The following is a 144,179-nucleotide window of genomic DNA, read 5'->3' on the forward strand; positions in this document are numbered from 1 at the left end:
CACACCCGTAAGACCTTCGTTCATCTTCGGAACACAAATGAAGATATTTTTGTTGAAATCTGATGGCTCCGCTTCCTCTCTCAAGATCCATCTAAATCAGTTCATGTGAGTTCAGTGGTTCAATATTAATATTATAAACAACGAAAATATTTTTGGTGCGCCAAAAAAACAAACACATACTCACATGAACTGATTTAAATATGTTTTTAGTACATTAATGGATCTTGAGAGAGGAAATGCTATTGCTCCCTATGAAGGCCTCACGGAGCCATCGGATTTCAACAAAGATACTTCATTTGTGTTCTGAAGATAAACGAAGGTCTTACAGGTGTGAAATGGCACGAGGGTGAGTAATGACAGAATTTTCATTTTTGGATGAACCAACCCTTTAAAGTGGTTATAGGTGTGTATGTATTGCACAAGTCACACGTTACTAAGCGGTGTCAACGGTTGTGCAAATTGTGTGGCCTAAACTTTGCAGCATATGGTTCAGCTCTTACACAGATTGACATTGATTTTCTAAATTACTAAACCCTCCTTTTACTGAAATAATGTATTTGAGAGCTTTGTTAGGTTCTGCCTGCCTGTGTCACTGCCTATTTCATCTCCTCTGCTTGAAGGGGCTTCTTGGGTGATGGACTGGCTGTCTTCTCTGACCTGGCTGTCCTCCTCTGGCTCTGGACTGACAGATGAAGTGCTAGGTGAAAGGGGCAGAGTTCGTCTGGGGATGTTGCTGGAAGTCTCACGGTCGTTGAGGAATGGTGAAAGAAATCCCAACACCGCCATAAAACGCCCAGACGACCCTGCCCCACTCCTTGTCATTTCCCTTTCCTTTTTTTTTTCTTTTCTATATCTGTCCCTCAATGACTTCCACCGGGTCCTACATGTATCCTCTGACAATGAAAAAATTTAAATAAAGTAAACAATTCATTCAAACACAACAAGTGTTGCTGAAGTGTTTAAACGTGTTTATTTATTAAATATTAAATAAGAACTGAATTAAAACATGCCATATAAAACAGGTTCTGGTAGAGATTTCTATTTTACATGAAAGGTAAAATGATGGTGAAATTCACCATCCACTCAAATGTAATTAATTATTTTGTGTCTGAAAACTGATCACTTTGATATTTTATTCCTCATTTGGCTGGGGGATAGCGCGAATTTAAACCACGCATGATATGCTATGCTGCCTGTCATTCAATGATAAACAGAGTACACAGACACAATAAAAGCACAATACATACCAGATTCACCAACGGTCTCTGCCACCTCCTTCCAGGCCTGTTCTCTCCGGTTTGTGTCCCGATATGTGTACAAAGATTGATCGTAAAGTACAGGGTGATTACAAACAGCAATTATTAGTTTTTCCTCCATTTTGATGTTCTTCATTCACCGGCGTATTAAATGAATGCAATTGGCTAGCGACAGCTCTATGGTATTTGCATAGGGCGATCTGATTGGATGACGCCTGCGTTGGCGCTTGAAAAGTTGAGAAATCTTCAACTTCTGCCGCTTGCAACGCGAGTGAAGCGACGCGACGGAACCCACAATTCAGTTCGGCAACGCATGACGTCACCCATTCAAAGTAAATGAGAAGCGTTAACGCCGGCGCCCTGTGTGAATGCAGCGTAAGAAGTACAGACAGGCACTGAAGAATTTTTTTCTTTTGTATTCATCTTAGATTTAAATGTTACACAGAAGATTGCCATTGTTATCATCATTGGGTGCTTCTCAATATCCCTCCTCGTTTCCTCTCCTCCGTCCTCCATTCTCCATCCTATGACCCGAAAACCGATCGAGCTCAGCCATCTTGAAGGACATCTCAATTCTCTAATTGCACCGAAGGGAGGCGAGGAATGAGGAGTCATGAGCAAGCATACACAGGTGCAACCTTTGCAGAGGTTTTTCTCGTTGAAAAACCTGATGCACGCATAAAATAGGAAGTGAGGAGAAGAAACGAAGATGCACAAATAAGAATTGAGAAGCACCCATAGTCATTAGCCTCCTCTTTATACTTGATATATCTTCAGATAGAGTTTTGCACTAGCAACTATTCATTTGCATTTTGTGAAAATCTCCTTTAATGTCATTATTTTTATTTGTCTTAGTGGAATATACAGTGGGCAGACATTCTGTCACGATCACCATCTGTTCCTGTCATGTTCCTGTCACTTCCCGGACTACATTCCCCATAATCCTCTCTGCCATTCACCTGCACTCACTCTACCAATCACTACACTAATCACCACACCAAGGACTAATCACCAGGACTATAAAGGACTTTCACACACACCACCTCACCGTGAAGTCTTGTTTACCCTGTGTGACATTTCCGAGCGTTATATCCTGTCTGCCTGTTTGTTGTTACTGTTCCTGCCTGTACCTGTTTATTGACCCATTGCTGCCTGTCCTGACCCTTGCCTTGTCTGCTGTTCTGTGAATGATATCTGCCTGTCCTCGATCTTCCGCCTGTACTCTGACTACGACTCTGCCTGTTCCTTGCCGTTCCTGTATGCCCCTGATCGACCCAGCCTGTACGACTATGCTCACTTTGAATAAAAGCTTGCACATGGATCTCTGCCTGAGTCCCCATTCGTTACACATTCATTGAAGAGAAACTGTGACAAATAAGGATCTAAATGTGTAATTACCTCTTTATTTTTCTGTTCGAATATCGATACTACTCAATTTCTTAACCACCACCAATCACACGCACACACACTTGTTTTATTTTTACAAACACCTTTAGTTTATTTGATGCTTAGATGGAATGCCAGAGAAATTAAGTAACTTATTAACCTCATTTGTGACTGTTTATTAATAATAAGCAATGTCAAATAAACATGTAATTATGAAAGATCACATATCCTTTAAACTGGACACACAAAATATGCTTGTGAAGTGAAATTTCCTAATACATCTTATCAAATGTCACTAAATTTCATGTGACAATAGAATGAAATCAATTGTATTAATTTATTGTAAGATTATTCTGTGGTTGCATTGTGCAATTACAATCCTCTGATCACAGAATTAATGCATTTCACATGATAAAACATCCTGAAGAGCGTGCATTCATCTTATGAATGGCCTCTATCTGTTCTTTGTGTTGCTGCATCATCATAGCTATAGTCTGCTCATGTGTCTTGAATATGTTCTTGAACATCTCTGCAAACTCTCTAGCTCTATTACTCTCGGCTTCAGAATTCTGTCTCTTGAACTCTTCCATCTCCTGGCTCATCCTATCTGCCATATCCTTAAAGCCCTTCTCCAACAGATCAGCCTGCTCCCTCAGTTTACTGTCCATGGCACGCTCAGCCTCCTCTCTCTGGAGCCTCAGCTCCTCATCCATCTTCACCTTCATCTGTCTCATCCTCTCTTCATTACTCTGTCTCTCTGCTTCCATCTTCTCTTCGAGTTGTCGCAGCTTCTCCTCTGTAGCTTTGATTTCCTGCTGCAGGAGGGCTGCTTTCTCTCTTTCCTCTGGTCATTCATTGACAAAAAGAGAAATAAAGAAATATGGTTTATAGACAAAGAATCGATACAAAACTACGAAATTAAGAGTCTATTTTGCTGTAAGACCAATAAAATATTATTTTAAATATGATTAATTATCCTTTAATTAAATAAATTTCTATGAATGCTTATAACGGCACCTTTTAGGAAGAACACTTCCTTACATTTTCAATTTCCAATATTTTACTAAAAGAGTTTATTTTCATCTAAGTTGCACTCTTTCAAAAACATCAATATTGAATATGACATTTGCTAAGTATCTATGACCTTGAACTAAATTTGGACCATTAAAATAGAGCCAGAAGAGTTCAAAGTATCGATCTTGATCACACTGATCTTGATTCATAATGATAATGGCACACAGTCATCCTGGGCTGCAGTTGTTATTGCAGGGTGCAATTATTGGACCCATGAAACAGACCCGTACATCATATTGTCCATGTCTCTACAGTGTCACAGCAGGAAATTGGGATTTAAATGGTTAAGACTCTCACCCTTAATCTGTTTTTCCTTCTCAGTCAGTTTTTTGTCAGCCTGCAGAATTGCTTTAGAATCTACAGACTTCTGCTTCAGAAACTCCTCTAGGACCTCTTCAGCCTATTGACATATGGGAAAAAAATGGATAACTGTGATGTTGATCATATTTCTGTAGTGTGCAGTGTGTATAAAGATGTGTAATACCGTAAAACTTCAAATAATAGCCAGGGCTTCTATTTACCCAAATCGCGAAACTGCCCCGGCTTGTATTTGAGACAGGCGTCTATAAGAGACAGGCCTTTAATTTAGTGTTATGTTCAAGCATGACAGTAGGAGGTTACCACATTATATTACGTTTTATTTATAATTTATTTGAATGTGTTTAACAAATCATTTAATGTAAGAAATGTCTTTGGCTATTGGCAGCATAAAAAAAAAAACATAAAAAACGAAACGATGTGACCGCAATGGGCAGAACAATACAAGTTACCCCTAAACTAATGTGTTTAACAAATAATTTAGTGTAAGAAATGTCTGAGATTATTGGCAGCATAAAAAACGAAACTGGGCCACAGTTGTGCGTCTTCTGACTGAAAAGTCGTTGCGCCTCAGGAATTTGTCCAGCCAGCCAGCGCTCGCAGTAAAACTCTCCTCATCCCTGCCGTCACTCACTGTTGCATACACTTCTTTTGCCTTGGCCCTGATCATTTTACGTGAGACTCTGAGATGCTTTGCCCGCATGCTGTGGATCCACTCACACACGCTCACCTCCAGCTCTTCACTGGCCTTCTTCCTCCCTCCACCTCGCAGTCTGGCCCTTTTGTCGTCTTCCTCGGACAGACGTTGCAGTTCAGCTTTATTTTTACGCCATTCTCGCACTCTCTTTGGATCAACCGAGAAATGTCTTGCCGCTGCTTCTCCCGAATTTTGTTCGGCAAATTTGACAACTGTCAGCTTAAATGTCAAATCATACTTTTTTCTTTTTGTCTCCATGGTGGTATTGAGAGAATTAAGAAAAACTGAAGACTAAAAGAAAGTTTGTTATGTTGCCATAGTGATGAGTCGTTCATGAACTGTTGTTGTGTCTGTCACGTGAAATCTAATCAAAACATAGAACAGACGATCTAACGAGTTTGAGAAGATGAAATACAACCCAATACTAAAAAAACAGACCAGGCCTCTATTTGAGACCGGCCTTTATTTACCCAAACCTGTCGTCACACCAGGCGTTTAATAGAGACAGGCGTCTATTTGGGACTCGGCTATTATTTGAAGTTTTACGGTAAGTGTACTATGGGCAAGACCTTGACTTCTTTATTGGCCTGGCTGTTATAATTCTTCACAATGTCCTCCAGATCCTTAAAAAAGAGATCATAGCCACCAGGTTTGGCATAGGAACCCTGCTTGAGATTTTCCATCATTGGCTCAGAGAGGGATGACAAGAGATCCTCACATCGTCTCTTTGAAGCTTGCTCGTTTTGGCACAGATATCCATCAAAGAGTTTATTAATGTTTTCCTAAAAACACAACATGTAGCATGTAAGTAACAGTTCTCAGTTTTGTAATGCATCAGAGGAGATTTCAGCTATATACACTCTCTTTATACCACTAAAGCCCAGGACAAAGCAGCAAAATAAATAATCGCACTGATGACTGTCATGGTAGGTGTAGTAGGATACGATGCAAGATGAAGGAGAATACTTGAATACATTTAATAGAACATTAGGAACAAGAAAATCAACTACAAACACCATGTAACATTAACAATACAGGACCAAGACTGGACTGAAACTAAGGGCATTGTAATGATGGGTCAACAGCGTGAGGATCCATGTGCAGCTTGTTTATTAAAAGTAGACAATACAGTACACACAGGGGCATAGCAGAATTGTAGACAGGGACAGGCTTGGGTCGAGACAGGCGGCAAGTTATCAGGGTCATATAACAGGCAGGGTTCATGGCAGGCGGCAAGCAAACAGAGTCCAGGAAACAGGCAAAGATCAGGGTAGGTTCACAAAGAATAAACAGTCCAAACGGTAACAGGGAAACAGTCCAACAAAGAAACGCTCGGAAATGATCACCTAGGCAAATCAAGACTTCGTGGTGCATGTATGCGTGTGTGAGTGTTATATGGAGTGTGTGAAATGACGTGCAGGTGTGTGCGCAATCAGTCCCAGGAATGAGGGCCCTTGGAAAATGTAGTCCAGAATGGAAAGAGTCAATATTCCGGTGACGGCTCCCTCCGGCGGCCGGGATGAAGAGCCGCGGGAGCCGTATTCGTTACAGGGATACATACACAGTGAACTGAGGAGTTAACAAGACTAACAAGAAACACCTGAACAGAAGACACAAATTAATCAGTAACCAAGACAACAAACTAATGGCAGGAAACTAAGAACAAAAGGATAACATGTAACAAACAGAATGAAAGTGAAACAAAATGAGATTTAAAATGAGAAAATGTCTATTATTATTTCTCTGCAGCATATTTTATTGTGAAATTGAAATATTTTTCTAACAAAACTGAATTGAAAATTAAAATAAATCTTTTCATATGAGTACATAAAAAAGATATTTGCTCTATAACAGGCTGAACTATCTGTAGCCATTTAAAATTAGAAGCAACCACTGCATTTTAATCATGATCCCAACAAAAATGCTGCAAACATGCAGCATGAGCAGTTTTTTAATTTAAATTAGAGTGCATAGTTTTTAACATTTGAAGAAGAAAAAAATGTCAGACTTTAACTGTGTGAAATTATGCTACATAAAACTTCATGACAGAGATGCTGCATGAAAACACAAATTCACTGTCTTGACAGCAGGTGGCCCTTGTGAACCAGCAGCAATACAGCGCTTCCATGGTTACCGCTATAAACAATGCATTGCAAGGAAGATGAAAAGAAAATACCATCTAAACTTTTCTAAACCCAGTCAGCTCTCCTCAGATATAGATTCATATAAACCACTGACCCCAAATATATGGTGATTCATTTAGCATCTCAACTGTCTTGAATCGTCACATATTTTAATTATATTTTCAACCAATTCCAGATACATTGTTACATCCCTAATATATTCAGAACCAACAAAGGGCCAGAAGAGAGATTAATTTTTCAGTTGGTTGCCCAGTGTTACTGAGTCATTAATTAAGCTCTTTGAAGAAATCCAGCCTACCTCTAGAGATTTCAGGTACTTTCCATCAGTGTCCCTGAAAGAACGCTTCATGAAGGTTTGTGTCGCCATTTTGCTGAGACGTTGGTGTTTTGAGGACACTTTCTTCAGTTCCAGAGGGAAGGAGTCCTTCATCTTCTCCATTCCACTCTGGTAAACCTCAAGCCCCTCCTTCACTGCAGCCTCATTCTCAATCATTGCCATAGCAATCACAGCATTCTCCAGACACGGCACAGCCCCACTGGCGATGGTGTCCACGTATGTTTTCGCCAAGTGACCCAGAACTTTAGAGAAGAAGTTAAAATGATAGGGGTAAGATATTGAAACACATTCAAATGTAAGTTCAAGCAAACTCTTCAGATTGAATTTTGAATCACCTCTGCCAGTGACTGTGATTCCATCTTTCAGCTTCTTCACATGGCTCTTGTGAAAGACAAACTTGCAGAAACGATCTGTGACCTCCAGGAAGTCAGAGGAAAGGTCAGCAGGATCCAAGCTATCCAAACGAGACACATTCTTTGGGGCAGTTGGGAATGGGAAAGTGAAGCACGTTCGGGAAGGGAAGAATTTTTGGATGCACTCCCTGGGGAAGTTGTACTCCATCACTTTTTTTGATTTGCCTAAAACAAATTAGGGAATGATGTAGATTCTCTCAATTCAAATATTATTGAACAAGTTATTATTAAATAAGTATTACCTCAATAAACTATGAATGTTAAGAGTAATATAAAAGATACTACCAAATTAACAAAAAAACTATTACCAAAAATAATAATCTTTTTTACTATTATTAAATTACCATGTTTCAGCTTCAGAGCAAACTCTAGGTACTCATCCTCTGTTGCATCTTTGCCATCGATCTTTCGCTCAAGAGTGAAGTCCCTCACAGCCCAGATGAAACTAGGGAAGAACTTCACAAACTCGCATGAATCGTTGGTTTCCTCATCTGATGATTTGACCTTAATGCACTCTGTTAGTTCAGTAACATATCTGAGAGTTTGTTCAGGCATAAACACAAAGTGACGTCAAACAACAACACATGATGCACAGTCTAACAAAACTTTACACCCCCTACAATAGATCCTTTTACTGTTTGTATACAATGATCACAACGTATGCGCGTGCATTTTGGCAATGAAACTATGGCGAGAATCAGCAGCGTTAAAAAGTTGACTTTATCAAATGGTATCCGGCTACCAGATCTGTGTATTATAGTGGAGTGGATAGAATAATAATAATAATAATAATAATTTTTATTTATATAGCGCCTTTCCAGAGCTCAAGGAGGCTTTACAGTGTACATAACAAGGAAGAGATAATATGAGCAAACAATGATGAGAAAACAAAAATGGACATGGAAGTATACAGAAGAATAGAGACAAGTACAAAATTACAGGACTTAAGAGACATAACATAACATTCAGACAAATATTAGTAGTAATGCAGAGCAATCAATGAATCAAAACAAGAGGTATAACATTCAGAAAACAGGTGAGTTTTGAGTAATGATTTCAATTCGGAGACATTATTAACACAACAGAGTGAGCGGGGGAGAGAATTCCAGAGTTTTGGTGCGATAGTACTGAATGATCTGCCCCCCGCTCACTAGAAGACGTTAGCCAAATATACAGTGGCCAGATATACTGTATATACAGTATATATATATATAATATTTTGGAGTTGCTAACACGTTAGAACCACTGGGGAACAACACCACTTCCATTGCCAAAATGCGCGCGCAACTATTTGATCACATGGGCTGTAAAAGGGTCTATAAACCCAATATATTTCCTTCAGGGTTTAATACACATTTCTAACAATAAATTTCCATTACTTTTCGGCAAATATATGTAGTAGGGCAGTCTAGGTCCCGCCCTATTAAAGGGGTCATGACATGAGAAATCAAATTTTCCTTGAGTTTTTGACATACAAGAGGTCATCATATCACAAACCCGATTCCAAAAAAGTTGGGACACTGTACAAATTGTGAATAAAAAAGGAATGCAATAATTTACAAATCTCATAATCTTTTTTTTTTTTTTTTTTTATTATAATAACACAACACAGTGGTACTGGTATTTCATAACAGCACATACAGTCATATAAGCCAATACATCTTACAATCTTTGGATATACATGTTCGTACATAGGCATATAAAATGCAAAAACAAAATAATAATAAGAAATAATAATAATAAAAATAATACAACAGAGCATATCAAAGTAAATAACAGGGTCATTTTATAGACCAAAAATTAAAAGGATATCTTCCAGAAAGTTCCACAAAGAAGACCAAGTGCACCAAAAAACATCTGATCTTTGATGCAGATCGTAAGTTAGTTTTTCCAGAGGTAAAAGAGTAGTGGCCTGACATATCCACATGTTAACTGAGGGTATCTGAGGAGGTGATCATAGTAATAATATTCATTTTTTTCGCTAAATATATACAAAAGTTCAGTACACTTTCTTTGCCACAGTCAAGGCGCAGACCAGCTTTACAGTTCAGAAGGTAAACATTTGGAGATAATGCAAAAGTCTTTCCAATAATCTTTTGAATAATCTTATGGATCTCTTTCCAGTAACCTTTGATTTTATCACAATCCCAAAACACATGCATCACTGTGCCAATGTCTGTCCTACATTTGAAACATAATTGAGAAGAATTAGGGAATATTTTATGAAGGCAAACTGGAGTTAGATAAGTCCTGTGGATAAATTTATAATTTTGTTCATGGGCCGAAATTGAGACACCTTTGGGGAAAACACATGTACAAACAGATAACCACTCCTCATTACTAAAATTTGATCCCAAGTCCTTTTCCCATATCACCTTCAGAGAGTCAATCTTCTTAAGAGTTAATGAAGAGAGAAGCTGTTTTTCCACTTCAGTAAGGTAAAATCGTATATTACCTTCTTTTGAGTGTGACTCTAAAAAGTGCAGTAATTGAAGAAATGTATTAAAATCATTACTGGGCAGGTTAAATTCCTGCTTAAACGACTGGAATGACCTCATTTGACCATTATTAAATAAATGGCCAAACTCAGACAGTTCTCTCAACCTCCAGGACAGAAGACCAATATTCTGTATGGTTGGGGGGAGATCAGGATTGAGTGCGATAGGAGACTTAAAAGATATCTTATTTGGAATAGCTAAATATTTCTTAATATCCTTCCACACCAAAAGATTATTTGACACAGTGAAAATATTAGTCAGAGATTCAATTTTTTGTATATTATGAATAAATGACAGTGAGCATAACAGTCTAGGAAAGCATCTTGAATATTCAATCCCAGTCCAGCGTGAATCAGATCTGTTAAGAAACCAACTTATCATGTGTTTAATTTGTGCAGACCAAAAATATAACTGAAAAGGGAGTGAAACCCCACCCAATTCCCTTGGATTCATCAAAACAGAAAGTTTAAGTCTAGGTTTTTTATGATTCCAAATGTACTTTGAAACTGAAGAATTAATCCTTTTAAAAAATCTGTACTTAAGTAACATGGCAAATTTTGAAACAAAAAATTCAATCTCGGAAGAATATTCATTCTTATAACATTAATCCTGCCAAAAAAAGAATTTGGAAGATTTGACCAATCTGACAGGTTCTGATTAATTTTCGTAATTAACTGGGGATCGTTGGCTTTATACAAATCGACCAAATTAGGTGTGACATTGATTCCTAAATACTGAAATCCAGAAAGTGCTAAATTAAAAGGAGATTTTGTAATGGCTTCAGAGGGAACATGCAAATACAAAGCTTGAGATTTGTCCAAATTGATCTTATATCCTGAGAAATTACTATATTTTTCAATAACGACAAGAACTGCGTCAGTAGACGTCTTCTGACATCTATATTTAAGATAGAGCAGAACATCGTCTGCATAAAAGGCTATACGATGTTCCTCTAGACCAGTGGTCACCAACCTTTTTAAGCCCAAGATCCCTGACCTCGACGTTTTTGAAAGACAAGATCTACTTGATGATAGCCCAGATTGTATTTAGTATTTTTTTCGTGGTCAATGTAGATTCTGATTTATTTATTTATTTTTACAAGCAAATTGGCCGATTCTGATACTGGTTGTAGATATTTATTATTAATTTTATTATAATAAACAAAAATACATAGCCATTTCAAATTAGAGGGAACCACTGCTTTTTAATCACAATCCAAACAAAGACGCTATGCACTTTGCATGAGCAGTTATTTTTTTTTAATTTGAATTAGATTTAATTTCAAGATTTACGCATGTGCAGTTTGAGGCATATCAGACATAGTATGCCTGAGTTACAACAGCTTCCTCTTTCATGGCGAAACATCAGACTTTGTCAGTGTAAAATATGTAATTTCCTGTTGCCCCCAGGTGGCGCTATGACTGTAACTGTATATTGTTATGAAGTTGTCTTCAGGCCAGGTCTCTAATAAAACGTGAAGTTTGGGGCAGATCCGACATTGTATACCCGAGCTACAACAACTTCCTGTTTCATGGCGAAACTTTGTCAGGGCGCCACGGACACGCCCTTTAGTGAAAATTCTAGATCTTCGCAATTTAACGTCCCAAAGGTCTTTAGATTAGACTGACCAAATATGACATTGATCTGATTAAAGCTCTAGGAGTTCGTTAAAGTACAACGTCTGGAAATGGCAAAAAATGGCAAGTTAATTCAAAATATCTGACTTCCTGTTCGGTTTCAGGTTTCGCTCCAAGAGACTTTTTTGTAGGTATTGGGCTGTTAAATGTGTGTACCGCATTTCAAAATCTATGTGAAATGTAGCGTGAGGGGCACTACGTTAGATGGCACTATCGAGCCATTTTGCCACGCCTAATGCTGCGACCCATAACAGACGTAAATTTTCACCACTTCTGACGCGTGTGCAAAGTTTCATGAGTTTTCGAGCACGTTTAGGCCCTCTAAAATGCGATTTACTTTGGAGAAGAATAATAATAAACGGAGCAATTCCAATAGGGTCCTCACACCATTGGTGCTCGGGCCCTAATAATAATAATAAACAGAGCAATTCCAATAGGGTCCTCACACCATCGGTGCTCAGGCCCTAATAATAATAATAATAATAATAATAATAATAAACGGAGAAATTCCAATAGGGTCCTCACACCATCGGTGCTCGGGCCCTAATTTCAATATAAGCACCCTGAAACAAGCAAGAACACCCTCAGCTGATACTATAATAATATAATATGCAACACTGCATTTTGAGTTTGCGCTCTCAAATGAAATGGTCTGATTTATAGCATATTTTTGTGGCGGTGAGAAATGTAGCCAATCAGAGACAAGTTTGTTGATGTCTTGAACCCAATGTTGGCCAATTTTGTTTAAGTTATAATCCACTCACCGCTTAAAATGCTGGAGTTTGCCGAGTTCTGCTCTCTGAATCCTCTCATTAATACAGTGGTTCCCAAACTGGGGTACGTGAACAAATGCTGAGTAGTTCATTTAATTGTAACTTTTAAAAAAAATTAAACCGAGCATTTCTAATTGCCAAAATGTCGTAAATCCAGTACATTTAATCAAATTACCTCATCATTTGCAGTTAAAAATGACCGTATCCACACACAGAAGCAGCATAGATTGTGTGCAGTCTGCTTAAATCACGCTAAATTACTGACATTCTCGACAATGCACCTTTGTTAAAGTGGGGATTTTGCACTTACTCGCATGAAGAACAAATATAGACAAAGATAATGGATTAATTTCGATTTAAGACTCAAACTTTGATACAAAAACATACCTTGTGTGAGTTCTTGTATTTAATGATAATAATGAGCAAGAATGCATTTGTTCCCAAATATCCACACGACTGCAAACGGGACATTATACAACAGGTCAAAAAATAAAACATACATTTTAAACACAGTAGTCAGTAGTATCGTCAGTACTCTATTTTGCAATGAAATAGTTCTGACGAAAACCACAGCAGAACTACAACGTCTGTTTCTTGAACGAATCGTGAGTCAATGATTCAATGATTCATTCACAGCCATTTGCTTCGTTACTGAATTAATGACTCAATGACTCGCTCATAAAAACAGTGACTTGCTGCCACCTACTGGTGGTTTTAGTTTAATATTTAAAAGTTTTACTTAGTTTTATCATCATCCCTTCAGGGGGTACTCCAAGCTGAAAAGTTTGGGAACCACTGCATTAAAGGATTAGTTCACTTTTACATAAACTTTTCCTGATAATTTACTCACCCTCATGTCATCCAAGATGTCCATGTCTTTCTTTCTTCAGTCGAAAAGAAATTAAAGTTTTTGATGAAAACATTCCAGGATTATTCTCCTTATAGTAGACAAACAGTTGAAGGTCAAAATTAGTTTCACTGCAGCTTCAAATTGTTGAACACAATCCCAGATGAGAAATAAGGGTCTTATCTAGAGAAATCATCGCTCATTTTCTGAAAAAAAATGGAAAATTATATAAGTTTTATCCATAAATGCTCATCTTGAACTAGCTCTCTTCTTCTTCTTCTATTTTTGAATTCCAGCAGTGTAGACACTGCTAAGTGTATTACTTTTAATAACTTAAAACTTTGACTTTGACCCCTTTGAACCCTTATTTCTCATCTGGGATCGTGTAGAACAATTTGAAGCTTCAGTGAAACTAATTTTGACCTTCAACTGTTTGGAGGCCACTGAAGTCTACTATATGGAAAAAAATCCTGGAATGTTTTCATCAAAAACTTAATTTCTTTTCGACTGAAGAAAGAAAGACATGGACATCTTGGATGAGATGGGGGTGAGTAAATTATCAGGAAATGATTATTTAAAAGTGAACTAATCCTTTAACAAATGAAGACACGATGCAAGTAAGATATTCATTATGCAGTGTAGACAACTTTTTTACAGTGTAGATTTTAAGGTAATGTTGCGAGATTGCAAACTGAGATGAGTGACAGAAAATTGCACAGGCCTAGTTAAAACTAGCATAGGACAAAAATATGGCATGTCAAAACTGATGTGCGCAATTTAAATGCAGACTAAAAAAATATTTGTATCAACATAATTTTTAAATTCCATTTCAGTTAGTTGTGAAGGTAATGACTTGTAAATGATCTTAAATGTCCCACTGTACATAATTCTTGTTATGGTGGAGCCGCTGCTTACACATTGCATGTGCACTTTACTAGAGAATCTGAGTCTTGTTTCCGCCTACTGCTGCTTCCTTCCACTACCCACCAGAGATCTCCATTTCAACATTAAGACTTTTTCATTGCACACACACAGTCGCTTCACTCTGGACTACAATCTCCACAAACCCTCAGCTAGGCACTAATCACACTCACATCAGGTTACCTTTATAAGCTGCACTCCTTCACACACACTTTGCTGAGTATTGTTTAGCCTGTATCTGACCTTGTCTCCGTGTTCCTTGCCTTGCCTTGCCTGTGTTTTTGACTGCCTGCCTTGACCATAGCCTGTGTTTGGATTACTCTTTTGCCTTGCCTTTCCTTTATCTGTTTGCTGGTGTTTGACCTACTGTCTGTACGACTACGCTCTCCTGTAATAAAGCCTGCATGTGGATCTTCAACTCTGTTGCCCTGTCCTGTATGTTACAGAATACTCAGCCAAAACAAGATCTAGCAGCTTTTATGAGCGTTTCCAGCCACAACAGGGATCCAGCAGTACATCTTGTCCGCCTACATCAAGGTAATTGTACCCTCGAGGACCACATCTAAAAGTTTTTGGACATTGCACATTTATCTGACTTGCCTGGATTTGCTCTCACTGATTTCTTATGTCACGGATTAAACAAACCACTACAAGATTAATTAATCAAGTATGATCCTCGAGGGTCACTTGTTGAATTTTTAGATTTTTCTCTACTGTTAACTGGCTCTCTTTTCACTGTGGGGGTCGCGGAGGAATGCAACATTACTCTAGTGCCTTTAATGGTGGCTGCGCTAGAACCCACTCACAAAATGGCGGCCACCACAACACCAAATCAAGATACACCCTGCCTTCCATTAGGAAGGGCTCATCTCTATGCCCTAATCCCTTCAAAGGGTTTACCCTCTGGAGTGAGAGCTTCGAAGGGATGAAGGGTGTAGGGGTATTAAACAAACTCTTTTTTTGGAACGCACTTCTGTGTCATCTTAACAAGACAATCAAAGAGGAGTAGATTGTGCAAGCTGCGCCTTTTGTTTAACGTTAGTTTATATATTGAATGGACTGATAAAGAGAGCTGTAAAGTATTTTTGTTGAAGTACAATGTTGTTTTGACCATATTAATGTACCAAATCTAACTCATATAAATATTACAGTAGTGTAGAAAAATACTATACATACATTTATAGGTAAAATCGAACTCCGAGCCTCCTGTACTGATTCTGTGACGTCAAACAACTTCCCTGTGCAAAGGATCATGGGGGCCCAAAGTCTCCATCAGTTGTACCCTTCGAAATCCTTCATTCTGAAGGGCCCTTTGAAGTGGTTAGTTTTGAGCACTTCGGTTTTGAACGATCCTTCAATATGGCAGCCATGATTATTTTCACTTCGAAGTGCACTTCGGAGGGCTATATATCCCGTTTGGAACTCACCGACAGTTGATCTTCGTGAGCCAAGTCAAGTCACAGTTGATCTCCGTGAACCTTGTCACATCTCAGCAGACCTCCCAGAGTTATGTCACGTCTCAGGAGTTACGCCTTGTTGTGGTTGTCATACCACAACCCTACTCTGTTCTGTCGGGGGAACCCGTCAAGCGTCAGAGGTTGGCATCCAGCGTGGAGGATCCACAGCTGGTGTCAGTTCGAACAGCAGTTTCAATTAATTAATTCATTTTAATCAATTAATTTTAATCCTCATTCTCCTAAACTGATTCCCCTGTCTGCAGCGCTCCCCATAATGGGGGTCACCTTATGGTGTACCTGGGCCATGTACATTACTGCTGAATCTCCAGAGTTGGCGGCATACGCTGCAGAACCTCACAAAGTGGCGGTGCTTGCTTCAGCTACATGCACGGTGGTGGCGTCTAGCGACATGCTCTCATCCTATCCTGAATCATCCATGGAGTCCATTGATGAACTCTTGTCCTGTCTCAACCCAGCCGCAAAGGCCGTCTATGAACTTTTGCCCTGTCCTGTCACGGCTAAGGAGGGGCAAATTTGACAAGCTATAATAAATTATCTGTGAGGTATTTTGAGCTGAAACTTCACACACACATTCTGGGGACACCAGAGACTTGTATCACACCTCATGGCATTATAGGCCCCCTTTAACCCTCTGGAGTCTGAGGCTGATTTGGGGCCTGGAGAAGTTTTGACATGCCCTGACATTTGTGCTTTTTTCAGTTGTTCATAAACATATTAATGACAAAAGTGTCATTACACTGTATTCAGCACAAACTAGGCTACAATAATATGTGAGGAACATGTATGTACATGTTTGTATATTGAAAAAACAAAAAAACCGAGTCACTGAAATAAGGCCAAAAAAGTATATTAAATCTGTGTTCACAATACTTCTGGTATTGGAGGTTGTAGACTAGAGTTTTTGCTTCAAAATTATGTAAAAATTATAATGCCTACTTGTTCATATAAAACAATATATTGATTTAGTTTTTGTAAGACACTTTTTGTCAAGAAACACAGTATGCGTGGAGGCGTGACTCATCATGAATAATGGGTCATTTACACCTGAGAAGACAAAAGTATCACATAATAATGACCTGAAATTACTTGCATATTAATGAGGCCTTTCAGTCAGGTAGGCTGTGAAAAAGCCCTCTGTAATCATGTCTCAGCTCAAATTAAAATAATGGTATTCTATTATATTCTTTAAAATATAATGTATTTCTGTGATACAAAGTGTCTGAACAATTATGTAACCTCTATGGTATTTCATATAGGCTTTTAGCTTAAAAGCATGCACATTTGGAGAAATATTGATGGATTCTTATACGTTTATGTCAATATTCTATACTGAGGAGTAATATTCAATATTTATTATCATCACTATGAGTGCTGGATACTGTGTTTTCCATTCATACTTGCAGCCGGAGGGCACTCTGTACACCTTTAGGCCACAAATTATTCTAAAGAAGAAGAGGACATTTCAGGAATGGTGTTTTTAATTCATACTTGCAGCCGGAGGGCACTCTCTGTACACCTTTAGTCCACAAATTATTCTAAAAAAGAAAAGGAACTAGGAACTAACGGCATGTCTTCCAGAGGTCGCTAACCATGGCTTTTACATACAGATAAACACTTTTCAAGACAATAAATACATGATTGAGACGATGTATGCCTGTATTGACTTGAGAATTTGCCTCTGAATAGCGCTGGCTCCGTGGGTGTGGCCGCATTAGCGGACAATGAGCTGAATCACGGACTTCTGACATGTGTCTCTTTTCATACAGATTACATAAACACAGCATTTTTTGTTTTCGATATGACTTACATGATGTAAAACCTTACATTTCAACCTTTCTTAAAACATAAGTCTAATTTTTTTGTGATTAGTATTCACTAAGTTATAGTTCATTTTCTGAGAACTATCACATTAAACTTTGTTCAGAGGGAGAGGACAAATCATGCATCATTTTAGTTTTCTTTATTTTGCAAAAAGCACAACATTTTGTTTTTACTCTGAGTGTATACAAATAAAAGAAGATAATCTATAGTTTTCAATTGATATATTACTTATGTCTCTATGACAAAAAATGACGGAGTATTTTAAGCCTGTTTTGCTGCAATGTGAAAAAAAACTGCAAAACGCGCCGGCGCGTTATCAAACCTCAGGGAATTAAAGTTATTCCTAGTTCACCCAAAAATGAAAATTCTGTCATTTATTACTTACCCTCATGCCGTTCCACACCCGTAAGACCTTCGTTAATCTTTGGAACACAAATTAAGCTATTTTAGTTGAAATCTGATGGGTCTGTGAGGCCTCCATAGGGAGCAATGACATTTCCTCTCTCAAGATCCATAAAGGTACTAAAAACACATCTAAATCAGTTCATGTGAGTACCGTGGTTCAATATTAATATTATAAAGTGACGAGAATATTTTTGGTGTGCCAAAAAAACAAAATAACAACTTATTTAGTGATGGCCGATTTCAAAACACTGCTTCAGGAAGCATCGGAGCATAATGAATCGGCGAATAGAATCATGATTCAGACCATGTCAAACCAGCAAACTTTTGAAATCACATGACTTTGGCACTCCGAACAGCAGATTCGACACACTGATTCATCTGTGCTCTGATGCTTCTTGAAGCAGTGTTGTGAAATCGGCCATCACTAAATAAGACATTATTTAATTTTTTCTGGTGCACCAAAAATATTCTCGTCACTTTAAAATATTAATATTGAACCACTGTACTCACATGAACTGATTTAAATGTGTTTTTAGTGCATTAATGGATCTTGAGAGAGGAATTGTCATTGCTCCCTATGGAGGCCTTGCTGAGCCATCAGATTTCAACTAAAATATCTTAATTTGTGTTCCGAAGATTAATGAAGGTCTTACGAGTGTAGAACAGCATGAGGGTAAGTAATAAATGACAGTATTTTCATTTTTGGGTGAACTAACCCTTTAATGCCATGTGGGTACAGTCTATTATAAGGAACAGAGTTTGTATAGTCCCTACAGAAAATGAGTGACTGTTTCTCTAGATAAGACCCTTATTTCTCATTTGGGATCATGTAAAACACTTTGAAGCTGCACTAAAACTGTAATTTTGACCTTCATCCGTTTGGGCTCCACTGAAGTCCACTATATGGAGAAAAATCCTGGAATGTTTTCATCAAAAACCTTAATTTCTTTTCGACTGAAGAAAAAAAGACATAGACATCTTGGACGACACGGGGGTGAGTAAATTATAAGGAAATTTTAATTTGAAAGTGAACTACTCCTTTAAACCAGATTAACTCCCTCGAGTCAGAGGTATCGCCGGCGATACCACCTCGGTTTTTTTCTTACCAGTGTGAAAGAGACTCAAAATACTCCATCAATGTTGCACATAAAATTAAGAGTTATACACCATTTTAATCTGTGGAATATCTTCTATTACTTCTGTACACTCAGAGTAAAAACAAAATGTTGTGCTTTTTGCAAAATAAAGAAAACTAACATGATGCGTGATCTGTCGTCTCCCTCTGAACGAAGTCCAATCTGATAGTTCTCAGAAAATGAAGTGCAATTTAGTGAATACTAATCACAGAAAAATTAGACTTATGTCTAAAGAAATGTTGAAATGTCAGGTTTTAAATTGTAAGTCAAATCGAATACAAAAAATCTCTGTTTATGTATGAAAAGAGGCACATGTCAGATGGCCGTGATTCAGCTCATTATCCGCTAATGTGGCCATGCCCACTGAGCAAGCGCTATTCAGACGTAAATTCTGCAATACATGTATACATCATCTCAATCGTGTATTTGAAGAGTTTGGTTCCAAAACGCGATAAACGCCATTTTCAAAAAATTGAGTTTCCACCAAAATCAGTATTGTATCTGGTCGATATTGAAAAGTCATTTATTAATTTTGCACAAAATGCAATATCCGTCGTGTTATTCTGTCATGTTTTCTCCCTTTCTTCCCAGAACGCGACAAACGCCAGTGTCCTTTCTCTGCAGAACGCGATATATCCGCTCTCAACCAATCACAGCGCACCATTCCACGCACTGTAAACATTAAAGGCTTTTTTAAAAGCCGTTTTTAATACCAATGTACTCGGCAAATGTGTTTATTTAACCGTGCGGTGGCGCCAGATACTCTTTAATCGGTAATGACAACAAGATGACCATTGGAGCGACGGCTGAATGTATTTTTTAGTAAATTGGCTGAATATAAGATAAATATTGGCAAAGTTTAGACTCTGTCATACATGTGAATCAACTTACTTTGTTGTGTATTTTCAATTTGAAAAATAACTTTTATATTGATGGATTAATTGCATTTTGAAAAAAAAAGTGTCATGGATTTATTGCATTTTGGGGAAAAAATAATACGTTTTTATAATAAACTTTTTAAAATCAAAATGTAGATTTGAATTTTTTTATGTTTTTATATCCAAAAAGATGCTATGTGAAAGTTTGAAACAGAAAATAGTGGTTTTCATCTTGCCAATGTTTTGGTAAAGAAAACACCTTTTTACTCAAAATAATTAAAATGGAGTTATTGCGTTTTGGAACCAAACTCTTCATTTATTGTCTTGAAAAGTGTTTATCTGTATGTTAAAACCATGGTTAGCGATCTCTGGAAGCCTCTGTTAGTTCCTGGAATGTCACATGGCCTGTTCTTCTTTAGGAGGCATTTGTGGACTAAAGGTGTACAGAGCGCCCTCCGGCTGCAAGTATGAATTGAAAACGCAGTATCCAGCGTTCATAGTGATGACAATAAATATGAAATAAATATTACTCCTCTGTATAGAAAATTGACAAACAAAGAATCCATTAATATTTCTCCAAATGTGCATGCTTTTAAGCATATTAAGAAATTACAGTCAATATAAGATTAAAACAGAGGTCAAAATGTGAAGCTTGAGTCTTAGATCTTTTTAATGATGTATAGTTTGTCAACTGCACATTAACATTTAGGCTATATATTATAAAAAATATAGTAGCCTATATGAAATGCCATATAGGTAGGAATGTTCAGACGCTTTACACCACAGAAATACATTATATTTTAAATTATATTAAAATAGAAAACGTCTCAGGTTACGTCTGTAACCATAGTTCCCTGAGAAGCAGGGAACGAGACTCTGCGTTGATTACGCAATGGGGAACGCCACAACTCCAATCCCTATTGGCCGGCGACAGCCTATGATGTAATACGGCGCAACCCGGAAGTATAGCACTACTTAGCACTACTTAGAGAAGGAATGAACATTACGCCGCCATACTCCACGAGAGCCCTGCTTAAGGCCTACTCAACAGAGGTGGGGCGTGGCCAATGGTGGTATGGGTTCTCGGATTCCCAGGCATCCTGCCAACAAGTCAGCTAAAAAAGGAGGCCCCGCGGGGGCCTGTAATCTCAGCAACAAGTGGCGTTCAGCCTGTTTGCAGAATAAAAATCAAACTGTGCCAGCATGTGAACTAGAAAGGAGGCCTGTTGGGGCCTACCATTCTAATGACATGTGGCTTCAGCTCGTGAAATGCTGTAAACTATGTGAGCAAACTATGATCAGCTAACAGCACTTGTTAGAAATACAATTGCTAACTAGAAGGAGGCTAATTAACCATAAGAGCCTACACTCAAAGTTATATGCAATATAGCTGTTAACAAGATCACAAAAAGGGAGCTAATAGAAACCAGCTTCTCAAAAAGTGGTTCTATACTACCCTGAGTATGCAATCCAACAGGTGATGCACTCAGTAAAACCAATAAACCTACAAATGGGGAATAGTAGGTCACCAATGTCTCCAAAAGCAGCTACATGAAAAAATCTGCTATTATGAAAACAGGCGCTAACCTGTGGCAGCATAAGTAAGCTCACATACAATGTAGGGCAAAAGTCTAGAACTTCAAAGCAATTTTACACAACGCTTTGATGTATATGCTATTTTTAAAAGAAAATAATTTTCTCCCTACAGATTCTCAAATCTGTACTGAACCATAGAGGACGGATGCTAAACATTAGCAACGTCAACTCAAACTTGATAAAACAAGTAGCTCAGAGGAAAGAACACATTTTCCATAGCATAAAAGTTCTAGAAAGTGGGGCCTAGCACACACTGTATGACTTATCTATGCAAAGATAAGGACCTACCACCTGAGAAAACAGCATCAGGAAGTCTAAAACAGTCTACAACCTAGCTGTTAAACTCAACAATTGCACCTACATAGCAAGGGGATAATGGGCATATGGCCTAACAACTCCCTTGGGAGGAGGCCAGAACTAGGAAATATACAACCTGACAAAGGATAGTATACATAGGGTTATATGTAAATAACACACCTAACCTAGCTCTAGCCTGGCCGCTAAGCTACGGGCCTTCTTACAGGGCCACAAGCCTAGTGAAGCTTGGGCTTCACCTCCGAATCTAATGGATAAGAGAAAGAAAGTGAAGCTCACAAGCAAACAATGTCAGGCGGCCAATTAGGGCCGACCTAAACATACATATTAACTGAAGTGACGAGTGCCAACTCAAACTACTCTAGAAAACAGCAGATGAGAAGCTACTCTAAACAGGTGGCTAAGAGGCAGCCATTTTGTGGCCTGCACAACATATACTCTAGCCAGTCTGTCAACTTCAGTTTGCCCAAAATCCCCCTAATTTTCTTGACTACCTGCTCAGAAAACTATACAGGAAAATAAGATCTTATTTTAAACACATAAAATATAGACCCTCCTGCAGCTCAAAGACCAAAGACTCCTAATGCTTATTTTTTTGAAAGGATGGAATCTAAGGTTCTTAAATAATCACTATGGGCCCAGCCCTCAGTCTGATATATATATTTACACATGCATATAAGTATATTATTATATATACAGGATATATATACAGGAGGTGGAAGAAGAAGAGGAGAGGGTAGATAAAAATTGCCCTATATAACTGGGGAATCGATTATAAATACAACGGTGTTTACAATCGATCACCCATCTCACTCTCACTTCTTCCTCCTCCCGTCTGTCTGGGTTCAGATATGTAGCGCCCCCTATGCCCTGAATGTAACCAGGGCAGCGCACCGGGTTCTTAAAGTGTCTCTCGACTATGCTCTAATGCTATCCTCCCCCTACTAAGCTAAGAAATGTCACTGTATAATGACTCCAATCAACACAAATAGGTAAGTATAACAAAATTAACCTTTAGATTTATGTATACACAGTAAAATAAAATAAATAAACGTGTAAATATATGTTTAAATGTCAAATGTTCAATAAACTTCAAATTAAATCATACACTTGTCTTCTGTCTTTCTTTTCCTTTGAGGAAAATATGCAATCACTTCAAATAATCAATTATGATAGATCAACACTTCCTTAATATCTCAAATAAACAAATAACATCAATACAAAATATTTGTTTCAAAACCAATAGTTGAAACAATTATAACTTCTGAGTGGCCACTCACATAGGCGCGCACACACACACCTCACAAGTCCCAACCCCTCCCCGTTGCAGGCCTGGACGTTGCTAGCGATCGTTGGGGCCGTGAAACAACAAATGGCCACTTCACTCTATTGAGCAAATAAAATGAAATAATAGCACCTGAATTCCTATTGACGCAGCGTTCGTCTCCGACTCCTCCGAAACTCGAACACGAGCGCTCTCTCTCTCTCTTTCACATGACGAAGTTGCGCTGATCATGTCCCACGGCGCCAGAGGTATTCTAAATCACTCGGAGATTTAGAATGCTATCTGGGTCTTTGTTGATCCAGCAAAACTCGTACATTTAAGCAAGATAAACGTTAATGCAGTCCAGTGTACCTGAATGTCCGTTTATCCAACGTATTCTCACACTAACGACTGAACTCAACACTACAAAAGAAAACCTGCTTATACTCATGCAGAGTAACGCGCATACACTTTCCTCAATGTCCTTAAACTCTCAGATATGAAGAAATGTAAGTTTCAACAACTCATCCAGCGTTTACATGTACATTTCTTCTCCGCCATCCGAACAACACTCTCATGCGTCCCTCTCTCCTCTTCTCTTCTCCCTCTAGTCCAATCAGAATCGCACTCTCACATGTGAGGGCGGGAACAAATAAAACAACAACCTATCAGCAACAAATAATACTAACTTGCTAGGCAAAAGCACATTTTCGCAAGTGCATTACATACAAACTTTAAGTATCACCGTAATTCTTAAAGAAACAGTGCTTTAAAATGTAGTTCACAACTGAAACACATAATATCACATGTACATAAGCATAAATGATGCACTCCCATCTAATGTATTCCAAATTAACCCTTCTCATGAATTAAATATTATTTACTCAATAATAACTTGTTTATTTTACCTAGCATTAACCCATTCTGTTATTAACCCAACATAATAATAACCCTACCTGGGTTACACTCTCCCCCTACTAAAATACTCATGTCCCCATGAGGTTCCCAACTACAACTGTAGCATAACTTCAGACTTCAGGTTTGGATGCACATTAACACAATGTTCACATGTGGCCATTGGGTGACACCACAATGTATTGCAAGTACTCTTCACCTTAGAAGACTCTTGAATTTTCACTACCATACCCCTATAGACAATTGTTAAGGGTCTATCAGTAGATTTTCCAAGTGCATCATAACTTAGTTTCTGAACTGGTTTTATCATCCTCTTTGGACGATTTCCAACTCTTCCATGTTCTTCTTCTTTTCTAATATTCACCGATTCATTGACTTCTTCATCAGAAACTGAATCTCCCAAGTTCTCAGGCATCTGTGCTGAAACACTCTCCACATCATCATCTGGCAAATCTCCTCCAGTCACTTCCACCTGAGCAGTATCCTTTCGAGACCTAGTAGGGCTCTTCACTTTCTCCCTTTCAGAGGATGGAAAAGACAGTTTTCCAAGGTCTACTGTTTGTTCAACTGGGTAATATGCACAATGACTACTGTCATCGCTGTCAGAAGTTATGTCCACACATTTACAACTTTCTGGGTCCACTCCATGTCTTATTGCTTTTTTCTGTGTTCTCTTCACAGTTTTGGATCTGGTCACCATGTGGCGTGGAACTTCTTCCCTTTCAACAGGTAAGTTTATTTTCACTTCTTCTCCAATTGGCAACAAGTGATCCCGGTGCAGAGTTCTCACACCTCCTGTTCCTGTCTTTGGCTTCACCCTGTACACAGGCAGATTCTGCAACTTCTCCAGGACAAGGTAAGGTACTGAGTTCCATCGATCTTGTAACTTTTGTTTCCCAGTTGTTGCAAGATTCTTGACCAGCACACAATCTCCTTTTTCAAGCACTCTAAACTTCACTCTCTGATCATAGAGTCTTTTGTTCCTTTGCTGTGTCTTCTGCGCATTTTGCAAAGACAACTTATATGCATGTCTTAAATCCTCTTTCATCCTCTCCACATACATTTGATGATTTGTTCCTCTCTTTCCATCTGCAGGATTTCCAAAGTGCACATCTATCGGGAGGCGAGCTTCTCTTCCAAACATGAGATAGTAAGGAGAGTATCCTGTTACCTCACTTTTAGTACAGTTATATACATGTACTAACTGACTCACACTCTGGCTCCACCTTTCTTTCTTAGCAGTATTCAGCGTACCCAACATGGATAGAAGAGTGCGGTTGAAGCGTTCCGGTTGGGGATCTCCTTGAGGATGGTAGGGTGACGTTCTCGTCTTTCGGATCCCCAGGATTCCAAGTAACTCTTTGATTAGTCTGCTCTCAAAATCACGGCCCTGGTCAGAATGAATTCTGGCAGGCAAACCGTAATGTACGAAGAACTTCTCCACTAAGATCTTTGCAACCGTTAACGCCTTCTGATCTCTTGCAGGGTACGCTTGCGCATAACGGGTAAAGTGGTCAGTCACTACAAGAACATTGGCAACCCCCTTTGAATCTGGTTCAATTGACAGAAAGTCAATGCAAACAAGGTCCATTGGCCCACTACTGGTAATATGATTCAGGTAGGCTGATTTTTGTGGCAGAGTTTTCCTCGCAATACATCTTCCACAATTCTTCACATATTTCTCCACTTCCCTAGTCATATGCGGCCAATAGAATCTGTCTTTACACAATTCAGTGGTTCGCTCAATCCCTAGGTGACCTGACTCATCGTGAAGAGAATTCAAGACCTCCTTTCTGTATTTGTCAGGCAAGACTAACTGCTCTTTCTCTTTTCCAATAGAGTTCTTTGTTACTCTGTACAAGAGATGATGACGAATGGCCAACTTCTTACCCTGTTGCCTCAATAATGTTTCCAAAACATTAGAACTCTTTGAAGCATTGAGAAGTTTCCCTTTCTCCACATCTAGGATCACTGGACCAATGACGGGATCTTGCTCTTGCGCTAACCTCAAATCAGAGTTAGACAATGGAGGTTGAGTGTCTGTACCCAAGTGTATCGGGCAAGCATACAAATCAGGAATACTTTCAGAATCGACACCCAGCTGGTCTACCAATCTGACACTCGTCTCATCCGACAGGTAAGTACTAGTAGCACGTGTACAGATAGCTTTTACTCCCGATCTAGGAATATCTATCCATTCTGTGGTCCGACCAGTATCCAAAGGATAACGTGACAGTACATCAGCATCCGTATTCTGACTACCAGGTTTATACTGGAGGCTGAAATCATAAGTGGCTAAGGCAGCCAACCACCTATGTCCAGTAGCATTGAGCTTTGCACTTGATAGAACATATGTAAGGGGGTTGTTGTCCGTCCTTACTGTGAATTTTGTTCCATACAGGTAGTCATGGAATTTATCAACGACAGCCCATTTCAGAGCCAGGAACTCCAACTGATGAATGGGATATCGTTGCTCAGCTGTACTCAACTTCCTGCTGGCGAATGCAATTGGTCTCAACCCCTCAGGGTACTCCTGATTTAACACAGCACCCAGACCTTGTAAGCTGGCGTCCACATGCAATATATACTGCTTAGATGGATCTGCATACGCTAGTACTGGTGCATGGGTAAGACAATGGATAATGGTATGGAAGGCCTCCGTACACTCCTCAGTCCACCGCTCCCCAAAGGGTTCCAGCTCTTGGTAATATTTGCCTTTAGTTGCCACTTTCTGTTTACTCCTCACTGGCGCATACCCTTTGGTCAGTTCAGTTAATGGCCGTACTATCTTTGAGTAATTCTTAATGAATCTGCGATAGAATCCACAGAATCCAAGAAACGATCTCAATGACTTTAGATCATGAGGTATCTTCCATTCATTTACAGCCTTCACCTTTTCCGGGTCTGGGGTTATGCCCTCTGCAGACACAATATGTCCCACATACTTGACAGCTGGCTGGCAAAATTGACACTTGTCAACAGACACTTTGAGCCCGAACTCTTCCAATCGATCCAGCACTTTCATCAACCTTTCTTCATGCTCCTCTAACGTTCTTCCAAAGACAATTAGATCATCTAGATACACTATAACTTGTAGCAAGTGCATATCTCCAACTGCCCTCTCCATCAACCGTTGAAACGTTGCTGGAGCTCCAGATATTCCTTGCGGCATCCGCTCGAATTGGTAGAATCCAAGAGGACAAATGAATGCCGTCTTTTCCTTATCTTCAGCAGCCATTTCAATTTGATAGTAACCACTCCTTAAGTCCAAGACGGAGAACCACTTGCTCCCCGACAAACAATCCAGAGCGTCTTCTATCCTGGGAGTTGTATATTGATCTGGTACGGTTCTGGAATTCAGAGTTCTATAATCAATGCACATTCTAATAGCACCACTCTTCTTACGAGCTATGACTATGGGTGACGCATAGGGACTCCTTGATTCCTTTATTATACCGGCAGCCAGCAAATCCTTCAGATGACGGCGCACATCATCGATGTCTGCTGGGGCAATACGCCTAGACCTCTCCCTAAAAGGCGTGCAATCATTCAGCCTGATAGTATGAGTCACATCTTTTGCTTTTCCCACATCCCATTCTGATATAGAAAACACATTTCCTCGCTCAGACAGCTTCTTTCTTAATCTTTCCTCCCAATTAGGCGGTATTGGAGAATCGCCAAAGTTAAAGATATTCGGATCTAACTTCCTGACGGTCTGATCCCCATGCGTGACTGTAACAGTGTCAGTATGGAAAACATTTGCCATCACAGTCCCTGGAGGAATGCTTATATCTTTTGCAGTCTCATTGCACACAAGCAATTTGAAGCTATCCACGTCTATATCAGATGAATACAGGACAGACGATGGGACAAATACCCCAGCAGGTAATAGGTTCTCATCAGTGGCTTCCACTAGGAGAATATCTTCTCTCGCCTGTTCCTTGAGTTTGACTTTACACTCAGCATACTTTTCACCCTTCTGAGGTATGGTTAAGGATCCAGGTCCCATCCATTTAACATTTCCTTCCACTGAGTCAGTCACTTGGTCCTTCCATTGCATATGCTGGACACAAGGCATAGAAACAGTTGACTGAATCCTTAGGGAATGTGCAGCATCCGAAACTCCTGACTCCTGGCCAAGTGAAATCAGTCTTCGAAAAAAACTTGCATTGGTTCCAATGATTACAGGAACCTGTTGAGGACCTTGTGGTTCTGGACACACCAATGCTAAGACAGGTACCGTTTCTTTCACTCCAGTAAGTGACTCGGGAAATGACACATCCACTAGAATGTATCCCTTATATGGATAGTTACAGGCACTTAGTCCCCAGATAGACAATCCTGTCAAAGGTTGAATGGGAATCTGTGGTAAGTACTTGGCATGCCACTGGTCAAAAACAATGGTAACTTGAGATCCACTGTCCAGTAAAGCACTGCATGGACATCCATTCAATTCTACTGAAATTGTTGAGACCGGTCCCACTAGACCCATAGGCACACATTCCTTCTCAACTGACATCAGTTAGTCCCTTCTTGGAGAAACAATCTGGACCACGAAAAGCAGCAGGATCTTCCTTCGCTCTGTTCCCTTCTGTTTTAGCCCTTCGGAGGGATCTCACCAGTTTTTGTATGACTTTGCCAGTATTCTCTGATGCTCTGCACTTAGTGGCTATATGTCCGTCTTCCCCGCAACGGTAACAGAAAAAATCCTCCTTAGGCTTCATTGGTTTCTCATTATGTCGCGAAGGCATTGCTCTGTAGTCCTGCCTATTTTTAATTTGAACAGGCTTAGCAGTTGAACTGATACTCATCACCTCCAACTGTTTATTCAACTTGTGAATTTGTTTCTTTAACTCTTTCACTTCAGACTCTCCATGAGTATCCACTCTTTGCTTTTCCAGCTTTTCTTTAGGACCTATCCTCATGGATGCGACAGGAACTTTAGCTGAATCATCTCTCATCTTGGCTTTTAGCTCCTGAAGTTCAGCTCGGAGTTGCTTAACTACATCCGATTCCAGATTATCATCAGTCTTCAGATTTATTGATTTAACTGACGTTCCGATTCTACGACGTGCAAGTTCATTCTCTTCAGCTGTCTTTAACTCATTCAATAATTCCAAGAAAGTCGGAGGTTGGTCTTTCCGTTCTCTTAGCCTCAGCTGTAATAACATCAGGTCTGAGTCAAAAGCAGCACCCCTGATTAGCTGTTCAATTCTCGCTTTATCCATCATCTGAGACATCAAACCGCCTTTTTGCACCACCTTTGTCAACGACTTCTCTATTCGTCTCAGGAAGTCAGACAGAGATTCTCTAGGGAATTGTCTCAGTAACCTGAAAGCAAAGTAAAGGTCTTCCCCTGATTCAGAGGTTCCAAATGTATTTTCTAGAGCCTCAATATACTGTGAAGCACTAGCCTCAGGACTTGAAAACCTTACCGCCTTCACAATGTCAAGAGCAGGGCCTTTCAAACTCTCCATTATCCGTCGCCGCTTTTCTCTTTCTGAACACTCGCATTCAGCTGTCATTAATCTGGCCTGTTCCATCCAGTTCTCAAGATTCTCTTCTCCCGACGGGGTGGGAATAGTACCAGAAAACATACGCAATCGCCTATACGCATTAGAGTCTCCAGAGGGCTTTGTTTTTTCCAGAAGGTCCCCAACTGCACGTATAATGGACTCGGGTGAACCAGCACTGGAACTAGATAAATGGAATAAAGATTCCAAGTCAATCATGGATTTTCCTTCCTCATGCAGAAATTTTGCCAATTTCTCAGAAAACCCGGATGCAGGAACATCAACAGATGCTACAATGACCCTCCACGTCTCTTCCCCCTCGGCTCTCTGCAGTTCAGCTGGAATGCGGGTAGGATCTATTACTTCACGGCATTCACACAATATCGACACAGTATCTGGGCTTTGTCCCTTTTTAGAGTCTCTAACTCTCACTCTGCCTACAGCTTTTATAGTTTCGACAGCCTCTTCAATACATGCCACATCAGTTGTTGCAGGTACTCCCATTAACATGATAGCATGGCTTTCCTCAATTACAGCTTCCTTGCACCAGTTTGAAAGTTCAACAGACAAAAGTGAATCACTCTTGAACGCCATTTTGAATCTTGGAAAGAGTAGTCAGTAAGTCCCCTTTATATTCTATTGAACACTTAATCTTAATATTCAGGATTTCAGGGAGAGAATAATGATCCCGGACGAGCCCCCAAATTGTGTAGCGCCCCCTATGCCCTGAATGTAACCAGGGCAGCGCACCGGGTTCTTAAAGTGTCTCTCGACTATGCACTAATGCTACCCTCCCCCTACTAAGCTAAGAAATGTCACTGTATAATGACTCCAATCAACACAAATAGGTAAGTATAACAAAATTAACCTTTAGATTTATTTATACACAGTAAAATAAAATAAATAAACGTGTAAATATATGTTTAAATGTCAAATGTTCAATAAACTTCAAATTAAACCATACACTTGTCTTCTGTCTTTCTTTTCCTTTGAGGAAAATATGCAATCACTTCAAATAATCAATTATGTTAGATCAACACTTCCTTAATATCTCAAATAAACAAATAACATCAATACAAAATATTCGTTTCAAAACCAATAGTTGAAACAATTATAACTTCTGAGTGGCCACTCACATAGGCGCGCACACACACACCTCACAAGTCCCAACCCCTCCCCGTTGCAGGCCTGGACGTTGCTAGCGATCGTTGGGGCCGTGAAACAACAAATGGCCACTTCACTCTATTGAGCAAATAAAATGAAATAATAGCACCTGAATTCCTATTGACGCAGCATTCGTCTCAGACTCCTCCGAAACTCGAACACGAGCGCTCTCTCTCGCTCTCTCTTTCACATGACGAAGTTGCGCTGATCATGTCCCACGGCGCCAGAGGTATTCTAAATCACTCGGAGATTTAGAATGCTATCTGGGTCTTTGTTGATCCAGCAAAACTCGTACATTTAAGCAAGATAAACGCTAATGCAGTCCAGTGTACCTGAATGTCCGTTTATCCAACGTATTCTCACACTAACGACTGAACTCAACACTACAAAAGAAACTCTGCTTATACTCGTGCAGAGTAACGCGCATACACTTTCCTCAATGTCCTTAAACTCTCAGATATGAAGAAATGTAAGTTTCAACAACTCATCCAGCGTTTACATGTACATTTCTTCTCCGTCATCCGAACAACACTCTCATGCGTCCCTCTCTCCTCTTCTCTTCTCCCTCTAGTCCAATCAGAATTGCAGTCTCACACGTGAGGGCGGGAACAAATAAAACAACAACCTATCAGCAACAAATAATACTAACTTGCTAGGCAAAAGCACATTTTCGCAAGTGCATTACATACAAACTTTAAGTATCACCGTAATTCTTAAAGAAACAGTGCTTTAAAATGTAGTTCACAACTGAAACACATAATATCACATGTACATACGCATAAATGATGCACTCCCATCTAATGTATTCCAAATTAACCCTTCTCATGAATTAGATATTATTTACTCAATAATAACTTGTTTATTTTACCTAGCATTAACCCAACATAATAATAACCCTACCTGGGTTACAGATACAAATCTGAACGGCGAGGGGTTCGATTTCAATCGCGGAGATCAGAAAGGAAAGTCATGGAAGCCGCCACATAAATGGACAGAAAGGAACCGCTCGTCGAGCCGTCCACGCGCGCTGCAAAGACAAACACACAGACAATGCCCTCAAGCACTGTCTATGCGCGCTCCTCTCCAGACAGAAAACGCCCAGAAAAATGTGTATATCAAGTGTCAAACCCTGGGACACGGAAACACACACTCTCTTGAAGGTTTGTAAGGCATATATAAAAAACCCTACCGGAGTCGATATAGTCGCGATCAGACAGAACAGGACCGAAAGACGATGAGATGCTGGCTGTTTCTCCAGGCGCTCCTTTATACTTCCGGGTCGTGCCGTATTACGCCATAGGCTGTCGCCAGATTGGAGTTGTTTGATAGTTTTGTTTTCAGACACCGGGGCATGTGTGGCCTTGCCCATTGCGTATCAAATGCAGAGCGAGTTCCCTTTCGAAAGGGAACCATTATTTGGTTAGAGACTTGAGACTTCTTTTAAAAACATTAGTAATGCATCCAACCTTTTGACTGGTACTGTAATTTAACAAAGGCCTATACAAAATGTTCTTCACATGATGTGTAATAATACATGCATGAGATCACAAAAATCATGTTTTTTTTTTTTTGTAAAGAGTGGACATTAATCTTGTTATCAGCATGATCACAGAGGGTTTTTTCACAGCCTACCTGACTGAAAGAGCTCATTAATATGCAGGTCATTAGAGGTCATTATGCAAATCTTTTGTCTTCTCAGGTGTGAATCACAGCATTATTCATGATGATTCACACTTCCAGGCATACTGTGTTTCTTGACAAAAAGTGTCTTACAAAATGTACATCAATGTATTGTTTTATATGAACGAGTAGGCAGGATAATTTTTACATGAAGCAAAAATACTAGTCTACAACCTCCAATACCCAGAAGTCTTGTGAACACAGATTTAATATATATTTTTTGGCCTTATTTCAGTGACTAAAGTTTTTTGTTTTTTCAAAAACCATGCATAAACGCTATTCCTTCAAAAAAGAAACATGTACATACATGTTCCTCACATATTTTGGTAGCCTAGTTTATGCTGAATACAGTGTAATGACACTTTTGTCATTAATATGTTTATGAACAACTGAAAAAAATCACAAAGCAACCTTCAGCTATCATCTACAATGAGTTCAGCTCGTTGTACTCTTCCTTTGTAGCTTGCGATATAACAGCTGATAGGCCTATATATATATATATATATATATATATATTTATATTTCTTTATAACTTTCATGCCTATTTGTTAAGCAACAAATAACTGCTGGGAAAGTATAGAGAGGCAAACAAGGATGAAGAAGAAAAACAGGATGAAGAGGAAAACGAGGATGAAGAAGAAAACTAAAGATATAGATATTTTTTTGAGAGCTATTTTTGTTAAATTTGGATTGCTAATATAGCAGACATATTTTTTTAGTTATTTATTTATTTTTCTAATACAGAAGAGACATTATTTCTATCATTATTTCATTCGTTATTTTTGAAACTTGTCATAATAAAACATGTTGAGTAACCTCTGAGAAGCCTATCTGAATTTGTGTGTTTGGTTATAGATAGTATTTTGTAATATAACAATTTTCTATCCATACAGAGGAGGCATACTTTAAATGTGTTGAAATTATGAGGCATCTTTGAGTAAACTTTGAGTATCTCTTTGCTGGGCCGAGTGTCCTGGTTTTCGGTAATCAAAATATGGTCACCCTACTGTCACCTCTTGTTTAGTTGGGCACACTTGATATTCAACAATAGCCCCTTTCACACATGCAGTCTTTGGCAAACTGGTAAAAAATTACTGATAAGAGATCATGTGTGAACAGGACCTTTTCAAAAAATACTGGTAAATTGGTTCTGGCAGTAAGGGAAGTTGTAACATAATGTGTCTCCTGTTTTAAGTGCAAAAACATCCATTTTACTGGTAACTCAGACGTAAAAAAAAAAAAGGTTGTCAAATTGAACAGAAAGTGCTTCTCGTGTGAGCGAATGAAGACAAGGGTACAGCATTTAAAGATCATTTCATGATGACTGACATCACATAAATTACTCTTATTTTGGTGTTGATGTGTGAATGGTTTCTTACCGGAAAAATCCAGAATGCCGTTGGTTGTGTGAACAGCATATTTGTGTATTTACCAGTAAATTCCAAAGAACAGGAACAAATGAGAAAGAAAGCAATTGAGATCTGTCAGTCTGGAAAAGGTTATAAATCCATTTCTAAAGCTTTGGGACTCCAGCGAACCACAGTGAGAGCCATTATCCACAAATGGTGAAAACATGGAACAGTGGTGAACCTTCCCAGGAGTGGTGGATGACAGAGTTCCAAGACGAAAACCGCTGCTGAGCAGAAAGAACATAAAGGCTCGTCTCAGTTTTGCAAGAAAACATCTTGATGATCCCTAAGACTTTTGGGAAAATACTCTGTGGACTGATGAGACAAAAGTTGAACTTTTTGAAAGGTGTGTCCCATTACGTCTGGCGTAAAAGTAACACAGCATTTCAGAAAAAGAACATCATACCAACAGTAAAATATGGTGGTGGTAGTGTGATGATCTGGAGCTGTTTTGCTACTTCAGGACCTGGAGGACTTGCTGTGATAAATGGAACCATGAATTCTGCTGTCTACCAAAAAATCCTGAAGGACAATGTTCGGCCATCTGTTCGTGACCTCAAGCTGAAGTGAACTTGGGTTCTGCAGCAGGACAATGATCCAAAACACACCAGCAAGTCCACCTCTGAATGGCTGAAGAAAAACAAATGAAGACTTTGGAGTGGGCCTAGTCAAAGTCCTGTCCTAAATCCTATTGAGATGCTCTGGCATGACCTTAAAAAGGCGGTTCATGCTCAAAAACCCTCCAGTGTGGCTGAATTACAACAAAAATACAACAAAACAAAATTCCTGATATTGCTGAGTTCAACTAGTTCCTGGGTCAACATTTTTGTTGATCCTGGAACAACATTCAAATCAACCAATCAGATTTGAGGGACAAGTTTACAGATTATGTCACGTTTAGGCTTAAAATCATGAATTGGTGCTTCTACATCAGTGTTATTCATATGTAATTTCCCTCTGATGTTTGGGATAACTTATGGGTAGGGTTAGGTTTAGGGGTAGGAATAGGGTTAAGACTAAATGTTCAGACTAGAATGTTGTTCCAGGATCAACAAAATATGTGACCCGCTCTGGCGAAATGAGTCGGAAGTCGCAACGTTCTATTTTAAGATATGGGCCAATAATGTGGAAAAACAATGAAAAAAATAATTTTTTTTAAAGCTAATTTCAAAGAACAGACTTTAAAAAATAATCTCCCAAAGTTTCATAGTCCAGATCAGGGGTTCTCAACCTTTTGCAAGCTGGACCCCCCCAGAGCTGGTTCATTGCAGTTGGGGCCCCAGTGCGTGTGAGTATTTCACAAAAACTAAAGGAAAGCTTTAACTGTAGCCTATATTCTGACTAGTTTATTCGTTTATATATATACAGGGTGCGATTTGTGAAAAAACCAGAGGGGAGGATGTTTTGAATTTTTTTTTTTTTTAATTTGTTAAAAACCACAGTGCTATATACTATTTTTTGGCAGCTGTTACAGAAACATTTTTTAAAAAATCTTCTGATTTAACCTTGAGATTTGAAGTATTACATAGCTTAGATATTTGCACCACTAAAATGACATTAATAATTCTTAATTTCTGATAGAAATGCAAAATCAATCGGTAGTTATTAATAGAATAACGAGACACAAACCCTTACATTCAATCGTGTTTGGCCCCATTTATTTTTTATCACAGTGCATACACGTATACCTCAGATTTTATTATATAGAATTTAACCCTCTGGAGTCTGAGGCTGATTTTGGGCCCTGGAGAAGTTTTGACATGCCCTGACATTTGTGCTTTTATCAGTTGGTTATAAACATATTAATGACAAAAGTGTCATTACACTGTATTCAGCACAAACTAGGCTACCATAATATGTGAGGAACATGTATGTACATGTTTGTGTTTTTAAAGGAATAATGTTTATGCGTGGTTATTGAAAAAACAAAAAAAAAAAGTAACTGAAACAATACCTCAAAATGCATACTAAATGTTTTTTCACAAGACTTTTGAGAATTGTATATTTTAGTGTAGAGTTTTTGCTTCAAAATGATGTGGAAATGATCCTCCCTACTCTGACACATAAAACATTGTATTGGTTTTAAATTTCTAAGACACTTTTTGTTTAGGTAGGCCATATGCGAAGAGGTGTGACTCTTCATGAATAATGAAGTGATTTACACCTGGGGAGATTAAGACCCTGCCCCTAATGAGCCGCATAATGAGCCATTCAGTCAGGAATGTGACTGAGTCAACTAAGAAAATGCAAAGACAAGACATATCATTGTTTTTTTTCTTTTTTATTTAAAATAAAGTTAACAATATAATCCACATATAAACTAGGGTCAAAGGCACATTTTGTGTATACAGGCAAATAAAGGTAAGGTTTATAAAAAAAGCCCACTTTTACACCCTATACATAACCTGCTTGATCACATATAGATAATCTTTGCAGCCCAATGGTCAGTGAGAGGTGGTGAACAGAGAATCTGAACAGTCACACATCTGTGTGCCATTTTTGAAAACAGTTCCTTTTCAACTGAAGACACAAGTAAATGTCACATGCCTGGCATTTCCAAGGTGTGTCTTGCCTTTTACCAAGCTGTACTTTGCAAAGCATGCAGTTCCGACGACCAGCGGTGGCATTATTCCTTGCATCTGATGTCAGCTCTGCTCCTGGAACCGGTACATGGTCACTTTTGGTCCGTTTTGGAGCTGCTTTCTGTGACGACATACCAAAGAGCTCTGCAATCAGCTGTTCTATGAACTCTTTATGGGTCATGTTACCGTAAAGGTCTTTGTGTATAATGAAAGCGTTTGTGGCAGCAATGTCCAGGAAGTGTAGAAAGATCTTTCTGTATCACTTCATTGTTTTGTGCTGTGTTGTGTAGTACTGTATCAGCTGATCAGACAGGTCGACACCCCCATGTGTTGGTTGTATGCAGTCACAGGTGCAGGACATGGAATTGTCTTTGTCCTCCATGTTCCTTGTGATTTCACCCTCCTCTGCACAGTGTCGCCACTATAAGCAGCATGTATGGTAGAACAGACAGATACCTCTCGTGTGTCCATCCACTTGACAAATACAAGAGCTCCATCCCGAATCCACCTGATGGATCCTCTGGCAGATTTCTTGGAGAGTGAATTAGCTGCATTACGAGGGCAGTCCTTCCTGTTGTCTCTGTATGTCCCACAGCCACCAAACTTCATGGCAAACAAGTCTCTCAGGAGCTTAGGACTTGTGTAGAAATTGTCCATGTACAGATGGTACCCAGAGCCTAAAACTTTACAGTCCAGAAGAGATGTCACCGCATCATATGATAGTCCATGGCCTGTGGGAAAGTTGTTCTTTCCTGTGTACACAGAAAAGTCCACAGTGTATCCATTTGATGAATCAGCAAGGACAAACAACTTGAAGCCCCACTTGGTTGGCTTGGCTTTCATGTATTGTCTCATTCCAGTGTTTGCTTTACATGCCACCATTCTTTCATCCACAGCCAAGTTCCGTTTAGGATGGTAGATTGCTTTACAAGCAAGGCGGATTGTGTCCATGAGAGGTTTGACCCTGAAAAGACTGTCATGATCAGCTGTTCCCCTCTTTCTGTCATTCTCCTTGTCTTCATCTGGGTGACTCATGTGCACGTTCCATGAAATGGTACGGTATCTGTCTCTTGACATGATTGTAGCAGGAAAAGGCACAGAGAAAAGACTGTCCTGTCGCCAGTAGTCACTGATGGAGCTCATCTTCACCATAGCCATGTAAAACAGCAGCCCAATGTAGCGGTACATCTCACCGATGCTGATATCTGTCCATTTATATCTACATCCCTTTGAAACTGCCCTGGCAGCCTGAGCATTGGTGTTCTGGCATAGAGTTGAAACTGCATCCTCAGAAAAAAACATTTTGAAGAGACTCTTAGGAGTGTGTTCATCAGCAGGACGCAGCTGTGGTCCAGGTTCCCGTGCAGGTAGGAATCTCAGAGTCTGTGGAACCATGTCAGTGTCATTATCTGTTTTCCATGACAGAGCTGAATGCCTGTTGCTTGTCTGAATGTTTTTCTTGGCCTTTTTTGCAAGGGGTTTTGGAGCACTCTCATTAGGGCTATAGCTGGAGAAAAAAAAACAGTGAGATGGTTATTACACAAGGAGCTATACTATTTGCATCATCAATAACTAATACTAATATAATGTTTATTATTGTATATATTAACATTACCAAGCACTAATGCTAATATATTGTGCACGCATAAGAAAGAAAGCCATACAGACACATATATACATACACTACCGTTCAAAGTTTGGAACCACTAAGATTTTTAATGTTTTTAAAATACGTTTCGTCTGCTCACCAAGGCTACATTTATTTAATTAAAAATACAGTAAAAACAGGAATATTGTGAAATATTATTCCAATTTAAAATAACTGTGTACTATTTAAATATATTTCACAAAGTCATTTATTCTTGTGATGTCAAAGCTGAATATTCACCATCATTACTCCAGTCTTCAGTGTCACATGATCCTTCAGAAATCATTCTAATATGATGATTTGCAGCTCAAGAAACATTTCTGAACAATTGTAAACAATAAATGTCTCTTGAGTAGCAAATCCTCATATTAGAATGATTTCTGAAGGATCATGTGACACTGTAGACTAAATAGTACAGTTATTTTAAATTGGAATAATATTTCACAATATTACTGTTTTTACTGTATTTTTAATTGAATAAATGTAGCCTTGGTGAGCAGACGAAACTTATTTTAAAAACATGAAAAATCATACCGATTTCAAACTATTGAACGGTAGTGTACATAGGCCTACCATATAGTGGGTGAACATGTACTTACTCTTTCTCATTTCCGCCTGTGTTGCTGGGTGCCCTCTTAGTGGGAATTGCAGGTGAATGTGAGAGTGATGGATCCACATTCCTAAATAAAACAAATTGTAAAAAAAAAAAACAACTGTTATTATTAGCATATAAGATACTACTCTCATACCATTACCTATGCATAACGGACAGGAAAGTAACAGGTATACAAGCATGCTGTATATGTCTGTCAACTGGCCATTACCGGACAAAGTGTGCGAATGTGTAAACGTTACAGTCTGCTATATCAGTTTGCACATATAGTGGGTAAACGTGTACTTACTCTTTCTCATTATCGCCTGTGTTGCTGCGTGCCCTCTTAGTGAGAATTGCAGGTGAATGCGAGAGTGATGGATCCACATTTCTAAAACAAAACAAAAAAAAAACTGTTATTATTAGCATATAAGATACTACTCTCATACCATTAGCTATGCATAACTGACAGGAAATTAACAGGTATACAAGCATGCTGTATATGTCTGTCAATTGGCCATTACCGGACAAAGTGTGCGAATGTGTAAACGTTACAGTCTGCTATATCAGTTAGCACATTTAGTGAATAGCAACACGTTCGCGCATTTCACAACCAAGCATATTTTAGCACATTCACGTCTATCATAATATGCTATTCAACTGCATGCAGTTAATCGATCTAACGCGTGTATCCAACGTATCTATGCATATTAATAACAAGTCGAATATCAACAGAAAAGCATTCTATTTATAAGCATTTTTATGAGATAAAGTTATATAGATAGATGTAAATATAAGGCAAATATATATGTACGCTTATATAAAAAAACACGTCAAATAATTTAAGTATGTCAACAGAAAAGCATTCTATTTATAAGCATTTTTATGAGATAAAGTTATATAGAGTTATATAGATAGGCCTAGATGTAAATATAAGGCAAATATATATGTACGCTTATATAGAAAAAACACGTCAAATAATTTAAGTAAAACTAAATCACTTACTCATCAGAAACTGTATCTTCAGCTGGATCAAGTCGCTCTTCAAAATACAGACGTTCATCGTCAGAGTCGTGTTCTTCTTCCGAGGAAAAAGTGAACTCTTCCTCACTGTCCAGGACCATCTGAAGAGCCTGCTCACCTGAGTAGCGTGCCATCTTCCAAACGCGCAGGAAAGCGAATGAATCTGATGAAACTTGATGCTTTTTAAGACGCTGTTAGGGGCGTTTACAGTTTGCATAGATCGCCTCAGCACATTATCTTATGAATAGAGCGCTCTGCGCGTGGGCGGGCACACATTAAAGATAATTAGGTAAGACAGGAGAAACAGTACCTCTCTTTACTTTTATACTGATTACATAAAGGGAGAATATTTTTTTTAGAATTTATTTGTTTCGTTTAAAAGTAGACACTTAAAGCTTTGCAAAGAAATATCTCTCATGTCCATGTAGCATGTATAAGCCGTCTATTTTAGTTACTTTTAGTGACCTTTTAGAATGATGTTTGCAGAGACGGAGATGGCAGGACAGCACACCCTGTATATTTTATTTATTTTTAAAAAGCACAAAGTTTTATTTTGATTGTGAGTGTACACAAAAAAAAGAAGACATTCTATAGTTTCAATTGATATATTACTTATGTCTCTATGATAAAAAATGACGGAGTATTTTAAGTCTGTTTTGCTGCAATGTGAAAAAAAAACTGCAAAACGCGCCGGCGCGTTTTTAGACGGACCGTACGCAGGGTTTCATAATTCCCGAGGTCAGAAAATGTAGTTTGCTAGGGGGGTACGGGGGCATGCTCCCCCGAGAAAATTTAGATTTCCCTGGAGTACATATGTGCATTTTAAGATGTTTCAAGGCCAACAAATTGGATAACAATAGCTTTAAAAACATGTCAACATATATACATGCATGCATGCACAGTTTTGAGGCAGCTTTAATCGCATGTTTGGCAATTTCATGACTTCACTTACAATAGAACAACGACCATCATTGCTCGTAGTTTCTTTTGCGCTTTATTTAAGCTATAATAAAGCCATTATGCAGCGCGCCGGCGCATTTGCGCATGCAATTCTTGAGTGCGCTCCACGAGCACAGTATAACGGCTGATTGGACAGTCGTGTTAATTTTTCTGAGTTTTACAGACATAGCCTGACAAAATCTCATCTGACCGCAATTCACTGTTGTTCAACTGAAGCTCCCTTCCTCGTTTGACTTGAGCCTGTCACTGAGACGAAGTCTGAATACGCGTCTGAAAAGTGTCCCGTTTGTTGTGGTCGTAAAGAGACAGTTCTATATAAACGCAGCGTTTTACTTGGCGATGTTTTAAAATTTTATATGCTCTGTTGGTGGTTTGTGGAGTAGCTGTCACAGACACGTCAGGCTCCACCTCCCGTCAATACCCACGCACTCAATCACCGGAATTCTAATCACCGCCACCTGCATGTCATTAACCACCTAATCACCAGTACTACTTAACCTGCACTCACACACACTCCAGTTGTCCGGTCTCGTTAATTGTACAGACTCTGGTATACTTACCTCAAGGACTCAAACCTGTTACTTACCTGTTATCAGCGATCCCAATCTCTCCATTGTCTGCAGTCTACCTCCTGTGTGCCTCCTTCTGTGTGTGTGAGTGTTCATCGTCAGCCTGTCTCCATCTCTCCGCCTTCAACCTTCACCTGCAATCAACAAGGACAGTATCATTTCCCTATCATCGCATTTGAATTCTCCATCTACTACTTACTCACCTGCTCACTGCTGTTTTCTCAGTAAACCACTTAACTTGCTTTTACATCTGTCTCCGTGCCATCTGTACCATAACAGAAGACCGGACCACAAACACGGCAAGAGATCAGCATGAGCCAACAAGACCCATTCCAGGAGCTCGTGAGCGCGCTGCGCCGAGCACTCACTCCACCACAACCACCGTCTCCAGCACCTGCCGCCGCTTCCCCATTCACTTCTTCATTGCACACTCCAACCCAGCACGCCAGTCCCATGGCCAGGCCGGCGCCCTACTCAGGATCGGCGGAGGATTGCAGCGGATTCCTCCTGCAATGTGAGCTGGTCCTGGAGATGCAATCGTAACTTTACCCCGCGGATACCTCTAAAGTCGCCTTTATCATCTCGCAGCTGCAAGGAAAAGCTCTCCGTTGGGCAGACGCGCTCTGGATTCAAAAGAACCCCGTGGTGAAATCCTATTCAGCCTTCGTCTCTCACTTCCGCAAAGTTTTTGGAAAACCCCTTTCGGATTCATCTGTCGGTGAGAAACTCTATAAATTAACCCTCTGGAGTCTGAGGCTGATTTGGGGCCTGGAGAAGTTTTGACATGCCCTGACATTTGTGCTTTTTTCAGTTGTTCATAAACATATTAATGACACAAGTGTCATTACACTGTATTCAGCACAAACTGGGCTACCATAATATGTGAGGAACATGTGTGTACATGTTTGTGTTTTTGAAGGAATAACGTTTATGCGTGGTTACTGAAAAAACAAAAAACTTAAGTCACTGATATAAGGCCAATAAAAGTATATTAAATCTGTGTTCACAAGACTTTTGGGTATTGAAGGTTGTAGACTAGAGTTTTTGCTTCAAAATTATGTAAAAATTATGCTGACTACTCTTTCATTTATAACAATATACTGATTTAGTTTTTGTAAGACACTTTTTGCCAAGAAACACGGTATGCGTGGAGGCGTGAATCTCCATGAATAATGGCTCATTCTCACCTGTGAAGACAAAAGAATTGAATAGTAATGACCTGAAAAGACTTGCATATTAATGAGGCATTTCAGTCAGGTAGGCTGTGAAAAAAAACTTCTGTGATGTCTCAAGCTCATCATGGTATATGAAACATACAGAAAAATTTTATTACAATATAAAATAATGGTTTTATATTATACTTTAAAATATAATGTATTTCTGTGATGCAAAGAGTCTGAATATAGGCTTTTAGTTTAAAAGCATGCACATTTGGAGAAATATAGGATTCTCATATGTTTATGTCAATTTTCTATACAGAGGAGTTATTTTTTATTTAATATTCATTGTTATCTCTATGAGCGCTGGTGTTTGCAATTCATACTGCAGCCGGAGGGCGCTCTGTGCATTTTAGTCCACAAATTCACCTAAGAAGAAGACGATATTCCATGAATGGTGTTTACCAATTCATACTACAGCCGGAGGGCGCTAAAGAAACAAAAACTCACTTAAACTTATCAATAGAAGAAAACAAACAGGAATTTACTGAATGTCTTCCAGAGATCGCTAACCATGGCTTTTTCATCCAGATAAACAATTTTCAAGGCAATAAATACACGATTGAGATGATGAATGCATGTGTTGTCTCTGAATTTGCCTGTGAATAGCGCTGGCTCCGTGGGTGTGGCCGCATTAGTGGGTAATGAGCTGAATCACGGACTTCTGACATGGCTCTCTTTTCATACAGATTACATAAACACAGAATGTTTGTTTTCGATTTGACTTGCACGATTTAAAACCTGACATTTCAACGTTTTGTTAGACATAAGTATGAATTTTTTGTGATTAGTATTCACTAAGTTACACTTCATTTTCTGAGAACTATCAGATTGGACTTCGTTCAGAGGGAGATGAGAGATCACGCATCATGTTAGTTTTCTTTATTTTACAAAAAGCACAACATTTTGTTTTTACTCTGAGTGTATACAAATAAAAGGAGATATTCTATAGTTTCAATTGATGTATTACTTATGTCTCTATGACAAAAAATGACGGAGTATTTTAAGTCTGTTTTGCTGCAATGTGAAAAAAAACCTGCAAAACGCGCCGGCGCGTTATCAAACCTCAGAGTGTTAAAGCAAGGATCTAACGCTGTGAGTGATTATGCTTTGCAGTTCCGTACCCTGGCTTCCAGTAGCGGATGGAATGAACAGGCCCTCATCACTTCCTTCCGCCAGGGGTTGGAACCAAAGTTGCGATTGCATCTCGCTGCATACGAGGACAACATCGGCCTCGAACGCTTCATCCAACTCGCCATCCGTGTGGGCACACGTATGCAGTCGTGTCTCGAAGAGCACCAGGACCAGCCACTCCCTCAACATCTCCTCCGTCGGTCAGAACCCGTCAGCTCCCCAGAACCAGCCAGCGAACCTATGCAAGTAGAAAATTCCCGACTCACCCCTGCCGAACGACAGCGCCGGCTGACCCTGAATTTGTGCCTCTACTGCGCCTCTCCTGGGCATGTACTCTCCGCATGCCCAACACGCCCTCCAAGACCTCTGGTGAGTGCCATCCTTCCCTCCTTGCTCCAGATGAAACCACTCACCACCGTTGTAACCCTTACTGCTGCCAATTTGTCTGTTCCAGTTGTTGCGCTCCTCGATTCAGGGTCAGCCGGGAACTTCATCTCCGGGACCCTCTGTCGTCAACTCAAGCTCAAAACCTCGCCTTCGCCTAGTATCTATCAAGCCCACTCCATTACCGGAAAACCCCTAGGCCGCAAGAAGATCACTCGATGTGCTGGACCACTTCAACTCCGCATAGGCGTCCTTCATGTCGAGAACATCCACCTGCTGGTTCTGGAGGAATCCACCGCTGACGTGGTTCTGGGGCGCCCGTGGCTCGAACAACACAGCCCAACCATCTCCTGGCGCACGGGTGAGATCCTGAAGTGGGGCGAACAATGCTTTCCTAACTGCTTCTCTGGGTTTCCTGTTCCTCCATCTCCATCTCCATCTTCCAAAGAAATCTCCATCTGTGCCACCTCCATTGAAAGCCCCATCGAGAAACGATCCATTGACATCCCTTCCTGTTACGCCCTCTTCAGCGATGTCTTCTGCCCACAACGAGCCTCCAAGTTGCCTCCACACCGGCCATGGGACTGCGCCATAGATCTGCTACCGGGTGAACCAGTGCCACGGGGAAGGATCTACCCCTTGTCTGTGCCGGAGGAGAAGGCCATGGAGGACTACATCGAAGAGGCCCTCAAGCAAGGATACATCCGTCCGTCTACTTCCCCTGCTGCTTCCAGCTTCTTCTTCGTGGCCAAAAAGGACGGAGGCTTGCGGCCCTGTATCGATTACCGTTCACTCAACAAAATCACCATAAAGTTCCGTTACCCACTTCCCCTCGTCCCAGCGGCCCTGGAACATCTCCGTGGTGCCACTGTGTTCACTAAGCTGGACCTCCGCAGCGCTTACAACCTCATCCGGATACGCGAGGGGGACGAGTGGAAGACCGCCTTTGTCATGCCCACTGGCCATTATGAATACCTGGTCATGCCCTATGGACTAGTCAACGCCCCCTCCGTATTCCAGGATTTCATTCATGAGGTGCTCCGGGAGTTTCTCCATAAATTCGTGCTGGTATACATCGATGATATCCTCATCTACTCCCGGAGCCTGGCCGATCATCGCCACAACGTTGCGGAGGTCCTCAAGCGCTTACGGCAGTTCCAACTGTTTCTCAAGGCGGAAAAATGCTCCTTCCACCAGTCATCCGTCCACTTCCTTGGATACTACATTGACCACAGTGGCATCCGGATGGACGAGGGGAAGGTGGATGCCATCCGGTCCTGGCCCACTCCTACAACCGTCAAAGAACTCCAACGCTTCCTAGGTTTCTCTAATTTCTACCGTCGTTTCATCAAAGGCTACAGTTCCATCGTCTACCCACTCACCAACCTCCTTCGCCATCAGCCCAAGTCTCTGTCCTGGTCCGAAGAGGCCACACAAGCCTTTGAAACCCTAAAGGATGTCTTCACCACCGCTCCCCTCCTCGTCCACCCTGATCCCAACCGGCCATTCGTCGTGGAGGTAGACGCATCTACCGCAGGAGTGGGGGCGGTCCTTTCGCAGCAGCAGGGGCAACCAAGTAGACTCCATCCATGCGCCTTCTTCTCCCGCAAGCTCAGCCCGGCGGAGGTCAACTATGACATCGGTGACCGAGAGCTCCTGGCCGTCAAGCTCGCGTTGGAGGAATGGAGGCATTGGCTGGAGGGAGCCAAATACCCCTTTCAAGTGCTAACCGACCATAAAAACTTGGAGTATCTTAAAGCTGCGAAAAGATTGAACCCCCGACAAGCCCGCTGGGCCATGTTCTTTTCAAGATTCGACTTCACCATCTCCTATCGTCCTGGCTCCAAGAACCTCAAGGCTGATGCCTTATCCCGTCTCCATGCTCCTGAAGAGAAGTCTGAAACCCCAGAAACCGTCCTCCCAGAATCCCTCTTTGTAAGTCCCATCCAATGGTCTGAAGAGACTCTGCCCTCCTCCAATGCCTCCACCAACACTCCGCCGGGTTGCCCGCAAGGTCTCCAATACATCACCAGAGCACGACGCACTCAACTCATCCACGCAGCTCACTCATCACTTGGCACTGGTCACCCGGGGGTCAATGGAACCCTCTCGCTGCTTAAAGCGCGCTTCTGGTGGCCCAACTTGGCCAGGGATGTCAGGAGGTATGTGCAGGGCTGCAGGGAGTGCACCATCTCTAAGAGCTCTCGTCATCTGCCGGCCTGCAAGCTCCATCCTCTGCCCGTTCCTGAGCGGCCATGGTCACACCTGGGAGTTGACTTTGTCACGGATCTCCCACCTTCTGATGGTCATACCTGCATACTCGTGGTAGTGGATAGATTCTCCAAGGCATGCCGGCTGATTCCTCTCCAAGGTCTTCCTACCGCTCTCACTACTGCTGAACTAATGTTCAACCACATCTTCCGTTACTATGGAATCCCCGAGGACATTGTATCTGACAGGGGCCCCCAGTTCATCTCCCGGGTCTGGAAGGCCTTCTTGTCGCTCCTGGGTGTGACCGTCAGCCTATCGTCGGGATACCACCCTCAGACGAACGGGCAGACGGAACGGAAAATCCAAGAGATCGGCCGCTTCCTGCGTACCTTCTGTCACGGCCACCAGGACTCCTGGAACCAGTACCTGGGTTGGGCCGAGTACGCCCAGAACTCCCTCCGTCAGCCTTCCACCGGATTAACACCTTTTCAATGCGTACTCGGCTACCAACCCCCACTGTTCCCCTGGGACGGGGAACCCTCCAACGTCCCCGCTGTCGACTACTGGTTCCGGGAGAGCGAGAGGGTGTGGGACTCAGCCCACCATCAGCTGCAGAGGGCCCTGCGCAGACGCAGGATGACAGCCGACCTTCGTCGCTCCAACGCTCCCAACTACCAACCTGGGCAGAAGGTCTGGCTGTCAACCAGGGACATCAGACTGCGTCTGCCATGCAAGAAGCTGAGTCCCCGCTTCATTGGCCCGTTTACCATCATTCAGCAGATCAACCCCGTCACGTATCGTCTTCAACTCCCTCCAGAATATAAGATTCATCCCACTTTCCACGTGTCGTTGCTAAAACCTCACCACCCTTCTCTCTCTCCTTCCACAGAGCCTGACGTGGCAGCCGCCGAGCCCACCCTTCCACTTCTTCTGGAGGACGGAACTGCATACGAGGTTCGTGAGATTCTGGACTCCCGGCGCCGTGGTGGCCTCCTGGAATACCTCGTAGACTGGGAGGGCTACGGGCCAGAGGAACGGTCGTGGGTCCCGCGGAACGACATCCTTGATCACAACCTGCTACAAGCCTTCCACTTCAGCCACCCGGACAGACCTGCCCCACGCCCTCGAGGTCGGCCACCACGACGTCGGGGTCCTCGGCCCTCAGGAGCGGGCCGTGGGAGGGGGGGTACTGTCACAGACACGTCAGGCTCCACCTCCCGTCAATACCCACGCACTCAATCACCGGAATTCTAATCACCGCCACCTGCACGTCATTAACCACCTAATCACCAGCACTACTTAACCTGCACTCACACACACTCCAGTTGTCCGGTCTCGTTAATTGTACAGACTCTGGTATACTTACCTCAAGGACTCAAACCTGTTACTTACCTGTTATCAGCGATCCCAATCTCTCCATTGTCTCCAGTCTACCTCCTGTGTGCCTCCTTCTGTGTGTGTGAGTGTTCATCGTCAGCCTGTCTCCATCTCTCCGCCTTCAACCTTCACCTGCAATCAACAAGGACAGTATCATTTCCCTATCATCGCATTTGAATTCTCCATCTACTACTTACTCACCTGCTCACTGCTGTTTTCTCAATAAACCACTTAACTTGCTTTTACATCTGTCTCCGTGCCATCTGTACCATAACAGTAGCATCACGGATATTTTTTTATCCCCACCGGGGATAAAAATATTTCAGCAGAGGGAGGGATACATACCAAGAAGGGGGAAATTCCCCCCACCCCCTCCTACAAATCGCACCCTGTGTGTATATAACTAAATACGACCTCACGTTTTATACGTTTGGTTCGATTTTCTGCATTTTTCGCATCCGTAGCAAATATTTTGAGGGGTTTTTGACAATTGATCCACCAAATGACGAATATGAAACAACGAATACGACAGTTTCGGACTCAGTCAGGGTGCAAAGACCTTAAACTTTTGAGGCTTGCGCAGCTTCTCGAGGAGAAATCAAACAAATGAGCGCCGTTTTCTAAAGTCTATGAACGCAGCACACACAAATAAACTAAACTGACATACTTCAGTTAAATTTCAAAATGTGGTGTTTTTATATAACATTTGAATACAGTTCAGCAACATACATCACACGACCTGACGGCCAAGAGAGCTGACAATTGACCATCACTTAATTTACCATCACCTCACGATTGGAAATTTGACACTGATATGACAGTTCAACAAACAAGTTAATAATATTAAGTCACTTACATTTTAGACGAAATAATGACTGTTTTGGTCTATTTTAGCAGCGAAAATAGATCCGATGAATCCAAACAAAGATCACAACATAGCGCATCTCACAGCAACACTCAATCGTGTTTTGAATGATTCAATGTTTTGAACAAATCGTTTGAGTCAAAGATTCAATGACCCATTCACAAATATCTGTGATGAATCGGCCGTTTCAATGAATCGTGAATGAACGACTCAATGACTCGCTTAATAAAACCGCTTATCACCTGCATTTGCGCTCACTATCGACAAACCAATCAAATTTGTTCAAAACTTTTTTTTTTAATCAGTCCAAACACATTTTAATTTTTATTCAGGAGTTATGTATATACAAAACTATAACTTTTTATGACAGTAGTTTAGTGATAAAATTTTTTTTGCAAATTCTTTTTTTTTTTCAGGTTTTTTTCCTCCCATCCTGTAGCCACCCCACCGGTTGAGAACCACTGGTGCATTCTGAGAGCAAAATTGATGACTAGATCAATGAAGAAATTTGTTCTCTTGTAAACAATTTTGTGCTCTAAAAGTAATTTATTTATTGGTGATGGTAGGGCACATTAGTCACGTACACAACATATAGTAGGCTAAATGATAGTTCATAAGTGGTCAAACATGTAGAGTATACATTTAAACCATTAAAAATATGTAGCAAAAGAGGTTATCTTTGTTGAATTAATTTATTAGTGGGAGCCTGCATCTGTTTTTGTGGAACTAATGGTCACTCTTTGATTTGTTAATCCAGAGTGCAAACACACCACTTCATTATAGATAAAAATAACAAATGAATAAAAATATATAATCATAAGCTGACCAAACTAGGTAAACTAGGTGAGTATATAATTCAGCAGCAAGAAACATTCTAGCCTAATTCTTGGGGGAAAAAAAAAAAAAACTTTGCACAGTAATTTTACAAATTCAAATGTTAATAAAAAGTTTAAAATTACTATTTGTATTATGAAATGAAAAAACTATATTAGATTTATATGTAAATAATTATTATTTTAAATGTATTGTGCAGCTTTTTAATGGGCAACAAGATATGATAGATACGACAGAACAAAATAGGCTATTAATAATCTTTCAGTGCGCAAAACCATGATAATATGAAACGCTTCAAAACAGCAGCAAAAACCGCTAATGCGCATCCCGGGTGCAGAATGATGTGCCTGAAGCAATATCAAGTCAGAGCACGCAGTTGCGCTGCGCGTTGAAAAGTTCACGGTACAAAGAGAATCCATGTATATATCTGCATCTAACAGTTTATTAATCATATGTTTCTTCTCACTTTTTTAAATTCCATTTATTGTGCGTGTGACGCCATTTCATAGTCCTTGTGTTGTGCGATCTAACAGACATCCTATAGCCAATATGACGACATCGTTCAGAAACAGCAATAAACTCCAGCAGGATAAAGACATTTTATGTAAATCCACAGCCCTTTATCTACATATCAAGTATAATGGGAATATATCATATTGGAGAGTTTTACCGTGCTGACTGTCGTTACCGAACGCGACGCACTGTTTGAGTGCTGAATGATACACAGCTGTAGCAGGGGGAAGACGAGTTTCTGACCGTGAACTTATCGAGGTAAATATTCTCCTGTCCCTCACATGAAGCTATGGAATGGCTTCAGACGACTTTGAATATAGTGCACGAAAACTTAATTGGTGCTAGTCTACTTATTTTGCTCTGACTCCCACTTTTGCCATATAAAAAAGCGCAATTATCAGACGGTTATTTAAATATCGCACAAACCTAATTTCCGTTTCAATTTGAGACTGTGGCGGGACAAATTAGAATGTGGCGGGCCGCCACAGTCTAGTCAATGTATGGGAAACACTGGTATAGTGTAGTGTAGTATACTGTGTGTAAGTTAGTTCTGTTTATTAATAATATTTGAGAAATGTCGCTGTCAAAAGAGAAAAAAGTGGCCAAAGCTTTAAACTCACTCGAGGCTGCTAGCCTAAGCTCTGCTGCTGGTCAGCAAGAGTGGCTAAGTCTAGTCAGTGATTTTTTTGGATCTGGAGACGTGTCATCCTCTGATGAAAGCGACAGCGATGTCACTTTGGATGCAGAAACAGAGGATGAATTTGTCACGCCTGTGGAAGAGGACGACGAGGATGAAAACGTTGAACAGCCTGTGACTGATGTTGGGGAAGTTAATAGAGTAATGTCTAGTTGTGAAGCAGTTAGCGGTGATCGAGATGTCGAGTTAGCCAAAATACGTGCCTTTGAGAGCCATGTTTTCTGTCATTTGATGAAGATTTTGTTTACGAGATACGTCTGTCTATGGCCTCTCTCACCGAATACGAGAAAGACCTGGTCCTGTTGGGGAAACTGAGTTGCCACTTTCACAATTCCAAGATGACAAGATGCTCAAAGAAGAAAGTGCAGCAAGTGCGTCAGCACCAAAGGACAGATAATTACGTTAATGGCAGGAGAGTCTGTTGTGAGACATTCAAGTTTTTACATTGGTAAGTAAATTTAAAATTTAAGCAGCTCTTAATTCAGAACTAGCTATGTATTAGGGCGAAATGCATTGTTCTGCATTTTAGTGACAGTGGGCTGTTCTTGTTTTTATTTTAGCATAAGCCAAAACAAGTTGACAGCTCTCCTGAAGCATTACAAAGAACATTGGGTGACCCCCCGTGTAAAAACATCTGGTGGCCGTCAGAAATCAGACAAGTGCCTGCTCACGTATGATGACATCTGTCGTGTGGTATCATTCATCGTTAACTTCGCGGAGCTTCACGGACTGGTTTTTCCAGGTCGTGTCCCCGGCTACAAACGTTTTGATATCAAGTTGCTGGCCTCTCATTACACCAAGGCCACAGTTTTCCGTGCCTTTGAACAGGCAGTTAGGTCAGGAGGTAGGTATTCTTTATTAATGATTTCAAATGAATTGATAAACCTATTATGCTGAAAAATTACTTAATGTGATAATGAATGGGTAACACTTTAGAATAATGGTCATTAGTTAACATTAGTTAACTACATTAGTTAACATGAACCAATAATGAACTGCACTTATAAAGCATTTATTTATCTTTGTTAATGTTAATTTCAACATTTACTAATACATTATTAAAATCTTGTTAACATTAGGCAAGGCAAGGCAATTTTATTTGTATAGCACATTTCATACACAATGGTAATTCAAAGTGCTTTACATAAAGAAGAATAATAAAAATAGAACATAAGGAATAGAAATAACAGTAAAAACAGAGAATTTTGCTATCTGGATGGATGAGCTAGGAAGTCTCAGGGAGTTTTTTTTTGTTGTTGTTGTTGTTGTTGTCCATCAGAGTGGATCTAAACAGATCTATCCATCAGAGCAGATCTCAATGGATCTTCCTCACACGACAGGACTGCTACCTGTTAAGGCACTTCAAACTGATACACAAAGTTTCAATCTCCCCTTTTGCCAAGACACCTCAAACTGCACCACACAGCCCTAATCCCCCCTTCCGGAGATATCTTATCTATGCAACACAGTTCAAATTTCCCCTTTGGAAATTTCCCCCTTTGGAAAGTGTCCTGACTGTAATCCAGAGATATCTTAACCATGCACCACAGCTCAAATTTCCCCATGGTTTGTACCAAATTTTAACCTAATCACAAATGCTTTCTTCCTAATTCTCCCAGCTCTTTCAACCAGACAGCAATATTTAAAATGCATTAAAAGTCAGAAAACAAGATGATACGTAAAAGATATAAAATACATTAAAAATGAAATAAAAACAGGAAAAGGAATTAAAAGAATAAAAAGATAATACATATAAAATAAAATGCAAACAATTCGGACATAGCACAGTGCTCAATCAGCAAATGCATAGGTAAAAAGATGTGTTTTGAGTCTGGATTTGAATGTGGCTACTGTTGGAGCACACCTGATCTCTTCTGGAAGCTGGTTCCAGCTGCGGCTGGCATAACAGCTAAAAGCAGACTCTCCTTGCTTTGAGTGAACCCTTGGTATTTCTAAATGACTTTATCCTGATGATCTGAGTGATCTGTTAGGTTTATATTCTATGAGCATATCTGCAATGTATTGAGGTCCTAGGGCATTGGTTTATTTATAAACAAGTAACAGTACTTTAAAATCAATTCTAAATGCAACTGGAAGCCAGTGCAAGGACCTGAGGACTGGTGTGATGTGTTCATGTTTTCTGGTTCTGCTCAGAATCCTGGCAGCGGCATTCTGTACGAGCTGCAGCTGTCTTATGGTCTTTTTGGGAAGACCAGTGAGGAGCCCATTACAATAATCCACCCTGCTGGTGATGAAAGCATGAACAAGTTTCTCTAAGTCTTGACTGGAGACAAAGCATCTAATTCTTGCAATATTTCTGAGATGATAATATGCTGATTTAGTTACTGTCTTTACATGGCTACTGAAACTCAGGTCTGACTCCAAAATCACACCAAGATTCCTGACTTGATTTTTAGTTGTTTGACCCCTAGAGTGAAGGTACGTGTTCACTTTGAGAACTTCATCTTTGTTTCCAAATGCAATGACTTCAGTTTTGTCTTTGTTTAACTGAAGGAAGTTTAGGCACATACAATTTTTAATTTCATCAATGCATTGGCACAGGGAGTCAATGGGGCTGTAGTCGTTAGGTGATAGGGCTAGGTAAATCTGGGTGTCATCTGCATAGCTGTGATATGCAATTTGGTTCTTTCTCATTATTTGGCTCAGTGGCAGCATATATAGGTTGAACAGGAGGGGTGTGAGTATTGAACCTTGAGGGACTCCGCATGTCATGGATGTCCACTCAGACTTATGGTCACCGATACTCACATAATAACCTCTCCCTTCTAAGTATGACCTGAACCATTTAAGGACCATCCCAGAAAGCCCAACCCAGTTTTCCAGCCTGTCAAGAAGAATGTTGTGATCGACAGTGTCAAACGCAGCACTGAGATTGAGAAGAACCAGCACTGATAAATTACCTGAATCTGTGTTTAGGCGAATATCATTTATTATCTTTATGAGTGCTGTCTCTGTGCTGTGATGCGGTCGGAAACCAGATTGAAAGTTGTCAAAATATCCATTCAAGCTTAAGAACTTGTTCAGCTGATTGAAAACAACTTTTTCAATGATCTTGCCTATTAAAGGAAGATTTGAGATTGGTCTGTAGTTGCTCAATATGGTGTTATCCAGATTGCTCTTTTTCAGGAGGGGCTTAACAACTGCAGTTTTCAGGGATTTTGGAAAAGTCCCAGAGAGAAGTGAGGCGTTTACCACTTCTAGGAGATCTGCTTCTAAACAGTTAAACACGCTTTTGAAAAAAGATGTGGGAAGTGTGTCAAGGGCGCAGGTTGATGTTTTAAGGTGTTGTACTGTTTCTTCCAAAATTTTACCATCAATTGCTTCGAAAACAGACATAATAGCTACTTTCTGAGGTTGTGGTCTGATCTGTTTTACCCCGGTGCAGCTCAAGTATGTGCTGATCGCCTTTCTGATATTATTAATTTTCTCAGAGAAGAAGGAAGCAAACTCACAGCATTTGCTGTCTGAGAGCATTTCACTGGGGATCTGACTTGGGGGTTTGTTAGTCTCTCTACAGTAGCAAAAAGATTGCGGGTGTTGTTTAAGTTTCTATTTATGATATTTGAGAAGAAGGTCTGTCTAGCTTTGCCTAGTTCCACATTGAAAGCATGAAGAATATCTTTATAGATGTGATAATGGATTTCGAGTTTTGTCTTTCGTCACATGCGCTCAGCTTTTCTGCATTGTCTTTTCATATTTTGCACTGCTGTTGAGTTTCTCCACTGTACTTTTTTTCTGCCACTCTTCTTCCTGACTTTCACAGGAGCAATGTTATCAATAACGTTCTGTACTTTTGAGTTAAAAGAATCAAGGAGAAAATCAACAGAGTCTGCAGATATGCTTGGTGTTAAAGATATAGCCTTCATAAACAGTGCACTAGTATTCTCATTTAAGCATCGCTTTTTGACCGAGACAGATCTAGCTTCAACAGTTGGAGAGATCAATATATCAAAGAAAATACAGAAATGATCAGATAGCGCTACATCCTTAATGACAGTGGATGAAATGTTTAGACCCTTGCTGATAATTAAATCTAGAGTGTGTCCACGATTGTGTGTGGGTCCATGTACATGCTGAGTCAGATCAAAAGTATTCAAAACTGTTAGGATTTCTTTTGACATATTGGATTCTGCATTTTCTATGTGGATGTTAAAGTCCCCAGTAATAGCAAAACAGTCAAACTCAGAGGAAATTGCTGATAACAGTTCTGTAAAGTCCTCCACAAAACCCGGAGAGTATTTTGGAGGCCTGTAGATAACTATAAGTAGAATGCGAGGAGTACCTTTTAACACAATACCCAAGTATTCGAAAGACAAGTAATCACCAAATGACACTTGCTTGCATTGATAGACATCTTTAAATAGAGCAGCAACACCTCCACCTCTCCTAACAGCTCTGCAGACACTCATAAAAGTAAAGTTAGGAGGGGCCGTTTCATTCAGGATTGTTGCACTGCAGCTGTCTTCAAGCCATGTTTCATTTAGAAGCATAAAATCTAGGTTGTTTGTGGTTATTAAGTCATTGACTAGAAGTGATTTATTTTTAAGTGAGTGGATGTTTAAAAGTGCTAACTTAACAGTCTTACTTTCTGTCTCTACAGTAATCTTAGTTTGACATGTAATAGGCAGCAGATTAAATGGGTTTGCCAAACGATTTGAGAAGGCCTTAGGCTTTCTATCACGTAATAAAACAGAAATAGAGAAAGCAACAGGCACACTGGGTTCCCGCTTGTTCTGTAAACTTTTGATAAAGTCACTGTTATCATAGCGGGGACCCGACACACATCACTGAGAGCTGTTATCGGTTGTTTTTGATTCACCTAGAACAGATGGAGGAGGTTGAGGGCCCTGGCGTTGTGGCAGGGGCCGAAGAGCTCTCGCAGGAGGAGGAGGAGGGCGAGCTGGGCCCACAGGCTTTGGTGGTTTCGGGGCTTGACGCTTTTTTGTTGATATCTGGGGGCTCGCAGCAAAAGAGTGGGAGAGTTTGGTTCCAGCATACACCAGTTCCTCCATTTTCTCTGAGAAGCACAGAAGAGGGGAGCTGGAGAGAGGGATAACGTGTAAAAGTCCTCTGGTCAGTTGTACTCTGTCCAGGTGTGTTTGTGCCATTCAGATTGGCACACACTGCTGAAGGATGATGGAGGGAGAAGTAGACAGTTAACATTAGTTAATGCACCGTGAACTAACATGAACAGCTGTATTTTTATTAACTAACGTTAACAAAAATGATCAAATACAGTAACAAATGAACTGCTCATGGTTAGTTCATGTTAGTTAATACATTAACTAATGTTAACTAATGACCATTATTCTAAAGTGTTACCAGTGAATGTTATTCATTAGTTTGCACATGTAGCCTATGCTTGCTGAGTGAACTTTGGTGAAAGGCTTGTCAGTTATGATAGACTGTAATTGAGGGAAGAGTTTTAAAATGCATTAATAGTGCATCAATACCAAATTGAGGAAGTTCTTCCCAAACTTTGTTTTATCAGAACATCGTGTGGTGAACATTGTGACCTTTCGGCGCCTGTGGAAGACCCTTGTGCCCTACATAGTCCGGACGAAGCCAATGACTGACTTGTGTTGGGAATGCCAAAAAAACAACTCTGCCATCTACAAGTGCTTCTGTGTTACATAGGTATATGCATATAATAGTGAATGGATTTTTACAACTAGTTTTCCCCAATCTTCTGTGTTTTTCAGAATGAGCAGCGATCATCCTGCCAGGGTGTTTTACAAGGCCTTTGCCAACTCTGAGGAACAAGGAATATGCTTGCTCCATGAGGACGCACCACCAATCCAGAGACCCCCTGTCGTCAAGCCCCCTGGCCTGGATTTGAAAAGAAAGACTTATCTGTACCAAAATATCCGTGAGTTTTGCACAGAAAATACAATGGACATTACATGCCCAAAACCGCCAGTTGAGAAAGTAAGTTGTCCCTCTCCCTGCCCAGCTGAGACGAAAAGAGCTGAAATGTGAATTTAATGTCCAATTTGAATCTTAGTGAGTGTATTTATTGTGTATGGATGTGAGTGAGTGTGAGTGTATTTATCTGCAAGGAGAATCCATTACAATGTGTTTGATTTATTTTAACCCAATATTTAACTGATGGTATCTCCGTTATGAATTTGTTACACTGTTATTGTCAACTAGCCTACACAAAGATATGATTGCATAGGCTAGCATTATTTGTTCTCTCTTTGCTTGTCTCTCTGCCTCTCTCACTTTCTCTCTCTCTCTCTCTCTCTCTCACTCACACACGTGCACACACACACAAACACCCCCCCCTCACTCTCAAGCAAAAATGTAGCACCTCTGTTCAATCTTTCTGATTTTAGTAAATCTTTGTAAAAAAAAGTGCCTTATAAAATATTAATTCAAATAAATACTTTAAAATAATTTGAGCTTCAGCCTGGTTTAATAGCATTTATATATATAAAAATGTCTTTGGTCAAATTAAGCTGTAAAATAAATAGTTTATCCCTTTAAATGTGTCAGGATATGTAAATAATTAATCTTCATTATGATGCAGTTCATGTTGCAAACATGGAAGGACTTAAGCCACCGGCTGGACTTGATCTACAGCACGGGAACCTGTCGGAAAATTGGAGAAGATTTCGACAAAGGTTTGAGCTATATCTAACAGCTATCGGAGGAGCTGACAAGTCAGCTAAGGTACAGTCCTCGTTATTTCTTCATGTTGCCAGTGAAGAGGCAGTGGAAGTGTACAATACCTTCACTTTTGAATAAGAAGGTGATAAAGAAAAGCTGACGAAAATTATGGAAAAATTTGAAAACTACTGTAACCCCAAGAAGAACATAACCTATGAAAGGTACAAGTTTTTCACGTGTGTGCAAGGGGACATGTCATTCAGCCAGTACCTCACTGAATTAAAGCTGAGGGCAAAATCATGTGAATTCGGACAATTACAAGAATTAGAGATCGAGTTGTCTGTGGAATCACGTCGGATATAATGAGAGAAATATTGTTAAGAGAAGTTGACATTACTCTCGAAAAAGCAACCCAGCTTTGCGTCGCTGCAGAAACAACTAAAGCACAAATTAAAAAAATGCATGAGGAGGATCTCAATGTACAAGCCTCTGCACGTGAAAGCAAGCAGGTAGATGCCGTGAAACATAAACAGACACGGAAAAAAGACCAGCAAAATAAAACGAAAGTGAGTGAAAAAGACAAAGCAAGCACGTTTGATTGCAAACGATGTGGAACTGAGCATACATCGCGTTCATGTCCTGCGTATGGCAAACAATGTAAAAACTGCAAGAAGATGAACCACTTTGCCAGGATGTGTAGATCGCGGAAAGTGCACGCAGTAGATGATGACGTCACGGATCAGCAAGCAAGTCTTTTCGTGGGAGCTGTGCACGCGAACACACAGTCACACGCAGAGGAATGGACTATCGAAATGAAACTGGAGCGCAAAACTGTCAAATTCAAACTTGATACTGGCGCACAGGCCAATGTAATTCCTTACAGTTTACTACAGAGAACAGGCAAACAGAACATACTTAAACCAACAAAAGTAAAGCTGTCAACATACACTGGAGACAAAATACCTGTGAAAGGAAAGTGCAGCTGGACAGTGAAATACAAGAAGAAAAGTTATTTCCTAGAATTCATTGTTGTAAAATCAGATGCCAAACCAATACTAGGAATTAAAGTGTGGCGACCAGGGCGGGCGAGAGCCGTGAGGGAACGGCGCGAGGCCGGTGGCGCGAGTGTTAATGAGCATCACCTGGGAGGCGCACCGGCCTTGAGTCCCTCACGGAGGAGCTCCGGGAGCATAAAAGGAGGAGCGACTACAGTGAAGGACGAGAGAGGACCAGGCCTGGACTTTATGTTATGTTATGTTTTATTATGTTTATGTGGCCGGCAGACGTCCGCGAGGGTCTGCCAGCATTACTTTCGTTTTGTTCTTTGTTTATTTTATATTAAAGTTTGGTTGAACGTTCGCCGGTTCCCGCCTCCTTCTTCCCATATCTACTAACCACGTTACATTGGTGCCGAAACCCGGGAGGAAGGAGGGACATGCTGTCGGAGAGCCCTCGCTGCTGAGGGGGATCGCGGTGCCGCGGAGTTCGGGCAGCGCGGGAGTGAAAGACCGCGAGAGGCTGCCCGAGGCGGTGGTACTGGAGCCTTGTGGAAGGTGGGACGGAGACCCGGATGCCGTGCTCCTGGGACGAGGTGGGGTGGCTGCCGTCCTGGAGGGAGCGGAGGAGTCGCCGCCGTCCGCCGTGGGCCAGAGCCTGCTGCCATCCGCCTGGAAGGGGAGGAGCAGGGGATGGGGGACTCGCTGCCGGCTGCCCTCAGCCGGAGGAGCCATCGCCGGCCGCCAGGAGGCGGTCGAGGATCGGGCCGTCCACCGTGCGTCCAGTGCCATCGCATGGCACCGCGAGGAAGAGCCTCTCGGTAGGCTGAGGACCGAGCGGCAGTGTGTCTGGGAGCCGGACCAAGAATTTTTTTTTCCTCTTTTTCCTCTCTCCCCTCTCTCGTTCTGTCGCTCCCCTTGCTTCCGTCTCCTTTCTCTCGTCTCGTCTGTCCTTACCCCCAGGTGCTGCGGCCGCCGAGACAGGCCCCGGGGGGGAGTAGAGCGCAGTCTCGGGAGTACCCCCCGGCCTGCGAGGGGCGATGGGGGTATGTGGCGACCAGGGCGGGCGAGAGCCGTGAGGGAACGGCGCGAGGCCGGTGGCGCGAGTGTTAATGAGCATCACCTGGGAGGCGCACCGGCCTTGAGTCCCTCACGGAGGAGCTCCGGGAGCATAAAAGGAGGAGCGACTACAGTGAAGGACGAGAGAGGACCAGGCCTGGACTTTATGTTATGTTATGTTTTATTATGTTTATGTGGCCGGCAGACGTCCGCGAGGGTCTGCCGGCATTACTTTCGTTTTGTTCTTTGTTTATTTTATATTAAAGTTTGGTTGAACGTTCGCCGGTTCCCGCCTCCTTCTTCCCATATCTACTAACCACGTTACATAAAGCATGTGAACAGATGGGGCTCATCAAGAGAGTGATGGCACTGAATAAAAGTGAAGAAACAGATATTTTCAAAGAGTATGCTGATGTGTTTGAGGGCATAGGCTGTCTGGAAGGGGAACACACCATTCGAATTGATGAGAGTGTGACACCAAAAGTACACCCACCCAGAAAGATTCCTGTCACTTTAAGGGAAAAATTAAGAACAGAACTGTACAGGATGGAAAAAATGAAAGTGATTGCAAAAATCGAAGAGCCTACGCAGTGGGTAAACCCAATCGTGATTGTAGAAAAGTCTAATGGAAAATTACGAATCTGCTTAGATCCACGTGATCTAAATACAGCAGTAATGAGGGAACACTACCAGCTACCAACTGTTGAGGAAATAACCTGCAGACTGTCGAAAGCCAAATACTTTACAGTGCTGGACGCAAGTTCAGGTTTTTGGCAACTCAAATTAGATGAAGCCAGTTCTCGCCTCTGTACGTTCAACACTCCTTTTGGCCGTTACAGATTCCTCCGTCTTCCTTTTGGAATTAATTCGGCAACTGTTTGAGGGAATTGAAGGTGTTGAGACGTACATTGATGACCTTTTGATCTGGGGAGAGACAAAAGAACAGCATGATGGAAGATTGAGACAAGTGCTAGAGAGAGCAAGAATTAAAAACTTCAAGTTGAATAAAGAAAAATGTAAAGTGTGCCTTGAGGAAATCAAATACCTGGGTCATGTTTTTTCAAAAGAAGGACTGAAACCTGATCAGAGCAAGATTGAGGCTGTAAAGAAAATGCCAACCTGAATGCAAAAAAGATGTGGAGCGATTTCTGGGAATGGTCACGTTCCTAGCAAAGTTCATTCCAAACATGTCACAGCACACTGAGCCATTACGTGGACTAACTAGAGATGATGTGGCATGGCAGTGGAGAGATGAGCATCAGCATGCATTCGACCAATTGAAAACAATGCTCACTGAAGCTCCTTTGCTTAGATACTATGATGTAAACCTTCCTGTGACACTATCGGTGGATGCTTCCAAAAACGGACTTGGTGCTGTATTACTGCAAGAGGACAAACCGATTGCATATGCATCACATGCCTTGACTGAAACAGAACAGCGCTATGCGCAAATAGAAAAGGAAATGTTAGCGATTGTGTTCGGGGTAGAACGTTTCCATCAGTATGTGTATGGGAGAGAAATTAATGTGGAGTCAGATCACAAGCCACTTGAGGTGATAATGAAAAAGCCATTGAACAGTGCTCCAGCTAGAATACAGAGACTGTTAATGAGGCTGCAGAAATATCAAGTGAACGTACAGTATAGGCCAGGAAAGGAGATGCATATTGCAGATGCATTGTCCAGAGCTTACTTACCAGTGACCGGCTCACTTGATAAAGACGTAGAAGCTCAGGTGCACATGGTGATCTCCAATTTGCCTGTGTCAAGTGAGAAATTAGAAGAATTCAAAAAAGAAACAAAGTGTGATGAGACACTGATTAAACTCACAGAGACAGTCCTGAATGGATGGCCGAAGACAAAGAGTCAAGCTGCAAAAGAAATACAAATGTATTGGAATTATAGAGAGGAAATTTCAGTAGTGGATGGTGTTTTATTCAAAGGAGAAAGACTCATTGTTCTAGCAGCAATGAGAGCTGAAATGCTTAAGCGAATTCACAAAAGTCACTTGGGCATTGAAAGCTGCAGACGTAGAGCGAGAGAAGTACTCTTTTGGCCTGGAATGTCGCAAAGTATCACAGAAATGGTGAACAGCTGTGATGTGTGTAGGACTCATCAGAAACGACAAACCAGAGAGCCGTTACATCCACACAGTGTTCCAGAAAGACCCTGGCAAAAGATAGGTGTTGACCTATTCACCTTTGGCCAGCAGGAGTATCTACTCTTAGTGGATTACTACTCCAAGTTCATCGAGGTAGAATGGCTGAAGTCAGACACAAGAAGTGCAACAGTGATCACCCATCTTAAGTCACAATTCGCTAGACATGGAATTCCTGAGACAGTAATTTCAGATAACGGACCTCAATTCAGCTCGCGTGAATTCCAAGCTTTTGCAAAAGAGTGGGAGTTTTCTCACAAAACATCAAGCCCCCACCATGCTCAGTCGAATGGAATGGCTGAAAGAGGAGTACAAACCGTTAAGCTCATGCTAAAAAAAAGCTAACGCAGATGGAAAGGATCCGTATTTGTCTTTGCTGAACCTTAGGAGTACACCATTGGAAGACATTGGAGCGTCACCAGCCCAACTGTTGATGGGTCGACGCGTGAGAACAAGACTTCCAACAATGTCACAAATGTTGAAACCCTGTTTGGTCTCTACCACAGTGCAGCAGTTGTTAGAAAAAAGACAACAAAAACAGAAAGAATACTTTGATCAAGGAACAAGGGTGCTTCAGAAACTTCAGATTGGCGACAGTGTCAGAATATTGCAAGATGGCATGTGGAAACCAGCTCAAGTAACTGAACTTTCTGATCAGCCCAGATCCTATGTTGTACAGACACCTGATGGACAGATGTATAGACGGAACAGAAAGTTTCTGATGCAGTCACAGGTGAAAAATAACATGACAAAGGACAGGGACAATCAAAATATGACACAGCAGAATTTGTGTGACAATGCTGATGAACCATGTGAAGTGGACATTCAAAACAAAACACAACAAAGAAATGCTAGTCCTACAGAGCTTTCAAGTCTCCCAACCAAAAGAGCAAGTGGACGTATTGTCACCAAGCCAAGAAGGCTTATTGAGGAGTAGCTATTAACTTTGTGATGACTGTTGAGGTGCAATAGTTTAAAGGACATTAAAGAAACCGTTAAGGAAAAAAAAAAGAAAAAGAAGAAAATTAAAATGTTTGTTTTTATTTAGTTTTTTTTGTACAGGAAATGTAGAAACATGTTCATAAACAAGAAAAATGTTATAAAAAAAAAAAAAAAGAAAAAAAAAGGGGGATGTCAGGATATGTAAATAATTAATCTTCATTATGATGCAGTTCATGTGGAAGCCACAGGGTGGTGCAGTTCAGTAGAGAGGCAATTGATTAGCAGAAAACCTATAAGAGGTCTGTCCTGTATGCTCCATAAATAAATATCAAAACAAAATGCAATGGATTTTGAAAGATATCAACAACAAAAAAACGGCCAAAAAACTTTAAAAGCGATTTTCTCAGGTTTTCAATTTGAAAAAGAGGGCAGACGACCATAATTCAAATGGGTATATCTTAAAAACCATTCAAGGTATGACTTTGACTAGGATATCATTTTAAAGCTTATTTTTATCTTTCTATTGATACCAAAATCTCAATTTTGAAATTTGGGTCACTGTGACTCATTTTGCTGGATCAGGTCACATATGTTGACCCAGGAACGCATCTAACTCAGCAATATCAGGACGTGCGCGCTGTAACAGACTCACTGCAAGTTATCACAAATGCTTGATTGCAGTAAGGGTGGCCCAACCAGTTATTAGGTTTAGGGGGCAAGCACTTTTTCACACAGGGCCATGTGGGTTTGGATTTTGTTTTCCCTTCATAATACAAACCTTCATTTAAAAACTGCATGTTGTGTTTAATTGTGTTATCTTTGATTCATTTTTAAATTTGTTTGTTGATCTGAAACAATAAAGTGTGACAAACATGCAAAAAAAATAACACTTATTCACACCACTGTAAATAAAGGTGACTTGAAAGAGAGTAGAAATGAAACTAATTTGAATTGTTTTAGTTATGATTACATTATTAAACAGTTTCACTGGCAAACTGGTGAAAAGTATCAATGGCCTCCTGTTTAAAAAGATGAAGACATTTAGATGTATGAAAACCAAGAAAAATGCTTAATGAAATCATAATCGTAAGTATTTTATTCAATAACGGGTTATGAGAAGAGTTCTTTAAATGGGACTGTTTATAACAACTTGATAATGAAAGTTCAAAACTGAAAGTCATTGCAGTGAGGAGCATGAAATATTGTTGACAATAGTGATAGTATGGACTTTTAACAAATGCCGAAAGTGAATTAAGTCAATAGTCAAGTGCCTAACTAAAGGAAACACTAATCACTAACTTTAAACAGACTTCAAAAACCTATGTGTACCCTATGAAAGAAATAAAGTCAAACTAGTAAGTGAATATGGTAATGCTGTATTTGGATTTATTTAAACATCCTCTGGTGAGATACTGATTTTATTCGCAGTTGATTTCATCTAAGGCTGTGTGGCTGTAAGTCGGTTGTAGTTGTTGTATTTCTGCTCATCTCTGTTTTTTCTGTTCTTGTTGTTCCTCTTATCTTCAGTTATTCTGCTTGTTAACTGCAGGTGTTCATCACTAATGATCAATCATCATTTGTTGAGTCAATCTACTTTATTTCACTAACTGAAACATTGCTTCAGTGTTACTTTTACTCTCTATAGATTGGGACCATATGAAAACTGAGTAATGTTTGTTTAACACTGAGAATTTTACTGTGTACCAGTAAACGTAACCAGCAACAAGAATTTTCTTTATTAAATAATTTCTAAAAATTATTTTGGAAAATTGTCTTGGCCCTTATTTAACTAAATATACAGGCCCACCAGCAACCAGCATCTCATGCTGGTGACCAGCAATGCTGGATTTTTAGCAGGGAAAACATCAGCTAAATTTGTACTCATTTGTAAAACACTTTGGATAAAACCCATCAGCTAATTTACATGATATGTATCTATATTGTCAGAAGGATACTGCAGTTCCTCTACAGCCCTGTTGTTAATCGTCCCTCGACTGTTGTAGACCAGAGTGCTGCTCAGTAACACAGCCAGACAGAAGATGTTGGTGTCATGCTTTGAGTCTCCCTGAGAAAGAGAAAGACAATCATGGAGTTAGAAAAAAATCATCTCTGTCACTTGGTTTTGGTTCGTGTTTATATTTTCATGCCTTTTATTTTGTAGCTTGATTAATGCTGCTTTTTTGTTCTGTTCTTCCCTTGCTCCTCATGTGCTCATTTAGTTTGTGTCATGTACTGATTGGTACAATTTCTTGTTATGAGTTCAGGTTGTCTTAGGGAACGTTAGGAACACATGACTAAGTATTTAAAGCAGGGGTCTCAAACTCAAAATGGCTGGGGGCCGTTTCTGTGATTGACACCTCATAGGAGGTGTCAATCACCTCCTATTAACATTCAAGCGCAAGAAAGCACAAAATTTCAGAAAATAATTTAATGTATTTAAAGCCTCTTGTTTTCTATGTTTCATGTATTGTTTGGTGGGTCTATGTCAAGTTCATGTTTATGCTTAAGGCTAGGTTTATGGTTATTTTCATGTTTTCATAATCAAGATTCAGTAAGGTTTGTTACGTACTGGTTGTGTATCAAACACATGACGAGGAAGATATTACTCAAATAAGTCTTTACATGATAATCCAACGGGAGAATACAGAATCCAGGCAGGAACATAACACAACACAAGTAAATATGAGACCCGACAAATGCTGCGTTTACACTTGGCATTAACATGTGACCTGTATCTGGATGTTGTCCACATACGCATTGAAAAGACGAGTGTAAACGCCTTTGTGATTGGAATGTTATCTGATCAACATGTCCTGGTTCGGAGGTAGTCGAGGACGCATTGTGATTGGATCTCAGTGTAACGTAAACGTGATCCAGCCATCGTATCTACATTCAGAGGGCAATGTCATTTAAAGGGGTGGTTCAGTGTTTTTTTTCTAGGCTTGATTGTGTTTTTGGGGCACAGTTTAACATGTCTTAAAGGGATACTCCACCGTTTTTTCATATTAAACTATGTTATTCCCTTAACTAAGACGAGTTGATACATACCTCTCTCGTCTTGCGGCGAAACTTTGTTAGCACTTAGCTTAGCCCAGTTCATTCAATAGGGGCCAAGCAGAGAAGCTACCAAACACCTCCACGTTTTCCCTATTTAAATACAGTTACTCAAGTAGTGTAACTCGACCAAGGACGGTGACACAAAACAAAACGTTGCGCTTTTCTAAGCGTGTAAAATAGATAACTATATTGTATGGCGGAATACCATAGCAAGTGCTCGGGAGCACTTTGACTTGGCGCAGTAATATCTTCACTCGTGAAAAGTCCTCTCACCGGCCCCCGCTCCCTCTCATTTCCGTCAATAGAACCAACGTGACCTGCACCAGTAGTAATAGTTTGAGCAGAGTTGACGAAGTATCAGGATGTAGGAAGATAGTTTGTGGACAATCATGGTTATAACGTGCATCGTAAAGGGTTGTGATAACAAGGAGAAGGTATATAGTGCCGTCATGTTTCACAGAATTCCAACTCACCACATACTGCGGAGAGCTTGGTTAGCTGCTTTGAACAAGAATCCAAAAACGCCGTTGCTGTTTGCAACAGTCACACTTGCACCACCAATTGCTGTTTGCCCATGTTCTTTCGCCGGCTCCGGTCTGTTCTGGTTCGTATCTTTTTTCCCTCTCACGGTCCATAAGAGCTAATTCCTCCTCCGTGTACTCGGGTTCAAACAGATATGGCTCTGGGTCTGCTACAAACAAGTCATAATCATCTACAAAGTCCGCCATTGCAAATGATCTCTTGCAGTTTGCTAATAGCACAGGTGGTAAAAGTCACGTTGGTTCTACTGACGGAAATGAGAAGGAGGAGGAGAGGGAGCGGGGGCCGGTGAGAGGACTTTTCACGAGTGAAGATATTACTGCGCCAAGTCAAATTGCTCCCGAGCAATTGCTATGGTATTCCGCCATACAATATAGTTATCCATTTTGCACGCTTAGAAAAGCGCAATGTTTTGTTTTGTGTCACCGTCCTAGGTCGAGTTACACTACTCGAGTAACTGTATTTAAATAGGGAAAACGTGGAGGTGTTTGGTAGCTTCTCTGCTTGGCCCCTATTGAATAAACTGGGCTAAGCTAAGTGCTAACAAAGTTCCGCCGCAAGACAGAGCGATTTAGTGCACGCACTGAGATGAGAGAGGTATGTATCAACTCGTCTTAGTTAAGGGAATAACATAGTTTAATATGAAAAAACGGTGGAGTATCCCTTTAATGCGTCGTTTTTTTGAAAACGCTGTATTTTTCATATATTTTACCTTTATTCTACACCTCTGTTTCCACTGTCATATGAACGGCTCGTTTGACTTCCTGCTTCTCTGAAGCCGGTTCCTCCAAAATACGCAATGTGCTCAGATTGGTTAGCAGGTTGGTAGCTGGCTCAGTGTATCATGATTCGCTGAAGCGTCCGGAAACGCCACACCCCTTACCATTTGTTGTTAGACGCTTAGGTGGAAAGTAAATAATAGCGCCAATTGCTGTATCAAATTGAGCCGATTCAGACCCAGATGAAGAGGGTAAAGCAGAACCTCTCCAATCGCGGCTTTTAAAGGACGTTTATGAATGGTATTTCATTTTGTATTTGTGCCAAAGTGTTTAGATATGCTGTCACTGCTGTTTGTTAGCTTTCAATATACTGTTGTATCCTGATTAAAGCTTTACCGTAGCTGAATACATGACTGAGTAGTCGCATTTTTGTAAAGGTATCGTTTAATTTATAGCATGAACAACTGTTTGTCTATGAACATAGACGTTTGTTGGAGAAGTATGCACTATAATACAGCTAACTGGCTAGCAAAGCAAAAACGAGTTGCTCTTTGCATAGGCGCCGATCCCGTGGGTGCTCGGGGGCTGGAGCACCCACGGAAATGGTCGAGCACCCACGGAAAAATACGAGATATTCTCCATTGATTTTAACCAATAGAAAATCAATTGTAGCTTTCAGACACGAACTTCGCCCTTTTTATAGTTTATTTAAGGCCGTTTCTATGGCGATATTTTAATGGCAAACGTCGAGAGCGCATCCAAGTGAGCACAAATGGCTCTGCTCTCGATCAGATACATGCGCAAGCTCAAAATCAAACTCTCCTTGCACCAGATAGCGAGAGCATGACTCGCGACAACACTCGTGAACAACTCGTGCTTTTGGGTTGAAATTGTCACGGTTATAATGCAAATAAAACATCAAGTTGACGTTGATTTGAGTTAAATAAGAAGCGAACTAGCGCTGAAACGTGTTGTTTTTGAAATTATGCGTTGTGGCTCGTTTAAGTTAGTCTTCTGACATAGCCTACGGGTCAATCTATCGCTTGACTCTTTTTTCCAGGGAAATCACTAGCAAAATGCACACAGACATGTCCCTGCTCTTGATATACAAATATTAATTAACTTCTTTGAACTTTATGAGGGGGAAAAAAACGATATGAGGGCAGATTCGAACCTCTGATAATTAGAGCATGGCTCAGCTGGACCTCCGATTCTATTAACAAAAATTCTACCACTGGACTATCAGGGAACGCGAAAATTGAGCGTGAATCTATCTGTAATATAATGAATCTAATTGGGGGGGGGAGCACTGGGCACCCACCGGCAGAAACATAAATTGGCCCCTATGGCTCTTTGTATATGTCCATGATGCAACCAAAAATAGCAACAGAACTATACATTTAAAAGACATGTACAAACAATAAAACGTATTTACAGTTTGAAGCCAATAAACTGCTTTTAAAGTGGGAACTGCTTCTTTCAGTAAAAGCCTTTGTGTAAATCCAGCATTGAACTCGTGTAGATTCTGGAAGCTTCTTCAGCTCCACATCCAGTGTAGAAAATATCGCAGATTATAATGGGTTCTATTATCTTTTGACGCGTCGTGTCGCGCAGCTCGCGTCCGGTGTACACAACTCTTCTGCGTCCATTATGCTGAGCCACATGGCCTCGCCCACTTTGTTGCATGTTCCCGGGGGCGTGTTTTGCCAGGTTTATGATGTCACCAACCCGGGAAAAGCTTGTTGTGGTCCAAACCGGTCGTTTTTGTAGGCAATAAACTACAATAACTTTAACACTCTGAGGTCTCACCGGCAACACCACCGCAGTTTTTTTCTTACCAGTGTGAAAGAGACTCAAAATACTCCGTAAAAACAAAATACTTGTAAAAACAAAATGTTGTGCTTTTTGCAAAATAAAGAAAACTAACATGATGCGTGATCTGTCGTCTTCTTTTGAACGAAGTCCAATCTGATAGTTCTCAGAAAATGAACTGTAACTTAGTGAATACTAATGACACAAAAACTTATGTCTAACAAAATGCTGAAATGTCAGGTTTTAAAACATGTAAGTCAAATCGAAAACAAACCTTCTCTGTTTATGTAATCTGTATGAAAAGAGAGCCATGTCAGAAGTCCTTGATTCAGCTCATTATCCACTAATGCGGCCACGCCCACGGAGCCAGCGCTATTCAGACGCAAATTCAGTCAATACATGCATTCATCGTCTCAATCGTGTATTTATTGTCTTCAAAAGTGTTTTGCATAGCCATAGTTAGCGATATTAGTGATGGGTCGTTCGCGAACGAGCCGGCTCTAAGAGCCGACTCTTTTACGTGAACGTCGGGAGCCGGCTCACATATCTGAAGAGCCGACACTATTTTGAATTTAATTAAATTTAATCATTATGTAATGAATGATTTTACTCAGTTAAGTAGGCCTACTCCGCGACCCACAGCAATGCAGTCTTCTATAATGGACCAGTTTATGCAAAAGTCAATGTCTGTAGCAAAACAAGGCCAAATTGATATTGCATTGGCTAAAATGTTTGCCACTGATTTCCAGCCATTTTCAATCGTAGAGGACAGAGGTTTTAGAAATTATAGCAGGAGTCTAAATCCAATGTACACAATTCCAAGCAGGAAAGTAATTTCAAAATCACTTATTCCACAACTGTATGAGAGCACATGGGCTTCAGTGCAGGAAAGAGTCAAAAAAGCTACTGCAGTTTGCCTTACCACTGACTGCTGGACATCAAGAATGACCACTAATTACATGTCAGTTACATGTCACTTCATTGAAGATTTTTCAATGTCTAGCTGTCTTCTAGATTGCTTTGAGTTCAGCGACAGACACACCTCAGAGAACTTGGCAGAGGAACTGTTGAGAGTGGCAAAAGAATGGGATGTAGATGGAAAAGTGGTCTGTTGTGTTACTGACAATGCAGCTAACATAACCAAAACTGTGAAAATTTTAAAGTGGACCCATCATCCATGTCTTGCCCACACAATCAACCTGATTGTAAGAGATGCTCTGAAGGTGATGAAGCCCACTGTGGACAAAGTGAAAGCAGCTGTGGAATACTTCCACAGGAGCACAGTGGGTGCTGAAAAACTAAAGTCTACACAACGCCAGATGGAAATGCCTGAGCTAAGGCCTAAACAAGACTGCCCTACAAGGTGGAATTCGACATTTTATATGTTGAAACGGTTTCTTGAGTCAAAGGATGCTATCATCTCTACCCTGGCCATTGTCAATGCACCTGTTGATCCTCTGACCCAAGAGGAATGGGAGGTGGTGGAGGACGTGTGCAGAGTCCTGGAGCCCTTTGAGCAGGTTACTGTGGAGATCAGTGGAGAGAGGTACAGTAAGCAGTTATTTCTACATTTTATCCTGTATTTTATATATATATATATATATATATATATATATATAATCTGTTCTCTCTTTTTAGCTATGTGACAGCATCAAAAATGATACTCCTATGTAAGGGTCTGCAGCGAATCACAGCCAACCACCAGAGAGAAGCAAATGTAACCACAAGACAGGTGATTGAGTTGATGGACACCCTATGTTCATCGATGGACAGAAAGTTCCATAGAATGGAATATAATCACGTGCTATCAGAAACGGCTGCACTTGACCCCAGGTTTAAGAAGTTAGCCTTCAGTGATGCCAGAGCGCTTGATGAGGCTCTTCAGAGAATCACGTCAGTAGCAGGGAGGGACAGTCCCAGCAGTCAGCTGGCTCAGACACCAGGGCAACAGGAAGCAGAAGGAGCAGAAGCACCAGCAGTATTGCCACAAACTTCTTCTGTTTGGATGCTGTTTGATGAGAGAGAGCAACTGAGGATGCAGCGAGAAGGAATCCCTCAGCAGATGCCATAATGGAGGTCCGATCCTATTTGGAGGAGCCCCTCCTGCAAAGATCTGCAGATCCTCTGAGCTGGTGGAAGAACAAGGCCTCTATCTACCCACAGCTTACTAAAGTCATGACAGGGAGACTCTGCATAGTGGCCACATCCGTTCCCTCTGAAAGGGTTTTCTCGAAAACAGGACCAATTATTACTGAGAGAAGAAACCGCATCAGCCCGTCGAAAGTGAGGGAGCTTGCATTTCTGAATGCAAATCTCTCATAAAATAAAAATATGGCCAGCATTGTGTGTGTGTGTTCATGCTAGTTATGCATAATATAACTGGTGAGAGTTCATATGGCAATAAAAAAGAGAAAAAGAGGGACCAGTTTAATCCTTTCAGTTATTTATTTTTCTTTAATATTTAATATGGGTTCTATTATGTTGTTCAGATTGTATTTGTTTTGAATGTTGTTTCTACACATTAAAAAGTTGTAATTTAAATTTAAATGTTTAGTAGTATTTTTTTAATAACAAATCAATGCATTTTTAAAGAAATTGTGAGACATTGTGAGTATGATTTCATTTAATAATTTAATTAGAACTGTTTTCACACCTATCATAGTCAAAGTCATAATTAAAACATTTATTATTGCTCCATTTGTGAGCCAAAAGAGCCGGCTCTTTTCAGTGAGCTGAGTCAAACGAGCCGGCTCACGAAAAAGAGCCGGAATGCCCATCACTAAGCGATATCTGGCCTCTGTTAGTTCAGTTCCTGAAGAGTCACATTGTTGTTCTTCTTTGGATTAATTTGTGGCTTAAAGGCGCACAGAGCGCCCTCCGGCTGCAAGTATGAATTGAAAACACAGTATCCAGCGTTCACAGTGATGACAATAAATATTGAATAAATATTACTCCTCAGTATAGAAAATTGACATAAACATATGAGAATTCATCAATATTTCTCCAAATGTGCATGCTTTTAAGCTAAAAGCCTATATGAAATACCACAGAGGTAACATAATTGTTCAGACACTTTGCATCACAGAAATACATTATATTTTAAAGGTGCCCAAGAATGCTTTTTCACAAGATGTAATATAAGTCTAAGGTGTCTCCTGAATGTGTCTGTGAAGTTTCAGCTCAAAATACCCCATAGATTTTTAAATTAATTTTTTTAACTGCCTATTTTGGGGCATCATTACCTATACACTGATTTTTTCAGCCGCCGCCCCTTTAAATCGCGTGCTCCCTGCCACACGAGCTCTCGACTATATTACAGCGCATTTACAAAGTTCACACAGCTAATATAACCCTCAAATGGATCTTTACAAGATGTTCGTCATGCATGCTGTATGCATGCTTCGAATTATGTGAGTAAAGTATTTATTTTGATGTTTACGTTTGATTCTGAATGAGTTTGAGGCTATGCTCCGTGGCTAACGGCTAATGCTACACTGTTGGAGAGATTTATAAAGAATGAAGTTGTGTTTATGAATTATACAGACTGCAAGTGTTTAAAAATGAATCTCCGTGAATACAGTAATAAACGATGGTAACTTTAACCACATTTAACAGTACATTAGCAACATGCTAACGAAACATTTAGAAAGACATCATATAGATATCATGGATCATGTCAGTTATTATTGCTCCATCTGCCATTTTTCGCTGTTGTTCTTGCTTGCTTACCTTGTCTGTGCACAGATCCAGACGTTACAGTATTTCACAATTGCTAAAACTCTAAACCCCATTCTCTGAACCCAATGCTCAGTGGCCTAAACCCATTTGTCGAATCAGTCACTTTGTAGGCAAAACCTTAAACAAGTTCAGGTAGTTAAGACACTGTTTGCAAATCTCATCCACTCTTTTTGCAAAACTCTAAACACATTCTTACTCACTAAAACACATTTTGCACTGTGTTGCAAAATGGTAAATACATGTGGCAAAAGTTAAACACAACTACAACACAGTTGTCATCCTTTAAACACAATGACTCAAAATTATTCACTCTTATTTCTAATGATGTGATCAAATCAACTGTATAAAATATAGGTCAGTTCAGAGTGCACAGGTGACACAGGTGCTGAATGATGATACCAACAATAGATGGAAATAATCTGAAAAGTAGAGGAGGAAGAGTATGTGTAAGAGGATGATGAGGAGAAAGAGCAAGGGGTGTGGAGACAAGGCTGTCAAGGCTGGATCCGGCACAGGTTTTTCCCTTTGCCTGGCAAGAGACATGCCTGTGATGTGGAAAATGTCCTCAACAATATTCAATAATATTCACCAATATTATTGATCTGACAGTACTGACATTATAGGATGAGAACTGAACTAAGCTAGCCTAGATGATGACATCACTGTTTTCTGCAGAACTGCTTTATAGAGGAAAATAATTACAGTCATTTACATAATAATTGATGGTCTTTACAATGTAAGTGAATCAACACTGAACTGACTTCAGCTGAACAATGACACTATTTTCTTTTAGAGCTGTACAGCCAAAATGAACCCTCTTTGCATTACTGATCATCATGTACCTGTTATCACTGTAAAGCTGCTTTGACTATACTATACTATACTAGACTAGACTAGTATCTGTGTAGTATAAATTGCAATTGAAATAAAGGTGACTTGATTTGATTTAGGCCGGACCCAACATGAAGACGTGATGCTGAAGCAGAATGAATCTCTCACTGACTCTGAACTTTGTTTTTTGTGTGTGTGTGTACTGTATCGTGCTTTTCATTTAGAGTTTTCTTTGACCTTTTAGTCATTTGCATTTAGACTGCTGTATGTTTGCAGTATGTAAGTACTGTATATACAGACATTCAATAGTATATAATATTGAATATAATACTGTACTTGCAGTACATACAGTATACTTTAAATTCACATTACTTTCTATACATTCTATGATTTCTATACATTTTATGTAATGGCAAAATGTATTTACTGTGTTACAATATACTTTTTTTCTGTAACCTCATGTTCTGGATGTTGTGTTTTCCATGTTTTAATGTAGTGTCTAATGAATGATCTGTAGTGTTTATATATTGTTTAAATGTGTGTATGATCTGAAAGCTTTGTTTGATTTTGCCATAAGAGTCAGAGGTTTTGTGAAATTAGTTTGAAGATTGGATTTGTGTTTAATGTTTTGAGAAAATGAGTGATGGTTTCAAGAAATGTGTTTTAGCAATTGTGAAATACTGTAATACTGCCTTTCTAATGCTCGAACATGGGCTGGCATATGCAAATATTGGGGGCGTACACCCCGACTGTTACGTAACAGTCGGTGTTATGTTGAGATCCGCGTGTTTTCCGGAAGTCTTTTAAACAAATGAGATTTACATAATAAAGAGGAAGCAATGGGGTTTGAAACTCAATGTATGTCTTTTCCATGTACTGAACTCTTGTTATTCAACTATGCCAAGATAAATTCAATTTGTCATTCGAGGGCACCTTTAAAGTATATAATACCACTATTTTAAATTGTAATAACATAATTTTGAAGCAAAAACTCTAGTCTACAACCTCCAATACCCGGAAGTCCTGTGAACACAGATTTAATATACTTTTTTGGCCTTATTTCAGTGACTTAAGTTTTTTTTTTTTTCATTAACCACGCATAAACGTTATTCCTTCAAAAACACAAACATGTACATACATGTTCCTCACATATTATTGTAGCCTAGTTTGTGCTGAATACAGTGTAATGACACTTTTGTCATTTATATGTTTATGAACAACTGAAAAAAGCACAAATGTCAGGGCATGTCAAAAATCCTCAGACCCCTGAGGGTTAAAAGAAAATATCTCTGTTTGCATTGAACTTTCAGCACTGTAACTTTGCAGATACTGTTTATTCTCAAGCAGCAACATTACACACTAACTAAAGTTAAAAAATTGAAATCGCATTGAACCACCCCTTTAAATCTCCGCCCAGTCTCTCTGCATGGCTGTCAGAAAATAATGGACAGACGCAGTTTTGACAAGAATAAACTTATTTGAACTTTACAATAAACATCTTTCTTTAGAACAGTTTATTTAGACTTAAATAAAACCTTGTGTGCAATTTTTTTATTTCCAATATTGCACGCTTAACTTTAAACCTGGATGATGTGACTTGTTTAACACGATCAACCCAGTTATTTTTCAACTCTGGAAGTATTTTTTCTTTTTAAAAAATAATTTGATCAAAGACTGGAGATTGCATCGGAAAGTAAAGTAGCCTAAGTGAGTGAATAATAATAATAATAATAATAATAAGTTTTATTTATATAGTGCCTTTCCAGAGCTCAAGGATGCTTTACAGTGTACAATTAACAAGGAAGAAATAATACGAGAAGACAATGATGAGAAACAATAATGGACATGGAAGTATACAGAAAATAGAGTCAAGTACAAAAATACAAAACAGGACATAAGAGACATAACATTCAGAGAAATATTAGTAATAATGCAGAGCAATCAATGAATCAAATCAAGAGGTATAACATTCAGAAAACAGGTGAGTTTTGAGTAATGATTTAAATTCAGAGGTATTATTAACACAACAGAGTGAGCAGGGGAGAGAATTCCAGAGTTTTAGTGAGATAGTGGCGAGGGGGGCGTGGTTCTGCGAAGTCTGCAGCGGGAGAGAGAGTCAGGAGTTGAGTGAGTGGGTTAAATGCAAATGACAAACACCTGTCTCTTGTTTCAGTAATTGGTGTGGAGAGAGTATATAACGCCAGGAGAAACAGGAGTGGCTGAGAGAGAGAAGGACTACTGACTGCTACCCACGCTTGGATATTGAAACACTACTGGAGAAGAATTGTGATTTATTTTTGTGACCGTTTTGTGCCTGTCTGCACACCCTTTTGTTTGTGAAAGAAACCTGAATAAAAAGCAGTCAGTAGTCAAGCCGACCCTGTCCTCTTCCTTCCGAACTTTGCTACAGCGACGTAGGTGAAAGAATGCAGATTTGGTAATAGAGGTAATATGAGACTGAAAAGAGAGGGTGGAGTCAATGATTACACCTAAATGTTTAACAGTATTGGATGTTTTGATGTGAGAACCAGCAATTTCACAGGTGAGATTGGTAGAAATATTGCTGGTAAGTGTGGGAGTTCCAATGAAAAAATCTCAGTTTTGTCCATGTTGAGTTTCAGAAAATCTGAATTAAGCCAATCTTTTATGTCTTTTACACAATCAGAGATTTTGTCTGTTTGGGGAGGTAGAGTAGGTGTGCAGATTGAGTATAATTGAATGTCATCAGCGTAAAAATGATAGTTGAGACTGGGGCTGGGCGATATATCGCATGCGATTGTCACGCGCATTTCGTCAGTAAAGCCGGTTCCCTGATTACCGCTAAATCACCATCACCTGCTTTCAAATGGAGCGGCATTTAATAGACAGAGCCATACATCACTGACAAGCCACGCAATATCGCGTTCATATCGCAGATGAATCGCCTTCGATAATGAACGCAATATTGCGTGGCTTGTCAAGCAGGTGATGGTGATTTAGCGGTAATCAGGGAACCGGCTTTACTGACGAAATGCGCGTGACAATCGCATGCAATATATCGCCCAGCCCTAGTTGAGACCATGACGTTGTAGAATCTGACCAAGTGGTATGATGTAAATTATGAATAATAAAGGCCCGAGAACAGATCCCTGGGGAACACCTCGCTTCAGGGGGACAGTAGGTGATCGAAAGTCCTTAACTGAGATGTAAAATTGTCTGTCAGAGAGATAGGAAGAAAATCAAGAAAGAGCAGAACCAGAAATACCCAAATCAGAGAGACGAGAAACAAGTAATTCATGGGAGACCGTATCGAAGGCAGAGCTGAGGTCGAGTAGCAGAAGTATAGACAGAGAACCAGAATCAGCAGAAAGCAGTAGATCATTCACAACCTTTACAAGTGTAGTTTCAGTACTATGGAGGGGGCAAAAACCCGATTGAAAGCAATCGAAGAGATTTTCAACTAGAAAAGACTGGAGTTGGGAGGCAACAGTGCTTTCCAGTAATTTAGCTATGAATGGTAAATTAGAAATAGGACGGTAATTAGATAGAACTGAGGGGTCGAGGTTGGGTTTCTTGAGAACAGGGGTAACTGCAGCAGTTTTGAGTGGCAGAGGAAATTAAGCAGAGGTAAGAGATGTATTGATGAAGTGAGAGATAGGTGCAGAGATGGAAGAATGGCATAGTTTCAGGAGAGAAGTTGGAACAGGATCAAGTTGACCGGAAGAAGTGTTGGATTTCAAGATTAAATTAGAGACAGAAGATGGGGTTGTCAAAGAAAAACAAGACAGAGTTTGACTGGATAGATTTGGTGGATAGTTGAGCTTTGTATCAGTAGAGAAGTATTGGTGGATGGCATCGGTCTTTTTAAGCAAATAATCCAGAAAAGAACAGCAAAGCTCATTAGAAGCTATGGAGTCTTGAGGTGGAGGTTTAGTGAGCTTATTTATTGTATTGAATAATGCTTTTGGCCTGTTACTTGATTTATTAATTGTGGCAGAGATAAAACTAGAGTGAGCCGAGATGAGAGCAGATTTGTATATTTTGAGATGATCAAGAAATGATAAATAATGTACAGTAAGACCGGTTTTTCTGTAGAGACGCTCAAGTCATCTACCAGTAGCCTTAAGAATATGGAGCTCAGGGGTACATCAAGGAGAAGAGTGGGAAGAAGGGACACTTCTGGTCTTAACAGGGTATCTGCAGATATGAACAAGTTAAATATATGACTTTTTAAGACCTTTTTAATACCACCTTACATGAAATTTAAGACCAAACCTGCGATGGAAACACACACACACACAATATATCAGGCATGTGATCAGCTAGAGATAAAAAAAGCAGGAAAGTTTGACCCTGCACCCAAGCCATATCGAGAGACCAAATAATCGCCAAGGGACATTCTTAAACACTTAACATGGCTTAATATACTAAGACAGTGATATTAACAGAGCAAACTCACTATACATCATATTAATAAAGTATACTATGTAGACCTAAAAAAATTAGTCCTGAATGATCTCAACGCGTTTAATAACACGTTAAGCCTTTTCCTCCCAGAAGAAAGAAGACAGTGATATTTTAACAGACCAAACTCAGTGAACATCATACTAATAAAGCAGTTAGTCCACAATGTGAACGCAACATGTTTAAATTCACGAGCGTTTTCATCACATAGAAAACTGTTGAGAAACGTTGCTTAATGTAGCCTACTGATATATAAAAAAAGAAGATCAAATTCGACACAAACCAATTTTTCTTTGTATTATGCTTTAATTATTAGTATAGTGTTTACTAAGTTTGGTCTTTTAATGGCACCGTCTTTTTCTTTATGGGAGTAAAACGCATGTAAATGTGTTGCATTCATATTCTGGTCTCATCTAGTTTTCTGTGCTTATATGCGCTTTATGGTGTCAGTACAGTACAGTGCAAGAGTTCAGACCCTAAAGTTTAAGCGATTAAAAGCAACATTTTAAGTTTAAGTTATTAGCAAGCAGCATTATTTAGAGAAACTGCTTGACATCACTAACCAGTCTATTATTATTATTACAATAATAAGCATTAGAACTGAAATAAAAGTGTAGTGCAACCTTCCTTAGCAAGCATATGACTGAGCTCTCGCAGTTTACAGGTTTGTAATTCAGCCGCAGCAGAATTGTTCAGTGGTGTAGTTCTAAAAAAAATAAGTGGTGTAGGTAGGCTACTATTACCCAGACTATAGCATAAGCTTATCAGTTTGACAGAATTTTATACTTCATTGTGTCATAAGAAGTCAAACTACATCATTTTCCATTTGTTATGAAAAAAAGCAACCTACATAGCCTATAGAAACAATAAAACATGTCACAGGTGTAATATAAATTTAGTGAATATATTCCCTTAATAGATTATAAATTCTACAAGTTAGCCAAATTTACCATAATTACTACAATAAAACTATATAAATTCTAGTAAGGGTGGTCATGAATAGTTTAAAAAGCTCCCTAATAAATGTTGGCGCAAGATGATGTTTGTCCTCTTTTCAGTCTTTTGTTAATTTTGTTCAGCAGTCTCATGTTTGACTTTCTCTATAGCGTTTAAAGTGTTTAACTCTCAATAGAATTCAAATGGATCGCACATTTTATCATCAATGTCGAGATGGCTCGTGGAAAATGACCGTGATTTTAACAGTAAAAGACTGTAAAAATGCTGCGGTGAAAAACTGTCAATTGGTTTACAGAAAGTTCCTGTACTATATACGGTGAATAACTGTAATAGATCTAACGGTACATTTAATGTAATTTTACGGTAAAATACCGTTAAATTCACAGTTTTTGGAAGTGAAAAATAACAATTCATTGTAAAATTTACAATGAAAAACCGTAAATTGACATTCCCACAATTCCCTGCGTGACACTTCACATTTGATATATTTTCGTTGAAATAACTCTTTCTTCTTAGTTTTTCTCATTTTTTTCTAATCAGTTATGTACATTAGGGTTTTATGTTTCATCTAATGTTGTTAAATTAATGTTTATTGCATTTGAATGAAATACGTTATTTTACCGTAAATTTAACAGATTTTTTTTTACGTTGCAACTGTATTTTTTACGGTAAAGTTCTATATGTAGGCTATATAATTAATAGTCTTATTTACTCACCACCATATTTCTCACACCGTGACCGCTGCAGTGAGAGAAATGCGCTCAATGCACCGCTCAAAACACCAAGCGGCTTTGATCGGAGATCTCTCAATGCAGCGCGAACACGCACTGTGAAGCCTGTTTTTAGCAGACGATGAGCGAGAAAAGGTAGAATGACAGAAGTGCTCATGCACGAATTACAACAAAGAATCGTGAGTTTACAAAACAGCATTGGACGCACAGTTAAAGGGGAAGTTAACAGGACAATATTTTATTGACTTTCGAAGCAAAAAACAAGTGGGTATACGCAAATACTGATCTTTAGAAGTCGTAATACGCAAACAGCCCTGAGCAAAAAGTAGACATACGGCATATGCGTGCGTATCGCCCCGAGTACACCACTGGTTCATATGCTTCTAATGTTTTACAGCAGGGGTCATCAACTATATTTGTCCAAGAGCCAGAATTCTTTCTCTGCAGACACTGTAAGGGCCAGATACTCGTAATATAAAATAAAATTCGAATTGTATCCTAATATGTTATTTGATATACTAATTCTAATTCCAAATTTATGTTATTTTTTACATATTACCTGTACTGCAGCAAGCCACCAGGGGGCGATAGCGATATTTTAGGCTTCATATTTGTGAGGCTGTCAAGCTGTCCATCACTGTCACATGCAGGTCGGTGGGTTGGTATTCGATTTGAAAATTTGACATTCGAATATTTGTGTTTTTTTTTTTTTTTTTTGCACACCTGGGATCCCCCGCGAAACGGTTCTCATTCCCCCTTGAATAAGGCCGGCGACACACTGGCTGCGTGAGCGTCTTAGCTGCGTGGAGTGTCCATTTTTATTTCGGCTCCCATATTTAACAGGTTGGAGTTTGCACACTGAGACACGCGTAAAACGCGTGCATGCTAGAAATAGAACCGATGCATGTTCCAGCAACGGGAGTGTTCTCTGGCTAGAGCGCAGAACAGCGGAGTTTGTATGGACCGAAGTGCATGTCTGAGCTTGTGTTTTGTTGCTTTGACATTGTGGAAAATAGAATAATAGAAAAAAAATGTATTAGCATTTTTACCCGTTATTATCAATCTAAATTAATCTCGTTTTTAATTTAACTTAATTTCGTTTTTCTTTATTTAAATTTCGTTTTTCTTTAATTAAATTTCGTTTTTTCTTTATTTAAATTTCGTTTTTTCTTTATTTAAATTTCGTTTTTTCTTTATTTAAATCTACCCTTACTGTGCCAATTTGTTAGTCAGAAAAATATTAGACTACCTTAAAAGTATTGCTTAATTTAACAGACTAGTGATGGGAAGTTCGGTTCTTTTCCATGAACCGGTTCTTTCGGACAGTTCGGTTCAATAAACCGGTTGAAAAAGCCAGTTCACCGGTTCTTTTACGCTCCGACGTAATGACGTCATCCGCGATGACGTCGTCTATCGCGGCCCGGGATGAAAAAACTTAACACATTCAAATATATAAAGTCAGTAATCATAACATCAGTCAACTAAAACATTATAATCTGAAGCGTTTCTTACAATTTAGTTTTGCATCTAAAGCATCCAAACACATGACATATACAGGCAGTGATGTGCAAACAAAGTTTTACAGTTATAAAGTAAATAAATTAGTCTTCATCAGAGCAGAAACCATGATCCTCTTACATTACGATTTATTTGTAATTAAATAAACTTACGTTTCGCCAGATTGGCCCCTCATTCGAGTCCTCTCATAGCATCAGTTGTCCAAGTTAACCGGTGCTGTGATGTTACTGTTCTGTAGCTTTAGATCACACGCTGAATCACGCATGCGCAGTATCATCAGCTCACCGGTTCTCAAATCGAACACGTCCGAAAGAAGCGATTCTCGGTTGTGTACTGGTGATCCGAAAACCGTTGCAACCGATTCTACTCGAGAACGAGATTGAGATTCGAGAACCGCGAGAGCGATTCAAAAGGAGTCGCTTGTTTGCTCTTGCTGTAGTTATATTTATATCACCTTGTTTAGAAATTAAATAAACTAAATATCCAGTAAATAAACTGGATTATTTATGAAATAAATAAATGTTTCCAATCTTTAAAAAAAAAATAACTTGAAAGCACAACTGCACAACTTCCACTATATTGCTTTTTAAATAACATTAATATAGAAAAAATAATTTGTAGAACTATTTCTGAACATTAGTTTGATCTGTGTACAAAATATTATGTTCATGTTGGCATGTAGTTTATTATGTACAGTATTATGTACAGTATTATATGCTATCAATCTGCTATGGTGTATTTGGAAAAGCACAAAAAACATTTGTATTTTGAATTAAGTCATAAACATATTTCCAGTATGTTTTATATTATCACACTGTCCGATGTTCAACAAAACTTGACTAACGTGCTTTTCGTTCTCTTGAAAAGTTAAACGCATGCGCAGTATCATCAGCTCACCGGTTCTCAAATCGGACACGTCTGAAAGAAGCGGTTCTCGGTTGTGTACTGATGATCCGAAAACCGTTGCACTATAACAGACCTGTGTGTGTGCGTTTTATATCACTAGTGCAGTGTCCGTTCTCATAAGCCTTGTCCGCGTGAGGTGCGCCGCTTCCCGCTCGCGCTGTTCTGACTGTAGTTTACTAAAAGTTTATTAATTCTGAATGTGTCGCGTCTCGCGTGTCCATCTATATTGCACCAAATGCAACACAGCACTCCCTTGTGAAGTCGATTGGATGAACTGTTCTTGAAATAATACAAATGCAAACGGACATACAGACAAAGATTCCTGCCTTTATTAGAGAGAAAAATATGTTCAGCCCCTCTCTCCGAAGCTTCGAATGGTCAATGTTCATTACTACCGAAGCTTCAAGCTCAAAAAATGGTATTCGGACCAGCCCTAAACTTTTTCCTCTTACAAGGCTATTCCTGAATTCAGTATTATTCTGGGGGCCGGATGGAAATCTCTGGCGGGCCGCATTTGGCCCGCGGGCCGCCAGTTGACGTTGCATGTTTTAAAGGGTCTGAACTCTTGCATTGCGTAAGCACTGATAACAGCTAATTGACGATATCAGGGTGTGTAACAGGTGGTGGTGCTTCTGGGTCTTTCGCAGATCGCACGGGTCGATGCTGTTAATGTCAAGCATTTTCTCTAAATGACGCTCCTTTGGCGGCGTTATTTAGTCTCCCGAGCTCCTTTCATTTTTTCCATCTCCATTTATTCCCATAAAGCTGCTCTGTATTGCAAAATTTATTTATTAAATTAATCTGCTTTCTCTCTCTGATGCGCTTTATCTCGGGTTCGCTGAAGAAGTTACCATAGCAACGGATAGTGTATCCTGCTAATATGGCGGCGCCTTCTCGAAATGCAACGCGGAGTGAAAACATCGTGACGTAACTCCTCATTCTCTATTAGAAAACATAAAACATAACATACATAAAACATATAAATCATCTTACTGATCTGCATGATTCACATGGGTCATGATTTTAGACCTAAAAAAACGGAATTCCGGATATATTCCGTCACATTACCTCAAAAGAAGCATTCAGATGCTCGGCGTGTGCGTACCGCTTTAATGCCCATTGTACCCAGTTTAAAACATTTTCTACAAACGGTGCAGTTTGCCTCGTAGATATTTACCAGCACCGGCCTCAACCACCAAGAGAATTCGTCTTTCTCGAGCCATAAATCATTACATTTGCGCTTACCTGCTACCTCAATTCTCTCTGATGACGCAACGCAATAACTACCGTGAGAAAAAAAAATCTTCTGTCCAATGATCAGTCAGTCATTGTGTCTGTCAGACTATAGTTTTGGGGTAATGCAACGAAAAATATTTAAGACCCCAAGGTACGCTGGTTAGTTATAAAATTGCGTCTAAAAAATACACGAAACCGGACGGAGACATTTCACTCGCTAAATTCGCATACGGAATTTAATACCTCCCTTGTGAAAATTCAAGACATTCCATACAATTTAAGACTTTTTTAGGCCTTAAAAAAAATACATTTGTATTTAAGACTTTTTAAGGATCCGCAGGGACCCTGCTTAATAGGAGCATGCTGCTGTAAGATTTCAGAAATTATGAAGTGCTAGTTAGATAATATTATGGAGGGAGAAGAAATATCAAAGGCATCTGAAAGGTTCGAAGAGACAATAGAGGTACAGAATGATGCAGGATCAATAGCTTTCAGATTGCGGTATGAAATAACAGTTTTAAGGGATTTCTTATGCACAGGCAGACTTAAGCTAAAATCAAGGAGTTTGTGATCAGAGATACCAGTATCAAAAGAAGAGATGGAACAGATATCAACCCTTGATGTACAGATCAAGATCAGATTAAGGATATGACCATGAGTATGGGTAGGAAAATGAACATGCTGAGTCAGATTAAAACATTCAAAAACAGACAGTAATTGATTAGTGTTAGAGCAAACAGTATCGACATGAATATTGAAGTCACCAAGCAGGAGAATGGGAAATGACAATGAACAGGCAAGGGTTAACAGTTCACTGAGTTCAGAAAAAAAGTTGGACAGGGCTTTAGGAGGACGATATAGCAAGTTAATTATAAGATAGTCAGCCTTCAATACCATATATTCAAATGTATTGGTGTCATGAAAATGAAGTTGCGTGAGTCGGAGATTGTCCCGGTAAATGACAGTGAGACCACCCCCTTTACCATGCAGACGAGGTCTGGACAGATACTTATATCCTTCAGGTGCGAGCCCAGCTAACATCAGACCAGCGGGCCACTGGCGGCCCACCGGTGGCAAAGTGGGCGGCCCACCGGCGGATGCCACCAGCGGTTCACTGGCGTTTTGCTCATCGTTATTCCAGCGGTCCACCGGCGGCAGCCGCCACTTTTCCGACGGTGGTCCGCTATCGAGCCGCTGGTTTATAATAAAGGTTTTCTGGCGGCCCGCGGTCGGTCCACGGTTTATAATAAGTTCCTTATATTACCCACTGTCCTTCCACACTATAATGAATAATGTACACAACTCTCAATAGCAGTTGCAAATTTATTTTTAAATACATTTTCAATGAACAGATCAAATAAATACATACATTTATTCTTTTATCAGATGTTTTTATCTAACGTGAATATTAGTCAAGTAAATTATGAGCATTAAATTCAGGTTTATTTCTAAATTAACCTTGGTTTTACTACAGCATTGGCAGTAAAAACAACAAAATGAACCATGGTTTTACTACAACTATGGATTATCAATGATTGTTGAGGAAAAACCATGACTACAAAACACATGGTTTCAAAACCTATGGTTACTGGTCATGATAACCAGAATTTTACTCTAGTATTACTGCAATATTACAATAGTAGAACCATGGTTTGAAAAAAAAAAAAAACATAGTTGCTACAGTTTTACCATAGTAAAACCACATAATGCTTTTTACAAAATATATTAGTTTCAAAGCAGCTTTACAGAAAATGCGTGTTCAAGATTATACAATAGCAAAATATCCTTTAATCAGCCAGACTGAGACTCACTGAGGTGCATCTTCAAGCAAAAAAGTACCAGTATTGTCCATATGACAATAGCTCTAAGATAAAGTCAATTTAAAATCATGTGTTTTAAGTCGTGTTCAGTTAAACAGACAAAAGGATCTTCAACATTTTTAAAGGGCAAGTTTGCAGATTTTGAACACACTTTGTATTGTTACAATGTTGGTCATATGTAAATGAAGAATGTTTAATCTTTCTCTGAGTTACATGTACTGAGATATATGGAAGCTTGTTTCCGCCATGAAATAAAAAATTAAAGTAATTGCAAATTTTATCTCACAATTTTGACTTTTTGTCAGAATTGCGAGATTTAAATATCACAATTGTGAGTTATAAAGTCAGAATTGCGAGATATAAAGTCAGAATTGCGCGATATAAAGTCAGAATTGCGCGATATAAAGTCAGAATTGCGCAATATAAAGTCAGAATTGCATGATAGAAAGTCGCAATTACCTAGGGCTGCACGATTAATCACGATTAAATCGCACACAATCTGGCAAAGGCCATTTGGAGCCATTGTTCATTGACAAGCTATGCATAAAAAAAATGAATTGCAGCCTTTGCAATTTTATAATCGCACGAAGAATCACGTTTAAGCGATAATCGCATTTAAAATCAATGATTTTTTCCGTATTGTGTGATAAATCATGCAGCCCTACAATTACTTTTTTTATTTAGTGACGGAAACAAGCTTCCAAAGAGATATCCCTGTTTATTTGTCAGCAAAACTGTCATGCAAACCTTCCCTTTGAGACACTTGCCCAGTTTCACAGACAAGGCTTAAAGGGTTAGTTCACCCAAAAATTACATTTCTGTCATTAATTACTCACCCTCTTGTCGTTCCATACCTGTAAGACCTTTCTTCATCTTCGGAACACAAATTAAGATATTGTTGATGAAATCCAATGGTTTTTGATCCACACATAGGCAACAACGTCATTGCACCTTTGGACATCCAGAAAGGTAGTTGAAAACATAGTTAAAATAGTCAACGTGACTACAGTGGTTCGATCTTATTGTTAAGTGACGAGAATACTTTTTGAACCACTGTTGTCACGTTGACTATTTTAACTATGTTTTCAACTTCCTTTCTGGATGTGTTCTGATTGAAGATTGAAGTTCTTATGGGTGTGGAACGACAAGAGGGTGAATAATTAATGACAGAAATGTAATTTTGGAGTGAACTAACCCAACTGAAAGCATATCTTAAAATACGTTAGTGTCATTGTTTTGTGTCAAGATGCACAACAGTAATGTTTTTTTATTATTTTCTAAAGCATGTTTAAAAAAACTAATTAAATGTCCTAATTTAAATAAGACCTAATCCTGACGTAATCTAAGCCCTGTCTGTGAAACGGGACCAATAATTACAATATATAAGGATAATATCTGGCAGTTTTGCAAGTCCATAGTTTCCATCATCTGAAGTCTTCAAAAGTGAGGTTGGATCCAAACTGGAGCTGCCGTAACCTCTAGTAACCTTGCTGGGCATCCTGAGATAGAAAGAGCAACAGGAGAAAGATTAGAACTACCTTCTTTAATGGACTTTGCTACTCGAGAAACATTTCTGATTATTATCAGTGCTGAAAACAGTTGTGCTGATTAATATTGTTGTGGAAACTGTTTTAAAAGTTTAAACTAATTTTTATTCTTTTTATTATTATTATTTTTTCCACAGGATTCATTGATCTCAAACCTATAAACTGTAGTGTACTCTAATGGGTCAATAAGATTTTTTTTTTTTAATTCACATTTTTATTCAGCAAGGATGCATTAAATTGACCAAAAGTGAGAGTAAATATTTCTGTTTCAAATAAATGTTGTTCTTTTTTAACTTTCTATTCATCAAAGAATCCTGAAAAAAAAGTAGTAAAGTAGTACAACTGTTTTCAACATTGATAATAATCATAAATGTTTCAGCAAATCATCATATTAGAATGATTTCTGAAGGATCATGTGACACTGAAGACTGGAGTAATGATGCTGAAAATTCAGCTTTGATCACAGGAATAAATTACACTTTACTATATATTCACATAGAAAACAGCTGATTTACACTGGAATAATATTTCAGAATGTTGCTGTTTTCACTGTATGTTGATCCAATGAATACAGCCTTTGTGAGCAGAAGATACTTCTGTTAAAAACATTAAAAATCTTATCGACCCCACACTTTTGAACATTAGTTTAAGAGGGTTTACTTACTAGTCATGTGGTCTGACAGGAACTTTTTTATCCGCTCCAACTCTGCTATGGTGCAGAGCATCAGCAGGGAAGTATCTAGGAACACAAACAATTAGTCACAGACCCAACAATATTATTATTCAATGCCAGGTTTATTTAAAGAAAAGAAGCTACAGAAGAAAAAGAAGAATACACATAAAATAACAGAATTTATGTTTTTTTAGGTTTACTTATTCATTAAATATTGCTCATACAGTGTCACTTACATTTGGATGTCAAAGCCTTTTTAAAAAAATTAAATAAAAAATGTAAATTTGAGAAAATAAAAAAGAAGAAAATGACAGATGCATGGTTTAGGTGAAAAATATTGTGGAAGAAATGTATATGGAGTTATTTGGTGAGTTTCCTCAGCTCACCTGTGTCTCCTTCTTCTGTCAGCAGCTTCCTTCAGAAATGTTGAAATCTTCGGAGCTTCCCCTCTGTTGTAGAGGGGCTATTTTGTCGCTGCTGAAATCACAGAACAATGTTTATCAATATTTGTTTACCATAAGAGCTCAAAACGCTTTTGAAAACTTGTGCTTCACTCAAGTTACGTCACCGATTAACTAGGCTACATTTACATTTATAAATTAGCCAGCTTCTAATCACCCATTGACAGCAAAACCTTTATAAAAATATATTTTTATATCAAAACCTCTCATCTACACCTAAAGATGTGATTAAAAGCCTAAACTATCATAAACAAATCAATCGATAGTTAGCCTAACGTTACCTCTTCTGAAAACGGGATGCTAACGGAGATGCTAACGGAGTTTTTCGAAGACACTAAATCGTTTCTATAAAGTAAATATTCAACATAATTGTGTCAATTACATGTTAGAGAAGTGTCAAGAACAGTTGTGTGTATTATTTGTGTGATTTTAGCGACTAAACTCACCTGAAAGAAGTGAAAACAACAGCGAGAGACTGCTGTTTTTGCTGCTTGTCAGTTGTTGTTTGTCCGTTTCCATGGCAACTCTGCGCTGCTCCTGTGTTTGAAAGCGGTTCGAATGTTCAGCGCGCACACGCATTAAAACACGCCACAGTTAATGCAGCATTTACATAAATAAACACCTAGAATTAAAACATTACATTAAAAAAATCTCATTAATATTAAATCATGAATTTAAAACGCATTTTGTAGTTTTGTAACCCGTTCATAGGAGCAAAATGCCACCCCCAGCACGTGATAGTGGAACAATTGTGGCACTTTTATAACTTAATAATTGTATAACTTAAACTTTTATAACTTAATTATTTATTGTTGTTTTTACAAACATTTAACCACGTTATTTTGTTTGAAAGTGTGCTCATAGGCAGTTATACCAAGCTTTTGATATAGATATTAGGTTAGTCTCAATATTTTTTTTATTCAGTGCTTTCGGATTCTTTTGTAACTGCAATAAATATAAAATAAATACACACTTAACAAAAAAGATGTCCTGTAAGCGCTCAGTAGAAACTGGACCGACTATCAGTTTGCCACTGGTGTACCAACGGTGGCCCAGCAGTGGCAAACCGCTGGTGGCGTGCCACCCAAAAAACGCTGGCAGACCGACGGCATTTTCAGATTGGTCGGCTTGCCGATGGTGTGCCGACGGTGGTCCGACCGTGTCTAGCCGCTGAATTTGTGCCGCCCAAAAAACGCTGGCGGACCGCCAGGTCATTGTTAGCTGGGAGAAGATTCAACTGCAGAAATTGATACAGAACTTGCAAAGTTTCAGTGAGAAGAAAAATGTCAAGCTTATTGTCAGTGATAATTTCATTGAAATAAGGGGCTTTGTCTGATATTGATCGACAGTTCAGGAGCGCAAAATGACGATGCAGGGAATTCAAGTTAGTGGTACGTTGCTGGGCATCAGTGAGATTGAAGAGCGATGTGTAGTATTGCCAGCGGGTAACTGTCTGGGCATGGACGACAATCTATGATTAGTCCAGATGCACAGAAGGTATCAGGCTTAGAGCAAAAGGTACTCCTGAGCGGTGTATGTATCGAGGGCACCGGAGAATCCCTAAACTCCGACAGGATTCATACGTCACAGAATCAAGACACGGGTGGCAATTCAAGCCATTTAGCTACGATGGTAAATATCCATTATGAAAGTGAGATAAAAAATGAGGCAGATAAGAGAAGAAAAAAGAAAAATTTTTGCCCGAGGCATGTTAGTACTGAGCAAATGCGAGCCGATCACAGGCAAAAAACACGTTAGCCAGACCCTGAATGCCACTTCACCAAAAACAACAAACCAAATAGGAGATAACACACCCAGATAGCAAGCGATTAAACGAACAGTGCAACCGACTGAGAGAGCGGTACCTCACCCATCAGAAGAGCCGAACATGGTGGAGACGTTAATAGGTAGAGGGTAGAGGTCTGCATTCCCGCGGGAACCGATAAGATTTCTTGCTGCGGGATTAAATTTTGAATGAAAGGCGGATTGCAGTCGGTAACTATAGTGTGCATTAGGCGGGAGCGGGCGGTCTTAAAATAACCCGGTCACTCCCGAGATGATTTGACATCCGCGCATCTGTGCTTGAACTTGAAGTGAACAAAACTATCTGCAGTGCTGGCGTTCACACATTCCCCAGTTCTCTGTCCTGAGAAACCTGGCAAGATATGTTCTTTGCATTAGAGATCTGCGCAAGTGCACTTTCAGAGAACATTCAACCTTTGTGATCAAATTTTTTGAGGAGAGACGTTCTGAAACGGTCGTCAGTCAGCGTCATTCTGTTCTTGCGTGGATGTTAAAAAAGATTTCATTTTGCAGTATAGCTAATAAGCCAACAGTATTTCTCTGACATTTTTAGGGTGTTGACAGCATCATAGACAAATAACAAATCTTGTATATATGCAACCTTTTATATTTGTTATCCCCAATCACTCTCTTTCTTAAGGGGAAGTTTAAACGCGAGATTTTTTGCGGGACCCGTCGGGTCGGGAAGAAAATCACTATATGCAGATAGCGGGTGAGTACAGAGTGAATTTTAGGTGGGAGCAGGTTCGTGCGGAATAGAACCATTGCAGGAGCGGGACGAAAAAACAGTCCCGCGCAGACCTTGAAGAAGTTTTTGGTGTGATAAAATAGAGTATAATATAGCAGAATACAATGTGTGGTACTTTACAATTAAAAACATATGCATGTCAGGAGTAGGCCTTCATGTACTGGAAAACATGTAGGCCTGATTCTAAATAGGGTTTGCTGTGCTTACAGAAATTTGAATCACAAAGCGTGCATGAATGTAAATTGAAGAGTCTATTTTGAGCTTGAAGAAAGAGAAAAATATGGTCAAATAACTTGGCCCCAGATCATATCACATAGTATAAATATGAGCCCAAAAGGGTGGGCAGACAGCTGTGTTTCTCTGCAGATGTAACAGGCTCCGCTTGTAATAAAGCGTGTATTCTGAATCAAAGATTTTGAGAAGCGTTTTGTTTTTATGAAAAGAAGAAACCACAACAACCTCTAGTAGAGGGCTCGCAGCAGCCCGACGGCAAGCTCACAGACAATGGGAGTTTGATAATGACAAGAGTCCAGTTCAAAGATCAGCAGTGAGAAATTGAGTAATTCAGACAGAATACTGACAAAAATAATCTGAACAGAACAGTGGAAAAACATGTAGCAAAACATACAAGCAGTCCAGCCTGTACCATGATGGTAGATGAACAAAATTAGGGTTGTAGGATTAGTCTCGAGTTGACAAAACCAAACCACTCCAATCTGGCTTTGTTGGTACCATCATGCTGATCATCAACTTTCTCTGTCAACTCAGGCTTTGATCCTGAGTTTGTGGAGTGTGTGCACATTTACACTAATGGAAAATACTTGTCTGTGAAAGAGGACAAATAAAAGAAATGATCTTTTTCTATCAGTGCAAGTGAAAGTTGTGAAGTTAGTTTATATAGTTGATAATATAGCGATAGAGACTTAAACATATAAGGTCACATGTAGTCATATTTAAAAAGTATATTTACACCTTATTTAGGCCTATATTACATATGATCTATATATATTAATATTCATTGAAACTAAGTGCTTAATAACTACTGTTACTCTAAACTTGCGTGTGTGTAATGGATTAATAAAAATATAGATCATATAATTATACAAATCATATATAAATTATATTATCATTAAAACCAGACAATTTCATTGTTAAATATTTGTTTTTACTATATAATGACCTTTAATTTAGAGGAAGAGAAACTGGGGCAGTGACTTTATTGTGTTGGATGTGTCAGCGTCTCTTTGTTTACATCTGATTGGTCCAATTTCAGTTTGAGATCTCTAAACCAGAATATAACCTGCCCCGGAGCAGGTTAGCCGTGGAGCGATAAACACCGCTAAAAGTCAAGTTACTTTCATGGTACCTAAAACCCAGGATTGGCGCAAACTATTCTGAAACTTACCTGGCTGGCCAGCTAATCCGGCTTCAGGGTACAGGCCCCAGGTGCAAAGCAGGAGCTCAGACGTGCACAGCGTTCTCGACCCGGAAGTGATTCCAAAAAAAGCAATGAAAGCAATAACATTGCTCAATTTGTATCATCTTTACTCTTATCTGGGGCCTGTACAATGATAAACTCAGGGTTATAGGATTAGTTTTGAGTTGACAAAACCAAACCACTCCAATCCGGCTTTGTTGGTACCATGATGCTGATCATCAACTTTCTCTGTCAACTCAGGCTTTGATCCTGAGTTTGTGGAGCACGTGCACATGAATGAGTGACATCAGTGGTGAACAGCCAATCACATGCCTTGCAACAGAGAGAAACTCTGATACACTTTTCGCGAGAGAGCCAGCATGATTCAAAACTCTTTTGCTGAAGGTTAAGAGATTGAAGAAAATTAAGAATTTAAACGCATTTACACACACAAAAAAATACTTGTCCATGAAAGAGGACAAATAAAAGAAATGATCTTTCTCTATCAGTGAAACTTGTGAAGTTATAGTTGCTTGTTAATATATAGCAATAGAGACTCATACATGTAAGGTCACATGTAGTCATTTTTAAAGAGTTATCTATTGATTCTACAGCTTATATGATCTGTATATATTAATAGTAATTTAAACTAAATGCTTAATAATAACTGTTAAACTAAAATTGCTTGTGTGAAATGGTTTAATAATAATATAGATCATATTCTAATTATATAAATCATAAAGTAATTCTAATTATCATTAAAGACAGACAATTTTATCTTTAAATATATCTTTCTCTATCAGTGCAAGTGAAAGTTGTGAAGTTAGTTTATATAGTTGATAATATATAGCGATAGAGACTTAAACATACAAGGTCACATGTAGTCATTTTTAAAAAGTATATTCACACCTTATTTAGGCCTATATTACATATGATCTATATATATTAATATTCATTGAAACTAAGTGCTTAATAACTACTGTTACTCTAAACTTCCGTGTGTAATGGATTAATAAAAATATAGATCATATAATTATACAAATCATATATAAACTATATTATCATTAAAATCAGACAATTTCATCGTTAAATACTTGTTTTTACTATATAATGACCTTTAATTTGGAGGAAGAGAAACTGGGGGCGTGACTTTACTGCGTTAGATGTGTCAGTGTCACTTTGCTCACATCTGATTGGTCCAATTTCAGTTTGAAATCTCTAATCCAGAACATAACCTGCCCCGGAGCAGGTTAGCCGTGGAGCATAAATTACTATGGTTGTAGAAAGTGTCCCCCTTTGATAAATGGACTCTCCCAGTCACCCTGTCATTCAGCGTGAAATGGACTATTCCAAAACTTTCCACCAGAGTTCGCGAAGTGACGGAGAAGAGATCAGGTGGTTGATAATGGGAAAAGGAGATCGGCTGAATATTGTATATAGTTGTAGTCTAAAGTAAATAGTTATAATCCAGATCGGAGGTGGTTTTTATTGATTGTGCGTGTGCGTGCATTACACTGTAAGTAATCATTACTGAGCATTATCAGCGCATGTTAAGATAAACGCTGTTCACCCAGCAAACAAGGGACGTCCCCCGGACGTTGTGAACGTCCGTTAAGGTCCGCAGTAGGTCCGCTTCGTAACGTTCGCTGACGGACGTTCGGAGGACGTCCGCGTTTGGTCCGCTTTTGGACGTTCGGGGGACGTCCGCGTTTGGTCCGCTTTTTAACGTTCGCTGGCGGACGTTCGGGGGACGTCCGCGTTTGGTCCGCTTTTTAACGTTCGCTGGCGGACGTTCGGGGGACGTCCGCGTTTGGTCCGCTTTTTAACGTTCGCTGGCGGACGTTCGGGGGACGTCCGCGTTTGGTCCGCTTTGAACGTTCGCTAACGGACGTTCGGAGGACATTCAAGTCCTTGCCAGTTTGCGAAAGTCCTACTGACGTCCCTCTGTCACGGATCGCGAAGCAAACAAATAGATCCAAGTGCAGCAGAAAAGGTGTTTATTGAGGGTAAATCCAAAGGGCGTAATCCAGGTACTGGCAGGGGTCGAAATCCATAAAAAGCAGTCCAAACATAAAACAAGGAACATGAAACAAGAAACCAAAAATAAAAACCAGAGAACACGAAGAACCAGGGCTCAGACTCAAGGGTGACATTCACAATGAACCACAAGAACAGAAACAACTCAGATTAAATACACAGACACTAATGACAAAATAACAAACAGCTGAGTGCAATGATGAATAGTGATTAGTCCGGGGAGTATGTATGGGAAATGTAGTTCATGAATAAGGTGAAACAGAGAGTCCGGGAAGGAGTGCCCTCTAGAGGCTGAAGGGCACTCTCACAGGTGATCGTGACACCCTCATCTGGTATTTCCATAACACTTGTAAAAAAAAAACAGCGTTGCCTTTTATCAACAGACCTGACACCTTGAAACTCAGACAAAGGGCAAATTAAACTAAACCTACTGGATTTAAAGGATTTAAACATGATAATGGATTTACAGAAACCATGATTGTTTTGTTGTGCAGGTTGATATTATGGCTTTACTTCAAGTTAAAATAGTAGGTCTATTTGAATTCGGGTCATTCTACAGAAAAGTCCACTTTTGGTATGACAAAATGTCTTAAAATGTATTTCTTTTTCTAACGTTTAATCTTAGACCACATTATTATATTAAACATTGACTTTATGAATACAAATGACAGCTTTATGATTTTTTTTATTATTATTATTTTGTGCATTTAAAGACAGCATGTACCATTTTTTTGTCACTGGTGTTACCATACTTCTCTGGCATTTTAAAAAAAATTATGAAATGATATTTCTCAATTTTTTTCAGCACATGCAGTCAGAGTTACAGAAAAAAAGATAATGAAAAAAATAAGGAGATTATGTGTGTCTTTTTTTTTTAATCAGTTTAGTTAAAAGTGATTGAATTTGTCACGATCACCGTCTGCCCCTGTCAAGTTTCGGACTACATTTCCCATCATCCCCCCTGCCAGTCACATGCTCACACTCCTCTCCAATCATCATCTGCCACATCCACCCTTGCACACCACACTGATCACCACACCCAGCTGCAGCTCATTTACAGGACTATAAAGGACTGTCACATACACCACCTCACCGCGAAGTCTTGATTACCTTGTGTGTCATTTCCGAGCGTTTATATCCTGTCTGCCTGTTGTTACTGTTCCTGTCTGTTACCCGTTCTTGACCCGTTGCTGCCTGTCCTGACCCTTGCCTGTTATACTGTTCTGTGAATGATATCCGCCTGTCCTGACCATTGCCTGTTTCCTGATTACGATTCTGCCTGTCCCTTGCTGTTCTCGTCTGATCCTGATTGACCCTGCCTGTATGACTACGACATTCTTAATAAAGCTTGCAAATGGATCTCTGCCGCAGTCCCGGTTCGTTACAGAATTATGCTAATTTAATTATGCATGTATTTGCTATAACAATGAAAATATTTGAAAAACAGTTATAAACAAGTAATGCAATCCTTTACATCTTAATTCTTGAGTGTAGCAGAATTCAATGAATGTAAAATTATTATCATGTCACATATGACATTTTATTTAATGTGACAGACAAAAAACAGTAACACCAGTGACACAATGAATCACCAGTGACAGATACATAGGACCAAAGATACCATACTTATTCTTCAACTATAATCAAGTAGAGGAGACTAAATTTTTACATTTTTTATACAATCAAAGACTTTTCATTGACACTTAGTGAAAGCAGTCAGTAAAAGATCATAAACAACATTTTAAAAATGTCTGTAAAATACGCTGTCCGTAAAGTCGCTGCTTCTCAGCTTCTCAGTTTAGCCAAATACCCTCAATTTAGCCATATCTGACCAAAGGAGGATTAACAATGGGGAAAAAAAGTTAGAATCACATTATTTAGTGCTATTTTATGCAAAATAACTAAATAAATTTGAATAAAGTTTTTTTCTATAAACAACACCAGTGACAGTAACACCAGTGACATTTTTCATGAAAAATGCATTTTATGGCTGCTGCAAGGTATCAATCCACATGTTGCCAATCATGGTATATTCACTAATATAAGTAGTTTAATCCATTTGTATTCTAGTTTTTTAAAATTCCCTAATAATAAAGTAGGTCACACCAGTGACTTCAACTAAAAGCTTCATATGAAATCATGATTTTCTAATTAAAATTTCTGATAACTGAAAAGAGAAAGTGGACTTTCCATTGGCCTTTCTTCACTGATCTTCAGGAAATAGGAAGAAGGTAGTCAATTGATGTCAACAGGGTGATTTTTATTTCAAAATAAGAGATTTTTGTTAAAGGTAACACCAGTGACACAACACCAGTTTTTTTTTAATATATTTTATAATATTTATTCAGCATTGGTTTTTTTAATGTCATTTACATAATATATTTGACAGTTATGCATACATTATTGTATTTAAACCCTGTTTCTGAGCTCAAAATAAAGCACTTTCCCACATGACTGTGGGGACGAGCACTTCTGTGGTGTTTGGAATTTTTATAATTAAAAAACAAATATTGCCACATTGATGCGCAAGAAGGTTTAATTGTTCAAATATTGTTTCATATTAAATATAAAAAAAATTGTAATCCTAAAGTGTTTAAGTGTAATATTTCTGTAAAGGGACAGAAAAGTGGACTTTTCTGTAGAATGACCCATTCATTGTAAAATGAAGTAAATATTAAAAATGAACAACTTTCATGTTAGCCTATGGGAAAAAATAATGGAGTAACTTCAACCTACTAACTAATTAAAGATGTCATCAGATCATGTGTGCTTTCAGCAGTTATCATTTTAAACATCAAAATCATGATGCCCCCCAATAGTAGGCTACTGAATATAAGATAGCCTATACAATTTATTATGTATTCACATGCATGAAGAAAATTTAATCCCATGGAGCTCTAAAATAATGTTATTGACTTCAATGAATGCAGCCAAAGAAAAGATGAAGAATGGAAAAGCATTTTGCTGGCAAAGAAACTGGAAAATAACACAGGTAAGACAATTCCTATACCCATAAATACCTGTCAAACATGGTTTTATTAAAGAAGAGTTACTAATAAAAAATTACTTTACTTTTTACACTTAAGAAAGGTATAGCATGTGGCAAAAAGTGTAATATAGCCACACTGTGAGATACAAGCAAGTGACGATCGAGTGACGTCATTCTTTAGGTTACGCGCATGTATCCATGGCAACGCTCAGCTGCGTCGACAGTTAACGGTCCTGCCGGTGATTTTCTCAGATGAGGCCTTGAGTTTTCTCTTTCGTCGGTCGAAAAGGTATTTAAAATTTTAGTTTAGCAGACATTAGCTACCATAACCACTGTTTATCTTGTAAAGTTTAAATTATATGACAAGATTACATTTACAAACGTTTGCTGAAGTTGTTGTCCGTCGCGGCTGACCGTTACGGCCTATCTTCAAATGTGCGCTAATCTTGGTCTCACGAATCCAAATTATCAGTAACAAATGTTTCTTAATAGACAAACGATACCTGAAACATTATTGAATGTGTTCATTTTGTCGTTTTAGGTTAGAAGCCATTGAAAAAACTGCCATCGGACTACCACAGCTGACAACGAGAGACGCGCGTGCACAACTGCATAACACACACACGGAAAGAGCACAACAATTATGAAACTGATAATTTATTATAAATAAATAAATAAATGTATTTTTCTCCTTACAACGTGTTTGTGTTCTTTTGTTAACCTAGAAGTAAAATAAAAAACAATAAGAGGACTTAATCGAAAGTCCCCTAAACGTCCGAATGGCCGCTGAACGTCCTGTGAACGTCCCCGTGAACGTCCGGAGGACGTCTTTGCGGACGTCCCCGGGACAGCCAGAGGACCCTACACATGGACGTTCGGGGGACGTTCGCAGAGGCCATTCAGGGGACGTTCTGGGGACCTTTTTTTGTTAGCTGGGCAGCCTGTATAGGTATTTAAATTGTTTGATCACTTGATTATGTTCTGCTGCTATGACGTTACTGAGATTCCATATTTATGTATGCCATTCGCTGTCAGTATTAGTTATATTTGTAACTTATAAATGCATATGCACGTTCGCATATCAGGTAGCGCGCATGCGCTCCTAATTTGTTTACATCTTAGTTTGCAAGGGCAGCAGCAGCCATGTTCACGTGCACAGCTCATGCCCAGTGTTAGCGCACACACATAGTTTGCATTGTATTGAACGCAAACTCCATTTATTCAAGTATTTCATAATAGATATTGTAATAGTGTTATATTTTTTCCATTATTGATCAGTATTTTATTAAGTAAGCTTTATTAATATTGTGTTTGTTTTATATATGTTTATATCCATATTTATATTTGTATTTTGTATTCACAGAACCACACATCTATGCACATATAATAAAACCAAGATTTGGATTATAATCTGAGTGAGACATCCTTGTTCTGACCGGACAAACTGTAGCCTTCAACCAAACCTGGACTAGCAATTAGATAAAGAATCACAAGATTTTTCAATGGTGATGAACACCGCTAAAAGCCAAGTCACATTCATGGTTCCTAAAACCCAGGATTGGCGCAAACTAATCTGAAATTTACCTGGCTAGCCAGCTAATCCGGCTTCATGGTACAGGCCCCTGGTGTCGTATAGCCTACCCTTGTTTAGTTAATGTGATATGTGTTCTTTTATTTCTTTAATACAAAGTCAGTGTTTCCCACAGGATTTTGTGAGACTGTGGTGGGTGGACACCTCTAGGGGGTCTGGGGGCATGCCCCCCGGAGGAAAATTTTGTACATTTTATATTTAAATGCATAAATCTGGTGCATTCTGAGAGCAAAATTGATGACTAGATCAATGAAGAAATTTGTTCTCTTGTAAACAATTTTGTGCTCTAAAAGTAATTTATTTATTGGTGATGGTAGGGCACATTAGTCACGTACACAACATATAGTAGGCTAAATAGTTCATAAGTGGTCAAACATGTAGAGTATACATTTAAACCATTAAAAATATGTAGCAAAAGAGGTTATCTTTGTTGAATTAATTTATTAGTGGGAGCCTGCATCTGTATTTGTGGAACTAATGGTCACTCTTTGATTTGTTAATCCAGAGTGCAAACACACCACTTCATTATAGATAAAAATAACAAATGAATAAAAATATATAATCATAAGCTGACCAATAAATAAATAAGTAAACTAGGTGAGTATATAATTCAGCAGCAAGAAACATTCTAGCCTAATTCTTGGGGGGAAAAAAAAAAAAACTTTGCACAGTAATTTTACAAATTCAAATGTTAATAAAAAGTTTAAAATTACTATTTGTATTATGAAATGAAAAAACTATATTAGATTTATATGTAAATAATTATTATTTTAAATGTATTGTGCAGCTTTTTAATGGGCAACAAGATATGATAGATACGACAGAACAAAATAGGCTATTAATAATCTTTCAGTGCGCAAAACCATGATAATATGAAACGCTTCAAAACAGCAGCAAAAACCGCTAATGCGCATCCGGGTGCAGAATGATGTGCCTGAAGCAATATCAAGTCAGAGCGCGCAGTTGCGCTGCGCATTGAAAAGTTCACGGTACAAAGTAAATCCCTGTGTATATCTGACTGCATCTAACAGTTTATTAATCATATGTTTCTTCTCACTTTTTTAAATTCCAGTTATTGTTCGTGTGACGCCATTTCATAGTCCTTGTGTTGTGCGATCTAACAGACATCCTATAGCCAATATGACGACATCGTTCAGAAACAGCAATAAACTCCAGCAGGATAAAGACATTTTATGTAAATCCACAGCCCTTTATCTACATATCAAGTATAATGGGAATATATCATATTGGAGAGTTTTACCGTGCTGACTGTCGTTACCGAACGCGACGCACTGTTTGAGTGCTGAATGATACACAGCTGTAGCAGGGGGAAGACGAGTTTCTGACCGTGAACTTATCGATGTACATATCCTTCTGTCCCTCACATGAAGCTATGGAATGGCTTCAGACGACTTTGAATATAGTGCACGAAAACTTAATTGGTGCTAGTCTACTTATTTTGCTCTGACTCCCACTTTTGCCATATAAAAAAGCGCAATTATCAGACGGTTATTTAAATATCGCGACAAACCTAATTTCCGTTTCAATTTGAGACTGTGGCGGGACAAATTAGAATGTGGCGGGCCGCCACAGTCTAGTCAATGTATGGGAACACTGAAAGTGTTCGGATTCTGCCGTTACATATTACACAAACAAAACAAATGCTTGAGCGCTCCTTTCAATCATGAAATGCGTTGAAATATTTTTTTCACCTTACAAGATTAATGTTGGGAAACTTAAATTGGTAGGTTAAGTTCTCTATTTGTGATTGATTGTACTTTTGTGGAATAAATCACAAAAATTCCATGCTGTGTGCACTGCAGTGATAGAGGCTAAAGTGAAAGTTCTTTTACACTATAAGTCATTTGACGCATCTGCCTTTCAAACGCACCTAATTTAAATATTGTGCAGGAAACAGAAATCCAATCAGTTATCCAGATACAGAGGCCACTTTATGTGATCAAATATAAATGCACTGTGTCCTGATAAGCTAATGATCTGATCTGCTTAATCGGATCACGGTGATCGCAAATTAATGCCAAGTGTAAACGCAGCCAAAGACACAAGCCTTGTCCAAATACCCACACTTGCGGTCTTTGCACTTGAACACTTGTCTACTTACATGACGTATTTCCTGTATTTGGCCCAAGTGTTCAAGTGGGCGTGAAGACCACAAGTGTGTGTAGAACTTTTGATTGCCCATTGGGACACACTTATAGTCTTGCAAAAAATTCAAGCATTTACAGCTTCTTTTTTATTATTATTATTATTTTCAGTACTTTGCATTTTAAATTACACTTCTAAATGTCTGTTCAGTGGTCGCTATGTAACTAACAGAAGACACAATATTAAAATTGTGGTGCTTCTTTGAGTGATAAAAGCAGTTGCAAATGGTGTATAAAATACAGATAGCATCAATAAATTGCGCAACCCTTGAAGAATTTGGTTCCAAAACGCAATAACTCCATTTAGATTATTTTGAGTAAAAAGGTGTTTTCTTTACCAAGAAAGCGGCAAGATGAAAACCACTATTGTCTGCATGATGGGATATGCTTAGCCTCGAAAACTGCTCAAAAGCGGTATTCAAGGTAGTGTGAGTTTAGTGTGCATTAAGGGCACTGCACTTGGGCATTTTTAAGACACGGGACAGCCTTGTGCACTTACTTCCTGTCGTATGCACGAGCCAAGACCACAAGTGTGGGTATTTGGACAAGGCAACAAAAACAGAACTTAACTAATATACACAGACAGAAATGACTAACAGCTGTGATGAATGAGATTAGTGTCCATAGCAACAGATTGTGGCAGGAAACTAGAACAAAGGAGCACATGTGACAGATGAAAACAAACAAACTGAAAGTTCATGTGATGTGTGGATGTGACAAGGTTTTTCGAGTCTTTGATTTGTTTAAGTTTTGTATCAAATCATTAAAATGCATTTGGTTTCAAATCAACTTGCCTTCAGTGGACAATGGACATTGTTACAATCTCAAAGCTGCTCTATTTTAACAGCATTAAATCAGTGCACATTAGCCTTAAGTAAATGTACCGCATCAGTCTATTTTTTGAGAAAGTGCATTGTAGTTAGGAAAGTGCACTCACCGCCTCTTATTAGTAGCAAGCTATTAATTTCAAAAGCCAACAACATGATGAATGTGACCTTATTTCTGAATTAGGGTATCTCTGCTCTGAAAGTGAAAGTATTCTTGGACCCTTGAAACTTCTTGTTGACATTTGATATTACTTTGTTTTGTTTCAGTACTTCAGTTTTTACCCCACCTTGTCCACGTCTCCGAGTCCCTCAGTGTCCAGCAGCACCAGAGTGGTTCCTGCTTTAGTGGGGTGATCCACACACCACATCCAGATGCCCTTCGTCTGGGACTCGATGGTGCTGCCCAATGGAAACCCTGATAATGCCACACAATGACACACAAAAATTACTTGTGTAACCCAATTCTTAACCCTAGGGGTTAATTTGATTATTTTTCAAATAAGAAAATCCTGGATTCCTGGCAGTTGAATAGTGAATTTGGCCAGTATTTTTCTGTTTATGAATGAATGAATGAATGAATGAGACATTAAGGCCCAATCCCAATTCTACCCCTTACCCCTTCCCCTTTGTTTCGCGCATTCACGTGAAGGGGTAAGGGTGTCCCAATTCTCATTTGGTTGGAGGGGAAGGGGAAGGGCCAGGTAGCCCTTCAAACGAAGATTTTTCGGGACCACACTTCAGACGAAGGGGTATGATACATTTCCAACATGGCCGAGCGAGCGAGCAGAGAGACCCATAAATGTGAGTATTTTCTTACGGTAAACAGTATTTTAGTAATAAATAATCACTTGTTTTATGTTGCCTTTAATCTTGTGTTCATGTATACGGTTATGTTCTCCGAAAAAAGATTTGTTAAAATCGCTATGAAAAAAGTTCGCTAATGTTTTTTACTTTATGATAGTTCCACAACATATTTTTTTATATTTTATTGAAACCCGCGTTGATTTGACAACATAAATTCAAATCCGGTGGCAGCTAACTTGTCTTTTTGCCGTGTACGTGACACTCTGTTTCAAGGGGCAAGGGGAAGGGGTAAGGGTAAGGGGAAGGGGAAGGGGTATAAAATAGAATTGGGATTGGGCCTTATATAGCACATCAGGGGTGAAAAAGGTGAGAAAGATGCGAGACATCCCATAACAGCAGTCGAAATACTGTTTGTTTCGTTACCATTGGGGCCCAGCTCGTTGGTGCACATTAACAACTGACGGATTCAATTTAATCCACATTCAACAGTCAAATTGAATTAAAATTAAAGCAATGTTGAGATGACATACGCCACGATATGCCACGAACACACTTCACGAGCAGTCCCGATGAATCCAGTAGATCCACATCCCACGACGAACCATACGATCTGTCCAGCATGCAATAAATCGACAAATGTTCAATAACTTCCTCTACAGTTATTGTTCCGAACTTGAAAACCTGTTAAGCCTTAGTAACGATCACAAATGCCTTGACTCAGTGCGTTGACTCGAAAAAAATTAATGAAATAATGAAAAACACTTTAAATAAAGAACAGAAACAAAACGAGCACCGTTACTCTACACTTTGGGCCTTATATTTTCAAGAAATATATAAAGTCTTCAAAATGACTCACTTTTAACACATGCAGTGAACTTTCTAGAAGCCTTCTCTTGCCATGAGCGATGCTCCTCCCTTTCCTTCTTCCGCACATAACTCACGTCATAATGTAACATTGGTACATTATGACGTGATGTAACAAGTTCAACAGTCATTGGCCAGCAACAAAACACATTACACAATTTCTTACTGGACATGAACAACAACAACAAAAAAAATCATATTTTGAAATAAAAACAAAATACATTTTAATTCATGTTATTTCTCAACATGAATCATATTCAACTAGACATTTTAGGGGTCCCTAACTTGTATGCATGTAACTGCATGATGTTTCTCTGAAGCTTTTGGATGGTCTCAGCGCTGTCTATGGGGGTCTAACCTGTTTGTTTTCCTGCGAGGCGATTCATCAGGTAGGACTTCCCGGTGCGGTAGAGACCCACCACGGCCACCACCACCACTGGCTGCTGGATCTGCTGCAGGATCTGTAGAGCTGACTGCTGCACACACAGCTTCCCATCTGACCCCGTGTCAATCAAGCACACTGGTTTGTCCATGATCACTGGAGAATACAGCTGTCGAACAGATACACACATTTAAAATCCTTAAAAGGGAGAGTTCAACCAAAAATGAAAATTCTGTCATCATTTACTCTCCCTAAAGTTCTTTGTTCTGTTTAGGGGTGTCGCAACATAACGGTATTGACAATAACCATGATATTCAAAGCATGAAATATTGATATCTTGTTAATTTAGGGTGTGACAATATACCGGTATTGGCGATAACCACAATATTTAAAATGAATAGGACACTTATGATATCATGGGGCGGTTTCCCGGACAGGGTTTAAATTAAGCCAGGATAGGCCTTAATCTAGAATAGTTAAAGCTGCATTAGGTAACATTTGTAAAAATTTATTTTTTACATATTTGTATATGAGACAGATAATCTGTGAAAAAATCAAGCTCCTCTGGCTCCTCCCAGTGGTCCTATTGCCATTTGCAGAAATACACCGCTCCCGGTAAGAAACAACCAATCAGAGCCAGGAGGAGTGTCTTAGCAGTGTCAATCAAGCTCGCGTGCGCGCTGATCACACCCCTCTCATGCAGAGCGCCAGCGCATACAGGCGTCAAATTCAAGATTACCATTGTGTCGCAGCTTTGCTTATAGCAGACAAACAATCCAAACTGCCAATTCCTCGAGTGGCACCTGCTCGTAAAATAAAGACGGGTAAACGGAAAAAGACAGATGACGATGATAAAAAAGCCAAAAAGAAAGAATTAGATAAAGCCCTAAATAAAACGAGGGTAAATATCAGAGTGGCTTTTCCGAGGTAGAGGGAGCTACGTGTCCTGAAAGGATTAAAAACCGATGCAGAGTTAGCCACATTTCTGCTTGACAAGTAAGTATCCCTGCTTGATTTGTTTCATTTTTTAAGAACTACACAACTAAGAGGGAGTTGGACCCACTCGGCGACCTCTGCCCCCATCTCCCACATCCCCTGCCTGATGCTCCGCGCACACCACGGCTTCCTCTTCTCCCTGCCCATTGACTCCTCGAAGTCGCTGTGGGTGTGAATTCCATGTCGGAGCCCATTGACTATTAAGTACAGATTACTAAAACCTAGACTATGGAGTCCAGACTTAAAATAAACTAGATTAATTTAAAACCAGCTGTGCTAATCTGAATTAGCATGAGAGAGGTTGGCTGTAAAACATGTAATGAACCAAGAAAAGCTTAAAATTGCAGGGAACTGAGAAGCAAATCCAAGGAAAACAATGGCAGCAGAAAAAGACTCCAATATAAAAACTAAACTAAACAAGAGACATTTATTTTAAAGCAAGCAAAATACATCAGCTGTGAAAAAAAAGAAAAAGAAATGCCTGGAAATCTGTTTGTAATGAATTCCTTTTAGAATAGATGAATTCTTTATATATAATAATCATATGATTAATGTTTTTGTTTTGTCTTTACATAGCAACAAACTAAATATAACTATTTACACATGTGATGATCAGTGTTGGAAGTCTAGAAATGATACTGGTTTGATCCAAAGCACTATCATAGTGGTTGCTTTATTATATAAAAAAGCAATTCTTGTTAGCAGGTCCCCAACCCAAGCACAAGCTCAACACTTCACCACAACAGTAATCTTGAAAAAACACTAACATAACAAAAACTTTTACATAATAGAACATTAAACAGTAAGAAGTCTCTCCATATTCTCATCTTTCTAAAAAATGCATAAAATAACACTTTTTCAATATTTACTCTCCCAGTTCAGCCCGGTGCAAAGCATGATGGGAAGTGAAAGTCCTGTTTGATTGGGTTACTTGACTGAAACATATTTCAAAATGAAAACATTAGGTGAGTTCTAGTAACCATTTCAAGTCAGTTTAACATAAAGAAATCACATTTGAACCAGAAACAATGGTGTTAAATCAAAATAAATTGAACAACACCAAAAAAAAAAATTGTATATATTTATTTAATATACAGCTATGGAAAAAATTAAGAGACCACTTAACATTGATTTCTGAACTTGGAGTGGTCTCTTAATTTTTTCCATAGCTGTATATAATATATGTGTATATATTTATTATATATATATATATATATATATATATATATATATATATATATATATATATTTATTTATATAATATACATACATACAGTGTATATCAATATCTATATATATCCAAGTAATACATGAGTCTTCTTTGAAACACAACGTTAACCTGAAGTTAAACCTGCCTCCTGGTAGGTTCAATTTAAGCCTCAGTTTAGTCCTGGAGTAGCTCTAGTCTTCCTCCAGGAAATCAGTTTATTAAACTCTAGACTATACTAAGTCTAGGAATATTTTAAACCATGACAGAGAAAGCAGATTTCTGTTAATCTGGTTTAAAGGGCCATTTTATTCTAGGACTAGGCTTAATCTCTGTCCAGGAAACTGCCCCCATGACATGTAAATACTCCAGCGCCAGTACCTGATTGAGCTCTCAGGTGGCAGTATTGCACCTTAAAGTACACATGAAATCAAAATCGACCCTATTTACTTTGTTAGTGCATATTACTAGTCTTGTGGTGAACAATTAATCCGTGCAAGTTAAAACACAGAAAAAAAATAGTTTGTCGTGGTAATCTTTAATCAAAATCTGAAAAGTTACTTCCGGTCTGGAATGGTGTTCCTTCTCTGATAACGTCAGTTTGACGGCTTGGGCTGAAAACGCTTAAACCACTCCCCTCCAACCATTAGTCTGCTATGAGCGAGAGATGGAGAGGAGGAGCGCTAAAGTAAAACCCTGCCCTCTATTGAATACTCTCTTTTTATGGCAGAAATACTGGGACTCATGTAAGAAAGGAAGACATTTATATAGAATACAAAATAATATAAAATGAAGTCAAATTAGTCATAATATAAATAGAAAGGTATTTATTGTATTTACAAGATTAATCCTCTGGGGTCTGAGGATTCTCGGGGCCTGGAGAAGTTTTGACATGTCCTGAAATTTGTGCTTTTTTCAGTTATTCATAAACATATTAATGGCAAAAGTGTCATTACACTGTATTCAGCACAAACTAGGCTACCATAATATGTGAGGAACATGTATGTACATGTTTGTGTTTTTGAAGGAGTAACTTTATGCATGGTTAATGAAAAAACAAAAAGCTTAAGTCACTGAAATAAAGCCAAAAAATATATATTAAATCTGTGTTCACAAGACTTCTGGGTATTTGAGGTTGTAGACTAGAGTTTTTGCTTCAAAATGATGTAAAAATGATCCTGCCTACTTGTTCATATAAAACAATAGATTTAAATTTTGTAAGACACTTTTGTCAAGAAACACAGAATGCGTGGAGGCGTGAATCATCATGATTAATGGGTTATTTTCACCTGAGAAGACAAAAGAATCACATAAAAGACCTCTAATGACCTGCATAATAATGAGCTCTTTCAGTCAGGTAGGCTGTGAAAAAAACCCTCTGTGATCATGTCTCAAGCTCATCATGGTGTATATCAAACATACAGAAAAAATAGCAATAATGTGAAATATTATTACAATTTAAAATAATGGTATTCTATTACATACTTTAAAATATAATGTGTTTCTGTGATGCAAAGTGTCTGAACAATTATGTTACCTCTATGGCATTTCATATAGGCTTTTAGTTTTGAGAGTGAGAGGCTCTGTCCACACCCGAAAAAAGTAAAGTAAGCTGGACAGTATGGGAGTTTTTCGGCTCCTTAGACAGCCCAATCCACAGGATTTGCCTAGCTACAGTCAGTGCGAAGGGTGGCAACACCATCAACCTTTTTAACCACCTCCGTATCTGTCACCCTGTGGATTATTTTTTTCTAGAAAAAAATCCATATTTAAATATTGAATTAAATTTATGTAGACAAATTGTAAATGCTGTGTAAATATATTAATGCCATTACTCATTCTGTGTCACCTCTGTATTGCAAAAATGGATTTTGTTGATGATGATTTCATTTGATTGGTAACAGCCATAATGTATAGGCTAGTATTAATTTTTATTTCTTCAGGTCTTAAAAAGCCTTAAATAAGATATTTTTATAAAAGTTTATAACCAGGCTTTTTTGGGGGCACCATTGACTTCCATAGTATAAAAAAATACTATGGAAGTCAATGGTGGCCCAGAACTGTTCAGTTTCCCATATCACATATTCCTTTGTGTTTAACAGAACAAAGAAATTTATATAGTTTTTGAACAACCTGAGGGTGAGTAAATGATACTATCCCTTTAAGTTACTGCAGTGTGCTAGAAGTAAAAAGTGTTGAGAAATATTCCAGGAATTCTACAGTAAACTATACAATAACTCCCAAGATGAGCAGCTGTTTCATATTGTCTGAACATCCTCATAAACATGTGGACAGAGAAACAGACAAAACCACAGAATATACAGACTTAAACCCTATTCGCAGGGGATTAGTATTATCTGGGGACCTCATGTGATTTAGAAACCAGGTGCAAATCTAATAGCTCAAGCTTTACACTCGATTAACCTCGAATTATGATGTAAACCAACTCAGTTGATTGTGCACTATTTTGGATAGTGTAGCGAAGCCCCACTACAATTAAGTTTTTAGCTGATTGAGGCTATTGGTTAGAAATGTCTTGTCATTATAGGTCTAGCAGTACGATATATCACAAACAGAAGAATATTCCTTACCGCATACTGCTATAAATGTCATCCATCTCCATCTATTTTTTTTCTTCTCGCTTTTCTGGTTTCAGTTTTTTCTTTCTGAAATTTGTATGGTGTATAGCGATATGACCCATCATCCAAAAAAACTATCAAAACATTCCAACAAGAACTCCATTCTTCACGAAAGATAGATAAAAAGGTGCACAGGAAACAAAAACCTTGTAAAAAATTATATACAACCCTGCCAAATGACAGAGATCCAGATTCGCGCAGGATTAATATTATTACAGGACCTGGGTTTTCGGCGAAATATGGTAGGTCAATTGTGGGGGAATTTTTACTTTAAAAATTACAGACATGGCCAATTCACACGGGATTAAGATCACAGACAACCTCTGTAAGTATTACAAATGACAAGAGATCACCAGGTAATACTAATCCTGTGTGATTAGGGCTTTATACACACATACAAACATTCCGATAAAACCCACATCTTTCAAAACACACAGACCTCCATACTCACATAATTTACACATACACACGTCCAACACAAACTACACAAGCTTGGAGAATGAGACACATAAAAATGCTGTAAGCTTATTTTCCCCAGCTAACATATCAACCCAAATTCAATCTCCTCTGGTCTACACACTTACTGGGATTAGTTGATGAACAAAGTTATTTGAAGCTGTACATGGCCCTAAACTTTGACAAGACATGACAGGGTGTAGAAATCGCTCATATACACACTCATACACACTTATATATGGCTTAAGGTGACTCTCCATATGCGTAACAGCTTTATGCAGAGCTAATGATATTTTCTTTGTGTTGTAATACCCATGTAACCCATAGATGAAGGAATGTCACTTACCCTTTTGCTTTACTTAACTTCAGTAGCTCGATGTGAGTATATGTTGTAGCTTCCTGACATCATATCTGTATATCTTAGACATCTTTAGGTTCAGCCCCTCAAGACTAGATATGCATAGAGTATAGTCTCTCAGTAACTCTGTGGTTATTTCCTGTGGCAGACAAACATCCGCTTTTATTGCAAAAAAACAAATTGCAGTTTAACTCTTAGTTTCACTTTTAAATGAGCAGCTGCAACATGTGTTACAAGAAAGACACAAGAAACATGTAGTCTTGTGCAACCACATTGTCATCGTTAATCTGTATTGTGTGTGTGTGTTGCTTTTTTTGTCATAAAGCCTTGATACAAATAACAAACCTTTCAAGATAAACAACAACACATAACATTGTGTTTTCAACATACACATGGAAGGGGTTTAGATGTTAAAGTTTCTGAAATAGACTGCTGACATGGACTGAAATGCTGAGCTAAGAGATTTTTAATCCATGGTCAATAAACCCTGCCTGTAGGAACTCATGATAAAACTTTTTAATGTTTAATGGTGAAGAAGGTGAGGGGGTAATGTCTCATGCTTTGTCAGATCTTTCCTCTAGAACAAGGTATAAGTGAAATTTCTGTTGTTTCATCAGTATTTACATGTTGGAAAAATCACATATTGCTGTTGAAAATTGAAGCTATCGTAAGCAATTTCGGTAGCATTAAATTGACAGCCCTAACATACATGTATGAGTATGTATCCTGGGTCAACATATTTTGTTGATCCTGGAACAATATTCCAGTCTGAAAGTTTAGTCTTGACCCTATTCCTACCCCTAAACCTAACCCTACCCATAAGTTATCCCAAAAATCTGAGGGAAATGATAGATGAATAACACTGATGTAGAAGCACCAATTCATGATTTTAAGCCTAAACTTGACATAATCTGTACACTTGTCCCTCAAATCGGATTGGTTGATTTGAATGTTGTTCCAGAATCAACAAAAATGTTGACCCAGGAACATGTTGAACTCAGCAATATCAAGTTCTGCGAGTATGTGTATATATATATATATATATATATATATATATATATATATATATGGAAACTCGCCATTGGCTGTTGTCACACTCGCATTTGTGCACATGATATTGCGGCTGGAGCTATATAATCAGAGTGTCAAAGCTCGTCCTGCTGGTAAGTCACATTAATGATTGCTCCGTCTTAATAATTAAGTTTGGATAATTTTCAAGCCCAAGTTTGAACTGTAAACTGCACAAAAGTCTACTTATTTTGTCTGTCAGCTCCTAGTTGTGTTAGTCGAGTCAAATATGTGTTATTTGTGACGATACGATGAAGAGTGTGTTAATTGGCCTGGTTGCGAAATCCAAACTTCTGTTTATTTTATTCAAGACTTCTAAAAACATTGATGCACTGCATTCTGATCAGCCTTTTGGTGCTGTTTGTCCCAGGTATGTGTTTTATTCGGTTTTGTCATGTTCTGTGCCCTAGCTGAGTATTAGCTATTAGGACACATGCTCTTTTTAATTTTCATGGATGTATGCTTTATTTAGAATTTTGTCCACTATATGTTCATGATCACTTTGAGAAAATATATAATCAGTAGAGTCTCATAGCTCATCCTGCTGACTTCTCATGCGACATTGATGCACTGTTAGCTGATCAGCCATTTGGTGATGTTTTTCCCAGTCTTCTCTTGTCCCAGGCCCAGAAAAGCAACCCTGAGTGACCATCCATCTGATCGCAGCGTGAATTATTACATCCAACACACACACAGTCACATTGGTGCCATGACTCGTTGTTTCTTCAATGAAGATGATATCTGAAGCGGCCGAGGATTCATCTTAAAGTCCCTGTAAAGTCATTTTAAAGTATGTGTTCTGAGTTTGTCATGCCACAGAAAAATGTGTTATTAACCACCCAGACAAATTTGAATGATTAAAAAAATCTGCAAGTAAATGAAATTGTTACAAACAGAGGAGGTTGGAGACACAGGTAATGGTTACGATGTTTTATTGAGACAACCAGAGCAGTGAACAGGTGAGTGAAACCAGATGAAGTTAGTGATGATCGATGACAGAGATACTGATACTTGATTTCTTCTAGGGATTGTGAATGGTGGATGGTCCTTGGAGCTGTAGACACACAGAGACACTCACGGAAGACAGGAGAACATGGAGGAACTAGGAAACACACTGGAGACAGGTAAGTAGTCGTTCGAGGAGTCTGTAAGGTAAGCATTCAGGTAAGTATGCATTAACAAGACCAGACAATGACTGTGTGACTGTGAGTGTCTCTTATAGTGCTGCTGATTGGGATGGTGATGAGTGTCATGTGTGCGTGATCAGAACTCTGGTGAGGGAGTGCGTCGTGATTGGGTGAGTGAAGAGCCTGGCGTGTCTGTGACATTACCCACCCCGACGACGTGGTGGTCAGCCTCTGCCTCGTGGAGCTGGTCTGTTGGGATGTCTGGCATGGAAGTCTTCCAGAAGGCTCGGTTCGAGAATGTCAACTCTGGGAACCCATGATCTTTCCTCGGGGCCATATCCTTCCCAGTCGACTAGATGTTCCAGGTGACCACCATGACGCCGGGAGTCCAAGATGTCCTTTACCAGATACACTGCTCCATCCTCCATGATGATTGGAAGGGGGGGTTCTTCGGCATCGCCAGGCTCTGTAGAGGGAAGAACAGAAGGGTGGTGAGGTGGGGTGAATTCTGAACTCAGGTGGGAGTTGTAACTGGTATGTGACCGGATTGACTTGGCGGATGATGGTGTAGAGGCCAATGAATCTGGGACTCAGCTTTCTGCAAGGTAGACACATCCAAATGTCTCTAGTGTATAACCAGACCTTATCTCCAGGTTGATATACTGGTGCTTGAGAACGGCGAAGATCCGCTGTTAATCTGCATCTCCTGAGGGCCCGTTGAAGTTGAAGATGAGCTGAGTCCCAGACCCTCTCGCTCTCCCGGAACCAGTAATCCACTGCCGGGACATCTGATGGTTCCCCATCCCAGGGGAACAGTGGGGGCTGATAGCCGAGTATGCACTGGAAAGGGGTGAGACCAGTGGTGGACTGACGGAGGGAATTCTGGGCGTACTCGGCCCAGCCCAGGAACTGGCTCCAGGAGTCCTGGTGGCCATGACAGAAGGTACGCAGGACACGGTCAATCTCTTGTATCTTCTGCTCCATCTGCCCGTTCATCTGGGGATGGTATCCAGATGAGAGGCTGATGGTGACATTTAGGAGTTTGAAGAAGGATTTCCAGACATAGGATGTGAACTGAACCCAGGCCGCCAGCCCTGCTGCCGCTCCTCTGACTGCCTTGACCTCCACCGCAACGGCGTTCAGGTGGTCTGATGCAGCCGAGGCTGCATTTTCCAACCTCAAAAGCTGCTTTGTTTCGGCTCCTATTCTTGTCGCCCCTGATCCGTCATGTCAGTTTGTGGTGGAGGTTGATGCGTCAGAGGTGGGGGTAGGTGCAGTTCTATCCCAGCGTGCCGCCGCGGACGATAAGATGCATCCTTGCGTGTTTTTCTCCCACTGTTTATCTGCTGCTGAACGTAATTACGACATTGGTAACAGCTTTGGAAGAGTGGCGTCACTGGTTGGAGGGTTCAGGGGTACCTTTCATCGTCTGGACCGATCATAAGAACTTAGAATACATCAGATCCGCTAAACGACTAAACTCTAGGCAGGCTCGGTGGGCTCTGTTTTTCGGCCGTTTCGATTTTTCGCTATCTTATCGTCCCGGGTCTAAGAACATCAAGCCCGATGCTTTATCTCGTGTTTTCGATCGTTCCGAGCACCCGTCCAATCCCGAGTGTATTTTACCTGAGAGACTCATTGTCTCTTCACTCACATGGGAGGTCGAGTCAAAGGTCCGCACGGCCTTAGAAGGGGTAACGCCTCCGCCCGGGTGCCAGGCCGATCACCACTGGCTGAAGCCTCCCGTATACGTCGTTGGTCAAAAAGTGTGGCGTTCTTCGAGAACATTCTGCTCCGCTCTGTTAGTAATAAGTTGGCACCAAAATTCATTGGCCCGTTTACTGTCACCAAGATTCTTAGTCCGGTGACAGTCCGCCTCAAATTCCCTCCAGCGTACCGTAGAATTCATCCCGTGTTTCACGTATTTAAATTTCCAACATATAAGGCCTTTTCTTACTGTTGAGTCAGCAAAGGCTTATATGCATGCAATGATATTTACTCACATAACTTACTGTTATACAACCTGGTCTCATACAAAAACGAGAGCATCTTAAAACCCCTCAAGTCTCTCTTCAAGAAAACAGAGAAAATTTTAGACAGGAAACCTATACATTTTCATCACTGTAATATTCTAAGTTCATAGTGGCCTTTTAACTTCTATGTGACTCCTGTTTACTGTACTTAGTCTTTGTTGTTCTGTGTAATATGTCTACATGCATGTTGTTATGTTTGTAAGTAATCTGTATTTTGTGTTTTATGACACCTGCCTTAGGACAACGGATGAAATGTAGCTATTGTGCTAATTCTGGCATATTTACACTGATGCTTATTGCTGATTTGTTGATCAATGTGCACTGTCCTAATTCAAATAAAAAAATAACGTCAACATGGCGGATTATATCCGGATCTCATTCATACTCAATGAGATATGACTAATAAGTGTCTACTCTTTTTTTTGGAGCTTTTTTTTGCTCCGTCTTAATAACTAAGTTTGGATAATTTTTCAAGCCCAAGTTTAAACTGTAAACTGCACAAAAGTCTACTTATTTTGTCTGTTAGCTCCTAGTTGTGTTAGCCGAGTCAAATATGAGTTGTTTGTGACGATATGATGAAGAGTGTGTTAATTGGCCTGCTTGCAAAATCCGAACTTCTGTTTATTTAAACAGTTGTAATTTAGCATTCATTACAGAGAATCATTCAAGCTACAAGAGGATCTGCATACTGTAAGTGTTTTTGTGTTGTTTCTAGTTTGATTTTAGTGCTGTGTCATTGCTAGGAAGTTTGTTTACTGTGGTCACGTGGCAAATCGTTTTTGGTCTCGTTTCGACTCAGTAAGGCGTGGCCTGCTGAACTAACGTTCTAAAAAGTTGGTAAAACTGTGTAGTCTACCGCGGCAGCCCTTGTGTGAAGCCCTCATAGTGTGAAAACCGAAGAGTGTAAAGAACAGCGACTCTACCTGTGTGACTCCACCAAGCAAGGACACCGACAAGGCACTTGAGTATTGCACTTTTCCTTCTTTCCTTCCTCTTTATACAGTGTGTTCTTGTCTGTCTGTCTTTTGACCTGTTTTAGATATGTGCTTCCAAATTCCCACTATTACTAACACTCCTTAAATCGCGTGCTACACGTTGGAGGCAGTGCAACCATAACAACCTGCGTATTTTACCCATGTCATCTAGTACATTATTTTCTATTTCTATCGGACTCTGGAATTGTCAGTCTGCTGTAAACAAAGCAGACTTCATTACATCTATTGCTACTCATTCATGTCTCCATCTCTTGGCTCTGACTGAGACATGGCTCAAACTAGAGGACACTGCCACACCAGCAGCCCTCTCCTCTAATTTCACTTTCTCTCACACCTCACGCCAGATTGGGAGGGGTGGTGGTACTGGTTTGCTTATGTCCAGTGAATGGAAGTTCAATCCCTTACCATCTCTCTGTGACAATAGGACAATAGTCCATTTGAATCACATGCAATTATCATCACCTACCCTACTAAAATCCATGTTGTAGTTGTTTATAGTCCCCCAGGTCAACTAGATAACTTCTTGGAGGAGTTGGATGTGTTACTCTCATCGTTCCCTGAGGATGGTACTCCTCTGCTAGTACTTGGAGATTTCAAAATCCATCTAGACAAACCTCAGGCTGCTGACTTCCACACTCTGCTTGCCTCATTTGATCTCAAATGAGTGGCTACCTCAGCTACCCACAAATCAGGTAACCAATTGGATCTCATCTACACACACTGTTGCTCCACCGACAATACACTGGTTCCTCCACTACACACCACAGACCACTTTCTCATCACTTTTAATCTCAACCTGACCCCTAACTCAACACACACTCCACCACATGTTACTTTTCGGCGAAACCTTCGCTCCCTCTCACCATCCCACTTATCCTCTTTGGTCTCATCCACACTTCCTCACCCTAACCAGTTCTCATCACTGGACACTAACAATGCTACTGACACTCTTTGCACCACTCCAACATCTTGCTTAGATGACTTCTGCCCCCTTTCATCCAGACCAGCCCGCACCACCCCCTCTGCCCCCTGGCTCTCTGATGTTCTCCGCGAGCATCGGTCTAGACTCAGGGCTGCAGAGAGGAAGTGGCGCAAATCTAAAGATCCTACTGACCTCAGCTTCTATCAGTTACTCCTTTCTTCTTTTTCTACTAATGTCTCCAATGCTAAAACCACATACTATTACAATAAAATTAACAATTGAACTGATTCCCGCACACTTTTCAAAACCTTCTCATCTCTTCTTTGCCCTCCTCCTCTCCCTCCCACATCAGCTCTTACAGCTGATGACTTTGCCACATTCTTCACACATAAAACAACAACCATCAGTGGCCAATTCTCTACACCACACACCGACAATAACATTTCAATGGAAAACACACACATTCTCCCCTCCTTCTCCATGCTCTCTGAGACAGATGTTTCAAAACTCATCCTTTCCAATCACCCTACTACCTGTCCGCTAGACCCTATCCCCACTCCTCTTCTTCAGGCCATCTCCTCCTCAATTCTACCTGCACTCACTCACATTATCAACTCTCCCCTTCACACTGGAACATTTCCCACAGCTTTTAAGCAGGATAGGATTACCCCACTGCTTAAAAAAACCCACTCTGAATCCAGCACTTTTAGAAAACTACAGACCAGTATCCCTTCTTCCTTTCATTGCAAAAACACTTGAGAAAGTTGTGTTCAACCAACTGTCTACTAATCTCACACAGAACAACCTCCTTGACAACCACCAGTCTGGCTTCAAGAGTGGCCACTCAACTGAGACTGCCTTGCTCTCAGTCACTAAAGCCCTGAGACTGGCCCGAGCAACTTCAAAATCATCAGTACTCATCTTGCTGGATCTGTCTGCTACTTTTGACACAGTTAACCACAAGATCCTCCTGTCAACACTCATGTCGAAGGGCATCTCAGGAACCGCACTCCAGTGGTTCAAGTCTTGCCTCTCAGGTAGGTCTTTCAGGGTATCTTGGAGAGGTGAGGTGTCCAAGTCACATCATCTTGCTACTGGGGTACCTCAGGGCTCTGTGCTTGGACCACTTCTCTTCTCCATCACTGTTATGCTGATGACACTCAACTCTACCTCTCATTTCAACCAGATGATCAGACAGTAGCTGGTCGCATCACAGCCTGCCTGACAGCCATTTCTGCCAGGATGAAGGACCATTACCTTCAACTTAACCTTGCAAAAGCGGAACTGCTTGTGGTCAGTGCCAACCCAACACTTCATCATAACCTTTCAGCAAGCTGAGTCTTTAGCCATTTTAAATAGCAAAAGACCCAGTAATAGTAGCACTTACCTTGATTTCTATTCTTCTTCCATCTATTTGTGTATTTATTCCCAATCTTTTTTATTGGTTTTTAGGGACAGTACAGAATAGGACATCAAAAAAACAGTAAACAATAAAATGTTGTCCATTATTAACCCCTTACATGATCCCCCTCCCCAAAATCAATGTCAATAAAAAATAAAAAAATAAAAAATAAGTAAACAAGAAAAATTATATGTGTGTGTGTGTGTGTATATATATATATATATATATATATATATATATATATATATATATAAAATACATAAATAAAAATCAAATAATAAATAATTTCTTAAATTTCCTTCTAAAAAGTTCCTTCTGATTAATGAAATTTATGTATCACTGCTAGTTACAGGTGTGCAAGGTAAACCCTTAATGTAATTTAAGAAGGGATCCCAGGTCTTGTGAAAATTTTTAAGTGAACCGGAGAGTGAGCATCTTAACTTTTCAAGCCCAATGCAGTAGAAAATATCCTGTATCCACCGGTCATATGTTGGAGGGGAAACATGCTTCCACTTAAGAAGGATAGCCCGTCTGGCCAAGATTGTAGTAAAAGCAATAACTTTATGATCTCGGGCCATCAAATCAGGCCTAGAGGAGACCCCAAAAAGGGCTATGAATGGGTCAGGGTCAATATTATTGTTGAGAGCTTTTTTAAGTGTCTCAAATACATTGGTCCAAAAAGTTATCAGCTGTGGACACGTCCAAAACATATGCAGATGGTTGGCAGGTGACTGCTTGCAACGGTTGCAGGCAGCACTCTTGTCTGGGAAGATTTTTGCCAGTTTGGCATTGGTTAAGTGAGCTCTGAATAGTATTTTACATTGCATTAAGCCATGCCTGGCACTTAAAGAAGAAGAGTGTACCTGGTTCAAGATGTTATGCCATAGATCCTCTGTAATAGTAGTGCCAAGGTCTTGCTCCCAGGTATCTTTAAAAGTGTCATTAAGGTCTGAACTAATAGAATTTATTAAATTATAAATGACTGAGATTAAATGCCTGTGGCTGGCATTTAAAGCAACAAAGTGATCAATTTGTGTTTCAGGGGGACGGTTAGGAAAATGAGGGAACTGCTTCTGTATAAAGTGTCTGATTTGAAAGAACCTAAATAAATGATGACTGGGTAGGTTATACTTTTGAGATAAGAAAGAAAAAGAGACAAATACTCCATCGACATAGAGGTCACTAATCTTGATAAGGCCACTAGATGACCAAAGGCAAAATGCAGAGTCCGAGCTAGAAGAGTGAAAAAAGTAATTGTTGAGGATGGGCATTTGGGTAGAGCCTCTATGTAAACCATTGTGTTTCCTAAATTGGACCCAAATTTTAAGGGAGCTAGTGACTATTGGGTTATCTGAGACTCTGTTTACAACTAAGGGCAGTTGAGAACAGACAACAGAATAGAGAGTGTTTTTCATTGATGCAGTTTCTGTGTGCACCCAAGGAGGACAACTGTCAGAGTAGGTATCCTTGTTCCAAAAGAGAAGTTTATTAATGTTATAAGCCCAGTAATACTGCTGAAAGTTTGGGAGCGTAAAGCCTCCCTTAGCTTTAGGAAGTTGTAGAATTGATTTCTTGAGGCGAGCAGGTTTATTCCCCCATAGAAATGAACGCAAAAGACTGTCGAAGCCAGTAAAGAAATATTAAGTAATGCAAATAGGTATGTATTGAAAGTAATACAGAAATTTAGGCAGAATAACCATTTTGATCAGGTTAATGTGACCTACAAGGGATAAAGGGAGAGAGGCCCACCTACCCATATCCAGTTGGGATTTGTCCACAAGCGGTTGAAAATTTTTGCAAATAAATGATTAAATGAACTTGTAAAAAATACCCCCAGATATCTAAAACCATCAGAAGCCATCTTAAAGGGTAAAAGTGATCGTGGAAGTTTTTTAGCTTCAGAGTTGACAAAAAAAAGTTCATTTTTTTGTAAATTTATCTTGTAGCCAGATAGTTGTCCAAATTTGTCTAGGATATCGAGAACTGGTGGCAGAGAGGCAGCAGGGTTTGAGACAAATAACAAAAGGTCATCAGCATAAAGTGAGAGCTTGTGAAATAGACCATGACGGGAAATTCCCTCAAATCCTTCATGGCTACGGAGCCAGATAGCTAAAGGTTCTATGGCTAGATTAAAAATTAAGGGAGACAGGGGGCATCCCTGTCGTGTCCCACGCTGGAAATAGAAAAAAGGAGAACGTACACCATTAGTATGTACAGATGCCATAGGGGAGGAGTAAAGAAGTTGAATTCAGGCAATAAAATTAGAGTCGAACCCAAACTTTTCCAAGGTAAAAAACAAATAACCCCATTCCACCCTATCAAAGGCTTCTCCGCATCTAGAGACACAATAATTTCACGTGAATCAGATGGGCATGAAAACAGAATGTTGAAAAGCCTCCTCGTGTTAAAAAATGAGTGTGTCTTTCTGGGGTGAAGCCTGTCTGGTCATGAGAAATTAAATATGGTAATACACGTTCAAGGCGGAAACATAAAACTTTAGCCAGAATTTTAAAATCTACGTTCAAAAGTGATATTGGTCTGTAACTACCGCAGGAGGTAGGATCTTTATCCTTCTTAAGAAGCAAAGAAATAGAAGCCTCAGATAAAGTAGGAGGAAGGCAGCCCTCTTTAAATGAGTAATTGAAAAGCTTTGTTAAAGTAGGAACTAAAAGGGGAGCAAACGCTTTATAAAACTCAACAGTAAAGCCATCAGGTCCAGGAGATTTTCCTGGTTTCATTGAATTAATCGCTACCTGTATCTCTGATTCTGTAACTGGATCGCCTAAATACTTAGCAGTGTTTTCATCAATTGTGGGTTATTCAAGCAAGTTGAGGAGATCTAAATTTGTAGAATTATTTGGAGGGCTTTCTGAAGTGTACAGTCTAGCATAGTAGTTGGATAATATCAAATTAATTCCAGCCGGTTCCGTAACTAATTCACCTGTTGGGGATTTGATACTCGAAATCCATCTTGAAGTTTCAACACTTCTTATTCATTTCTTATTCAGCTAGCTGATCTGGCCTGGTAAGCCAGGAGCTTCCCAGCCTTGTCTCCATGCTCAAAAAAATGCTGTCTACATTGCCTAAGTTGTCTTTCTGTTAGATCTGTTAACAGAAGGTTGAATTCTGAATGTAATTGAACTCTTTTAGCATAGAGAGCAGGCGAAGGGGAAGAGGCATAAGAGACATCTAAATTAGACAGTTCATCAGCTATTGTAGACAGTTTAGTCTTACGGTTTTCCTTGCTTGTGAGGAATAAGAAATTACCTGGCCGCGAATTAATGCTTTGAAAGCCTCCCATAAGGTGTGGCTACTAATGTCTGGAGTCTGATTAAGTTCAAAGTAAAAATTAATTTGCGAGGAAAGGAAATCTTTGAATGCACTATCTGACAGTCTGTTGAATATCCAGGGTGGGGGCGACGATCTGTTAGAAGGCAAAGTAATATCAATAGATACTGGGGCATGATCAGAGACCAGTAATGTGTGATAAGTGCATGAGATAATACAATGTAACAGTTTATTATCTACCAAAAAGAAATCAATTCTAGAGAATGTATGATGCACATGAGAAAAAAATGAAAAGGTCTTGCCTTGAGGATTTTTAAATCTCCAAGGATCAGAAAGTCCCAGTTGAGAAGCATGGTTCAGCACCACGTTAGCTGATTTGGTTAGAGTAGACTGGTTAGAGGAAGACCTGTCTAGGGATACAACTTGAACCAAGTTAAAATCCCCTCCAATAATTATGTGATGCTCATTTACTTTTGGTAAACCTGAAAAAAACTTAACAAAGAACTCATCATTGTCCCAGTTGGGGGCATATATGGAAGCTAAGATTACTGGAATGTTGTGGAGCTTGCCCAAGACGATGACAAAACGACCATTCGGGTCAATAATAGTCTCAGTGAGTTCAAACATAACTCTTTTATGAATAATGATAGCAGCCCCGCAAGCTCTCTCAGAGAATTTAGAGTGAAATAGGTGACCCATCCAAGCCCTCTTAATACGAAGAATGTCTGCCGTTCGTAAATTAGTTGGTAACGCTTTAGAGTACAGCCCGGAAAGTACTGCATAATTACAACGAATTTACAGCATAACTATCGATAATTATAGTGTACCTATACAGTAAGTTTGTGTAAGTATAGGGGAACAATATGTAAAGTATTGGGAATAAAGGGGTAACAACCAGGAAACTATCAAATTATTTATACTGTAAGTATTTTAGAACTAAGGGGTACTTACAATGTTATGATGGACAACAATCTTATGTTTGGGAGCAATTTAGCGAGAAAGTGCACTGATTAAGTTGTTTCAAGGCAAGTAGAAAGAACTATTGCAATCTTTTTTAATACATGGGCAAATATAGCTACTTTTGTTTCATGTAGTTACAGGGTAAGTATGACATTGCGGGCCGTAAATTAAAGTGGAGCTCGTTACCCTCTTATTTCATGTAGTTACAGGGTAAGTATGACATTACGGGCCGTAAATTAAAGTGGAGCTCGTTACCCTCTTATTTCATGTAGTTACAGGGTAAGTATGACATTACGGGCCGTAAATTAAAGTGGAGCTCGTTACCCTCTTATTTCATGTAGTTACAGAGTAAGTATGACATTACGGGCCGTAAATTAAAGTGGAGCTCGTTACCCTCTTATTTCATGTAGTTACAGGGTAAGTATGACATTACGGGCCGTAAATTAAAGTGGAGCTTGTTACCCTCTTATTTATAGTTACAGGGAAAGTAAAAAAAAAAAAAAAAAAAACGCAAACAATCTGATATCACTTGGAAACCTTTATTTGAAAAACAACTTATTTCAAAACAGTTTTGAAGTTTCAACACTTCTTATTCATTTCTCTTGCTTGGCTTCCTCCTCCTCTTGTTCCTCTTTTTCTTTCTTTCCACTGATGAATCTTAAGAGGGAATCCCATTTGCTATTCTGTATTAAAAGAAAATACAGTACACCCGGAAATGTGCTTGTTTACTCATCTTTTACCCTCATGCCATCTGAGATGTAACGTTATACGACTTTCCTTCTTAAGATGAACATAAAAAGGTTTTTAGGAAAAAAATAAATCATATGGGAACGCTTTATAATGCAAGCTCACGTGTTCCTAAAAGTCGAAACATCAAACAGCACAAACAGTAATAACTACAGTAATCCATATGACCCCAGTGGATGAATCGATGTCTTCCGAAGTGAAACGATACGTATTTGTAAGAAAAATACCAAATATTTTAATATTTTTTAAAACTTTCGACCAACTGTCTCCTGCGCGTGCATGCGAGGGTTGAGAGTTCATGCTTGACGTAACTTGAAGCGTGACGTAAGCGTGCCGAGAAACTCACGCAGATGTTGGATCCCGTCAGTTTTTTTTTTGTATTATTATTTTTTTATTAATGCTCACAACATAATACACAGAATAACAGATAATGAAAATGAGAAACAAACAAGACAGAATAACAGAGACGGCAGTTCTCGCAGAGTTTCACATGAATCTCCCGCGAGAACGTCATGAAAGCTTCATGTTGCTCATTTCAATGTTCTTCGTCAAACGCAAAGTCGACTCTCATGCAGGCGCTGGTGACAGTTGGTTGGAAGCGAAAAGATGAATAGCCTAAACCATGAGAAAATTTCTGGGTGTACTGTATTTTCTTATAATACAGAATAGCAATGAGATTCCTTCTTAAGATTCATCAGTTGAGAAACAAGAGCAGGTGGAAGCCAAGCGAGAAACAACAACAACAACCAAAAAACGGACAAAACGTGTTACTTTCTGTCAGGACTTTAGAATTTGAAATGGAAAGTTGATTTAAAAAAATGAATAATAAGTGTTGTAGACCTGTTTTTAATAAAGTTGCTTTTCAAATAAAGGTTTCGGAGTCAGTGATATCAGATTGTTTGCATTTTTTTAATTACTTACCCTGTAACTACATGAAATAAGAGGGTAACAAGCTCCACTTTAATTTACGGCTCGTAATGACATACTTACCCTGTAACTACACGAAAAAAAGTATATTTCCCCATGTATTAAAAAAGATTGCAATAGTTCTTTCTACTTGAAACAACTTAATCAGTGCACTTTCTCACTAAATTGCTCCCAAATGTAAGATTGTTGTCTACAATCAAATTCTTACAAACAAAGAATTGTCTCCCCACTTTCAATTATTTTCCTTAGTTCTAAAATACTTACAGTATAAAAAATTTAATAGTTTCCTGGTTGTTACCCCTTTATTCCCAATACTTTACATATTGTTCCCCTATACTTACACATACTTACTGTATAGGTACACTATAATTATCGATAGTTACGCTGTAAATTCGTTGTAATTATGCAGTTATTTCCGTGCTGTAATCTAAAGCGTTACCAATTAGTTTCTTGTAAAAACATAATATCCGCCTTAAGATCCCATAAGTGCATTAAAATCGTACTAACTTTGACGGCACTGTTCATTCCCTTGGTGTTCCAGGACACTATACGCAGGCACCCATCCCCTGGAATGGCAATATTAACCATTCTGAGAGGTTAATGAAACAGGATAGCATTGAGAACTGGCAGAAAACATTCTGGATCCAAATACAGAAGATAAACTGGAGAAACATAAGGAACAAAGGAAATAAAGGAGAGAGGACACAAAAAAAAAAAAAATTAAAGGGAGATCAGAATCCCCAACATCCCCATCCCACAACAAACCACCCCCCAACCCACCTTTAACAACTAACTTGCCTGAGCACTTAGGCTCAACTTCCAATATCAAATCCGTCCTTCAGGATCTCATTCCCGTTCCAATGGTAAGCCTTATAAAACTTGAACAAAAACACAGTTCCAAACATAACTTTTTTTATAGCATAAAAGTGCAAAAGGGAAGAATCTTAACATACCAAAAATTAAAATGAATAAATAAGAACAAAATTACTAAAGATAACTATAATAAAAAAAAAATAGCTCTTTTTTTTTTAACTGCTATATATGTGCATCTGCCAGCTATAAAGCAACCAAGTGATTTTGCAATGCAATAGTATAAAAAAAAATAAAAATAGAAACTTTACGAGAAATAATTAGTCCCCACACACAGATAAACCATGCCGGAGAAGAGAAGAGATATGCAAGATTATGTAGACTTCAACATAAGAACTATATATATATATATATATATATATATATATATATATATATGTATATGTATATATATATAAAAATAACAAAATAGCAATGCATCTGCATGTTCAGGCATCTAGACTAGACAGGTTTGCTGACAGAAATACCACATATTGAAATGTATACATACGGTAAATAAACGGAATAAAATAAGCAATATGCATGTTTTCAGGGAAAACTCCAATCAGTCAGATATCATACATTTCCCTTAATAAGCAGATAAAAGAACTAATGTGATTTCCGACTCTCTAGTATGGGAAAGAAAAGAAAAAAGGAATAGAAAAAAATAAATAAATCAATACAAAACAATGGCACATGTTCCGATGAGCGGGCAGATGCAGCAAAGTACTCGGCCTCCGTCACCGAAGACAACATCTTCTTACCTCCGTCTTTGGTCCAGATGGAGAGCCGTGCAGGGAAAAACAAAGTTGGTTTGAATCCGAGGTTGTATAGTTCTGCCATCACGGACCGGTATTTAACGCGCTAAGCAGCCACTTCGGGCGCATAATCCTCGTAGATGGCGACTGGGCTGCCTTGGTAAACAAGTTTGCCTCTTTTGGCTTGAGCTTCACGATGTTTTACGGTGCTGAATTATCGACACCTTCTACCTTATTTTAATTATTCTCAGGTTAGGTAAAGAAAGTCAAATCTGCCCTAATTCATAAGTAATTGAAATCTCATACTCACAAAATAGGTCTGCAGAAGACTTCTCCGTGGTCTGTTCAGCTCAGTTTAGAAATCAAAGACTTATGGCAGGCGAGCTTCTTAGTTATACGTAATATAGTTTTATTGATTACAAGTTAAGTAGTTTACATACAAAATACTAGTAAAGTAAAATAAAAATAAAATCAAAGTCTACACTTAGGTTACAAGCGTTTGTTGGCAGGAGGTGCTAACAGCAAGTTATCTAACACCGGAGAGGCCGTTCATCAAGAAGCAGCGTCTGACCTGTTGCTTTTCTCTTAACCTTTTATAGACAACACAAGCCACTGATGTAATGACACCCAAAAATCCCCCTATTAATCATCAATCCTCCATACTCAATTGGTCAAATCCAAAATCAGGGGCTGTCATTAGTTGTGGAAAACACCTCAAAATTTGTCTATAAATAGCCCGCTGTTTCTTGGTCCTTCTTCTTTGGGCCCTTCTGCGCTGCTGTCGCCTTTTCCTCGTCTGCAACACATCACATCAAGGTAATACCTACTTCTTATCTAATACATGCTTTCTCCTCTCTAATCTACATACATATTACTAACAAATGCATTATACTAGCAATTTTTTTGTTTTTACTTAATGTATAATTAATACATGCTTTAATAAAGGATACAATACTATGTTTTCTCTTTTTTTTATTTTTTATTAATAATACTACTAACAAATGCATTATACTAGCAATTGTTCTTTGTTTTGCTTTACTTAATACGTAATTAATACTTGCTTTAATAAAGGATTACAACACCATGTTTTCTCTTTCTTTTAATGATTAATAAAGGATTACAATACCATGTCTTCTCTTTCTTTTAATGATTAATATAGCCTATATACTTTTAGGCTCTTTCTATTATTATTTTTTTTTTTCTCTGTTTTATTTTGATGTGATCACATCCTTCCCAGATAGCAAACTGACATAGAATCAACGTAGAAACGACGTTTCTCGTGACATCGAAACGACGTTGATCTCCGACGTTGATCCGGCATCAGTTTGCTCATCGGGGTAATGTTGAATCAACGTCAGACACTCCATTCAAATCTAACGGAAAATCGACGCAATTGGTTTGGTTACCGAACGTTGAAACGATGTTGATTTTCGGATGGTTGAAACGACGTTGTAGAATCAACACATATTCAACATAAAATCGATCTAATTGGTTTGCTTACCTAACGTCGAAACGATGTTGATTTCAGCTGAGTGAAACGACGTTGTAGATCAACACGAATTCAACATGAAATCGATCTAACTGGTTTGCTTACCCAACGTTGATGTTGATTTCATTTGGGTGAAATAACTCTATACAATTAACACATTTTCTACTTATTTTAAAAATCTCAAACACTTAATACTAAAAGATAAGCCTGTTTACAAAATAATCACACATCACATTCAGTTAACATTGCTTTAATATTTACAAAATACAGGTACAAATAGCCTACATCGTTAGAGCATACAAATCTTCTATACAAGACTAACATAGAAAAGGCATTTACTCTCAAATACACACAAAGAGGTATACAAGTTAATTATTAGCTATTATAAATAGTCTCAAGCTACAAATTAAAAGCAATATTTACTCAAGTATAAAACTGGTCATGTTCTTTTGTACCAAATGTGTTATTTTTATTGGAGCACAAAAGGAGATGCAAGGCAGAACATCAAGAGACTGACAGCCTGAGTCAGAATATGCCATCAGTTTCTTTTCTTGCTGTGACTGAGACTATATGACTCTCTCCTTTTGTGTTCAACAAAAATAAAGATATATGGGTCACTAGATGATTTATAAAGAAATCTTACCCTTAAAAATGGAGGACAGAAGAATATAGACGATGAATTGGTTTTCCTTTGCAATTAAAATGTAAGTTCCTTGCTCTTGTAACAGGGATGTAAACTCATCAGGGGTGAAAAGGGTGACAGATGTAACCCACAATTTCAATACAATGGACAATAAAATATATATTTTTAATTACTTTTTTAATTTCAAGGTTTATGAATATTTACATTTATTTCATAATTATTACTGACATTTATATCAAAATTTAAATATTTCATTTTTATCTAAATGTAAACCAGTGTCAATTCATGAAGTGCCCCAATGATTTAACGGATTCACTCCTGTAATTGGATAAATGCGAATGTCACTCCTGAAAATTTGCAGTGCAGGTGGTTCTCTAGCAGAAATGTGCATATTTGTTATAATATTGCTCATTTATTATAAGTCTATAGCCCCCAGCTGTTAGAATAGCGACTCAATTATGCACATGCTGTATTATATCTAGCATTATTGTAGTGAAACTGAGCAACTGACAGTGGAAGGAGTAGACAATATTTCAGTGAAGTCATCAAAATGTTTTAGGAGTTGAAAACTTAGTTCCTTTCTCTCTCAAAAACACAACACTACAGTTACACCTTTTAAATTTCAGAGTGTCTATTTACATAAAGTGCAAATAGCGTCCCTTGTTGGCAAACGCCATTTACACTAGCTTTTGGGCCACTCAAGTTTTAAAAAAGAAGCACAGAAGGCAACGTCTTCAGTGACACAGCAGTAGCAAGTAGGGAGTTCTGGCTTTTGATGCAGGTTCAAATCTGCCTTTTGCTAAGCTCGCATTTATTTTCAATAAAAATTAAAATAATGTTCTAAAAGAGGAAATAAGCTGCAAATGAGTGTTTAATAATATTAAAAGTGTTTATTGGGTAGGGTTAGGAGAAGGTATAGGGAGGGTTTTATTCTACCAATAAGGCAGCATCCATTTAATAATTTTAATAAATACAATCATTTACACTCTATATTATTGCATCCTGTTAATGTACAAAAATACTGAGGTGCAAATAGTATCTGCCAATATTAAGTAGGCCTATAGATAGCATCTATTTACTCTTATTGCAAAGAACTGATACTTTACATGGTGTAAATAGAATCTATCACTATTTTCACCTAGTGTAAGAAAATGTGCTATTGTCACTTAGTGCAAATAGCCGCTGCCTTTAATTTTTTTCATTGCAGGTGCACTAAACCTATTCTACAAATCACAAATTAAGAAATTCATAGGCTCAATTTTTTTGTAGATCAGTAAAACTTTGGCCAATCATGCACATTTCTTTGTGTATGATTTTGTGAATCACCTGTTTGGCTATTCTCATGTGGTAACATTAAAGAAATATTAAGTGCTAGCTAAAAACAAACAAAAACAGTTTGTAATAAAAAAAAACATCATACATAAAAGAGACTTGTATCCCTTTAATATAGACTAAAATACTGAATGTCAAATAGTAGCATTTATAATAAATATTTAGCTACTGTTCATTTCTTGCCAAAACCATACTTCTACAGTGCATGCAATTTTGGGGTGGTGCGGTGTTGATTACTGATTGATTAATAATGACAAGATCAGATTGTCAGATTGTATATCTTTACATTTTGAATATATTTGTTAAAATTTGAATTCCTGTTAATAAAAAGATACTGCAAAGTGTGACATATCAGGACTGTTACAGTGTCTGAAGAACACGGCTTAAATGTGAGCATATTAATTTCTTAATTTGTGAAATAGGATTTGTGCACCCCCAATGAAGAATTTGAAAAGGTGTAACAGCTGTTTTTGTAACTGGAGAAAAAAGTTTGCAACTTTTAAAAATCCTTTTAAATTTTTAAATAAAAAAATAAAAAAATAATTTACTGATGTATGACTATTCTTTAAAATTAGAAATCCCACTCTCACAGGTGCTCAGTTTTGCTATAATAATACCCGCACAGAGCATGGTAGTAATCAGCCATCCATTTAAAAGCAGAGGTCACTGTGGTGTACTGTTGGTACATCTGTCCAGGCCAACATCTGATGTCCTGATGCCTTCAACTGGGGATCCCTGAGATCCTGCAATAGAAATAGTACAGATCAAAATCATAATCATACATACCCATTACAAAGTATCTCATCTGGTAACACAAATTATCATTCCAGGTTTAGTTTAAGTTTAGCTCAATATATAATATTTGTGGCATGATAATGCCCAAAAGATTCTGTGAGAAGACCAATGACCTTGTCACGTCTTCTTTTACATTGTAATTTTCATATAAGATAAATAATTAATGCAAAATATGAAACATCCATGTATTTACAAACCTCATTTGGATAAATACAATGGTGGAAAACTTGAATCAGTGTTACACAGGAAAGCCTGTCAGTGATGTGCTGTAAAGTAAAAGGAAAGACACCGATAACACTGTAAAACTGTGTTTTCATAGTGGGTCCTTTTATAATAAAGTCATTATATTATGTTTTTAAAAGGTCTTGTTAATTTTGTTTAATAATATGAACAACATTAATAGTAGTAATAGTAGTAGTATATATAAATGCTAGAAAAATTTCACCATGAGCTGTTTGCATGTAAATGAACATAATGGGAACAGAAAGTAAAAAACAGCTCCATCTGAAACTTTTCAATCAAATCAAAGGAGAACAAGCTCCTGTTCTAAAATTATAGTACACAAGACACACAAATGAGAGGTACAGTCTCTCCCTAATCTTACAAAATAACAACCATCCTGACAAACACATGTTGTATGAAGACTAGAGTTGGAATAAAACACCCCTCCTAATCCTCACATATCATATAAAGTATTTCCCCTCCTCAAGTCCATATTGTCCTTTCATCTTCAGGAAGCCATCTTTCAGCCTCCATGCAGTGGTTGGGTAGAGCTACATTAGGTTAGGACAGCCTTAAGAAGTTATTTCATGTGACTCATAGAAGTTATGTCAGTTATGTCATATGGGTAGGGATAGGTATCGTTACAGTTCTAACGGTATTGCTACTGTTAATTATTGATCGGGTACTTCAACGGTATTCTTATCGGTTCTTTTTATTATATACAAATTAAGAACATAATTAACATTGCTTTATAGATGAAATCAACTGAAGATAAAAGACATTAAATCTCTCAATAATAATAATAATAATAAACTTTATTTTATATAGCGCCTTTAAAAGTAACATCTCAAAGCGCTTTACATACAAAATGAAATTAAAAAGATACACATAACAGTACAGGCAGTAAAAAAAAACTAATCAAACAAAAATACCAAAAATAAAATAAAATAGAAAGGCAATATAATAACAAATAAAGTAATCACAAGAATCACATAAAGGCTATCCTAAAATAATATGTTTTAAGAGACGATTTAAAAACACTAAGGGATTCTGCATTCCTAATCTCAGAGGGCAGGGAATTCCACAATTTAGGAGCCAAAGAAGAGAAAGCCCGATCACCCATAGATTTTAGCCGTGTTGTTTGGACAGTTAAAAGACCAGCTTCAGAAGAGCGTAGAACACGTGTAGGAGTGTAGGGGGTTAAAAGCTCACGCAGATATTGAGGGGCCAAATTATTCAAGGCCTTATAAGTGAGCATAAGAATTTTAAATTCAATACGAAAACTAACAGGAAGCCAGTGCAATTTTTCCAGGATAGGTGTAATGTGCTCCCTTGCACTGGTCCTAGTCAGAATTCTAGCAGCTGAATTTTGTACCTAACTGTAATTTACTTAGGGTAGCTTTAGAAACTCCAGCCAGCAGTGCGTTACAATAATCAATACGTGAAAAAACAAAAGTGTTGATTAACTTTTCAGCCACAGAGAAAGTCAACATGGGACGTAATTTGGCAATGTTTCTGAGATGAAAAAATGATGCTTTGACTGTGTTACGAACATGATGGTCAAATGTTAAATTGGCGTCAAATATCACCCCCAGATTTTTTAGTTTAGTTTGGAATTGTAAAGCAGAGCCATCCACACTTAAGGTTATGGACTCTGCTTTACGCAACTGATGAGGTGAACCAATCAGCATCACTTCAGTCTTGTCACTGTTTAGACAAAGAAAATTTTCAGACATCCATTTTTTAATCTCAGTAAAACATTGAGAAAGAAAAGACACAGGCATATTGACACCAGGTTTTGAATGTATATAGATCTGAGTGTCATCAGCATAAAAGTGAAAGTTAAGACCAAGAGTTCTTAAAAGTTGGCCAAATGGAAAAATGTAAATACTAAAAAGTAAAGGGCCCAAAACTGATCCCTGGGGAACACCACAGTGCACCTCACCGATCTCAGACTTGCAATCACCCATCACAACAAACTGCTTGCGATCAGAGAGGTAAGACTTAAACCACTGTAATGCAGAATCAGAAACTCCAAAGATAGTCTCTAAACGGGTGATTAAAATGGAGTGATCTATAGTGTCAAAAGCGGCACTAAGATCAAGAAGAATCAGTATAGACAGATGTCCAGAATCAGAAGCCATTAACAAGTCATTAGTGACCTTAACTAACGCTGTTTCAGTGCTGTGAAGTTTACGGAATCCAGACTGAAGTGGCTCAAAAAGATCATTAGAGGAAAGATGAGAAAGCAGTTGAGAAGCCACTGTTTGTTCCAAAATTTTGGTGAGGAAAGGAAGATTGGAGATGGGACGAAAATTATTCAGATTATTAAAGTCCATGTTGTTAGTTTTTGGTACAGGGGTGACAGCAGCAGTTTTAAGTGCTGCTGGCACAACACCGGTGCACAGAGAAGTTATTGATAATTCTCAAAACAACAGGAGAAAGGGAATCAAAACATGATTTAAAAAGACAAGATGGTATCGGATCAGCTCTGGAAGTTGAGGCTTTCAGTTTTGAAACCATATTACATAGAGACTGGGAGTCATGAATAGCAAAGTTGGAGAGAGAAATACCAGAAAATGCAGAAATATTTAAGGAGGAGGCAGCAGAAGTATGAGTGGAAACAATGTGGTTTCGTATATTATGAATTTTGGTGCTAAAAAACTCCAAAAACATATTACAACGGTGAGTTGAAGCAGGAACATTAGAGAGGCTGTGATTTTTAAGCAGCTTGTTGATTGAGTAAAACAGTTGTTTAGGGTTTCTCTGATTGCTGACAATTAACTGAGAAAAATAAACAGATCTAGCTGACACAATTTCAGCCTTATATTTAAATAAGCTGTCTTTCCAGGCCTGGTGATGAACAGTTAAACCTGATATGCGCCATCTACGCTCCATTTTGCGACACAAAGCCTTCATTGCACGCAGATCATCATTGTACCAAGGAGCAGAGCGTGCAAAAGAAACAGATCGTGATTTCAAAGGAGCCAGCGTGTCCAGGCCAGACAAGAGAACAGAATTCAGCACAGAAACATTGTCATCCAGATCATCAGACAGAGAATCACAACTTAAAAAAGAGTCAATAAAATCAGAAAAATCAGTGGGCTCAATAGATCTCCACTTGCGATAATTAATGATGCGAGAAGTGGAAGTGATCATGTCAGGTAATTCCATGTTAAAAAAGACAGCCCGGTGATCAGACAGACCTAAATCTGAGGTTGACAACTGAGACACAAATGAACCATTGGGAATCACAAGGTCTAAAGTGTGGCCTTTGTCATGTGTAGAACAGTCCACGAGTTGGTTTAGTTCAAAGCACTCCAATATGGACAAGAAGTCTTTTGTTATTGTAGAGTCTTTTATATCCATATGGATGTTAAAATCCCCCAGGAGAAGAATTCTTTCAAACCTGAGGCAGAGAAAAGACAACATATCTGATAATTCAGATAAAAAGTCTTTATTTGTCTTAGGAGGCCTGTAGACTGTAACCACTGCAGTAGAGAGGGGCGCAGAAACACTCAAGACAAGACATTCAAATGAGTCAGATTTGGGGACAGCCACGGGACACATGTTGAACTGTTGGTTGTGCAACACAATGATGCCCCCACCTCTACCAGAGGAACGCGGGAGATCAAATAATCCATAGCCAGCAGGAGTCAATTCATTAAAAAGAAGACCATCAGATTCTTTATGCCATGTTTCAGTTAAACAAAAAAGGTCCAGCTTGTGTTCTAAAATAATGTCAGATAAAACAACGGCTTTGTTGTTAACAGAGCATGCGTTAAACAGTGCTGATTTCAGCAGACGCGGGGGGGCAGATGAATCCGATGTATCCTCCACACGCCCAAGTGCTGATAAGTTATTAAAATTAACCCCTGTAGGTCTAAACTGCAGTCTATGGGGTTTGCGCCGAAACCTCGGATAAGCGACAGGTTTAAATGTTGAGCATAAAAGACTACGCCTTGACGAGCGATGTGTGTAAGGCTTAGGTCGCAATATTCCAACATGACTGCAGAGAGCACGTATGTCATTCGCCAGTTCTAAATGTCCGTTCAGGTTGAACAACTGGCGAGCAGTGTACCTGAGAGCCATTCGGGGAGGATCCACACCAACAGCAGCCTCACAGCGGTGTAAACAGTGTACGTCCTGGGCCAGGCAACAGAAGAGTATATTCCAGTAAACCGTACTCAGAGATAGAAGCAGTAATCCAGTATGTGAAGAGTGATTCCACATCACGGAAGAATAAAAAGACACAGATTGTATTCACTGGCTCATAGAAAGAAACTACAAAAAAAATAAACGGGAGAGAGGAGCGGCAGCCAAACGCGCCAGCGTGCCCTTTCAACCGGAAGGATGGTATTCAAGATCTCAGCAGAGGAGGATTAAACAACTCTAAACAACAACTAACACCGTGTCTACACCAGACATGACTTTTTTTGTGTCACGCCTCAACAGCTAAAAGCTGACCGACTGTTGCAAAGTACTTGGTCTACGTCAAAAATAGAACGGGAAACCAGCTTACTGTCAGGAATTTGTTGTGTTGCGTCACTCCTCATCCAGTGTAGACAATATCACAGATTATAACGGGTTCTATTATTAAACATGCTGAGATGTTACTGTTTATGTGATCACAGATATCCCGTGCATCACAGCACATATGAGCTTTGAAGCAGTCTGTCTCAATCGAGATGTGTTATAGGCTGCCCACTATATGCGCGGCAATATCCATCGGCAACTGTAACAGATTTTAGATTTTTGAATTTCATCTTGGGATTTCAAACAGAAACAAGATTTTTCTTAAACCCCCCCCCCCCCCAGAAAACAAGAAATATTTTATCTAGAAAAAGCATTTTGATTTAACATTTTCTAGATATTTGGAATATAAACAATACGAAAATATTAAATAAAAATTCATTTTTTGTAGTGCAGGACATTTCTCAATATATCTCCGATTGTGTTTGTCTAAAAGAAGAAAGTCATATACATCTATGATGGCTTGAGGGTGAGTAAATCATGGGATAATTTTCATTTTTGGGTGAACTAACCCTTTAAGGTCTTTTTTTTTATCTTTGGTTGATTTCATCTAAGGCTGTGGCTGGAAGTTTTTCACTTTTTCTGTTGTTGTTTCTTTCCTTCAGTAATTCTGCTCGTTAACAGCAGGACTGGTTTACGTCACGTGACAAGCATTGATAATGACATAAGAGTGGGTAACTTCTGTCCACCTCGTCTATAGGCAAGAACTAAAATAGAGAAATTTCATATGAATTAATATTGATTCTGGAATAAAAATGTTTTTTTTTTAAATCATAAACAAACTGCGATAGTTAGGTGAATACATTTTTTTCCCCCAGCCCTATCATCTATATAGCAATAATGAATAGTGCGTGTAATTTCTCCAGTACCGACGGCAGAACCAATAATGTTCAAGCTTATCGATACTCTGGTCTTTCATAATTTAGCCCCGGGGCCTGTTTAATACCATGTTTCGGTACCCATCCCTACATATGGGTGAGTTCATAAGGATGAAAGCTTGAGTCAGTCTCTTGATTTGTGACTGTGCAGCTATTGTGAAACTCACCATCTTCATGTATCAAGTGTGAATGGCATCTTGTCCTGAAGAATCACAGCTCCAAACGCTAGAGATTACATCTCATCTGGTAACAAGAGCATAGTACAGCCATAACTGTAAGAACTCTAATGATATCTTTACCCCCTGATATTGCATTGATGATATAAATTCAAACACATTAGAGGCATAGAGTATGAGCAATGAGTAAGCTGGCCAGATTTCTGAGAAAAATAACTTACATGCCTAAAGTTGTCGACCCCCTGGACCACAATCAGCATTTATAAGTAAAAAGTATTTAAGAATATATCATTAAAAAATGCATGCACGTATACAAATAAATAAATACCTTTGAGTGGAACAGTATGGCGTCTGTCACTGGCAAACATAACTACAAATAGACAGAGACATACAATAAAATAGATTAATGACCATGATATCCTGTTATCATAATAGTTAAATAAATGATTATAACTACAAGCATTATAACATTATACTTGTCACGTATGTTACCTCATTTAGCTGATTATTTAGCCTACAGGCCTTTCAAGAACAACCTCACTGAAACAACCTGGGGTTAATGATTTTAAAATGTGAGACTTCTTTCAAAGACATGTAAAAATCTTACAGACCCACAACTTTTCAACAGTAGTGTAGTGAATGATTGAGGTTTTGCTTACAATAGTCATCTGGTTCATGGCCTTTGACAGGAGGTCGCTCAGCTCTGCTGGGGTGCAGGAGTCCATCCGCATGGAAGGATCTACGAACACAACATGCAATTTGTCACAGAGCCAACAACATTTATTACAGGTTTATTACAAGGAACCAAGCTAGAGCAGAGGTGGAAAAAATAAAATACATAATATTAAAAAATAATTTCTTAAGTTAACAGAATTTATATTTTTAGTATTAGAATTCACTATTGTACAGTGTCACTTACGTTTGGATGTCAAAGCCTTCTTAACTAATGCATTAAAAATAATTTTACAAAAGAAAACTGCAGATGCATGGTGATATAGGTAAAATATATTGTGAAATAAATGCATTTTAAAGTATTTAATGAGCTTTCTCAGTTTCCTCCAGAAATGCTGCAAACTTTGGAATTTACCCTTTGTTGGAGGGGGTTTTCTGTCGTCCCTGAAATTACAGAACAATTTTTATCAATATTTGTTTACCATTAGAGATCAAAACGTGTTTTAAATAGTTTCAGCTAATATTCGCGCTCATGTAAGTGACGTCACCGATTAACGGTACAGCCAGCGCATACTTTTAGGTTAAATAAATAAGTAAGTTTACCATCATTCATTGATAAAATGCCAGCAAAACGTTTACAAAGCTATCATAAAGATGATCTACACATAAAGATGAGATTAAAAGCCCAAACTTTCATTAAACAAGGGCTCAAAATATAGAGTTAGCCAACCGCTTCTGAAAACGGTTGAGATGCTAACGGACTTTTTCAAAGACACTAAATAATTTCTTTTAAGTAAATATTCAACAGAAGTGTGTCAGTTACACTTAAGAAAAGTGTCAGGAACAGTTTTATATATTATGTGTGTGATTTTGTGGACTAAACTTACCTAAAATCAGTGAAAACAACAGCGAGACGGAGGCTTGCTGCATGACGTTTCCCCGTTTCCATGGCAACTCAGATCCGCTACAGCATTATGAAAGCGATTCGAACGTTCAACGCGCACGCGCATTAAAACACGTCACAGTCATGCAGCATTTACAAACATAAACATATAGAATTATAACATTACATACAATTATTAAATCATGAATTTAAAATGCATTTTGTAGTTCTATCGACCCATTGTGCAAAATGAGAAAGTGAAACTTTAAAAGAACTTCTTTATATTTTTGGAAAACGTGCTTGGAGTATTTTTATACCAACACTTTACTTTTGTTATATATATATATATATATATATATATATATATATATATAAAGCCAGTTTTTTGTGCTTTTCAGATTCTCTTTAACTGTAAAAAAATAAATAAAATAAATGTACAATATATTAGATTTTTTCATGTCCACTACAATGGGCACCAGGACGGAAGCAACAACAACAAAACAAAACAAAATATTTTAACCATACAGTATTATGAGCTAGAGTTCAAACACAGTATGTGAACTAGCGTTGAAGATTTTTAACATAACACATACTGAAACGATGAGCAATGGCAATCAGAATGAAAAAATGTAAGATAGGATGGAGTCTCAAAAAACATTTTGATTCTTTTTGTTGGTCGAGTGGGTGAATTGAAGTATATGTACTTGCTGGTTTTGATAAATAGGCTATGTGATTGTGTGATTGATTGCATATAGCATCCAGGCATCAGTGTGTGTGCGTGTGCGTGCGTGTGTGTGTGTGTGTTGCTTTGTGTACACTCATAGTCATTTCACATTCGTTGTTTCACAATATTGTCTCTTGTTAAAAACTATACATAACATGAATATAGGCTACATTTTTTTAAATATATTTTTACATATGTACACAGGCCTATTTATGCATGTAACATGAAGATCAATTTTTAAGCTTTATGTTCTATGCATTTTTACATTTTTAAAATATAAACAGTATACATACATACATATACATATATATATATATATATATATATATATATATATATATATATACATATATATATATATATATATATATATATATATATATATATATATATATATATATATAGCTCTGGAAAAAATTAAGAGACCACTTAACATTGATTTCTGAACTTGGAGTGGTCTCTTAATTTTTTCCAGAGCTGTATATATACATATGAAGACTTCAGATGCAAAAGCCTCTAAGTGCCATCTGAAATTTTCTTCTAAAATGAGCATTTTTATCAAGCTTATATGTTTATGTTCAGTTATTTCACTTTAATGGCAATGAAAAGGACCTATTAATTGCCATTCAAGTGAAATTACTGAACCTACGAGCTTGATAAAAATTTCAGACGGTACTTAGAGGCTTTTGCATCTTAAGTCTTCATATTAACAGTGTTTCATATGTTGCATTCATGGTTTTCATTAACGCTCCTTCTCGTGTGTTTATGACCTGCCGATACCGTTTGAGCAATCTTCGGTAGGCTATGCTTTCATTTAATTTTAAAATGGATGCATCGGACAAGAAATCACGGAAACTTTGAGGACTGCTCATTTTATCAGTGTCAGAGTAAGAGCCTGCTAGATTTTGCTGCTCATTTATGTGGATTTATTATAAATAACCACTGCTATAAACTTGCTTAATTTACTTAAATAGGGTTTTTATAACGAATTAAAATTATATCAGTAAACAGGGCCGTACGCAGGGTTTTATATTTACCGAGGTCACAAAATGTGTTTTGCTAGGGGGGTTCGGGGGCATGCTCCCCCGAGAAAATTTTGATTTCCTTGATGTACATATATGCATTTTAAGACGTTTTAAGGCCAACAAATTGGATAACAATAGCTTTAAAACCATGTCAACAAATACATACATGCATGCACAGTTTTGAGGCAGCTTAATCGCATGTTTTGTAATTCCATGACTTCATTTACCTCAGAATAATGATGGTGCATGCCCGTAGTTTCTTTAGCGCTTTAGTTAAACTATAATGCAGTAATTAATGCAGTTTTACTGACATACTGTAGCCTGACAACATCTCATCTGACCACAGTTCACTGTTGTTCAAATGAAGCTACATTTTCCGCGCTCGTTTGACTTGCGCCTGGCGCTGAGGCGAAGGTGGAATGCGCGTCTGAAAAGTCTCCTGTTTGTTGTGGTCGTAAAGAGACATTTCTTTATAAACGCAGCGTTTTACTTGGCGATGTTTTAAAAAATATTTTTATTTTTGGTATTTTTTATGCTCTGTTGGTGGTTTGTGGAGTAGCAACACCTGGGGGGGATTAGAGACGGTAAAAGTGAGTGGGTCCAATATCATTGGTCTTAAAAAGTGGGTGGGTCTTGTCCCACCCACATACAATGGTTCCGACGCCCATGGAAAATACAGACGACATATGGATTCGGACACGGACCGGGTTCTGTGTTTGGCATTGATCATCACTGCTGGATTTCAGCTTTGACTAATTTGAAATTTAGGGAAAAAATACCGAGGACATGACCTCGGTGTCCTCAATGGTAGATACGGCCATGTCAGTAAATAAGTCAAAAGTACATGCACGTCCATATAGTGCACGCAATGTCCGATTCCTCTAACCAAGTTTCAACATATATTCGACGTTATGATTTCGATCATATGCGTCGGTGTAGCTATCTGTTGATGAAACAACCTCATTTCGACATTGAATCGATGTCATATTTTCGACGTAATAACGTTCTGATGTACCGATCAAATAGTGAACGTTGAATCAACATTGAAATTTGATCGGCGACTGATACTGATCTTTACAACCAAAAATAAACGTTGAATCGACGTCCGTTTGCTATCTGGGTTTCTATTGACCTGATCAAATACCTCTGTTCTTATACACAAATATCAATCTCGTATAAAGATATCATTCTCGTACAAAAACAAATATCATTCTCGTACAAAAATACCATTCTTGTACAAATACCATTCTATCTATTTGTTACTATTTAGTTTCTTATATATTGCAATAAACATTGCCAAATTAATTTCTGTAGTTGTCTTTCTTTTTATTACTCTGTTATAACAGATATACTAGAGTATAGAGTATACTCTTACAGACAGGAGATATAATTTCAGTCTCAAAGTTGCATTAATCTAATGACAGGGCGTGACTATCAATAACAACGGATAATCAGTTCTTTTTGACTGTAGTGATGGAGCCGGATGATAACTGGCCTCGGTTTCTTCCCAGTCGCTGGTTTGCTAATGAGAGCTCAGTGTGCCCGGTCAATCTCTGGTGGGGAGGGAAAGATGTCCTCTCCCAAAATGTCTACGAGAACTTGCGCAAAGAAAACTGAAGGCCGCGGCCCTTCGAGCGATTCCGGTAAGCCAACAATCCGATTATTGTTACGGCGACTGCGTGATTCCAGGTCGACAACTTTGTCTTGTAGCTTCGCGCTGCTCTCAACCAGTGTGGCGCAGGTCATTTCCAACGCTCGTACCCGCTCGTCTAAATCATTGGCACTCGATTCGAGCGAAGCAATTTTATGAGTGTGATCTGACAACTTGGTCTGAATGCTGTCAATCTTCTCCTCGAGTGTTGAGATGGCCATTTTAAATTCGGCCGACAGGGCCTGGCGATGTTGCTCTAGAAGCTTGGCGATCGCCGCCATGTTAAGCTTGCTAGCAGCGTCATCTACAGTGTCCGTTTTCATATCTTTTTTGCTCTGCTTAGCCGATTTAGACGTTATGTTTAGACAGAAATATAGCGTGCGTGATAGATTATTGTTTGAACCTAAAAAAAAAAAAAAAAAAAAAAAAAAGATTTAATGGGCTTAAAATGTTAGATTGGACTAGAAAATGTGGGAGCGAGAAACAAACACGTCTACTCCATTAACCCTCTTAACCGGAAGTCTTCCTATTTGTGTATTTATTTAAAAAAAAAAAATCCTTGCTACAAGCACTTTACTGACGTAACTGACTTCACACAGCACTTACATACTGTTGTTCTCATGTTGATTTGATTAATTCTACTATTCTCATTTGTAAGTCGCTTTGGAAAAAAGCGTCTGCTAAATGACTAAATGTAAATGTAAATGACTTTAAGATGGCCACCGAAACATACAGTGGTGGGTGTGGTGAGACTGGTGTGAGCGTGGTCAGAGTACCGCCACTTTTAGTCTGTTTGGTGAATGTGTTTTGTATAATTTTTATTTATTTTTTTGGGATTTGTAACACTATTTATTTTCTACATTCATGGGATTTATTTTTTCTATTTTTTGTAAAATAAATTTTTGGCATCAAACGGAATTCCTGTTGTCCTGGTTACTTCATCACCTCTAACCGCAAGGTTCATCCTCAACAGTTTTTTTCTCCATTTTCAACGCCTGTTTTGTCACCCGATGTCACCTGATGAAGTTTAGGTTCCTTGCCGTTGTCGCCTTTGGCTTGCTTAGTTGAGGACACTTGATATTCAACAAGTTTTTGATCTGCCTGCATTGACACCATTGTATACAAACTGAAATGAGCTGGATGAGGACATTACTGTTTTTCACGAGCAAATCTTACATTGCATGTTGTGAAGATCTCCTTTAATGTCACACACACACAAACACACACACACAGGTTTTATTTTAACAAATACTATCTGTTTATTTGATGCTTACATGGAATGCCAGAGAAATCGAGTCACTAATTCATCTTATTTGTCGCTGTTTAGAATTCATAAGCAATGTCAAATAAACATGTAATTATAACAGATCATTTACACTGGACACACAAAATATGCATGTGAAGTGAATTTTCTTAATCCATCATATCAAATATCACTAAAATTCATGATAGAATGAGATCAATTGTATAGTTTTATTCTAAGATTATACCTCTCTATATGTACTGTTGTATTTTGTAATTACAATCCTCTGATGAGTTTGATTACAACAGAAGTAAAGCATTTCATGAGATACAACATCCCAACATGTTCTCCAACCAATACACCTATATACAGGTGCTGGTCATAGAATTAGAATATCATCAAAAAGTTGATTTATTTCACTAATTCCATTCAAAAAGTGAAACTTGTATATTATATTCATTCATTACACACAGACTGATATATTTCAAATGTTTATTTCTTTTAATTTTGATGATTATAACTGACAACTAAGGAAAATCCCAAATTCAGTATCTCAAAAAATTAGAATATTGTGAAAAGGTTCAATATTGAAGACACCTGGTGCCACACTCTAATCACCTGCAAAGGCCTTTAAATGGTCTCTCAGTCTAGTTCTGTAGGCTACACAATCATGGGGAAGACTGCTGACTTGACAGTTGTCTAAAAGACGACCATTGCCATGTCATTTTGCTGGTGTTGGTCCACTGTGTTTTCTGAGGTCCAAGGTCAACGCAGCTGTATACCAGGACGTTTTAGAGCACTTCATGCTTCCTGCTGCTGACCAACTTTATGGAGATGCAGATTTCATTTTCCAACAGGACTTGGCACCTGCACACAGTGCCAAAGCTACCAGTACCTGGTTTAAGGACCATGGTATCCCTGTTCTTAATTGGACAGCAAACTCGCCTGCCCTTAACCACATAGAAAATCTATGGGGTATTGTGAAGAGGAAGATGCGATATGCTAGACCCAACAAAGCAGAAGAGCTGAAGGCCACTATCAGAGCAACCTGGGCTCTCATAACACCTGAGCAGTGCCACAGACTGATCGACTCCATGCCACGCCGCATTGCTGCAGTAATTCAGGCAAAAGGAGCCCCAACTAAGTATTGAGTGCTGTACATGCTCATACTTTTCATGTTCATACTTTTCAGTTGGCCAAGATTTCTGAAAGTCCTTTCTTTGTATTGGTCTTAAGTAATATTCTAATTTTCTGAGATACTGAATTTGGGATTTTCCTTAGTTGTCAGTTATAATCATCAAAATTAAAAGAAATAAACATTTGAAATATATCAGTCTGTGTGTAATGAATGAATATATTATACAAGTTTCACTTTGTGAATGGAATTAGTGAAATAAATCAACTTTTTGATGATATTCTAAATATATGACCAGCACCTGTAGGTCATTTGTCACTTCCCTGAAATACGACCCATAGGAATGTTTACTAAAGTTGTGCATCTTTTGACAATAGGACACTTTCATTTTAATGTGAAGCCCAGTTGCAGTTTAATTCATTTGGTTTGTCAGCATTTTCTATATATAATTTTTATCATTTTATATTTTTATTTCATGTGGATTGTTTTCCCCTAAATGTATGTATGTATAAGTTCATTTTGATTGGAAAGAAAAAAATGTATGTTCATTTGTTATAAGTCTTAGCGGTTGTTGTGCAACGGGATTGGTTGAACGCACAGGTAGGCGGAGACAGAGAGACGACGGGGAAGAAGAGGTGATGGCTGTATGATCGAGCGTCTAAGTTAAAGGGATAGTTCACCCAAAAATGAAAATTCTGTCAGTAATTACTCACCCTCATGTTGATACAACCATGTAAGTCTTTCTTTCATCTTCGGATCACAAATTAATATTTTTGTGATTAAATATGAGCGGTGGAATACTCCTCCATTGGCTTTAAGGGGGCCCAAACTTGTCCGTCCAGAAAGTCAGTGAAGAAAATGTTTAAATAGTCCATGCCACTACAGTGGCTCAACCGTACGTTTCTCAAGCGACGATAATACTTTTCGTGCGAAAAAAAACAAACAAAAGAACGACTTTATTCAACTATTCATTTTCTCTCTTGTAGGCCTCTGACGTTAGTTCACGAGAGCTCCATGACGCATGCGCGAGAACTAAACTGACGACGGTCTTCTTCTACTACTACTTGTTACTGGCTGCTCACTCCTTAGGAGTATTACCGCCACCTAGTGTTCAAGATGAAGTGCTGGCATAGCCGGAAGCGTTAAACTTTGTTTACAAGCAGGTGAACGTGCGCGCTGTATGTAAGCTATTGAATTCGACATTGATCGTGCTTTTGGTCTCGCTTGTGATGGAATTTTTGAACTAATTAATAATGAACTAACATTTCTTTTCTTCTACAGGCCTAATAATAATCATCTAACTTAGAAATAGAGAAACAGTCACTAGGACTGAGTGTTGTGATTCAGAAAAATTCTGCTGTGCTGGCTAGACAGCATCCTTCTGGGGATAAAAAATAGTCTTTGAGAGGTTGTTTTAACCTATTGAGTAATCTGAACTATTAACCCTGAGACATTTTTTGATGATCTTGTGATTCAGTTGTTCTAATCTAAATTTACTCCGTCAGTAAGCAGGACAGAGGAACTGAGATGTTTTTCTTAAATCTAAACCAATCATATTGAGACTGATGATAATGAGTAATAGATCATGCCATACTGACTGTAAAGTGTACCTGAAATCCTATAAAACCTGTTGTATTCCTTTGTTCGGAGAGAGATTCTCTGGAATGATGAGAACTCTCCCGGCCGTGATTAAAGCATATTCTGAGGCATAGACTGGAGTCTGTTTGGTTTTTAGGCTGCAGCAAACAACTAAGCACTAGAGAACTCTTTCCATACTATAGTGATAGTGTTTAGTGGTGAGGAGCACTAAAGAGCTTATTATCAGGTGATAGTGCCGGTGGGGAGCACTAAAGAGCTTAGTATCAGGTGATAGGCCCCCAAAACAGGCCGAGATGAAACTTAAGGTTTGAGGTAGGGTACACAGACTCCAGTCTTTTCCTTTGATTTGCTTTTTATTGGGACAAACAAGATGCAGTTTTGCAATTCGAAATTCTGTCTGTTGGATGTTGTTTGTTTTGTTTATGTTCTTTGTTTGAGTATTGTGTTATGTTGTGTTGAGCTGTGAATAGGTAAGAGAGACACTGGCTAGTCCCAGTTTTAAGAGGTATATCCCGTTAGCCTATAGGGATGATGAAATTCGACTGAATTCGCCACAGCGGTATCCTTTCAATTTAACAAGATATACTTATGTAAAACGTCGTGTAGGATTGAGATTGAGTGGCCAAGTTGAACAAATATTTGAGCAAGATTTTGCAGTTTTGGGGATTGGTTTTACTAAAGCATGGTATTATGATTACAATCTAGACCCATATTTAATGGTAGGTCAAACATCCTTGTATTTGCTGACTAGACCTAATTTAAGACCATACATAGATAGAAGCACAGGAGAATTGGGATTGAATCCTGTTCCTCCTATTCCAGGATATCCCATGATTTGGGCTTGGAGATATAGCTCAGATATTTATCCAGTAAACTGAATTTATAAGATTGTTTTTCCTCTTTCTCTCCTTCTAGCAACGAAGAATTTGCTTATTCTGTCTGCCCTCTTTTTGCTGTTGCTATTACTCTCATTGAAATAAGAGAAGAAAATATATAGGAAGAATATCTTGCTTTTGCTATTGTTTCTGCAAAGAAGTACTTGCTTGCTTAATTAACAATGGGGAATTGCTGCGGTAAAATAAAAACTGAAAAAACTGAGATCCGGGGTCCTTTCCGAGTTTGGTTAGAAAGTGGAATTTGCGAGAAGAGCAAATTGCTCAAATTCAGTTGTGGTCAAAGTTCACAAAAGGACAATTTGAGAAAAACTGTGGTACTTTGAGTGTGTCAGTTTTAGGAGAATCAAGGCGTATCTTGGAGAATCTATCCCCAAAGAAGCGGAGATGGATTGACTGGACGCTGTTTAACAGATGGGAGCGAGAAGCGGAGGCTCGATACGAGAGGCAAAGAAAAGGTGAGGAGGAAAAGATTGCTCTTATTGCCTTACAGACCAAGAAGCAGAAGCAAGAGCTCGATTATATGCAGGCATTGAGTGGGTGCAGGCGGCCCCCGCCATACAATGCTGCGGGAGAAGAGGAAGTTGGACAAGTGCCAGTGGCTGGGAGCTCTGCAGAGCCATGCTCCAGGAAAGGGGAAGTGAAGACAGAGGATGAGAGCTCAGATGATGA

General features: G+C 39.0%; 3 protein-coding genes and 1 long non-coding RNA gene across 7 annotated transcripts in view; 1 reads left to right on the plus strand and 3 right to left on the minus strand.

The window, feature by feature from the left end:
* Positions 1–2,775: 2,775 nt before the first annotated feature.
* Positions 2,776–108,613, minus strand: LOC125245071 (guanylate-binding protein 1-like). 2 transcript variants are annotated; one of them, XM_048155515.1, is made up of 10 exons: positions 108,527–108,613; positions 102,859–103,051; positions 101,120–101,247; positions 64,222–64,331; positions 7,970–8,160; positions 7,548–7,790; positions 7,174–7,454; positions 5,301–5,513; positions 4,014–4,116; positions 2,778–3,486 (listed from the first exon to the last, which is right to left on the minus strand). In XM_048155515.1, the coding sequence occupies exons 2-10, from the start codon at positions 103,031–103,033 to the stop codon at positions 3,047–3,049; spliced, it is 1,884 nt and encodes a 627-aa protein (XP_048011472.1). In that variant the 5' UTR covers positions 103,034–103,051; positions 108,527–108,613; the 3' UTR covers positions 2,778–3,046. The 2 variants fall into 2 exon arrangements, with proteins under 2 accessions (XP_048011473.1, XP_048011472.1); XM_048155516.1 differs by lacking the exons at positions 102,859–103,051; positions 108,527–108,613 and adding an exon at positions 102,167–102,272 and having other exon boundaries at positions 2,776–3,486.
* On the minus strand, positions 36,141–40,333 carry LOC125245079 (piggyBac transposable element-derived protein 4-like). 2 transcript variants are annotated; one of them, XM_048155525.1, is made up of 4 exons: positions 39,703–40,331; positions 39,008–39,088; positions 38,705–38,785; positions 36,141–37,964 (listed from the first exon to the last, which is right to left on the minus strand). In XM_048155525.1, the coding sequence occupies exons 1-4, from the start codon at positions 39,852–39,854 to the stop codon at positions 36,755–36,757; spliced, it is 1,524 nt and encodes a 507-aa protein (XP_048011482.1). In that variant the 5' UTR covers positions 39,855–40,331; the 3' UTR covers positions 36,141–36,754. The 2 variants fall into 2 exon arrangements, with proteins under 2 accessions (XP_048011482.1, XP_048011483.1); XM_048155526.1 differs by lacking the exon at positions 39,008–39,088 and having other exon boundaries at positions 39,703–40,333.
* LOC125246209 lies at positions 85,982–87,831 on the minus strand. Of its 2 annotated transcripts, XR_007179769.1 has the most exons (5): positions 87,702–87,798; positions 87,537–87,600; positions 87,181–87,271; positions 86,786–86,860; positions 85,982–86,073 (listed from the first exon to the last, which is right to left on the minus strand). It is a non-coding gene; the product is annotated as an uncharacterized LOC125246209 (long non-coding RNA). The 2 variants fall into 2 exon arrangements; XR_007179770.1 differs by lacking the exon at positions 87,537–87,600 and having other exon boundaries at positions 87,702–87,831.
* A 35,120-nt stretch (positions 108,614–143,733) lies between the features above and the next one.
* LOC125245082 overlaps positions 143,734–144,179 on the plus strand; it is a 6,975-nt gene continuing 6,529 nt past the window's right edge. The window contains exon 1 of the mRNA XM_048155528.1: positions 143,734–144,179. This exon is cut by the window's right edge and continues 1,330 nt beyond it. Coding sequence (XP_048011485.1) covers positions 144,031–144,179 — 149 coding nt within the window. The 5' untranslated portion in view covers positions 143,734–144,030.

The sequence above is a fragment of the Megalobrama amblycephala genome, linkage group LG14 (genome assembly GCF_018812025.1).
Source record: "Megalobrama amblycephala isolate DHTTF-2021 linkage group LG14, ASM1881202v1, whole genome shotgun sequence".
In the NCBI taxonomy this organism is placed as follows: Eukaryota; Metazoa; Chordata; class Actinopteri; order Cypriniformes; family Xenocyprididae; genus Megalobrama; species Megalobrama amblycephala.

Bases quoted from the DNA above. Each gene is read 5' to 3' on its own strand.
- LOC125245071 (XM_048155515.1), bottom strand. From the start codon at position 103,033: ATGGACAAACCAGTGTGCTTGATTGACACGGGGTCAGATGGGAAGCTG. The intron at 7,455-7,547 runs GTGATTCAAAAT...TCTTCTCTAAAG, and splicing joins AATCACAGTCACTGGCAGAG to TTCTGGGTCACTTGGCGAAA. The intron at 4,117-5,300 runs GTCTTGCCCATA...ATATGTCAATAG, and splicing joins AGGCCAATAAAGAAGTCAAG to GCTGAAGAGGTCCTAGAGGA.
- LOC125245079 (XM_048155525.1), bottom strand. From the start codon at position 39,854: ATGGCACGCTACTCAGGTGAGCAGGCTCTTCAGATGGTCCTGGACAGT. The intron at 39,089-39,702 runs GTAAGTGATTTA...GTTTTGTTTTAG, and splicing joins GAAGATACAGTTTCTGATGA to AAATGTGGATCCATCACTCT. The intron at 38,786-39,007 runs GTAAGTACACGT...TGTTTTATTTAG, and splicing joins ACAGGCGATAATGAGAAAGA to GAATGTGGATCCATCACTCT.